The sequence below is a fragment of the Oncorhynchus mykiss genome, chromosome 8 (assembly GCF_057628025.1).
Source record: "Oncorhynchus mykiss isolate SJ-2025 chromosome 8, ASM5762802v1, whole genome shotgun sequence".
In the NCBI taxonomy this organism is placed as follows: domain Eukaryota; kingdom Metazoa; phylum Chordata; class Actinopteri; order Salmoniformes; family Salmonidae; genus Oncorhynchus; species Oncorhynchus mykiss.
Genome location: NC_143029.1, coordinates 27,278,681 through 27,411,412, shown reverse-complemented (window position 1 = coordinate 27,411,412; position 132,732 = coordinate 27,278,681). Strand labels below are relative to the sequence as shown.

Genomic DNA, 132,732 nt, shown 5'->3' with positions numbered 1-132,732 from the left:
GCCACAAAGAGGGACCCCATAAAATTATAATTGGCTCAGAACAGGGCAGCACGGCTGGCCCTTAAATTTACACTGAGAGCTTACATTAAAATATCATGTACATTTCTCATGGCTCAAAGTGGAGGAGAGATTGATTTCATCACTACTTGATTTTGTAAGAAGTGTTGACATGCTGGATGCACCAAGGTGTCTGTTTAAATTACTATCACACAGCTCGGACAACAATGTATACCCCACAAGAAATGCCACCAAAGGTCTCTTCACAATCCCTAATTCATGAACAGACTATGGGAGGCACACAGTACTGCATAGAGCCATGGCTACATAGAACTCTATTCCACATCAGGTACTGATGCAAGCAGTAGAATCAGATTTAAAAAACAGATAAAAATACACCTTATGGAACAGTGGGGACTGTGAAGAGACACACACACACTCACAGACACACATACACACGATAAGACACGCACTTTACACACACAGTATACATGGATTTTGTATTGTAGATGTGTTAGTAGAGTAGTGCCCTGGGGGAACACAATTCATGTATTGTGTGAAGTGTTATGAAATGTAATGTAATTTCATATTTTAAATTGTATTTAATATTTAACTGCCTTAATGTTGCTGAACCCCAGGAAGAGTAGAGGGGATCCTAAATAAATACAAAAACCAACCTATCAAACAACAGCAGGTAGGCGGCGCAACCATTAGACACACTCACAGGCCCTAAAAGCTTGTGCCCCACAAAACTGGCCTGCATGAACAGGCGTCTTTCAGCACTACAGACAGCAACCCAAATGCCAGCGAGTAGGCCTAGTTGTAGACAGTGCTACACAAAATGCTTAGTAGTCCACTCTACTGATTGAGATATACAGTGCCTTCAGAAAGTATACACACCCCTTGACGTTTTACAGATTTTGTTGTGTTACAGCCTGCATTTTAAATGGATTACATTGAGCTTTTGTGTCACTGACCATAATTCAAAGTGGAATTATGGTTTTCAATTTTTTTTTTACAAATTAATACAAAATGAAAAGCTGAAATGTCTTCAGTGATTGTATTCAACCCCTTTGTTCTGGCAAGCCTAAATAAGTTCAAGAGTAAAAATGTGCTTAACAAGTCACATAATAAGTTGCATGGACTCGCTCTGTGTGCAATAATAGTGTTTAACATGATTTGTGAATGACTACCTCATTTCTGTATCCCACACATACAATTATCTGTAAGGTCCCTCAGTAGAGCAGTGAATTTCAAACACAGATTCAACCAAAGACCAGGGGTGTTTTCCAGTGTGTCGCAAAAAGAAGGGCACCTATTGGTAGATGGGTAAACATTTAAAAAGCAAGCATTAAATATCCCTTTGATCTTGTTGAAGTTATTAAATATACTTTGGATAGTGCATCAATACACCCAGTCAATACAAAGATAGAGGTGTCCTTCCAAACTCAGTAGCAGGAGGGGAAGGAAACCGCTCAGGGATTTCACCATGATGCCAATGGTGACTTTAAAACAGTTACAGAGTTTAATGGCTGTGATAGGAGAAAAGTGAGGATGGATCAATGACATTGTACTTACTCCACAATACTAACCTAAATGACAGAGTGAAAAGAAGGAAGCCGGTATAGAATAAAAATATTCCAAAACATGCATCCTGTTTGCAATAAGGCACTAAAGTAAAACTGCAAAAAATGTGGCAAAGAAATTCACTTTATGTCCTGAATACAAAGTGTTTTGTTTGGGGCAAATCCAACACAACACATCACTGAGTATTTTCAAGCATGGAGTATTTTCAAGCATATTTTCAAGCATGGTGGTGGCTGCATCATGTTATTGGTATGCTTGTCATCGGCAAGGACTAGATTGTTTTTTGTTGTTGATAAAAAATAAACTGAAAAAATAAACAAGATTGTACCTCAACAAAATGTGGAATAAGTCAAGGGGTATGAATACTTTCTGAAGGCACTGTAAACTGACACAATAGATGTAATGTAATAATAGTAGACTGCGCTACTGTAAATAAACATTTGCACTTACATTTACTTGTAAATAAAGTCCATCTATCTATCCTTCTGTGTAAAGACATCCGTGACTGAACTGTAAAAAAAACTCCTCCCGGTTGGGCCTCAGTTATAAAAGTCTCTCGGTCTCAATGAAGATGATAGCAAAGGATGAGAGTTGCCCTTGAACAGTCCGGTTTTGACTGGATGTTCTTATCCATTTCAGCGCAGAAAAATACCTCTCAATGGATGCTGTTGAGGCTGGTATATTGAGAACCAGCTGCAGTAACTTTGTCGCCTCTGGGACAGTCTACGTCAGGTCATGCTGGAAATTATTTCATTTTTTTTGCAGTTCACTAAGCCAAGGAAATTAAGTACACCAAAGTGGTCAAACCTGTCTCTCATCTGAACATACCGAGGTAAATTAGGTTTTATATCAGACATTCAACAGACATTCCATGTTAGCCTATTTAAAGGTTGACAACAAATTCCATTCCTCTCTGACTACTACGAAGGATCTTTCACGAGCAAATGTTTTTGTTAGGGACTGGACAGATAAAGTCAAGTGTTGATTTGCTAGTGCAAATTGTTCTAATAACATCTGGTGTACTTTTACAACCTTTGATTAACATAAAAAAGTAAAGTGTTGATTTGATAGAAATAATAAAATCATATAAAAATGCATTTAAATCTCGTTCGCAATAACTTTTTCATTGTTTGTCATAGAAACATCAAAACAAGTGTAAAATATCCTAAAAACATACGGGAAAGAAACTTCAAGAAGAAACAGATACTTTAACTGGAGAAACAGGAAGGTTTGACATCAAGAAGAGGACAACAGAATGCAGAGAATATTTAAAAAAAGGCTATACACTCGCATTGCTAATTTTCAAAGCTTTGTGGAAAAGGAAGTGGACACCAGTGTGACGTTTGACAAAGCGCATCACAGTCCACAACATTAGTTTAGGTATACAGTTGCGTGATGGGTCTGGGGAAATTTCACCACTCTTCAATTCATGTTGAATGTCAATACTTGATTTTATAATCCACTGACAGGGCAGTTTCTCAAACATTTTAAAATGTATTTTTCTATATTTTTAATAAATCACCACCTTAAGCTGAACTGGAAGAGGTGGATGACTGGGAGAGGTGGATGGAGCTATGGTCCATGTTGTGTCTACAACCATCTCCAGAATACCAGTGAAGGATCCTGGTCAACCCCCCAATCCCCACATTCCATTTTCCTGGTAGCCTAACGCAGAAGAAGAACAATGCATCTCCCCGAGTGGCCAACATATAAAAAAACAGAAAAGTCCCATTAGTTCCACGGCGGGACTTAAGCCATATTTAGAATAAACCAAACACATCCCCATTCACATCAACAGGGCTATGGTGGAGCAGGTTGAGAGCTTGAAGTTCCTCTGTGTCCACATTGCTAAGGACTTATCATGGTCCAAACACACCAACACAGTCATGAAGAGGGCACGACAACACCTCTTCCCCCTCAGGAGGCTGAAAATATTTGCCATGGGCCCTCAGATCCTCAAACATTTAAACAGCAGCATCATTGAGAGTATCTTGACTGGCTGCATCACCGCTTGGTATGGCAGTAGCCATACAGTAGCCATACCAAGCAGTGATGCAGCCAGTCAAGATGCTCCCAATTAAAAAAGGTAAAGCAGACATCCACCTCAAGCATCCGACCGCAAGGCGCTACAGAGGGTAGTGTGTACGTCCCAGTACATCACTGGGGTCGAACTCTCTGCCATCCATGACCTCTACACCAGGTGGTGCCAGAGGAAGGCCATAAAAATTGACTCCAGCCACCCAAGTCATAGACTGTTCTCTCTGCTACTGCATGGCAATTGGTACCTGTCCAAAAGGCTCCTGAACAGCTTCTACCCCAATGACATAAGACTGCTAAATAATTAACCAAATAGTTACCCGGACTATCTGCATTGACCTTTTACTCTTTTTGACTCTACACACACACACACACACACACACACACACACACACACACACACACACACACACACACACACACACACACACACACACACACCACATACAGTATGCTGCTGCTACTGTCTATTATCTATCCTCTTGCCTAGTCAGATGTGCCACCCAGAGTCTCTGGTGGCACAGCTGGCGCTGTAGTACAGGGCCCTTAACCACTGCGCCACCCGGGAGGCCTTTTCTCTACATTTCTATTATTATTTGAATGTCTTTATTGCATTCTGCATTGCTGGGAAGGGTCCGTAAGCATTTCACTGTTAGTTTACACCTGTTGTTTACAAAGCATGTGACAAATACAATTGGATTTTGATTTGATGATCATCTGAAACTATATTTCGTGCCTATCTATATGTAACATAATTAGTGAAAGATGTCTAGACTAGATATTGGTGGAACTACATGTTTGTGCTGGTTACATTTGAAAAGATAAATGTCTCTTCTTCCATAGTCCACAGAAAGAAATGGACAATTAGTTTTACAGCATCAGAACCTCAAAGCAACAGATTCATACAGTAGTTTAAAATTTTCCAAGAACAGCTATTCAAATACAGTATGTAGCAGACACAACATGTAATTCATATGTGCACATCAATTCATGAACTATAAAAGTCCCACAAAGGCGAGTAGCAACATACCGGGCCATGACAGATAGAGAGAGGACAGAGGAAACTTCACCTCCTACCAGCATGGATGAAACAATGACCTACCCCGCGCTTACAGTATCTGTATATGGCTGGGTTAAGGGTTTGCATTTAGACCATCATTTGGGCACTTGGTTTCAATTGCATGTCTTGTTTCAAACAGCACATCAGAATCATTAGTACAGCAAACATCATTCACACTCCTCACATTAACCAAACAAACAAAATCCCATTACAGAAACCCTGGTCCAGTGCAACTTGAAGCATGTGGGATACAGCATTTTCTACTCCAAATGAATCATGACTTCTGCAGCTTGTTCTGAGCAAGCTTGTGGCAGCCAGGTGGAGGTCTCCATATTTTTGCTGGACTGTGGCACGCTAGCCCCGGCCCTGTTCAGAGGACATGGGGAATGATTCAACTTCAGAGTTACACACAGGGATACTTTATTGACATACACTGGCAGACATGGAAAGTGGAATGGTAGTGGTTCTGTAACAGGAGACAATATAGGCAACGAATATTCACATACCAAATTAATACACCAGGGAAAGAATGCACAGATGCAGAACCTTACAGAATAGAGTAGAAACAAATGGCAAATAACTGTATAGAATTAAAAGCTAATATTGTACAGAACAACCAGCAGTAATATACACAAATACGATTTCCCTCCTTCCTTTATACACGGACACCATTCCACATGTCAAGGTATGTGAATGAGTCCAGTTGTGTTGGGCAGGGAAGAGGTGTAGGGGCTTGATGCTCTCTCTGCAACTGCTTGAAGAAGACTGAGAGGGGGTGGCAGGAATTGGGGATCTGGTACCCAAGATGACTGCCTGTGATAGGCTGATTCCACAGTGTGATAAGGCACCTGGCAACCTGGTCACTAGCAACCAATCGGTTTGATTAGGGCCAGAGATGTGAAGGGCCAGTTACATATTTTCTGTGAGAGAGGGCTATTTGATGGTGTTTATCTAAGAGTCACCGGCAGATAATTCTGTAACATCCTTTGTAAAGCCGAAACTTTATGTATGGTGGTAATGGCTTGTGTCAGTTCCATTGATGGTCTGGTTTGAATAATTTGGATTTAGTTTGATGTTTCTCTGACAACCCAAACCGGAACAAAATGTACAGTGTCAGTTAAAAGTTTGGGCACATCTACTCAATCAAGGGTTTTTATTTATTTGTACTATTTCCTACATTGTACAATAATAGTGAAGACATGAAAACTATGAAATAACACATATGGAATTATGTAGTAACCAAGAAAGTGTTAAACAACTCAAAATATATTTTATACTTGAGATTCTTCAAAGTATCCACCCTTTGCCTTGATGACAGCTTTGCACAATCTTGGCATTCTCTCAACCAGCATCATGAGGTGAGGTGACCTGGAATGCATTTCAATTAACAGGTGTGCCTTGTTAAAAGTTCATTTGTGGAATTTCTTTCCTTCTTAATGCGTTTGAGCCAATCAGTTGTTTTTTGACAAGGTAGGGGTGGTATACAGAAGATAGCCCTATTTAGTAAAAGACCAAGTCCATGTTATGGCAAGAACAGCTCAAATAAGCATATAGAAATGACAGTCCATCATTACTTTAAGACATGAAGGTCAGTCAATGCGGAAAACTAAAATAATTTTTTACGTTTCTTTATGTGCAGTCGCAAAAACCATCAAACGCTATGACGAAACTGGCTCTCATGAGGACCGTCACAGGAAAGGATGACCCAGAGTTACCTCTGCTGCAGAGAATAAGTTCATTAGAGTTACCAGCCTCGGAAATTGCAGCCCAAATAAATGCTATACAGAGTACAAGTAACAGACACGTCTCTACATCAACTGTTCAGAGGAGACTGCGTGAATCAGGTATTTATGGTCGAATTGCTGCAACGAAACCACTACTAAAAGAAACCAATAATAAGAAGAGACTTGCTTGACCCAAGAAACACGAGCAATGGACATTAGACTGGTGGAAATCTGTCCTTTGGTCTGATGAGTCCAAATTTGAGATTTTTGGTTCCAACCACCGTGTCTTTGTGAGACGCAGAGTAGGTGAACGGATGATCTCCACATGTGTGGTTCCCACCATGAAGAATGGAGGAGGAGGTGTAATGGTGTGGGGGTGCTTTGCTGGTGACACTGTCTGTGATTTATTTAGAATTCAAGGCACACTTTAACCAGCATGGCTACCACAGCATTCTGCAGCGATGCGCCATCCCATCTGGTTCGCACTTAGTTTGACAATCATTTGTTTTTCAACAGGACAATGACCCAACACACCTTCAGGCTGTGTATGGGCTATTTGACCAAGAAGGAGAGTGATGGAGTGCTGCATCAGATGACCTGGCCAAAATCACCCGATCTCATACCAATTGAGATGGTTTGGGATGAGTTGGACCGCAAAGTGAAGGAAAAGCAGCCAACAAGTGCTCAGCATATATTGGAACTCCATCAAGTAAAAAAAAATGGTGCGAATAGAGAGGGCAGCTGTGCTTCTAGCCCCTAGGCAACTTTTCAGTATTTTGTATTTTTATGTGTTATTTCTTACATTATTAGGCCATTTTGTGTTATTACTTACAGCCGGGATGAACATTTGGATATCAGAGCGATGGTAACTCACCAGCATTACGACCAGGAATACGACTGTGCTCAGCATATGTGAGAACTCTTTCAAGACTGTTGGAAAAGCATTCCTCGTGACGCTGGTTGAGAGAATGTCAAGAGTGTGCAAAGCTGTCATCAAGGCAAAGGGTGGCTACTTTGAAGAATCTACAATATAAATTTATTTTGATTTATTTTACACTTTTTTTTGGTTGCTACAAGATACCTACCATATGTGTTATTCCATACTTTTGATGTAATATTCTACAATGCAGAAAAAAAAGAAAAACCCTTGAACAAGTAGGTATGTCCAAACCTTTTATTGATACTGTATATTATTTTGCTTGTTTTGTATTGAGGATAAGAGATTAAAATGCAATTTTATATAACCTGATTATTTCTATCATATCACCACGACTTTTGATGCAAATCAAAGGTTGTAAAAGTACGCCAGATGTTTTCAGAACAATTTGCACAATTTGCACAATGTGCTGATCTTTCTATGACAATCAATGAAAAAGTGATTATGCACAAGAGATTTAAATGTATTTTTATATGATTTGATTATTTCTATCAAATCAACACTTGACTTTATCTGTCTGGTCCCCAACAAATGAAATGTGCTCGTGAAAGATCCTTCGTAGTGTTAGGTTCTTATTTTTCAGAGTAAATAACTCACGGACACTAGATAAGCTTTAACCAAGTTTAATTATTCCCAAAGGATCTGTACAGCTGTAATTCAGACAACCAAACATTTCTCACCATCACAGGTATATATATCCCCCTTAAGACACTCTTCCTTCTCTCCAATCCTTACATCTTATGGTTCCACAGGAAAGGGGTAGTAAACCTTTATTACTCCCTTCAGGGGATCTGACCTCACCTCCTGACCTCAACCCCTCCTTTGCCTAGTCCACAGATGTCCATCTGTCTCCCCTATAGAAATCCTTTGATCTCCTCCCGTCCACCCAGCACATTCCACAGCCACTCTGTCTTTCTACAGATCTCACTCCTTAATATACTATGTGTCTGATCTATCATGTCTTTAATATCTCAATGTTCAACATTTCGAATCCAACAGTAGTAATCAGAGAGGAATGGAAATGGTTGTCAACCTTTAAATAGGCTAACGGCAAATGTCTGTTAAATGTCTGATATAAAACCTACTTTACCTCGGTTCTTGACCGGGTTCATATTGTCCAGTATGTTGTAGTAGATTCGCACCCTCTCTACTCTGATGAGCTGTTTTTACAAGTTTTGCTTTCTGCCAGGCCCAGTTCAATGTATTTCTGCTCAAATCATCTCCAAGATCCAAGATGGCGCAGCAGTAATACGTGTTTGTTTTCGTCCCATGTAAATATTGTCTTTTTCTTTTTGTTTGTATACATTTCATTATATTCCAATCTTTGTTTTCCATTTTCAATTTTAAATATACCTTCCTGCAATCCACCTCACCCAATATGGTACGAATCTGCTATTTTTTTTAGATCTTAAAACTGGAACCTCCATCAGCAGCTAGCCAGCTAATTAGCTACTAGCTATTTAGTCATTGTTAGCCTCTGCTAGCGATCTTTACCTTTAGCTCAGACTCCAGACGCTTTAGCCCGGATAGTTAATAAGGGAATTTATGTGTTTAAAGTAATAACTATAGGATTCCACCCTGAAATCATTTAATTGTATGAAATGTGTTAGTAGTCATAATTCCATAATATGTGTGACTAGACCATTGTGTTGCTATGTAGTGTTGTGAGAGTTGAGAGAACAAAGGACAACAGGAAAGAGGCTCCTTCCAAGGTCCCTCTTATCTGGGGAGGAAAGGAATGGCGAGAAATTGCCAAGGCTGGTAGAAAAGTGATTAACCTGTCTGTGTGTGTGTCTGTGTGTCTGTGTGTGTGTGTGTGTGTGTGTGTGTGTGTGTGTGTGTGTGTGTGTAGAGGGGGTTATAAAGACGGTTCAATTTTTGGTTGACTTTAGAACATTTTCTGATTAAAGCTTACGAACCTTTTGCAGAAGCTGAGTCTTTGCCTAATTATTATTAAACCCAGCGTCTTACAAACCTCGGGGTTTGGTCAAAGCTCAAATAATTGTTTAGTTATCATCATTGGGATTGAAAATTCTCGTGACAATAGCCCAGCCGCTTTAGCCCGGGTAGTACCCGACAGTCTGCACAGCGCGATACCAGCCCTGAGCTTATCGGACTGCTTCTTTCCATTACATCATAGGATTCCTGCCGCAAGCTCTGGAACATTACACCGGATCTTCGCAGCTAGCTAGTTGCTACCGAGTGGCTAACATCCTTGTCCAGAAGCATTCACCAGTCAGCCTCGAGCTAGCCTCGAGCTAGGCCCATCTCCCGGCTAGCAAAATAACTACACCAATAACAATACCTCTCTTACCAATTGGCCTGGACCCTTTGTCGACACGGAGCCCCGCCGATCCATCACGACTGGTCTGCTGGTCTGCTGACGTAACTCAGGCGACGTGCTCTCAACCGGCCTCTGCATCGTGGATGTTGATGATCCATCTGCTAGCCCCGGCCTGCTAGCTACCTGAATGCCGTGTCTCCCACTCGACTAGCGTAGTAATCGACTACCGAACGGCTCCCTGTTTCATCTATTGCTGCTCATTGGACCCTATGATCCCTCGGCTACACAGCTGATGCCTGCTGGACTGTTCATTAACACGGTACTTCATTTTGTTAACCTGTCTGCCCCAACCTCGAACTCAGGCCCTGTGTGTAGCAAACGGACCCTCTCTGCCCATTCATCGGCATTTCCAGTACTGTGCAGCCATCTTCATCGACCTGGCCAAGGCTTTCGACTCTTGTCAATCACAGTATTCTTATCGGCAGACTCAACAGCCTTGGTTTCTCTAATGACTGCCTCGCCTGGTTCACTAACTACTTCTCAGATAGAGTTCAGTGTGTCAAATCGGAGGGCATGTTGTCCAGACCTCTGGCAGTCTCTATGGGGGTGCCACAGAGTTCAATTCTCGACCGACTCTTTTCTCTGTTTATATCAATGATCTCCCTCTTGCTGCGGGTGATTCTTTTATCCACCTCTACGTCGAAGACACCATTCTGTATACATCTGGCCCTTCTTTGGACACTGTGTTAACAAACCTCCAAACGAGATTCAACGCCATACAACACTCCTTCCGTGGCCTCCAACTGCTCTTAAATGCTAGTAAAATGAAATGCATGCTCTTGATCGCTGCCCGCACCCGCCCACCTGACTAGCATCACTACTCTGGACGGTTCCGACTTAGAATATGTGGACAACTATAAACACCCAGGTGTCTGGTTAGACTGTAAACTCTCCTTCCAGACTCACATTAAGCATCTCCAATCCAAAGTTAAATCTAGAATCAATTTCCTATTTCGCAAACAAAGCCTCCTTCAATCATGCTGCCAAACATACCCTCGTAAAACGTACTATCCTGACGATCTTTGACTTCAGCGACATAATTTACAAAATAGCCTCCAACACTTTACTCAGCAAATTGGATGCAGTCTATCACAGTGCCATCCGTTTTTCCACCAAAGCCCCATATACTTCCCATTACTTTGACCTGTATGCTCTTGTTGGCTCCTCGCTACATATTCGTCGCCAAGCCTACTGGCTCCAGGTTATCTATAAGTCTTTGCTAGGTAAAGCTCCGCCTTATCTCAACTCACTGGTCTCCATAGCAACACCCACCCGTAGCACGCGCTCCAGCAGGTATATTTCACAGGTCATCCCCAAAGCCAACACCTCATTTGGCCGCCTTTCCTTCCAGTTCTCTGCTGCCAATGACTGGAATAAATTGCAATCAAAGTTGGAGATTTATATCTCCCTCACTAACTTTAAGCGTCTGCTGTCAGGGCAGCTTACCGATTGCTGCAGCTGTACACAGCCCGTCTGTAAATAGCCCATCCAACCAACCAACTACTTACCTCATCCCCATATTTGTTTTTCTGCTCTTTTGCACATCAGTATTTCTACTTGCACATCCTCATCTGCACACATCTCACTCCAGAGTAAATTGCTAAATTGTAATTACTTCGCCACTATTGGCATATTTGTTGCCTTACCTCCTTATTTCATTTGCACACACTATATACAGATTTTTCTATTGTGTTATTGACTGTACAATTGTTTATCTCATGTGTAACTCTGTGTTATTTTTGTCGCTTTATCTTGGCCAGATCGCAGTTATAAATGAGAACTTGTTCTCAACTGGCCTACCTGGTTAAATAAAGGCGAAATAAATAAAAAATAAAAAAGAAACTATACTGGTACCCCCACCACACTCCCCCCTCTCTCCTGAGCTTTCACTCGCCACCAGCACACAAGCACTGTTGGGGCGAGTGACTCTGAACTTACAATGGCTAGCCCCAAGTCGTTTTATATTAAAAATGTTTCTTGTGCATTTTGCCATATGACTCCTGCATGCTTTCTGCATGCTTTGTTGACAATGAACTTTCTTGTTGACCCAACAGTGAGACAGACTGTTTGTTCCAACACTCGAGAATCTCTTGGTTACCATCCTATTCTAACCACCTCTCGCCGGTTTTGTATTCATGTTACCTGAATAAATTGCTGTACAATATGATCTTGTTGCCATCTAATGCACATTCAAATGTCATAAATCAACACAGCAGAGCTCTCCCTGTCCTCTGCCATGCCTTGATTGTATTACTGCTGATGATATCTGGAAATGTGCATGTACACCCTGGCCCATCACCTGTTGCTAGCCCCAATTCTGACTTGTGCTCTGATATCTGCTTCACTGATTTCCGCTCTTGTAAAAGCCTGGGTTTTCTGCACGTTAACACTGGAAGCTTATTACCTAAAATTTATCAATTTAAAGTGTGGGTTCACAGCTCCAATCCAGATGTGTTTGTCATTACTGAGATGTGGTTAAGGAAGAGTGTTTTGAATACTGATGTTAACCTTTCTAGTTATAACCTTTTTTGGCAAGAAAGTCTTCCAAAGGTGGGGGAGTGGCAATCTTCACCAAGGATCACCTTCAGTGCTCAGTTGTCTCCACCAAGTCTGTCCCCAAACAATCTGATTTGTTGGTTTTAAGCATTCAACTTTCAAATAGCTCTTTGTTGACTGTAGCTGGGTGCTATCGTCCTCCATCAGCACCGGCCTGTACCCTACCTGCCCTAAGCTCACTCCTGGCCCCTTACACTAAGTCTGAATTTGTCCTGCTAGGTGACTTAAACTGGGACATACTTAAACCAACTGACCAAGTCCTAAAGCAATGGGACTCCCTAAATCTTTCTCAAATTATTACCAATCCCACAACGAATGACTCCAAACACCCAGAGAAGGCTACTCTACTCGATGTTATCCTCACAAATTATCCTGATAGGTATCAGTCTGGTGTTTTCTGTAATGACCTTAGTGATCACTGTTTTGCAGCCTGTGTTCAAAATGGCTGCTCAGTGAAACAACCTGTCCTGATTTGTCATAGACGCTTGCTAAAAAACTTTAATGAACAATCCTTCCTTCATGAACTGATCTCTGTAAAATGGTATAGAACACCTTGATCCCCTCTGTCGAAGACGCTTGGACAATATTTTTTTATATTTTCAGTGGTATTGTTAACAAACACGCTCCCATCAAGAATTGCATTTGGCGAAAGGCTCGGCACACGCATTCTCAGGCTGACTGGCTCTCATTCAAGCAAATGAGAAATAAGTGCACTCAGGCTATCTGGAAGGCCAAAGATAGTTAATTTAAGGAGCAGTTCTCTCTCTGTGGGTCTAAGCCCAATAAGTTCTGGAAAACAGTCAAAGACCTGGACAATAAACCCTCCTCCTCACAGCTGCCAATGTCCCTTAATGTTGACGATGTGGTTGTTACTGATAAGAAGCACATGGCTGAGCTCTATAATCACCACTTCATTAAATCAGGATTCCTATAGGCTCAGCCATGACTCCTTGCCCATCCAACACTTCCTCATCTCCCCGTCTAATGCAACTAGCCCTGATGCTCCTCCCTCTTTTTCCCCTGCCCCGCAACACAGCTTCTCCCTGCAGGCGGCCACTGAGTCCGAGGTGCTAAAGGAGCTCCTTAAACTTGACCCCCAAAAAACATCTGGGTCAGATGGTTTAGACCCTTTCTTCTTTAAGGTTGCTGCCCATATCATTGCTTATCTCTGACCTTTTTAACCTGTCTCTCCTCTTTGGGGAGGTTACCATTGCTTGGAAGGCAGCCACGGTTCGTCCTTTATTTAAAGGGGGAGAGCAAGCTGATCCTAACTGTTATAGGCCTATTTCTATTTTGCCCTGTTTAGCAAAAGTGTTGGAAAAACTGACTGGATTTCTTGATGTCTATATTATTCTCTCTGGTATGCAATCTGGTTTCCGCTCAGGTTATGGATGTGTCACTGCAACCTTAAAGGTTCTCAATGATGTCACCATTGCCCTTAACTCTAAGCAATCTTGTGCTATTTTTATTGAATTGGCCAAAGCTTTTGATACAGTAGACCATTCCATTCTTTTGGGTCGGCTAAGGAGTATTAGTGTCTCTGAGGGGTCTTTGGCCTGGTTTGCTAACTACCTCTCTCAAAGAGTGCAGTGTATAAAGTCAGAAAATCTGCTGTCTCAGCTACTGCCTATCACCAAGGGAGTACCCCAAGACTCAATCCTAGGCCCTACGCTCTTCTCAATTTACATCAACAACATAGCCAAGGCAGTAGGAAGCTCTCTCCCTGGATGTTGTGTTAAATCCTCTACAACAAAGCTTTCTTAGTGTCCAACAAGCTTTCTCTGCCTTTAACCTTGTTCTGAACACCTCCAAAACAAAGGTCATGTGATTTGGTAAGAAGAATGCCCCTCTCCCCACAGGTGGGATTACTACCTCTGAGGGTTTAGAGCTTGAGGTAGTCACCTAATACATGTACTTGGGAGTATGGCTAGATGGTACACTGTCCTTCTCTCAGCACATATCAAAGCTGTAGGCTAAGGTTAAATATAGACTTCTTTTCCTCTATCGTAATCGCTCCTCTTTCACCCCCAACTGCCAAACTAACCCTGATTCAGATGACCATCCTACCCATGCTTGATTACGGAGACATCATTTATAGATCGGCAGGTAAGGGTGACCTCGAGCGGCTAGATGTTCTTTATCATTCGCCCATCAGATTTGCCACCAATGCTCCTTATAGGACACATCACTACACTCTATACTCCTCTGTAAACTGGTCATCACTGCCGCAAGACCCACTGGTTGATGCTTATTTATAAAACCGTCTTAGGCCTTACTCCCCCCTATCTGAGATATCTACTGCAGCCCTCATCCCCCACACACAACACCCGTTCTGCCAGTCACATTCTGTTAAAGGTCCCCAAAGCACACACATCTGTGTGTCTGTGCCCAATAATGTTTGAACCATGTTATGATGCTGTCATGTTTTGTTGCTTCCATGTTATTGTCATGCTGTGTTGCTACCATGTTGTGTTGCTACCATGCTGTGTTCTCATGTGTTGCTGCCTTGCTATGTTGTTCTTAGCTCTCCCTTTATGTAATGTTGTCTTGCTTATCGTAATGTGTGTTTTGTCCTATATTGTTTTTATTTATTTTTTATCCCCGCCCCTGTCCCCGCTGGCCTTTTGCCAGGCCGTCATTGTAAATAAGAATTTGTTCCTAACTGACTTGCCTAGTTAAAGGTTAAATAAATAAATTGAATAAAATTTGAGACATCTGTGGCATTGTGTTGTGTGACAAAACTGCACATTTTAAAGCAGCCTTTTATTGTCCCCAGCAAAAGGTGCACCTGTGTAATGATCATGCTGTTAAATCAGCTTCTTGATATGCCACACCTGTGGATGGATTATCTTGGCATAGGAGAAATGCTCACTAAAAGGGATGTTAACAAATGTGTGCAGATGGAACATTTATGGGATTTTTTATTTCAGCTCACGAAACATGGAACCAACACTTTACATGTTGCATTTATATTTTTGTTCAGTGTAATAAAGTCTTGTCGCTGCCGTTCCAGTGCTTTTCATTGTGTCGCTGATACAGGTAAGGCAGAGACCCATATCCATCACTTTGTTCTGCAGAACACGGAAGAGCGCATCAGTTTAATTGAAAATTCCACCCTAGGCCATGAGCAAAAAGCAAACAGGGTGGTGTCTCTTAATGGGTTGCTAACTTAAAAAATAATACAGCAAAGGCATGTATTAGTTCCACATAAACTCAGCAAAAAAAGAAACGTCCTATCACTGTTAACTGCGTTTATTTTCAGCAAACTTAACATTTGTAAATATTTGTATGAACATAACAAGATTCAACAACAGACAAACTGAACAAGTTCCAGAGACATGTGACTAACATACATGGAATAATGTGTCTCTGAACAAAGGTGGGGTCAAAATCCAAAGTAACAGTCAGTATCTGGTGTGGCCACCAGCTGCAGTACATCGCCTCCTCATGGACTGCACCAGATTTGCCCGTCCTTGCTGTGAGATGTTACCCCACTCTTCCACCAAGGCACCTACAAGTTCCTGGACGTTTCTGGGGGGAATGGCCCTAGCCCTCACCCTCCGATCCAACAGGCCCCAGACGTGCTCAATAGGATTGGGATCCGGGCTCTTCGTTGGCCACGGCAGAACACTGACATTCCTGTCTTGCAGGAAATCATGCACAGAACGAGCAGTATGGCTCGTGGCATTGTCATGCTGGAGGGTCATGTCATGGTGAGCCTGCAGGAAGGGTACAACATGAGAGAGGAGGATGTCTTCCCTGTAACTCACAGTGTTGAGATTGCCTGCAATGACAACAAGCTCAGTCCGATGATGCTGTGACACACCGCCCCAGACCATGACAGACCCTCCACCTCCAAATCGATCCCGCACCAGAGTACAGGCCTCGGTGTAAAGCTCATTCCTTCGACGATAAACACAAATTTGACCATCACCTCTGGTGAGGCAAAACCGCAACTCGTCAGTGAAGAGCACTTTTTGCCAGTCCTGTCTGGTCCAGCGACAGTGGGTTTGTGCCCATAGGCGATGTTGTTGCTGGTGATGTAAGGCAGGTCCTCACCAGACAACAGGCCTACAAGTCTCTCTCAGCCTATTGCAGACAGTTTGAGCACTGATGGAGGGATTGTGCGTTCCTGGTGTAACTCAAGCTGTTGTTGCCATCCTGTACCTGTCCCGCAGGTGTGATGTTCGAATATACTGATTCTGTGCAGGTGTTGTTACACGTGGTCTGCCACTGCGAGGACAATCAGCTGTCCATCCTGTCTCCCTGTAGCGCTGTCTTAGGCGTCTCACAGTACGGACATTGCAATTTATTGCCCTGGCCACATGTGCAGTCCTCATGCCTCCTTGCAGCATGCCTAAGGCACGTTCACACAGATGAGCAGGGACCCTGGGCATCTTTCTTTTGGTGTTTTTCAGAGTCAGTAGAAAGGCCTCTTTAGTGTCCTAAGTTTTCATAACTGTAACCTTAATTGCCTACCATCTGTAAGCTGTTAGTGCCTTAATAACCGTTCCACAGGTGCATGTTCATTAATTGTTTATGGTTCATTGAACAAGCATGGGAAACAGTGTTTAAACCCTTTACAATGAAGATCTGTGAAGTTATTTGGATTTTTACGAATTATCTTTAAAAGACAGGGTCCTGAAAAAGGGACGTTTCTTTATTTGCTGAGTTTAGTTGCCCCTGTTTGATGAGCTGGCATTCTCATCATTGCCACAAAATATCTAGGTAGCATGTAGTATTAATAAGATCTTTCAGAAGTTTGTATGCACCACGTGCGTTTTGTTGTTTAGTTTTAGACTCCACCCCTCCACGGCCTCACCGTCGGTTTCGGTGGGGCATTCAGTGTTCCCTGCCAGGCTCCTAAATTGGTAATCGAGTGTAAATTCCTCCCATCTGTGCAACAGCCGGGGGACCGGTCATGCAAAACGAGCTCACCAATGTTCCTCCTGCTAAATTCAAGTTTTAAAAGATTATGGAAAAATTCAATTGATGGTGCTTAACTGCAATGTCACCTTTGGTATACAGTGTTCTCATTTATTTTCACAAATATTTCAACCTGAATATTTAAGAACGGGATGCATAGAAAAAACACAAAATACAACTGAATACTGCTCATCATACTTGCTTTTTAATCAGAATGACCGATTAATAACTGTCATTTCTACGTGAATTTGGTCAGATCCCCACAAAGCTACATGAACCTTTGATTCTAAACATTCATTAAATATGTTCATTAAATTCAAATATTAACACAATTTGTCAGTTTCAACATTTAAACAAATAAGCTTTTTTTTTAAATGGACATTAACATACATATGACATGTGAAATTAATAACTATTTTAATAAAGTATTGGTCAGTATGGCCAAAATTCGGAAGTTTCTGGAACGTGACGTCAAGAGGTTCTGCTTTTTTGGCATAACAGTCATATGGTTCTGTATTCAAGCCCCGGTTTGATTCATTAGGATCCGCTTGGAGAGGCCTAGCTGCAAATCTGTCAATTTAGGGGACCCTTTAAGGCTCAAGAGAACCCAGAAATAAAAGTTCTCTATATCCTCTTAAAAGTAAACATAGCTTGTCTAGCAAAATAATGGCTTTCAGACACATTCAGCTGGACAAAGACTGAAAATATGACAGCTGTGCCATATAAATGGCTAAATAGTTGGGAAGAGATTTTCGATGTACCCATTCCATGGCACATGGTTTATGAATTGATTTTTATTTTACCTTTATTTAACTAGGCAAGTCAGTTAAGAACACATTCTTATTTTCAAAGACGGCCTAGAAACAGTGCCTGTTCAGGGGCAGAACGACAGATTTGTACCTTGTCAGCTCAGGGATTTGAACTTGCAACCTTTCAGTTACAAGTCCAACACTCTAACCACTAGGCTACCCTGCCGCCCCTATTATGAATTGATACGCAAAACAACACCGGATGCAAAAGTTCGAATTTTAAAATTTAAATTACTAAACAAAATTCTTGCAACGAATATAATGTTATATATATGGGGGATACAATCTTCCCAGCTCTGCAGATTCTGCTATGAGGAGGCAGAGTCATTAGATCATTTATTTTGGTATTGTCCATTTGTAGCTCGTTTTTGGTCACAGGTCCAGGAATGGCTGAAGAATTGCAACATTTGCCTAGAACTAACGCTGCAGACAGCAATACTGGGTGATTTGAAAAGCCATAGTCAATCAATCAATAATATAATTATTATTTTAGAAAAAAATGTTTATTTTTAATTTACAATCTGTAGAAGCTATGAGAATAGAAAGGTTCAAGTCGTTTGTGAAGCATCACAGCAGAGTTGAAAAATATATGGCAAATTGAAATTCAAAATGGATGATGTTGAGAGATAGATGGGAGAGGTTGATTGGAGCTGAAGGGTGGGACTAATAGCAAGATAAAACATGTAGAACATACGGGGTCTGTAAAATGTATATACAGTGGGGCAAAAAAGTATTTAGTCAGCCACCAATTGTGCAAGTTCTCCCACTTAAAAAGATGAGAGGCCTGTAATTTTCATCATAGGTACACTTCAACTATGACAGACAAAATGAGAAGAAAAAAATCCAGAAAAATGGATATATATACATTGCTCAATAAATTTAAAGGGAACACTTAAACAACACAATGTAACTCCAAGTCAATCACACTTCTGTGAAATCAAACTGTCCACTTAGGAAGCAACACTGATTGACAATAAATGTCACATGCTGTTGTGCAAATGGAATAGACAACAGGTGGAAATTATAGGCAATTAGCAAGACACCCCCAATAAAGGAGTGGTTCTGCAGGTGGTGACCACAGACCACTTCTCAGTTCCTATGCTTCCTGGCTGATGTTTTGGTCACTTTTGAATGCTGGCGGTGCTTTTACTCTAGTGGTAGCATGAGACGGAGTCTACAACTCAGGTAGTGCATCTCATCCAGGATGGCACATCAATGCGAGCTGTGGCAAGAAGATTTGCTGTGTCTGTCAGCGTAGTGTCCAGAGCATGGAGGCGCTACCAGGAGACAGGCTAGTACATCAGGAGACGTGGAGGAGGCCGTAGGAGGGCAACAACCCAGCAGCAGGACCGCTACCTCCGCCTTTGTGCAAGGAGGAGCAGGAGGAGCACTGCCAGAGCCCTGCAAAATGACCTCCAGCAGGCCACAAATGTGCATGTGTCTGCTCAAGCGGTCAGAAACAGACTCCATGAGGGTGGTATGAGGGCCCGACGTCCACAGGTGGGGGTTGTGCTTACAGCCCAACACCGTGCAGGACGTTTAGCATTTGCCAGAGAACACCAAGATTGCCAAATTCACCACTGGCGCCCTGTGCTCTTCACAGATGAAAGCAGACTGTCCAGGAGTTGGCGGATGCTTTAGTCCAGGTCTGGGAGGAGATCCCCCAGGAGACCATACGCCACCTCATCAGGAGCATGCCCAGGCATTGTAGGGAGGTCATACAGGCACGTGGAGGCCACACACACTACTGAGCCTCATTTTGACTTGTTTTAAGGACATTACATCAAAGTTGGATCAGCCTGTAGTGTGGTTTTCCACTTTAATTTTGAGTGGGACTCCAAATCCAGACCTCCATGGGTTGATACATTTGATTTCCATTGATCATTTTTGTGTGATTTTGTTGTCAGCACATTCAACTATGTAAAGAAAAAAGTATTTAATAAGAATATTTCATTCATTCAGATCTAGGATGTGTTATTTTAGTGTTCCCTTTACTTTTTTGAGCAGTGTATTTACCCAAAAAATATATGGGGGATTGGAAATTATGCAGACAATTACATTGATGGAACCAATATTCTTTACGCAATATTTAGCTGATCCACCCCTTAAAAAAAAAGTTTTTTAAAAGACTGAAAATAAAATCCATATTAATTTCCCACTTTTACAAGTCATAATACAAAAGCCTGACATTTCTAGACAGCTCAGAAACCCCTCTGTCGAATAATATTATTTTTGGACAGCTGCGTCATTACACCCCACAAAATGACATCACTGCCGAGGTTCCTCGTGTGGGCGTTCCTTATAAAATGTATTTCGCAGCTCAGCCTGTTCATCTCACACATGATGTGTAAGTGACATGATACTACGTCATACTTCCGGGGTCATCTCCCAGGTCTTTCGAATGGGCTTCAAGATTATATAATCAAATTCATGAAAACACTATCATTTGAGATTTACAGTGGGTTTCAACATTATTGACACCCTTAATAAAGATGAGCAAAACCGACTAATTAAAAAAATAGCTCAAATACTGAGCTACAGGTAACTGCCAAAATAATGGAAACACTTGAGTAAATGAGGGATGAAGTATAATTGTAAGCAGGCGCTTCCACACAGGCGTGGTTCCTGAGTTAATTAAGCAATTAACATCCAATCATGCTTTGGGTCATGTATAAAAATGCTGGGCAGGCGATTATTTTGGTTACCATAGCTATATAGCCATAGCTATATGATGACAATGCCCCCATCCACAGGGAACGAGTGGTCACTGAATTGTTTATTTAAGCCATATTACATGGCCATCTCAGTCACCAGATCTCAACCCAAACACTTATGAGAGATGCAGCATTTTTCTACCACCATAGCCGTGGGAAGTAGGTGTAACGGATGTGAAATGGCTAGCTAGTTAGCGGTGGTGCGCACTAAATAGTGTTTCCAATCGGTGACGTCACTTGCTCTGAGACCTTGAAGTAGTGGTTCCCCTTGCTCTGCAAGGGCCGCAGCTTTTGTGGAGCGATGGGTAACGATGCTTCGTAGGTGACTGTTGTTGATGTGTGCAGAGGGTCCCTGGTTCGCACCCGGGTATGAGCGAGGGGACGGTCTAAAGTTAGACTGTTACATAGGGTTGCTGAGGGTGCTGCAGCAACCAAGTCAGATATTTTTTTAGAGCTTATCCGATTGGTCAAAACACCAATTCATAATTGAAAAAAATTGGGCTGCCTTAGACTTTTGACCCATCTGACCAGCTCTGAAAAAGACTTGATGTGAAAAGAGCTGATGTGATTGGTCAAAAGACCAGTTAGCGGAAAAAATGTCTGAATTGGGCTGCCTGTTAAAATGCAGGCAAAACACAGCAACGCTGACATCCCTGAGCAGTTTCTATTTTCTCCTGCAGCTCAGTTAGGATGGTTAGCCAGATCCTCACAGCATGGCCGCAGGAAGATGTTTTGGGTTGGTAGTGCTTATCAGGGGATGCTGCAGCTAAGCCTCACAGTGCCAGGGTGACATGATACGCCATCCACAGATGAATTACCGTACCTGACCAAGCTTAAAGGAATATTCCATTTGGAATTTTTTTGTAACCTCCCCTAATCTGTGTAAATTGGAAATGTACATTTTACAACAAAGACAACATGGACACGACCAGCGCTATATTTGATCTCAGAATGTTCAGTAAATAACTTTATTCCAATCATAGCAAACATCTAAAAATGACATCACATTTGTCTACATTTCTGATATTTGGATATACAAGTTCAAATAAATCCTTCAAACTAACTTTTAAGACCTTGGAATGAGCTTTCTGAAAACATCACCATCTTACATATATAGCTATAGACAACACAGTCTGTATAGATGGCAGATAACATCTTACAAATGTTAATCATGTTCAATGAAAAGACTGCCTATTTCCTTTAGTGCTAAAAAGAGTTCATGACACAGAACCATTAATGGGTTTGTTCACTTACTTTTAGGCTGTTGTTTATTGACCCAGACAGATTTAAATACATAGTTGGGTATTTCGTTTGTTTCAGCAACCTCTGACTAGCGTTTTAGAATTTCCAAAAAAACTACTGCTTTTCCTAGGTAAAGCATTATTCAACAAAAACGATTTAACCAAAACGCATCCAATCTAATCACTGTTCCCAATTGCTCTATCAAACACGACCTAACTGGAAGTATTGCTAACAGAGATTTGATTGGAGGAGAATGAAATCAGGTAGAAACTGCATTTAAGCCAATTCTTATGAAAAACAGATGTCTGAAGTACATTATATATGATATACTAAACCCAAATATTATATTATTACATACATTTAAATAATACTCCTAAAGGTCTATGATGTTAAAAAAAAAAAAAAAAAAAACTGGCACATAGCACTTTATGTCAAGTAAAATAATAAAATAACTTGAGATTGTAAATAAAAAATAAATGCTTACTTATGTGCCAGTGGCTGGTCAGGAAGAACACATTTTATTTTGGATTATGATAAGGAAAGAGCATTAATGTTTTCTGCATTTCTTATTCAAAAATGAATAACAGATCCCTTATAAAGAGTAGGAGAGGGGATCTGAAAGGACTAAGTGATCGTAGATCACTAGTCCTACTCAGAGACGTGGCTGTTATATTTCATGTCATCCTGTCCTCTGTTATTTGTGTAGTAGGCCTACTACTGCGGAGCCTGTGTTTTTTTCAACCACTCCAAACAAGAAGGGAAAATACATCTCTTATTATTATTATTCACAATGATAAAATGTTGCAGAGTGCACATACAGTATAAAAACTGTTTGGGTTGATCGACAACAGCCTAGAGAAGTGTAAAAAATCATACAAATGTGTAATTTTGGTGAAACTAACCCTGAACAATGCTGCAGTAGATGCGTACCAATCAAGACAGTTTTATTTAAGACAACAATAATAACAAAGCAAACAGCCTAATCAATTTCTTTCTTTGCATTAGTCGTGCTTTAAAAAATAAATGTATATATTTTGTGTAACTGAGTGCATGGACAGTCTACTATGAGTGCGAATGCAGGATACATAAATTATATTAATAAATACATTACATTAAATTCAATGAGTTATTGCTCAGAGGCATGTATAGGCCAATATGCAGCTAGCCATGTTCTAAATGAGGTAGGCCTAATTGCAGTCATAACAACAATCCCTTTGCTACGCACTAGATAGAAACCGTGGGAATGTGGCACCATCATTGTGCTAGTTGGTACATAGGATAAAACATTGATATGACAGCTTCCAAGAGCAACCAATCCATTTACACCATAGATCTCCAAAAAACACTGGCCAGCTTCAATGCTACAACATTTGCAAAATGGGATAAACACTAATAGCTCAATGAGCATGGTCCCAAGAACCAATGGGCTGGGACAGAGCCAGAACACACGTGGGTGAAGCAGAGTTTTGAAAATGTGTCATACTCTGATCGGTTAGAGATGATCCAATCACCAATTTATTTTTAACAACACTCCTCATTTAGACATCACCACAAACAACGTCAAAGATGGCAGTCTCAGACTGAAGTATGCAGCAAATTATAAGGCAGCTGAAGAATTCTGATTTGGTCGTCAGGCAAAATATTGGTACCATTGACTTACATTGGATTTGTGCCACAAATGCTCAAAAGTTAGCATTTGGAAACAGTGGCCAGGTAAACAAAACTAAAGCAAGGATAGCTGTCGAACCTTGTCCATAGACTGATCACAGGTTAAGGAAACCTATATCATTTTGTAATTTGGGCAAACTATCCCTTTAAGTTAAATGGAGCATTGTGTGTCACCTCTTTCTTATGCTTCTCTAATGAGAGTTTTGAGCAATGTCTGGCATTTTCCATGCACCAGTATCACAGATGGAACAATGAGACAGATATATAAATGTGAAGCATCCGCTTAGTGAGAGGAAGCCCAGTGGCAGGCAGTGGGAGAAGATGGAACGAAATGGATTTTGTCCGGCATTCTGCTAATTTTCTAATCGGTGAAACATTTGATCTCAATACAGTTTTCTGTTCCCAAAAGTAGAATCTACTATGAACAGAGTGGACAAAGTTTTTTTTAGACTTTTACCCTTTGCCAAAATAAAAAATAAAGTGTTCTCGAAGGACTGCAAAGACGAATTGAGTTATTGCACACGCGCACTTCACAGTGTAGGCGTTCCCTAACGGAAATACGCTAATTCATGCTAGAATGCGCCAATAGGATCTCGCTAGCTCATGCTTGGCTCTGCCCACCTCCTTGCTTGTTCTGCCCACTATGACTCATTTGTTCCCATTTGAAACGACGTGCTGTGGTCTACCTTGGTTTAGTTATAAAAAAATCTTTGCCGGTATGCTCAGAACCAAAACATCATTACTCTACAATATACATGCATTCAGATGACAAGATAAATGCTCAATCTGGTACAGTCCAGAAGTAGTCTGATTAATGAGGCTGCTCAAAGTTCGACTTAATATAGAAATAATACTGAAAGAAGATGAGTTAACTTAAAATAAAAGATTTGGGAACCCCTGAGGTAGGCAACACAAATGTAAGCTAATGTTAAATCAGTGATGGAATTACAATCAATGTCAAACTGCAGTCTTGTAACACACAGGGCAGTTAAACAACATTCCTCTTAGTCTGATCTGTGAGTCTTGCTCTGACCTGAATATGGGACTGGAATGGGAACAGGAACTGGTGAGTAAAGTGAAGGGAGAACATAAATTAAGGATCTGTATCCAACTTTGTAAAGGCCAGGTGGTATATCCATGCGACTGACACTTCTCCCTCCCTGTGCTATCAACGTTCCCTCCGTTACTACTGCCTTTCTGAACTGCCTCGACACCTTGGCCTATCAGCTGTGGAAGACCATCGCCAAGTCAAGACCTGCCACTGCAAGAACCCTGCAAATCATGCCTGAAATGAAAGGCCTCTCTGAAAATTAGCTTTCCTGGCAATGACCAAAACAAAGAAGTTAGAATAGCCTAATGAATGAAACTAACATCCATTTCTCACTGGTCAGCCAATTACAACTGCTCTTGGACATGACAGTCCTCCCATTTTTACCTGCCCTGCAGCATCCCTAAAGCCTGGGAGGTTTTATGATAAGCTGACTGTGATCAAAACCAACAAAGCCCCAGGTTCCGACGGTATGCCATAGCAGATCCTCCAAGAATTTACCTGCGAGTTGAGCCAACCCATCTCTGACATCCTCAACATATCATTCCAGCAGGGGAATTCCTCTCCCAGTGGAAGACATCACGGTCGAGCCAATCCCAAAAGATACACCCCCTGTCAGTCGACCAACAAAACAAAGGTGTAACAAAACCTTACATTTTTCGTTATGATAAAGACAGACAGTTGTGCTAAGCTCATCATACTCTTTAAGAACCAATGGGTACATAACAAGAATTTAAATAACCGCAAACAGCTTTCCAAATCCCAAACTGTAGCTTTAGATGCTCCCAGGCTATTTACTTATTTTTCTTTGTATTGTTAGAATAAGTCCCTTGTCTGCCCCTTCATCAATGTATTTATATAGGCCTATGCCATTTGTATGGTCATGGATTTCCGTTTGTTTTAGAATAGGGGTGTAAATTAACTTTGACTAAATCATGCAGGTGAGGGTTATTGTGTTCAGTGCAAAAACTAAACGCTATCAAGATAGAAACACAGTCTTTGCAACAGGTTGAAACTATTAACTTTGTTAAATCGTGCAGTTGGTACCATGCATGCCAATGTACTACACTTCATGAATATATATAGAATTTTTACTTTAAGATTGGGGACCAAGACGTTCATTCAAAAGGTAAAGTAGCCAAATGATGCACAGTTGACGTCAAACTGGAGAGGAAATTACGATTTTCATTATGGTTGCCTGACATGCAAAAGTTCAACTCAGTGTTTCCCCTAGGACTTTTTTCAGCAGTGGTGGCCGTGGCCAATGGCGTGGTTTTAGAGGCCCTCCAATTAGCCGCAGAGATAGCATTTAGCTTTTTTTAAAACACATTTTCACCAATTAAACACATTTTGTCATGGGGCCCGTGAGAAAATGTACAGTTTTAAAGTTAATTTCCTGCAAATATACAAATGTTTTATACACATTTGTTCATATGCTATCGGAGTGACTCAAACATTACAAGTAAATCAATGGCGGCCCCATTCCATGACATTATTTGAATTTTAGATTCTTCCTGACTGTCTAGTTATACTTTTGGTGATTGTTAGTTCTCAAAGATTATCTCATAAACAAATACACTGAGTGTACAAAACATTAGGAATCGCTTCCTAATATTGAGTTGCACCCCCTTTTGCCCTCAAAACATCCTCAATTCATCGGGGCATGGACTCTACAAGGTGTCGAAAGCGTTCCACACGGATGCTGGCCCATGTTGACCCCAATGCTCACCACAGTTGTGTCAAGTTGGCTGAATGTCCTTTGGGTGGTGGACCATTCTCAATACACACGAGAAACTGTTGAGCGTGGAAAAACCCAGCAGCGTTGCAGTTCTTGACACACTCAAACCGGTAAACATGGCACCTATTACCATACCATGTTCAAAAGCACTTACATATTTTGTGTTGCCTATTTACCCTCTGAAGGGCACACACACAATCCATGTCTCAATTGCCTCGTCAGTGGGAAGAGCATGTTTTGTACAATTACTGTATATTGCTCCATTATATTTTTTACATACTTCATATCTCGCATTGGTCATTTAAGTTAACACTGAAAATGTTCTAGCATCCCAAAATTATTTCAAATAAAAATACAAATATTCTAGTATTTATTTTTTTGCAGTGGCGACCACGAATGCATATAGGGGAAACACTGATTTAACTTCAAAGCAAACCAGCAGACATACAGATACCAATGTAGAAATATAGCATCAGTCTCTGTGACACATTTTAATTGCTTAATTTCTCTTAAAAACACAAAGTTGCAAATCTTTTAAAGGGACAATTCAAGATTTTGGCAATTAAACCTTTTTCTACTTACCCAGAGTCAGATGAACTCATGGATACCATTTGATTGTCTCTGCATGCAGTTTGAAGGAAGTTTAAGGTATTTTCTGGAATTTGCAGAGGATGTGAGTGGAGTGAGTAGTGGAGTGTGTATAATTTCGCAGAAGCATATTTTAAAAATGCTCAGGTACCGCTCATCAACAAGCTCTGGACATGCTCTGCCCAGCATTTTTTATTTCCTTTATCACTGTTCTTTTAATAAGACATATTCTATTGTATTTATTAAGCCTACCCCACCACTACAATATAGCCTACTTCAAAACCAAATGGTACATAGTTACAAAAGTAGATGGGATGTTTGCTAAGTGATCTTTCTTTTTTTCTGTGAGCGCTGAGTGATTGTTTTTTACGGAGTGGGGAAATGACATTGTGTGCTGGCACAGTGTGCAAATACTACTTTGTGAGCGATGATTGGTATTTCCAACCGCTCAATTCTGCTCACATACTCTGATGCAGAGACATAAAAATTGTATCCATGAGTTGCTTCTGGGTAAAAAATAATAATAATACTTTTTTTTTAAATGGCTTAATTGCCAACATCTTGAAATATCACCCCTAGAGAAAAAAAAGTGTTTGACAAACTTGTCGTTCTTGTGCAAATAAAATGGATGACTAAGTCAAACATATGCATGCAGAACAAGGTAGCCTGCTACACACTAAGGCAAAGGAATGACACACTAGTGCATTCATTGTCTTAATAAGAAGTATAGGACAAGACACAGCCAAACACCTCTGATCAACCTTTCAGACATTGTAATATTTGTTTGTTCTAAGGTTGGCATAAGTGGTATGTGAGGCAAGAATTTGTATTTTTGCTCCAGGAGGTGCTGGTTCAAACTGCTAGGGGAACTTTATTTATTTTGTATTTTTTCTGAAATAATAACTTGCTTTCATCAGGGAAGGGTTCTAAATTTGCAAAAATGTAATTAACTTAAGGTGAAAAAGTATATAAATACAGGGCACATCAAGTTGTGTTACCTTTTAGTAATACATTGTGTTTGCTATTCAGTGAAAAAGCAAATTATTATTGCTCAAAATATTAGATCATTAATAAGGACATTTTAAAACAAGGCCCAACAATCACCAAAGAAAGTGAAGGCCCACTATTGAAAGAGTAATGCAACTATTTGTTTACGCTTGCTGTTATTTATTAAATCACTTAAAGCAATCTCTGGCCTAATATAGAGTGCCTATGGAAAGTTCTCAGACCCATAGACTTTTTCCACATTTTGTTACATCCTTATTATAAAATGGATTATATAAATCAAAATCCTCAGCAATCTCCACACAATACCCCATAATGACAAAGCGAAAACAGATTTTTAGCAAATTCATTAAAGATTAAAATAACTGATATCACATTTACATTAGTAGTCAGACCCTTTACTGAGTACTTTGTTGAAGCACCTTTGGCAGAGATAACAGCCTTGAGTCTTCTTGGGTATGACGCAACAAGCTTGGCACACCTGTATGTGGGGAGTTTCTCCCATGCTTCTCTGCAGATAATCTCAATTTCTGTCATGTAGGAAAGGGAGCGTTGCTGCACAGCTATTGTCAGGTCTCAATTTCTTCAACCTCATGGCATGGTTTTTGCTCTGACGTGCACTGTCAAATGTGGGACCTTATATAGACAGGTGTGTGCCTTTCCAAACCATGTCCAATCAATTGAATTTACCACAGGTGGGCTCCAAGGATGATCATGGAAACAGGATGCACCTCAGCTCAATTTCGAGTCTCAGAGCAAAGGGTCTGAATACTAAGATATGAGTTAAATTTTTTAAAATGAATTTGCAAACATTTCTAAAAACCTGTTTCCGCTTTGTCATTATGGGGTATAGTGTGTAGATTTTTAAAATCAATTTTAGAATAAGGCTGTAATGTAACAAAATGTGGAAAAACTCAAGAGGTCTGAATACTCTCCGAAGGCACCGTATACTCTACACTTATCCAAACTGAAATTCGGACAATTAATTTAGAATTAAAGGCACATGCTTTTAAATGGAATTACTGGAGACTGAAAGCACAATTGTATACAAAAGTATTTGAGCAAATGTATGGCCATCAGAGGGCAGACATTAAAAGAGGGAGTTAAAAAGTTCATAGCTAGATACATGTATGCCTGAGTTCAACGGCACTTGGCCCGAAGATAGTCAAAAATGGCAAAACTACATAGTAAGAAAAAGCTAGCTCCAATTAATGTTTTTGTAAGCATTTTCTTCTGGGAGTTTATTTTTAATTGACCTTCCTCAAATGACATGCTATGATTTATAACATGATAATATGACAGCATGTAGGCTAAAATTAAGACTTCAGAATAGATAGCCACAGGGAAAACCATACAGAACAATATTTGATTTCAAGAATTTCCCTGCCATCGAGTAGCCGTGCAGCTTTTAAAATAGCTGAGACACGCCTTTGGCGCATGAGAATGCGCACATACGCTACTTTTTGCATTTATTTGTAAATACCCTGTGTAATTAAATATCTGTACAGAGACTTTTGAATATGTGCTAGAGGGGAAAAACATGTGAATGCATGCATCCATAATGACATCCAGCATTACATTTATTATGAGGTCAGTAACTCTTAAAACCAAAGTTTAGCCTACTGTCTGTATTTAATGTTTTAATTGTGTTAAATTGAACGCAGTATAGGTGTCACAGAAGTTCAGTGATGCAGGCTCTATTATTGTTAAAGGATAAGGTCACTTTTGTTTTTTTTCACCAAATCTGTATTTTGGATGTAAATGACATGTTATAGAAGTACCCTGACACTTTTTTTTTTTTGCAATTTACTTGTTATTAAGAAACTTACGCCACCAGCGATATAATTCCTCATGCTCATTCAGCAATTGCAGGGACATGATAAAACATGAACAAAGGCTCCCACACCTAACGACTTGTTTTTTAAAATGATATGAGCAAAACATATTCCACTTTATTTGGAATGGCAAGCCAGACAAAATTAAAGGCCTATTTATATAATGAATATTCGGAGGGCAGAAATTATTAAATATTAAAGCATTGGACCTCTCACTAAAGGCTTCAGTCATACAAAAACTATTCTTAAATCCAAACTGGTTCTCTAGCAGATTAGTAAGAAATAGTTCACCCAGAGTTCAATAACGGCCTTTTTCCCTTCATTCACATTACAACCTCTCACTTTCGGTTATTTGAAAATGAAATCTCCAAAATAATTATATTTTTAAAACAAGCAATATAAAGCTGGTTGAAATTTCAGCTTAATCCACCAGAAAAGACACACCAAATATTATGGTTAAACTCAAATGTACTAATTGATTTAAAAATATATAATCTTTGTAAATTATATAATAAATAGGACTGGTGTAGTTGTCACACATGCAGTTAACAAACAATATATGTAAATGTCTGCTCTATCCAAAATTACAAACAACTGATTGCAGCATTACCCCAAAAATGTTGTAAAGGGGAGAAGGTACAAAACGTGTCTGTCAGTCCTGCATTAAAGACCAAAATTGTCTAAAGAAAATTCTGATAAATAAAAGCGTGTATCAGTTTCATTTATGGACAAAAAAATGGACAGCTGCGCCATACAGGTTTCAAAATAGCTTGGAGGAGATTTTCTATGTACCGATTCTATGGCACGTGGTCTATGAACTGATACACAAAATGACACCAGATTAAAAACATTGTTTTTCAATGTAAATTATTATACAACAATTTTGCAACCAATAGAATGTTATATGTATGGGGGATACACAAATCGCAGCTCTGCAGATTTTGCTGCGAAGAGTCATTCATAATCATTAGATTACTTGTTTTGGTACTGCCCACATGGAGCTTGTTTTTGGTTGCAGGGTCTGGAATGGCAGAAAAATTGCAACATTTAATTGGAGCCAACTCTGCAAATAGCACTGCTGGGTGTTTGAAAAGTCAGAGTCAATAGTCCTTTCTCTTTGCTTATTTGAGCTGTTCTTACCATAATATGGTATTTTACCAAATTGGGCTATCTTCTGTACACCACCCCTACCTTGTCACAACACAACTGACTGGCTCAATCGCATTAAGAAGGAAATAAATTCCACAAATGAACAAGGCACACCTGTTAATTGAAATGCATTCGAGGTGACTACCTTATGAAGTTGGTTGAGAGAATGCAAAGAGTGTGCAAAGCTGTCATCAAGGCAAAGGGTGGCTACTTCGAAGAATATAAAATATATTTTGAATCGTTTAACACTTTTTTGGTTCGTACATGATTCCATGTGTTATTTCATTAGTTTTGATGTCTTCACTATTATTCTACAATGTAGAAAATAGCACAAAAAAAAGAAAAACCCTTGAATGAGTAAGTGTGTCCAAACTTTTGACTGGTACTATATATATTTACAAAAAATATATATGGGGGATTGGAAATTATGCAGACAATTACATTGCTTGAAACCACAATATATCTGCAATATTAAAGCTGATTAAAGCAGTAAAGTGACTATGCGCAACATTACATTCTCCAGCGATACTTCTGTGTAGCCCGCACATGCGCACGCGGAAAAGTACAGCTCGAGTCACACAACATGGAATATAACGTTGCGGATAAATTTCGGAATGACACAATTGCATGTGTATAACATCTAAAGACCTGCATCACTATACGGCGTCACTTTTAAAAGGACGTATTTGGGTGTTTTTGGAGCCTTTGTTCATGTTTTATCATGCCCCTACAACTGCTGAACAAACATGAGGAAGTATAATCACTGGTGGGACATGTTTCTCAAAACCAAATTAATTTATTTTATTTTATAGTGTCTCAGCGCTTTTTTAACATTAACGTACATCCAAAACACAGATTTGGTAAAAAATAAAAAATAAAAAAAAGTGAACCTTTCTTCATGTATGTAGTAATATAACCTGCCCAGTAGATGGCAGGGTTTACACATATTCAAAGCACAGGTAATCTAGATTCTTAACATTTTCATATGTAGATCAGAATGGTCCTTTCCTACCTATTTCAGAAACACTGGCCAAAAAAATCTGTTGGATTTATATGATCCTGGAATGCAAAATAAGGGATTACAGAATCCGTATCATTCTGATCAAGATTAAATGTTTTGAAAAACCGGGTCCAGAAGATACAATATTGAGCTTGCTTCATTGGAAAAGCTGTGAGAAAAAAATACATTTTGACAATGAATATGATTTATATATATGTATATATGTTAAGCATTCTAAAGTTAACATTTGCTAAATTTCCCTAGAGGACATTTTAAGTCCAGGATAAACCATATTAAAAAGTATGTTGCCTATAAAGACACTCAAGTGCCTTCACACTTAAAATTGGGGTTCTGTGAGTACTTTTATATTTAGTTTCTGTTTTGGTAAGTAATAAGTACTACCATAAGTTTACGCAACAACAATAGGTGTCTCGCTCTTTTGAAATGTGTAACATAACTCATTTCTTTTTAGATGCTCCACCTTCTACCCTGCTCTGCAGGTACTTATCCAGCTCTGCCTGTCTCTTCACAGCTTCTTGCGAGATCTTGGGAGCACCTGGGAAACACACCAGCACCACACTCATGTTGTCCCGGCTTCCCTGTTCAGAGAGGAGAGTTGAGCAGAGGAAATGCAAGTTATACATTTTGCTATAAAACATGATTTTGTAAAAACTCTGAAATTATGCTTATTTGAGTGGATTTACATGGACATACTGTATGTAGCGTGAACAAAATCACAAGACGTCTCTTGAACGCTTTCAATTGACCCTTCTCCAAGCCCCGCCCCAGAATTTTGGACAACCAATCGTAGCGCTCTAAAGGATAGCAACGACTGACACCTCAGACAAGCTCACATTTGAATGGCATGAAAGCCAGAGAGGGCTATGGCAACAAACAAAAAAATCCTCAAAAAATGTACATTTGAATTGCTAAATAATTTAACAGTGCACCAGGAGTACTTGCTACTGTGATTCTTGAAAAGCAGAGCCTGCAGAGAGTATTGTTTTCAAATTTGAAATTATACATTTGTTACATTATTTGCTAGCTCAGCTGGTCTCATTGACAACATGTTGATACGCTAGTTAGCTAGCCACGTAATATAACTTTTCTCAAAATGTTAGCTAGCTAAGTTAGCAATGTTATGAATACAACTCCCATCTGCTATCGACATACAACACGATTTGAGAGCACTAGTTAGCTCCAAAAGTGGTTAGAGCTTTGACTGAATGCTTACAGTGAATTACGAAGCTATTCAGTGGCAAGTTACCGTGAAGCAACTTTAATGACAGTCCACCACAACTTACAAAAGACTTTCCTGATTAGCAAGGGGTAGTTTGCGTTTAATTTCTTTGTGTATTAGAAACACAGTTTCATCAGTGTTTGAATGGGGAATTGGGCTTCCTGCTGGACATCTAATTTGATATCTGATTTTTAAAAGTATTGAAATTGAAGCTGGCAAAAACTTGAATTTATCTTGATAGCTGTGTGAGGTACCATTAACTATCTGTGCTTGACTGTCTGGCTGATTTACAATCATTATTTAACTGAGCCATTTACACTGAACAAAAATATAAACGCAACATGTAAAGTGTTGGTCCCATGTTTCATGAGCTGAAATAAAAGATCCCAGAAATGTTCCATATGCACAAAAAGCTTATTTCTCTCAAATGTAGTGCACAAATTTGTCTACATCCCTGTTAGTGAGCATTTCTTTGCCAAGATAATCCATCCACCTGACAGGTGTGGCATACCAAGAAACTGATTAAACCGTATGATCATTACACAAGTGCATCTTGTGCTGGGGACAATAAAAGGCCACTAAAATGTGCAGTTTTATCACACAACACAATGCCACAGATGTCTCAAGTAGAGGGAGTGTGCAATTGGCATAGTGAATGCAGGAATGTCCACCAGAGCTGTTGCCAGAGAATTTAATGTTAATTTCCCTACCATAAGCCGCCTCCAACATTGTTTTAGAGAATTTAGCAGTACGTCCAACCGGCCTCACAACCGCAGACCAGGTGTGTGGGTGAGCGGTTTGATGATGTCAACGTTGTGAACAGCATGCCCCATGGTGGAGGTGGGGTTATGGTATGGGCAGGCATAAGCTATGGACAACGAACACAATTGCATTTTATCAATGGCAATTTGAACGCACAGAGATACTGTGACAAGATCCTGAGGCCCATTGTGAGGACAATTTTTTAGATGCATATCTGTATTCCCAGTCATGTGAAACACATAGATTAGGGCCTAATGAATTTATTTCAATTGACTGATTTCCTTATATGAACCGTAACTCAGTAAATTCTTTGAAATTGTTCCATGTTGCACTTATATTTTTGCTCAGTATACTAAAAAACAATACAGTCTGCAGCAAATCACAAAGTCGTTTTGTAGTCTAGTCACTAAACCTCGAGTCGAGTCCCTATGGTTAAGTCCGAGTCGAGTCCAAGTCTTAGTCACCAATGGTTGAGTCACGAGTCCAGTCAAGAGTCCCTATGGCTGAAGTCCAGTCCCAGTGCTCGAGTCCTGGTCCAAGTGCTCAAGTCTGAGTGACTTGGTCTGAGTTTTGAAGTTCGACGTGGTTCCGGTCTCTTCTATTTTTCTGTTACATATTTGACATTGCGCCACAATCTTTGCACCATCGGTTGAAAAACGTTTGAAAGCTAAACTAATGATTTGGCGTGCTTTAGACATATTTGGCCTTTTGGTTACTGCTGTTTTTTTGCTCGCTCGTACTGCCGTGTTGCTGTCTCGATGCTCGTCTGTTGCTAGATTCGCGCCTCTATTGATTTGGCTCGGATTTGGTATAAGAAATCTACCAGAACTTACTAGTATCCGGCTGGTTGGAAGATTTTCATTAAAGCATTGAAGTAACGCAAATATTTTTCTCCTGCTGGCCAATGGTCATAATTGCCTGCAATATGCAATAGCTTATGAAACAAATACGTCCTTCATACACAAGCTCACACACATTATATTTTTTATATAATGTTGAAGTTATGTCAAGTTATGTCAAATCAATAATGATGTTTTGAAGGGATGAATGGTCTCTAAACAGAATTGGCTATTGCTCCTGTTAGATTTACCAGATTACTATTTACATTAATTGTAACATGCTATCAGCTACTTTTTTGTAATCGGCAACTGATATGTGTGTTTTTTAATGCAGAGGGAAAACTAACAGGAGTCCTGTCAGAAACTGTCTATGGTATGCAGGTGGGAAATTGGAAGGGTAGAGTGAGACAACAAATTCAAAGACAGCCTACTTTTCTATACTCAAGGGGGGAGAGAGACAGACTGTTGTTTTACTATTAAACTCAATACTATTGTTTTCAATTTCGTAAAACAGTTTGTATTTCTTAACCAGGCAAAGATATATAGTAGGCTGGTGCCTGGTGGTTGCGGGAAGCAAAAGAGTAGCTTGCGCGATGTGTAGCTTTTGATCGAAGGCGGAGCGAAGCCTGCCTGTCTGCAAACACACATTGCTTGCTTGCCCCACAGCTCACCAGCTGATGTGGGCTGTGTGTGGCGCATCCTTCCCACTGCTAGAGAACAGAACCCTCACTCCACCCAGTAGTGCTAATATTCTGCTTATCATAGTAGCCTATCCAGTTCAAGTGCAAATACAAGTGACAAGAAGTCATAAAAATCCAGGAAAACTCTTGGACTTGAGTTGGCCCATAGTGTTCCATCTCTGGGAAATATGCTGTAGTAGCCAATTCAACAGCAAAGCACACTTAAGTAAACTATTCAAATCTCCTCTCCATTGTAAAATCTTATCTAGCTGACCTTACCTTGTATAAACATGTGTCAACAATCTCATTGCACACTCTCTCCAAGTCCTCTGTCACCTCTAGACGTAAACGCACAAAGTCACATAGCTCCTCATTGGCCATCACGTCCCAGATGCCATCACACGCCAAAACCACAAACTCGTCCTCCGCCTCAGATCTTTCAATCTCATACACCTCTGGCTCAGGCGACACAAGCTGCTCTGTGGGGCCCTTGCCATGTACACATTTATAGTCAAAGTCACCAAGGGCCCGAGACACAGCTAGCGAGCCATTAACACGTTGAATCATGACAGAGCCACCGGCATTCTGGATGCGCTCCTTTTCCAATGGATTGCTGGGCTTGTGATCCAGCGTAAAGAAATGGACCCGGCCTCCCCTGCTGAGGAGTGCCCGTGAGTCGCCACAATTAATGAAGTACATGTGGCGAGGTGAGATCATGACTCCCACTGCAGTAGAGCCGCTGCGGTCCGCACCATGCTTACGCTCCGAGATAGCTCGCATCTGCTCATCAATCTGCAGGAAGCCAGTGCGAATGCCACTCTTCACACTCTCCACTGATGGCTCGGGTCCATGCCTGTCCAGAATTGCCCTGCCCCCCTCTTCTCCACCTCCTGGTCCTGCACCCCCACCCCTGAAATCTGGGTTGCTGGTGATGTGCTCTAGCAAGTGCTCGCAGCAGTAGCGGGCCACCTGAGAGCCAGCATGGCCATCATACACGGCAAAAAAGGACCAGGGGTTGAGGCCATGGGGCAGGCCAATGACAGCCGTGTGTGTATCCTCCATCTCTACCCGCCAGCCCTGCATGCTGCTAAGGCCATATCGTAGGCCGTTTCCTTCTCCGTGGGCATTGAACTTCTCCATCTTTGGCTTGTCCAAAAATGCCCCCATTTCTTTTTTTGGGTAGCTTTATCCTATAAAATGACAACAAGAAAAATGTGCTAATCAATTAAGTTGCCTTTGCAGAACAATCAAAAAAATTTAAGTGATCATGTTTGTAACTATTTCTTTCCTATGACTGTCTAGGCCAGAGGACAGATTTACTTTTGTGGTAGCACAAACATTATTTCTTCTTTGCCTAGAAGGCAATTACTGCTGAGCAAAAATGTGTCAGTAAACATCTGTCTAACGATTAACATGCAGTAAACTAAGCATGTAATAGTTTTGATGTGTGCGCAATGTTAATGCACAGCACAATCACATTCTTCTCTTTCTACTGACAACGGTCTGTAAATCAAACATTCAATGGAACACTGTCATTCCACGTTCACGTAGTCTGATTAAACAGGCTGTAATACAAAATTAATTGGTACAGTGTATACAGCCTGAAACGAATGCCTGCAAAATCATATAAATGTTTCTTACAAGCCAGAATGTTGAATAAAATTACATTTAAACTTACTCTTCTGGTTGTCTTTGCGGTTTGCCCTTCAACTGCCCAAAATTTTGGACAAAATATTCACAGGAAAGTATTGTATAGTTTTACATTGGATATTTGTTTTCCTCTCGCCAATAGATATTGAACCAAGCATGCCATGACAATGGTATATTCTGATTCAGGGGAGGCTGGAGAACAATCCACACATTCTTTGTTTTGAATTTAAAAACATTTTGAAGATTGAAAAAGGTTGCTTGTTCTCCATCCTCTCCTGATTCAGAATATACCATTTTCATTGTCTTGTCATGCTTGGTTCAAAAGCTATTAATTATAGAACCAAATATCAAACATTAAACCTTCTCTCATCAATAGCTAGTGAACCAAGCATGTCATGGCAATGAAAATGGTATATTCTGAATCTCTTCATATTTATACATTTTTTAAAATAAAAAAAGTCTGGATTGTTCGCCATCCTCCCGATTCAGAATATACCTTTTTCATTATCGTGGCATGCATGGTTCAATAGTTATAGATGGGTTAGCTGACATCACGAAAATGATGTGTGTGCTTCCAAGGGGCAGAAGTCAGCATGTTGTGATTCTGGATGGCCAGATTGCTAGCAAGAATGACAAGAAACTGCCATGTGGGGAATCGTATATTAAAAAAAATATATATATATTTAACTAGGCAAGTCAGTTAAGAACAAATTCTTATGACGGCCTACACCGGCCAAACCTGGACGACGCTGGGCCAATTGTGCGCCGCCCTATGGGACTCCCAATCATGGCCGGTTGTGATATAGCCTGGATTCGAATCAGGGTGTCTGGAGTGACGCCTCTAGCACTGAGATGCAGTGCCTTAGACTGCTGCGCCACTCGGCTTGATTAATCTTGTTATTGATAGCATGTCTTGTTTTGAGGTGTCTTGACTGATTTCAGGTCAATGCAAATATGGCTAAAATTCACTAGCTAGCTAACCAAAACCTGTAACGATGTACACTACATTACCAAAAGTATGTGGACACCTGCTAGCCGAACATCTCCTTTCAAAATCATGGGCATTAATATTGAGTTGGTCCCCCCTTTTATGCCATAATAGCCTCCACTCTTCTGGGAAGGCTTTCCACTAGATGTTGGAACATTGCTGCGGGGAATTGCTTCCATTCAGCAACAAGAGCATCAGTAAGATCGGGCACTGATGTTGGGCAATTAGGCCTGGCTCGCAGGCGGCGTTCCAATTCATCCCAAAGGCGTTCAATGGGGATAAGGTCAGGGAACTGCGCAGGCCAGTCTAGTTCTTTCACACCGATCTCGACAAACCATTTCTGTATGGACCTTACTTTGTGCACAGGGACATTGTCATGCTGAAACAGGAAAGGGCCTTCCCCAAACTGTGCCACAAAGTTGGAAGTACAGAGTAGTCAAGAATGTCATTGTATGCTGTAGCGTTAAGATTTCCCTTCACTGGAACTAAGGGGCCTAGAGGGAACCATGAAAAACAGACCATTATTCCTCCTCAACCAAATTTTAGTTGGCACTATGCATTGAGGCAGATAGAGTTCTCCTGGCATCCACCAAACCCAGATTAATCCATCGAACTGCCAGATGGTGAGGTATGATTCACTGCTCCAGAGTCCAATGGCAGCGACCTTTACACCACTACAGCCGAAGCTTGGCATTGTGATCTTAGGCTTGTGTGCGTCTGCTTGGCCATGGAAACCAATTTCATGAAGCTCCCGACTAACAGTTATTGTGCAGACGTTGCTTCCAAAGGCATTTTGGTGAATGTTGCAACCAAGGACAGACGAGTTTTACGAGTTACGCGTTTCAACACTCGACCGGTCCTGTTCTGTGAGTTTGTGTGGCGCTCCTAGACGTTTCCACTTCACAATAACAGCACTTAACGTTGACCAGGGCAGCTCTAGCAGGGCAGTAATTTGACAAACTGACTTGTTGGAAAGGTGGCATCCTATTATAGTGCCAAGTTGAAAGTCACTGAGCTCCAGTAAGGCCATTCTACTGCCAATGTTTGTCTTTGGAGATTGCATGGCTGTGGGCTTGATTTTATACAGGGTTTGGCAGAAATAGCCGAATCCTCTAATTTGAAGGGGTGTCCACATAGCTTTGTTAATATAGTTTATTTGAGAGACAAGTGCTCATTGTGCAAATGTATTTATGTTTTCAATAAACATTGGAGACTAAATAAAGCTCACATGTTGTCAACAATCTAAGCCAACCCCATCTGTTTTGCCCCATAGTTGCAAATGGCTCAGTTTTGTTGCTAAACAACCAACAGGTCTATTGACAAGATAAAAAATACTAACTTTACCTGGGTGCTGAACCAACCATTTACAGTGGGGGTCAAGAACTACAGGAAACATATGATCTCTGTAATTGCAAACAAAGGTTTCTGTACCAAATATTAAGTTCTGCTTTTCTGATGCATCAAATACTTATGTCATGCAATAAAATGCTAATTAATTACTTAAAAATAATACAATGTGATTTTCTGGATTTTTGTTTTAGATTCCATCTCTCACAGTTGAAGTGTACCTATGATAAAAAAATTACACACCTCTAGATACTTTGTAAGTAGGAAAATCTGCAAAATCGGCAGTGTATCAAATACTTGTTCTCCCCATTGTACCTAATGGCTCTCTAAAAAGTCAGGTAAACAATACTTTCCAGTAGATATTTTGTCTCAATTTTCAAGCAGCTGAAGGACAAACTGTACAGACCATTGGTAGAGAAAGTTTAAACGTAATTGTATTCAAAATGCTGTCTTGTAAGGGACATTAACACGATTTTGCAGGCATATGTTTCAGGCTGTGTATATAACAGCCTGTTTAATCAGACTACGTTCACAGCATCTTGAATGCACCGCTAGATAGGTGGAGGTTGATGGGAGATGGGTGGGATAAATGGATGAAGGGAAGTTGGAGGGATTTATGGATAAAAACGGGTTATAAATGTTTATGGATGTCAGGTTTGAGGGGTTAATGGATGGATAGAGATTGGAGGGATATGCTTGATGGATGACAAAGCTTCAGCATAGTTTAATAAGTAGCTAGCTATGATATTAAAACGGAATAACATAATATAGGCCTAGCATACACCTAGTGGAGTGTTCTTGATGAAACAAACATACTGATGATGTAATCAAATCAAGTTAAGAGTAACGTAGTTAGCGAACGTTAGCTAGCTAATGTTGCTTTCATCATGACTTGTAATGTATTGATAATTACATATATCAACAGTAATGCTTATTACTGTACCTAGCTTTGAGACTATTTCGAATGCATTTTGCCCCACTGCTTAGTAGCTCGCTAGCTACATTTGACTCTTGCATGGAAATATTACATCACAAGCTCTGTTTTGTCACAACGCCCCTAGCTAGCCGGTTAGCTAGCTATCTAACGTAAGTTAGTAAGTAACCTTACGTTGTAAGGTAGAGCTAGCAAGCTACCTTGGTTGGCATGCAACAACAAAGATGCTGCGTAACGCTAACTAAAATGAACTAGCTACTTACCAAATCCTCTAGTACCTATAGCTATAACGTTAGTGAACTCTGGCAGGTAAACAAACTGCTAACTTATTGGTTAAAAAGCTAGCTAAAGTAGAATCTGGAAAAACAGATAGTAGTGGAATACTGTGAATGAAACGCGACGTCAGTGCCTTGACCACCGTCAAGTGAGTAGCTTTAGCGACGAGGGGCAATAGTCTTCAGAATAAAAGTCCCACATTGAACCCAATGACGTATAACCCATTGTCCTACGTCAGATAATCTGCACTGAGAAGGTTTATGACTCATTTTGTTGCATCTTTATTGCATTGTATTCATGTAAGAAAAGACATCAGTAGATTTATAATTGAACACATTTAGGAATATCTTACACTATTGTGGAGAGGTGTACTGCTTGGATACTTTACCTACGATATAAATAAGATGAAACATTTTTATGTAATTAATTGTATTATTCTTTTGGCAAAATTTCATTTACACAAATGTACATTTACAAACAAAAAAAACACATTTTCTTACCTTACAAAAATTAATTGAACTGTATTTTAAGACATTTAAATACTCTACTAACAAAAAAGCTGTTAGAATTATAAGGTTCTTGTGTAATGTGATGTTGTACCCCCTAGCCCAATTGTCCATTGTATATTACTCATATATGCTTGTGTTCCCACATGTACTTCTTGTATTGATTTGTTGTTAAAGGCATGTAAAATAAATAAACATTTTAAGACCAATAATGAAAAATACAATGTGGAAACTGGTATGTTCAGAATATTGGCCTGTAAATGAAAAAAAAAGTGCTTTGTAAAGTAGCATTCAAAGTACTCGGTAGAGTCTGTACAACAGATACAGTGGCATGATTTGAATGGGTGATCATGTTGCCAATGAAACGGGTTGCCTCCATTCAAATGGAGGCATTCTGGAAAATCTGAAGAAAGAAGCTGTAGTTGGAGAAGGCTACTGTGGTCCAGTGTGCCATCTCACAATCATGTGGAGGAGGCTACAGCGTATCTCAAGGGAATTATTATGTGGAATATAATCAACGGACATAGGGGTTGATTCATTTCACGTCAGGGCAAATCAAGTCTGACATTTTTAAGTGGAAATTACAAACTTTAGAAGCTTTATAAATCCTTGAATACACTACAAGTTAGCCTAGCGTTGGTGCTCCTACAAACAGCCTACTACAGTATAGGCTAGTGGATCTATCAAATCAGGCTGGTTTAGACTCAAAATAATTAGCTAGTTTGTTAGTAATGCAGTAGTATAAAGCTGTCATTTACAATCAACAATGTAGTTATGAACACAAGTGGTCTGATTTGTTTTTGACAAGTAACAGAGTGAATGTTTAGTCCATTCACACTTTTCTGCTGATGGAATAATGCTTTACTGGTCATTAGTTGGCCAAAATTAGGCTACATGAAAAGTTATCAAAATATATTAACAGCATTACCTTTTTTTAACAGCATTAGTTATTTTTTGGCTGACTAAGGCTGTGCGCTTTTGTGGTCGACAGACAGCTGTATCATGCAGTCATGCTCAGGAAACTGCCAGAGCAACCCATGCAAGTAGACAGTTAAACAAACCAACCTGCACTTCTCCCAGGCCATCTGGGCTCGTGACATCAGAGCATTAATATAAAAAGTTAATATCTTTGTCTGTGAGTGATGGAAGAAAAATAGACTTCGGCTACAATTATTTGAATAATTCAATGGATGTTTTGTGCATTAAGGTGATTAAAGTGTCTTATTAGGAAGTTTGACTTCACTACAGGGTCATCTATAGGAATTCTCTTTTTGGGACAGAGTTCAGTTAAACTGCATTACCGAAGCTGGCCTGTAGGTACACTTCAAAGCGTCTTTCCAGATCAGAACCCTGGGGCCTTGCTAGAGAGATGACGTTTTGTTTTTACAAAGTTCTCACTGTCGCAGTGTGCGTCTGTCTATGTGTCATAGCAAATCATGCTGCAAGATAAGTCGCAGCAGACAATGCTCTCTAATGGGTTTAAAATTTGGGAAAATTGACAAGTGAATGCATGTGTGCATCTTCTAAATTCTGATTTTGCCCAAAACAGTGGTAGACTCGAGGGATCACTGTCTAACACATTAGCAAGTGGCCACTCGACTGCTCGAGTGTTAAGTTTGAGATTCAGCCTAAATCTTTTTTTTTTTAGGAATAGGCATAGAATTACTTCTAGAAATAAATTCCGTTGTAGCAAGTGAAGAGGGTTAATCCAAGTCTTTATACCTTTTAAAGGGTTAATAAATTATGTTTTGATCATCTGTAAGGTCTCCTCCTCAGGAGACCACTCTGTGTGTGTTAAAACCAGTTTTTTGAGTGTTGTGACCTGCAAACACTATCAGAAGGCAGATGCATCTACATTTAGACTCCCCTTGTCTGGATCCCACCGTGGTTATCTGGTTTTCTGAGAACACAAGGATGCCACAGACCTGAAGAAACCAGCTACCTGTCAGAAGATGCTTACACTCGTTCACATTTTTATGATTCTATACTTGTGATGAAAGGTCAAGTTTCTGTCAAACCCACTTCTGTTGTTGCCAGGGAAACTCACACAAGGAGGACTGGGAGAGGCTATATGAGGTACAGGATGTCTTAGACATTTTGCAGAACTTGGGGAGAACTATCATATACTGTTATTCTGTACTCTGTACCGACTTCTGCCTACAATTGTATTACTAAAGGAGTATCTTAATACTTAAACAAAGAGTATGTGTTTCCTTTCCATTAATAATGTATGTTTGATAATTATAAAGACCTGATCCTTTGTTGAAGAAATTGACCAACACAAGTCGGATAAGATAGTAAACATATAGTAAACACATAGTAAACATATGAACAGCAACATTGACACGTAAAGGATACAAATGCAAGATAAATGTGAGAGACGCATTTTTATTTTATTTAAGTCCTTAAGAGTCTATTGACACACATGTGCATCAATCTAAGTAACATAATAAAAAATATGTATATTTTGCATGGGCTGAGTCTCAATCCACTGCATCCACCTATGTCAGCCTTCTGCAGCTGCGGTGGAAAGTGATCGAGCTACAGCGGTGTTTGTCAGATCATGAGACATCCCGAAAATTGGTCTTCTCACAAAAATGTCTGTAGAGTCCGAATTGTTTGGGCTACAAACTAATACCCCACTATGAAAAAAAAAGTGTTAAACAAATCAAAATATATATAATATTTTAGATTCTTCAAAGTAGCCACCCTTTGCCTTGATGACAGCTTTGCATACTTTTGGCATTCTCTCAGACAGTTTCATCTGGAATGCTTTTCCAACCGTTTTGAAAGAGTCCCATATATGCTGAGCACTTGTTGGCTGCTTTTCCTTCACTCTGTGGTCCAACTCATCCCAAACAATCTCAATTGTGTTGAGGTCGGGTGATTGTGGAGGCCAGGTCATCTGATGCAGCACTCCATCACTCTCCCTCTTGGTCAAATAGCCCTTACACAGCCTGGAGGTGTGTTGGATCATTGTCTTGTTGAAAAATAAATGATAGTCCCACTAAGCGCAAACCAGATGGGATGGCGTAATGCTGCAGAATGCTGTGGTAGCCATCCTGGATAAGTGTGCCTTGAATTCTAAATAAATCACTGACAGTGTCACCAGCAACACACCCCCACACCATCACACCTCCTCCTCCACGCTTCACGGTGGGAACCATACACGCAGAGATAATCCGTTCACCTACTCTGCGTCTCACAAAGACACGGCGGTTGGAACCAAAAATCAACATTTGGACTCCTCAGACCAAAGGACAGATTTCCACTGGTCTAATGCCCATTGCTCGTGTTTCTTGGCCCAAGCAAGTCTCCTCTTCTTATTGGTGTCCTTTAGAAGTGATTTCTTTGCAGCAATTCGACCATGAAGGCCTGACTCACGCAGTCTCCTATGAACAGTTGATGTTGAGATGTGTCTGTTACTTGAACTCTTTGAAGCATTTATTTGAGCTGCAATTTCTGAGGATGGTAACTGTAATGAATTTATCCTCTGCAGCAGAGGTAACTCTGGGTCTTCCTTTACTGTGGCGGTCTTCATGAGAGCCAGTTTCATCACAGCGCTTGATGGTTTTGGGACTTTCAAAGTTCTTGACATTTTCCAGATTGACTGACCTACATGTATTAAAGTAATGATGTACTGTCATTTCTCTTCGCTTATTTGAGCTGTTCTTGCCATAATATGGACTTGGTCTTTTACCAAATAGGGCTATCTTCTGTATACCACCCCTACCTTGTCACAACACAACTCAACTAATTGGCTCAAACGCATTAAGAGGGAAAGAAATTCCACAAATTAACTTTTAACAAGGCACACCTGTCAATTGAAATGCATTCCAGGTGATTACCTCATAAACCTGGTTGAGAGAATGCCAAGAGCGTGCAAAGCTGTCATCAAGGCAAAGGGTGGCTACTTTGAAGAATCTCATGTATAAAATATATTTTTATTTGTTTAAGACTTTTTTGGTTACTACATGATTCCATGTGTTATTTTGTAGTTTTGATATCTTCACTATTACTCTACAATGTAGAAAATAGTAAAAAATAAAGAAAAACCTTGAATGAGTAGGTGTGTCCAAACTTTTGACTGGTACTGTACATGTTATGTACATGTAGGTAGGTGTACAATTATCTAGGCAACATGCACATGTAAGTAGAGATAAATGTGATTTGGCAATCAGGATAGATAAACAGAGTAGCCGCATCGTATGTGAAGGGTGTGTTTGTGTGTGAATGGTGGAGTGTCAGTGTAGTATGTGGGTAGAGTCCAGTGAGTGTACATAGAGCCAGTGCAAGTACAACAAAAAAGTGGGTAAATGAAAATAGTTTGGGTAGCCATTTGATTAACTGTTCAGAAGTCTTATGGCTTGGGGGTAGAAGCTGTTCAGGAGCCTTTTGGTCCCAGACTTGGCTCTCTGGTACCGCTTGCCGTCCGGCAGCAGAGAGAACAGTCTATGACTTGGGTGTCTTGAGTCTTTTTTTAGGGCCTTCCTCTGACACCCCCTGGTATAGAGGTCCTGGATGGCAGGAAGCTCGGCCCCAGTGATGCACTGGGCCGTACACACTATCCTCTGTAGCGCCTTAACATCGGATGCCAAGCAGTTACCATAACAAACTGCGATGCAGCCAGTCAAGATGATCTCAATGGTGCAGCAGTATAACTCTTTGAGGATCTGGGGCCCGTGCCAAATCTTTTCAGCCTCCTGAGGGGGAAGAGACGTTGTCGTGCCCTCTTCACGACTGTGATGGTGTGTTTGGACTATGATAGGTACTTAGTGATGTGGACACAGAGGAACTTGACGCTCTCGACCCGCCCCACTACAGCCCTGTCCATGTGAATGGGGGAGTGCTTGGCCCTCCATTTCCTGTAGTCGTCCCTCCGTGTAGACTCTTTTTTAAAACAGACCGTTATCAGACAAGCACAGAAAATGATTTCAGACCCCTCCTATTTGTATTTGTTTTTATTAGGGATCCCCATTAGCTACTGCTACTCTTCCTGGGGTCCAAACACATGAAGGCACTTACATCACACATAAAACAAAATATAAAACAGCACATCATATAACATTATTACATCCCTACATACTGTATCTACAATACAACATGTATAATACCACCATACATGTGTAGTGATTGTTTTGGACATGTATTTAACCCCATACTGTATATACTTCCACAATGTTTTTCAACTGGTTCCCGGGGGACCTTCAGACAAGTCTTTTGAAGCCTGTGGCCATCCTACCGTTGCATCAATATGTTTTGATCATGACAGTTTACAATCCAGGGTTACACCAAGCAGTTTAGTCTCCTCAACTTGCTCAATTTCCACATTATTCATTACAAGATTTAGTTGAGGTTTCGGGTTTAGTGAATGGTTTTCCCCAAATAAACAGATAATAAACAGAGTAGCAGCAGCGTGATGAGTGTAAAAGAGTGTGAAAGTGTCTCTCTGAGTGTTTGTGTGTGTGTGTGTGTGAGTCCAGTCAATGTGCAGAAGTGTGAGGTAGTTGGGGCCTCCCGGGTGGCGCAGTGGTTAAGGGCGCTGTACTGCAGCGCCAGCTGTGCCATCAGAGTCCTGGGTTCGTAACCGGCCGCGACCGGGAGGTCCGTGGGGCGACGCACAATTGGCCTAGCGTCGCCCGGGTTAGGGAGGGCTTGGTCGGTAGGGGTGTCCTTGTCTCATCGCGCACCAGCGACTCCTGTGGCGGGCTGGGCGCAGTGTACGCTAGCCAAGGTGGCCAGGTGCACGGTGTTTCCTCCGGCGCATTGGTGCGGCTGGCTTCCGGGTTGGATGTGCGCTGTGTTAAAGAAGCAGCGGCTTGGTTGGTTGTGTATCGAAGGACTTTCAACCTTCGTCTCTCCCGAGCCCGTACGGGAGTTGTAGCGATGAGACAAGATAGTAGCTACTGCAACAATTGGATACTACGAAATTGGGGAGAAAAAGGGGTAAAAAAATTTAAAAATTTAAAAAAGAAGTGTGAGGTAGTTGACTCGGTACCAGTACTCCTTGTATATAGCCTCGTTATTGTTATTTTATTGTGTTACTATTTCCTTTTTACATGTTTGCAAATTTTTTGTACTTTTTAACTCTGCATTATTGGGAAAGCGCTCGTCAGTAAGCAGTTCACGGTAAAGTCTACATCTGTTGTATTCGGTGTATTCTACAAATACAATTTGATTTAATTTGACCGTATGATAGAAGAGGAGCATTATTTTCTGGTCAACTCCGAGTATACAGGCAACATCTGAACCAAGCTAAAGGCTATAGCTGCTGCTTTCAAGGAGTGGGACACGAATCCAGATCCTCCTCATGGACTGCACCAGATTTGCCAGTTCTTGCTGTGGGATGTTACCCCACTCTTCCACCAAGGCACCTGCAAGTTCCTGGACATTTCTAGGGGAATGGCCCAAGCCCTCACCCTCCGATCCAACAGGTTCCAGAAGTGCTCAATGGGATTGAGATCCGGGCTCTTCGCTGGCCATGGCAGAACACTAACATTGCTGTCTTGCAGGAAATCACGCGCAGAACAAGCAGTATGGCTGGTGGCATTGTCATGCTGGAGGGTCATGTCAGGATGAGCCTGCAAGAAGGGTTCCACATGAGGGAGGAGAATGTCTTCCCTGTAACACACAGCGTTGAGATTGCTTACAATGACAACAAGCTCAGTCCGATGATGCTGTGACACACCGCCCCAGACAATGACGGACCCTCCACCTCCAAATCAATCCCGCTCCAGAGTACAGGCCTCGGTGTAACGCTCAATCCGACCATCACCCCTGGTGAGACAAAACCGCGACTTGTCAGTGAAGAGCACTTTTTGTCAGTCCTGTCTGGTCCAGCGACGGTGGGTTTGTGCCCATAGGCGACGTTGTTGCCGGTGATGTCTGGTGAGGACCTGTATTACAACAGGCCTAAGCCCTCAGTCCAGCCTCTCAACCTATTGCGGACAGTGTGAGCACTGATGGAGGGATTGTGCGTTCCTAGTGTAACTCGGGCAGCTGTTGTTTCCATCCTGTACCTGTCCCGCAGGTGTGATGTTCGGATGTACCGATCCTGTGCAGGTGTTGTTACACGTGGTCTGCCACTGCAAGGACAATCAGCTATCCGTCCTGTCTCCCTGTAGCGCTGTCTTAGGCATCTCACAGTACGGACATTGCAATTTATTGCCCTGGCCACATGTGCAGTCCTCATGCCTCCTTGCAGCATGCCTAAGGCACGTTCACACAGATGAGCAGGGACCCTGGGCATCTTTCTTTTGGTGTTTTTCAGAGTCACTAGAAAGGCCTCTTTAGTGTCTTAAGTTTTCATAACTTTGACCTTAATTGTCTACCGTCTGTAAGCTGTTGTTAACAACTGTTCCACAGGTGCATGTTCATTAATTACAATGAAGATCTGTGAAGTTATTTGGATTTTTTCGAATTATCTTCGAAAGACAGTGTCCTGAAAAAGGGACTTTTCTTGTTTTGCAGAGTTTATAACGAAGTTTGGTTCAGCGCGTCATTGCGTCTTTTTTATCCTGTCCATGCATTGGCCAAGTAGCCTATCAGTAAAATAATTTGAAATTGTCTATTCGTGAGAGTGCTTTGAAATGTTTTGGATGCTTTTACAATTCACATGCCTGCATACTTAATTTTGCATGTTCAAGTATCCACCCAATTTCCTAAGACGTGCTCCTCCAAACATTTACATTATTCAGTCCTATAATGACATGTCAAAAGCGGATTTATCTTGCCTATTTAGAACGAGCCTCGCATATAAAATACAATTAACATTTTTGAATGAAACATATCTTTAGTGTAACGAAAAACTAATGGGAGTGTATGGTGGAACGTGCCTCGCATATAAAATACAATTTATAGGAGCCTAGTATTTTTTTCTTACTTCTTGAGAAGCGTGAATGTGCTGCGTAAAGACATTTAGGTCTACTTGTTGAAGCCAAGAATAACAATGTGGACTTATGTAACGGATCTCGTCCTCCTCTTCTGAGGAGGAGTAGCAAGAAGGATCGGAGGACCAATGCGCAGCGTGGTAAGTGTCCATAATGTTTACTCAAACACAACAGAACACTGGAACAAAACAATAAACGTAAATAAACAAAACAGTCCCGTGTGGTAACAAACACTGACATGGAAGACAAACACCCACAAATCAAAAGTGAAACCAGGCTACCTAAGTATGATTCTCAATCAGGGACAACGATTGACAGCTGCCTCTGATTGAGAACCATACTAGGCCGAACACAGAAATCCCAAATTATTAAAAAACGAACATAGACAACCCACCCAACTCAAGCCCTGACCATACCAAAACAAAGACATAACAAAGGAACTAAGGTCAGAACGTGACAACTTGAAACATGCCAAACCTATTTAGCGAAACTGGGTGCATTCTAAAAAAAATCTTGTCGTTTATTTTTGACTTCACAAAGTTATTGTTGTTTCAGCCAAAATGTTTTAAGTGTTAGCTGGTTATTTAGCACCATCCATAGAAATTTGGCTAATATTTTTTGGAAAGGTAACAATCAAGTTCAAGTTTTATTACAGGAGCATAGCATTCAATACAAACTGAAATCCATGAGCATGCTAGTGGAAACGGATTGTATCAGAGCTGATTTTGAATGCACTGTTAACCCGCGGAAGACACATTTCAGTTGAATAAATTCAGTTGAACAACTGACTAGGTATACCCCATTCCCATTAACCCACTGGACAAAACTGGTTGAATCGAGATTGTTTCCATATTATTTCTACCAAAAACATCTATGATGACATTGACTCAACATGGAAAACTGATTTGCAAAGAATCATCAACATATGGCCATTTCTTATTCTTTTCACCCAACTTTTAACCTAAATCCAATGACATGGTGACCTTTTCGTTGATTTCACATTGAATTCACATTAGTTGAAACCTCAACCAGATGTTGATAAGATGTCTGTGCCCATTGGGAACTGATACAAACTGTTTCCACTAGCATTGCTACATTCTCCAAAAGTCCGATTCTGGATATGTGATATGGATATGACCAGCTAACACATTTCTAAATGATTTGGTTGAAACAACATCCTAGAGAAGTCTAATTAGCTAAAACTGGCTAAAATCAAACATTTTGTTTGAAATAATATTGTGCTTGCTCATATTTCAGAGCACACGGTGAAGGTTCAGATGACACCAATACAGACTAAATGTGTCTTAAATGAGGCCGTGAAAAGACCAAATGTCCCAACAAAAATAATTTCTCAATAATCCTTCAGCAAACAAATGTCAAATATGCCAAAATGTTTTCCTTCAAAGTACCTTTCTATGAACTAAATTTCAGAAATATCCAAAACCCAATGGTATATTTTTGTTCCAGTTTCACTGTCACTTGTGCTCCCTCTCCGGCCTCTAGGTCACCAGGCTGCTCGTTATGGCGCACAACTGTCACGTGTCGCTCACCTGGACTCTATCACTTCCCTGATTACCTTCCCTATATATGTCACTCCCTTTGGTTCCTTCCCCAGGCGTGATTGTTTCTGTTTCAGTTTCATGTCTGTGTACTGTAGTGTTTCTTGCTGTTTATTTTATTAAAACACTCACTCCCTGAACTTGCTTCCCGACTCTCAGCGCACAGCGTTATATTCACACTGAATGACCCATAGTCGGGAATTCTATCACACTTATTCTGCAGAAATCACATTGTTCCTGTGCAACAGCTAACAACATTTTAATTCATGTAATTAGACAAGATAAAACAAAGTCATTCTGATTTTAATGAAAGTTGTACATTTTTTGCAAACACAAACAATAAATGTGTGTGCGGACTGAATCAGCATCTTGAATCTGGCCTAGGCATGCTTACATAGTCTTTATATAGTGTCGGCTCTGTGTTCGTGTTTTTTATATAAGGTGTCTTATCAAGGCAATTTCTGTAGATATGTCAACTTTCCAAAATGCATTCAATCAGTTGTGGACATGGTCACTCTCTACACAAAGTGGTAGCTAACAATATGATATGGTAAACAATGAGGGTGCTTCCATTCATTTCCATCTGGGAAAATAAATCTCAAGCACATGCATGAAATTCCTCTCTATGCAAGCATAATCCACAAACAGTTTTGTATCTCTGTAGAATTGGAATTAATATTTTTGTATGAAACATTTTTAGTATAACGAAAAACTAAGGGGAGTGTATGGTTGAAATCACTTTGTATTAAAAACCTCTGCATTAAACAGCTTAGTAAATTCTAAACACTACCATTTGGTCTATAAGCATCACTAAATCATGTTGTACTGGAGGTGGTAATTGAGAAACTAAGGCACAGATTTAATCACGCAATAATATCAAATTTAGAATACATTTGTGCTAATCATTACCTCATGAAGACTTACCTTAGGTCGGGTTTTTTATTCATCTCTACATGCATAGTAACAGTGCCTTGCGAAAGTATTCGGCCCCCTTGAACTTTGCGACCTTTTGCCACATTTCAGGCTTCAAACATAAAGATATAAAACTGTATTTTTTTGTGAAGAATCAACAACAAGTGGGACACAATCATGAAGTGGTACGACATTTATTGGATATTTCAAACTTTTTTAACAAATCAAAAACTGAAAAATTGGGCGTGCAAAATTATTCAGCCCCTTTACTTTCAGTGCAGCAAACTCTCTCCAGAAGTTCAGTGAGGATCTCTGAATGATCCAATGTTGACCTAAATGACTAATGATGATAAATACAATCCACCTGTGTGTAATCAAGTCTCCATATAAATGCACCTGCACTGTGATAGTCTCAGAGGTCCGTTAAAAGCGCAGAGAGCATCATGAAGAACAAGGAACACACCAGGCAGGTCCGAGATACTGTTGTGAAGAAGTTTAAAGCCGGATTTGGATACAAAAAGATTTCCCAAACTTTAAACATCCCAAGGAGCACTGTGCAAGCGAAATGGAAGGAGTATCAGACCACTGCAAATCTACCAAGACCTGGCCGTCCCTCTAAACTTTCAGCTCATACAAGGAGAAGACTGATCAGAGATGCAGCCAAGAGGCCCATGATCACTCTGGATGAACTGCAGAGATCTACAGCTGAGGTGGGAGACTCTGTCCATAGGACAACAATCAGTCGTATATTGCACAAATCTGGCCTTTATGGAAGAGTGGCAAGAAGAAAGCCATTTCTTAAAGATATCCATAAAAAGTGTTGTTTAAAGTTTGCCACAAGCCACCTGGGAGACACACCAAACATGTGGAAGAAGATGCTCTGGTCAGATGAAACCAAAATTGAACTTTTTGGCAACAAAGCAAAATGTTATGTTTGGTGTAAAAGCAACACAGCTCATCACCCTGAACACACCATCCCCACTGTCAAACATGGTGGTGGCAGCATCATGGTTTGGGCCTGCTTTTCTTCAGCAGGGGAAAATGGTTAAATTGATGGGAAGATGGATGGACCCAAATACAGGACCATTCTGGAAGAAACCCTGATGGAGTCTGCAAAAGACCTGAGACTGGGACGGAGATTTGTCTTCCAACAAGACAATGATCCAAAACATAAAGCAAAATCTACAATGGAATGGTTCAAAAATAAACATATCCAGGTGTTAGAATGGCCAAGTCAAAGTCCAGACCTGAATCCAATCGAGAATCTGTGGAAAGAACTGAAAACTGCTGTTCACAAATGCTCTCCATCCAACCTCACTGAGCTCGAGCTGTTTTGCAAGGAGGAATGGGAAAAAATTTCAGTCTCTCGATGTGCAAAACTGATAGAGACATACCCCAAGCGACTTACAGCTGTAATCGCAGCAAAAGGTGGCGCTACAAAGTATTAACTTAAGGGGGCTGAATAATTTTGCACGCCCAATTTTTCAGTTTTTGATTTGTTAAAAAAGTTTGAAATATCCAATAAATGTCGTTCCACTTCATGATTGTGTCCCACTTGTTGTTGATTCTTCACAAAAAAATACAGTTTTATATCTTTATGTTTGAAGCCTGAAATGTGGCAAAAGGTCGCAAAGTTCAAGGGGGCCGAATACTTTCGCAAGGCACTGTATAATGTGCTTGTAGTTTTATAGTGTAGTCTGTAGTTTTTAGCTTCATTGTTCATAGTGTACGTACATACAGTATATTCTGTTTGTCTGCCTGCATATTCTGTTTATTCACCTCCCACTATATAATGGACATGGAAACCATTTACTCTTTGAGTTCTTCCCTGTGAAATCAGAGATACATCTCCCTTGCAGCTGTTTGATTAAATATTGTTCTATTATATCATTAAATCATCTCTGCCTTAATCTTTGGATCAAGTTTTCCACAGCAAAATTTATTTTTTTGCGAATAAAGGTGATTCTGATTCTGTCAATTAGACAGTCACAGAGGCTATTTGCCTAAACAGGGCCTGTTTTCATGTCAGTCTGCATTGATGTACTGAATATTTGATCAATTACAACAGCTTTAGATCTTATCAATACAGGTTTGTAGTGTTAGACTATACCTGTGTATCAAGCATTTCTTTGTTTTGGGACCACACTGGTAACCAACCTTCTGTCAATCGGTACAGTCAGGTTGAACATCTGATCAATAAAACAGCTTTAGATCTTATAAAGTTGTGTAATAACAACCAGGAAGTCTACAAGATGATTATTGACTACTCTAAGCATTGCACTTTGCAATCACAATATGAATCAGTGATTTTCAATCTTCTGACCTACTAGTGGATCACGATATGAATCAGTGATTTACAACCTTCTGAACTACTAGGGGGCCTTCTGTCTGATTCTTATTGTCAGATTGTTCATTATTATATTGACAGATTGCTTCTGTATGGGGTGATCACAACAACCCTTAAATCCAGGGCTGCCAACACAAAAATAAGTCAACAAAATGGAAATCTTTAATTTCCGATTCAAATGCTAACTAAAGATTAACCATGATTAACCTAAATGAGGGAAGTTGCTAAATGAGGAAAGTTTTTTTCGGTAACATGTTTGTTTATGTGACCCAAGCTCTTACAAATCTCTTTACTGCTTTACTGCTGTTTGTGCTCGGTATAGAAGGTCTATAGACTGGATCTGGGAAGAGCAGACTCAATGTGAAAGTACATCAACAAAGTCAAAAACGGTTAAATCCCTGTGCTACTGTACTGAAGATACTGTACAGTGAAAAATCTGTATCTTTAAATAATTTATGCATGCAGTCAACTGCATAAATGTACAAGCAATTGCAATCCAAAGGTTTCTTTAAAATATCTTTGGCAGGCCAGAATCCAGCTGGACATGCAAATGGTTATTTACACTAAAACAATTTCCCACCTAAATTCTGTGTCCAGTTTCCTCAACTTGTCCATTAAAGAAAAAGATTGGGCACGGAAGTTGGCGCAAATAAATACATCAATGTTTTTTTGTCATTCAAAAAGGTCCATTGTCTCTCTCAATGTCCGGTGTGACAGGTCTTGACACGGTGAAGATGTCCTGGCATTTGATCTTAGCCTTGGGGGTAGAGGTCTGTGGCAGTGAGAGCCTCCTCTTCTCAGACAGCAATCTGAGGATCTCACTAACTTGGGCTTCAAGTGTTGATAAACGGCCACTCAGCATCTGGATATCTCCCTTCAGCTCCAGCTTGGCCTCCTGGAGAGTGGACTGGAGCAGCACCTGTTCAGACATGGGTTGGAAGGGGTGGCCAAGCACACCCACACTCCCAACCCCGAGGCTGTGTTCAAAAGAACTTCTCCCCATTGGACTCCGCTCATAGGGGCTTGGTGCGTCCCCTGCCCTGTCGATCCGAAGATCACTCTTGGTAATGCCACTGTCGCAGGAGTCTGTCTTGTGGAGTGCGCTCTTCTCGTCGCCCCCCTCTCCTGTGCTGCTGACGCCACCCCCGCTGCTGCTCTCCCCACCTTCTGCCTCCTGGCTCTTGCTGTCATCAGTCAACTGTTCTGAGGATTGGGACACATTACCCCATTCCTCCTCTTCTTTCTGCTGTGGCCCTTCAAGTTCATCGGGGGCCAGTGGCACTACTACTGTAGCATTCTTAAACCTCATCCAGCCTTGACCACCACCTCCACCCCTGGGCCGTACCAGACTGGTGACCCTCAGGCAGTTCTGGTCCACCACACTGGGCTTCAGCTCCTTGACCTCGTGACAACCAGTGTGAATGGGCTCCCCAATGTGGACATAGGCCAGTGAACTCTGCAACGGGGTGATCTGGGAGACAGTAACTACACTGGATCCACTGCTGGTAGTCCCTCCACCTGTGCCAGGTGCCCCATTCTGCATCGGGGAGCCATTTTGGTGCTGCAAGGGGTGAGTCTGACATTGTTGGTGTGGGAGATTGGTAAGGGGGTGGTGGTGCTCAACCTGAAGCCGGTTGCGCTCCAGGTCAGGCTGAGCTTGGATTGGCATGCGAATCTCTTTCTGCTGCTTGAACTTCTGGAAGAGCTTGCGAACCGGGTGGTCAATAGGAATGGAGAGCATTACTTCATTCTTCTGCTGCCGGCGCTCTTCCTCCTCCTTCTTCACATCGGCGATCTTTCGGAAGATTATCTGCAGAGATATTGCGAGGGGAAGAGAGATAGTAAGGACAGGCTGGTGAATCAGAACATGCCTTAATCACAAGTATACTGTCTTGCATATACTACGCTTCTGGCAGGACATGTTTTTCCAACCACCATACAATTAAAAATATAATGCTATAATTTAATGGGATGAACACAAAACAACTTGCAACTAAACAGAGCACCAAAACAACTCATGCACATACTGAACTGAGCAGTGTTACTGATTGCATGTTCACTAGATAGAGTTTTAGCCATTACTTGCAAATTAAAGCTAACATATAAACCTGAAGAGGCATAAACATGTGCTGCATAGACCTAGAGAAAAACAAATCACTGTTAACAAAATAAGACTTAAGTTTATAGATTTTTCAGTACTAACGTCTAGCGACATTACAGACGGACACCAAATTGCATTGAGAGAAAAAGTTCAAAAATGCACATCTATGATAGTTACAGATTTAGCAGATCTGTAATTTCCAATCTCCACATAGTGCACTATGCCAATATTGTTGCACACAGTGTAAATCTGCTGGTAAACATCTCATAATAATGCTCATAATGCTGATGCACCTGAAGTAAAAGGAAAATACAATCATAGCAAATGATAGATCATTTGATCTAATAACTGTTGAGATTGTGCATATAACAAAATATATATGTGACAATGGTAACACCTTGCGTTTAAACAATGAAAGACTGACACCTAGTGGCATATTTAATATGACATCAGCAACGTCTGATGACTCCCAACGTGACATCTGTGATAGGCTATTGGGTAATGCATATCTGATAGACATACATGTAATAAAATCGTCTTCACCCCCTTCTCTCCATCTCTGGACCCTTTTGACTCTGGGTTTCTGTGCTGCCCTTAGTGATGCTTTGATTACATACAGTATTAATTTGATGGTGTTAATACATTTTTCAGTCCTCTTACTGATAACCCAGGCAGGCATAACCAGACCAGCTTCACAAACTGGAGTGGGCACATAGTTGCTCCTTGGCTTTCTACTCTTTATATTAACGAGGATAAGAGCACCTTCTCTAGGAACAATTTGGGATCATTGTATTTGATAATACCGCAATAGAACCTGAGGCATCTCATTATGAGGGATTTATTTTTTAATTTGTGTTAGGTCTCGTTTCTTTATCTATCATTTAAGTTAATACACAGAGGCCACTACTCCAAGTAATGTTTTTCTCACTGTCAGTTCAGGCAACACTGGACTATCTTGGTGGGACCTTCAGGCACTCTATAGAGGTAAAAATAGAGCAGCACATACTGCTTGTTATCTACTCTGGAGAAAGGGTTCTACATGGAAGCCAAAATGGTTCTACCTGACACCAAAAAGGGTTCTTCAAAGGGTTTTCCTATGGGGCCAACAGAAGAACCCTTTATGGTTTTAAATAGCACCTTATCCTCTAAGAGTGTAGTAGCTTTAGAGACTGAGAGTGGAGGAGAGAAAGATCAAAAGATAGTGGCTGCCAGGGGTAAGTTGGGATCATTTGTTTTCTGCATTAAATCGAGGCAATCAGGAGTGAGAGAACAGCAGGGGGGGGGGACTTCGTTTTTCTTGGATAGACATCGAAAAACAGAAACATTTTTGTTTTTGCATACAAACCCCCCAAATACTTGATATTTAGATTTTCACATGTGGGTTGGTGTTAAATGTGGAATGCCTGTCATTGGCCAAATGCACAGGCAACATTTCCTGTCCCTTACAAAATAGGAGTTCTAAATCCATTCTATTAATCTATTGTCTATTAATGAATCTATTATTAGCTGTCCATACCGTGCCACAGTGCTAAGATAAGTGAGTGAGCTGCTGTGATACCCAGGCCGTGTCCAGAAACATAAATTCTGATCTTGGATTTCCTATTATTTTTCTATATACTTCCATGGTTGGTTTCATTGATTCTTCAAATTAACTTCCCCTAATTGACAAATACTTATTTTCCTACTACTTCCAAGTCAGTTGTAGAGGATCATCATTTTTTTTATTACCCCTTTTTCTCCCCAATTATGTGGTATCCAATTGGTAATTACAGTCCCGTTCCATCGCTGCAAAGGTCGAGAGCCGCGCGTCCTCCAAAACACAACCCAGCCAAGCCGCACTGCTTCTTGACACAACGCCCGCTTAACCCGGAAGCCAGCCGCACCAATGTGTCGGAGGAAGCGCTGAACACCTGGCGACCATGTCAGCGTGCATTGTGCCTGACCCGCCACGAGTCGCTAGTGCGCAATGGGACAGGAACATCAATGCCGGCCAAACCCTCCCCTAACCCGGACGACGCTGGGCCTATTGTACGCCGTCCCATGGGTCTCCCGGTCGCAGCCGGCTGCAACAGAGCCTGGACTCTAACCAGCTTCTCTAGCGGCATCGCTAGCACTGCGATGCAGTGCCTTAGACCACTTCGCCACTCGGGATGCCCCAGAGGATCATCTTGAGTGAGGTGTAGAATCACTGATATACAAATAGTATTCCCTGCCAAATAATAGATTTTGTTAAATCAAGATTTGCGTAGGCCTCCACTGGCTCAGGCTAAACCCCTAATATGCTCCAGGGGCGGGGGTAAAATGCCTTGCTCAAGGGCACAAACGGCAGAAGGTGGCATCTGAAACTCTGATGTAAGTTAATAAACAGAGGCTACTACTCCAAATAATGTTTTTCTCACTGTCAGTCCAGTGTTGCCCAAACTAATGTCATTGTAACTGCTCTTGCCAACACACACCATCTTTGTGGAACCTTTAGGCACTTTTTACCAATTGTTAACACACATTTGCTGAAGCTACATCTCAGGTACTCAAAACTCTCAACACGAAACAGTTAGCCCCAAACCCCACAGATATCTTGCAAAATAAAACACATTAATCAAAATCATGTCCTGCTCAAAATTAAACTCTGCATACAAATGAGGCACACACATCAAATGAATCTAACTTAGTGAAACCCAGATCACACTAATGTGACATATTCAAAACACTACTATCAGAACCTATTTCACTGTAAAGATTACAATTTTGCTATGATACAAGAAAGGAATAGAAATGCAAAAATGTATGTTTTATATTTCAACATGTCAAACAGGAAACTGTAAGCACACATACAGTAAAAATGTAAACATACAGTAAATATATTTTGCATATGTAAAGGAAGAAAAATAGTCCTATTTGTACTACTGTACTGTATGTTAGATCAATCGTATGGAATAGATAAAGAAACTGTCAAATCTAAATCATAGGTCAAGAAACAAATACAAAATCAGTCATGTCTGTTGTTTTGGTCCGTCCACAGATTTTCATCAACATCACAGGTGATATTCTCCTTGACCAGACAGCGGGGGAAATATCTTCTGGCATTACACATCCACCCCTGACAGGGCTCTGCTGGAATGCCACCACAGGCCTCCTCCATTGCCTGGAGAAGGGCCATATGTTCATGGGGTTTGCGATCATACGCCTACCGCTGCCATGCTGAAAACAACTCGTCAATGGGGTTGAGAAATGGGGAATATGGTGGGTGATAGAGAATTGTAATCCTAGGATGGTCACGGAACCAGTTGTAGACCTGAGCATCCCGATAGAAAAAGATTGTTGTGTAAGGTGTTCAGGAAATTAAGGAGATGGGCAGTGTTGTATGATCACAAGGGTGGCATGGCGATGGAGGACCATATTGTGGCTCATAGCTGTATATATGGTGACATTTCCCCTGCACTGGCCAGGTACCTCAATGATAGCACGTTGACCAATGATGTTCCTTCCTCTACTCCTCGTCTTCGCCAAATTGAATCCAGCCTCATCTATGAATTTGATTTCCTGGGGCATGGGACTTGCATCCAAATCCATGATTCTCTGAAATGACAGTGAATACTTGAATTGCTGTATAGTAAAGTTCACTGGCAATGTTTCAAGAGTGTAATACTAGTACATTACTTACTTGCACATATTTGTACCGTTTATCCTTCACTCTTTGGGAATTCCTTTCAAATGGGACTCTGTAGATGTGCTTCATTCGGAGATGGTGTTTCTTAAGGATGCAGGCTATGGTTGGAAAATGGCAGGGTTTTCAATAATCTGTTGTTGGATTTCCCGCAGTCTTATGGCATTTGCACAGTGGCAGCCTCCTGTTAGTCTGTAAATAGACGCGTTCTACCTCCAAGTGGTGATCGTCTTTCAGTTCCACAACAACAAAATAGCATACAGTACAGTGAACACGACAGTAATACAGTATAAAAGATAAACATGTTACAAAGTCATATGGCTCTCAATTTCATACATACAGTACATGAAACATGGACTTTGTTTCTCCTTACATTATGTATTGGAATCTACCGTCTTTACTGTGCTTTACGTTGTTCTACTGTCATGTAGTAAAAGTAGCAGATAGGTCCAATGTCTGCAGTACATTCCTATTATCATTTTGGAACGTCCAGATGATGGACACTACGGGGAAGCGGCTCAGATTGGGCTGCACTCTCTGCCCAACCTCTCTCAGGGTCAAACCATGGTTGACGACATGGTCCACCACGGTCGCCCGAATTTCTCGGTCTTCCTCCACCTCTACCTCCACCTCCATCTCTACCCCTACCTCCACCTCCACCTCCACCCGCACCTCCACCTCCAGCTCGATCTCTCTCTGCCAATTTTGCTTCCATTGTTCTCGAAATACAGAAGTACTCACCTGTGGCCTTTTTATCCATACCAAGGGTGTGATTGCAAAGTGAACATTTACGCATTTAACGTTTGCACATGTGAAAGTGATCAATTGGTAATTGAACTTAGCTTGTTGAAGAGTGTTGCTTTTCATTTGCACACAAGATATTTTAGCTGTGAAGGTTATGCCAAAGGTAGAGAATTGTGTGTTGTGTTTGGTCAAATATTTGGTATAGAATTGCAATCTGAGTGTAAAGCAAAACATGTGCCAGTAGTATTGCAGATTTGGTGTATGGTTCTGCTAAATGAGTTACAGGCTTGGGTCATTGTGCTTCATGGGCCAGTTTTAGTGTGTAAAGAATTGGAAAAAACTATAATAGAGGTAAAAATAGAGCAGTGCTTGTCCCTGGTTATCCCTTCATGGTCTTTTAGCACCCCTACATGTTCTGCCATTGCATGTTACTTCTCATCAACCAGGGAGCCTCCTGGGAAACAATAAATTCAGCCCCCCCTGCCACTTCAAATGGATTAAACTGCCACGTTTTTACTTAGTCGCTTTAGAGACTAACTGTGGGAGAGAGAAAGATCAAAAGACAGTGGCTGCCAAGGTTACGTTGGGATAACTTGTTTCTGCATTAAATCGGCGCAATCAGAAACGAGAAAACACTTATTTTCTTTCTTGTATATAAAACTGGAAACTACTGAAAAATGGCTTGTTTTTGCATATAAAGCAAAAAAATACTTCATGTCCCTTACAAAATAAGAGTTCTAAATCCATTCTATTAATCTATTGTCTATTAATTAACCTATTAATAGCTGTCCATTACATGCCAAGGTAAGTAAGTAAGTGAGTGAGTGAGTGAGTTGAAGTGATGCCCAGGTCCTGTCCAGAAACAAAAAAATTCTGATCTTGGATTTGCTATTCTTTTCTACATAATGCTGCGTTCGTAACCAACTGGGAGGTGGAAATTTACCACCTATGAAGTTGTAAATTCCAGTTAGATGCATTCACGTGCTTTGATTTATTTTGATTGAACTTTTATTTAACTAGGTAAGTCAGTTTAGAACCAATTCTTATTTACAATGACGGCCTACCAAGAGCCAAAAAAAGCCTGCCAGGACATGGGTTGGGAAAACTCTTTGAGAAACGTTGATTGGCTAATGGCCAACAATCTGCGTAAGCCGTAACTAAAAGTACAGCTATCATTCTTGTAAAGAAATTATAATGAAAAAACAAACATTAATTGATTTATTTTGATAAATAATGTTTTGTTGTTGCATTTAACTGCTAAACTGATGTTATCGAGGTCATTTCCTTAGTAGGTGACGTCAGAGGTCACCATGTGGGAGAAGTGGGAACTCAGGATCCATGTTCCCTCTATTTTTTTCCGGCACTGAGCAAATTTCAGGTCTTCTGAGCACAAACTTGAACATTGTGAAAATTCTGTGCAACTTCCAGCGGCGGTTTACTGTGAACACTGAGGCTGTATTCTCTTTAAGTTACAGTATTAGACTGTGGTCAAGTAAGGTACTGTGGCTATTTGATCATAACGTAGGCTGACCAGAGTGGCTTAGCATCAAAATGGAGAAAAAGCATACCTTAACATTTTAAAACCTCTTAAGGATCGGACCCAATACATACATTTTATGTATGGGTGGACCCGGGAATTGAACACACTACCCTGGCATTACAAGCATCATGCTCTACGAAACTGAGATATAAAGGACCACTGTTGTTTGATGCAAGAAACCACTTTACAAAATAAAATGCATTATTATTCCCATACCATTATTACAGAGAATCAGACAAAATCATGCTACCCTCTGTCTATTGGCTATTTAGCTTCTTCAAGCCTTTTTAAAAATACAACAATGCCCCTTTAAGACAAAAAAAGCTATTTTCATACTCACTTGTGAAAAACGTCTAGAAATGTACAAAGGATAAGAACAAATGTGCACAGTTGGCTACATGCAGCTCTCGCTTTGATCTCAAAAAATGACCGCTCATGCTGTAAACACAGTCCCGTTCAACGTGAATGGCACAGATCCATATATGGCAATGGTCTATTTGCATATAGTCCTACTGTAGCTCTGATTGTTTTTTCTGCACTGGTCTGTGTAGAGTACGGTCTGAGTCTTGAGTGTCAATGCAATAGAATCCTGCTCTTGCATAGTTAGTTCTGCGAACAAAATCTTGCATAGTTTGTTCTGTTTCGGTATGTTGCATTGAAAGTGGATGATATTGATTGATTCCATCACAATTCTCACAGTAAAGGGAAACGTAGTGTGTTCACTAAAGGGGAAAACTCTAGACAGTTGAGTGAAGTAGTTCAATCTCGTGCAGGTTGATATTTCTTCTGTGCGGCAGTCCCGGGGAGTTGCGTTCCCGCAGATTAGAGGGAACATTGCTCAGGAAAAACAGACGAGTTTCTCACTACTAATTACCAGTTAGAAGGCTGTTCATGGGGATTTGTCCCAGTCGTATGTGATAAATTCCCACTTGGTCATGAATGCAGCACACTTTCATGGTAGTTTTTTGTAACTTTATTCAACTAGGCAAGTCAGTTAAGAACACATTCTTATGACAGCCAACCGGGGGACAGTGGGTTGATTGCCTTGTTCAGGGGCAGTACGACAGATTTTTACCTTGTCAACTCGGGGATTCAATCAACCTTTCGTCCACTGGCCCAAAGTTCTAACCACTAGGCTACCTGCCGCCCCATTGACTCTCCCATTTAACTGCCCCTAATTGACACTTTTTATGCTACAAGTTTTGAGTCCATTGGAGAGGATCATTTTGAGCAAAGTGAGGTGTAGAATCACTGATCTACAAATAGTATTCCCTGCCTAATAATAGATTTTGTGCAGTCAAGATTCGCAGAGCTATGCCTCCCCTGACCCCGCCAAACACACGCACACCAGGAGGCTGAAAGCAGTATGGGTCAGCCGCAGAACAGTGCCCCTGGAGCAGATTAGATAGTTAAATTACTTGCTCAAGGGCAAAAGGCAGAAGGTGGCACCTGAAACTCTGATTCCAGCAACCCTCCAGTTGCCAGCTCACTCTCGCCAAATTTTTCCTTGTCCGTTATTGGGTCCAAAACAGCAAAGCTCTTGTTACTGGCCTACTGAAATATCCAGCAATTCACAGACGTGACATCTGTGATAGGATATTGAGTAATATATCTCTGATGGGCGTACATATAATGAAATCGTCTCCATCCTCATTTTCTCCATCTCTGGACCCTTTTTGACTCTGGGTTTCTGTGCTGCCCTTAGCGATGCTTTGATTATATACAGTATTACTTAGATCAGTGCATTCGGAAAGTATTCAGACCCCTTGACACTTTTCTAATTTTGTTATGATACAGCCTTATTTTAAAATTGATTTGGTTTTTTCCTCATCAATCTAACAATACCCAATAATGACAAAGCGAAAACAGGTTTGTAAATGTATTACAAATAAAAATCAGAAATAACTTATTTACAAAAGTATTCAGACCCTTTGCAATGAGACTCAAAATTGAGCTCAGGTGCATCCTGTTTCCATTGATCATCCTTGATATGTTTCTAAAACTTGATTGGAGTCTACCTGTGGTAAATTCAGTTGATTGGACATGATCTGGAAAGGCACACACCTGTCTATATAAGGTCCCACAGTTGACAGTGCATGTCAGGGTACCCCAACAAATTCTGCAACATTGAAAGTCCCCAAGAACACAGTGGCCTCCATCATTTTTAAATGGAAGAAGTTTGGAACCACCAAGACTCTTCCTAAAGCTGGCTGCCTGACCAAACTGAGCAATTGGGGGAGAAGGGACTTGGTCAAGAACCCGGTGGTCACCTTGATCGAGCTCTAGAGTTCCTCTATGGAGATGGGATGACTTTTCAGAAGGACAACCATCTTCCTAGCACTCCACCAATCAGGCCTTTATGGTAGAGTGGCCAGCCAAAAGCCACTCCTCAGTAAAAGGCACATGACAGCCCGCTTGGTGTTTGCCAAACGGCACCTAAAGAACTCTCAGACCTTGAGAAACAAGATTCTCTGGTCTGATGAAGCCAAGATTGAACTCTTTGGCCTGAATGCCAAGTGTCACGTCTGGAGGACAACTGGCACCATCCCTACAGTGAAGCATTGTGGTGGCAGCATCATGTTGTGGGGAGGTTTTTCAACGGAAGGGACTGGGAGACTAGTCAGGATCGAGGCAAAGATGAACGGAGCAAAGTACAGAGAGATTCGTAACAAAAACCTGCTCCAGAGTGCTCAGGACTTCAGACTGGGGCAAAGGTTCACCTTCCAAGGGGACAACAACCCTAATCACACAGCTAAGACAATGCAGGAGTGTCTTCGGGACAAATCTCAATGTCCTTTAGTGGCCCAGCCAGAGCCCTGAATTGAACCCAATCGAACATCTCTGGAAAGACTTGAGAATAGCTGAGCAGCGACGCTCCCTATCCAACCTGACAGAGTTCGAGAGGATCTTCAGAGAAGAATGGGAGCAACTCCCCAAAGACAGGTGTGCCAAGCTTGTAGCATCATACCTAAGAAGCCTCGAGGCTTTCATCGCTACCAAACATGCTTCAACAAAGTACTGAGGAAAGAGTCTGAATACGTATGTAAATGTATTATTTCCATTTTTTATTTTAAATACATTTGCAAAAAAATATAATACAATACTCCATATATATGGGGTATTGTGTGTAGATTGATGAGGGACAACCCCAATTTAATCAATTTAGAATAGGGCTGTAATGTAACAAATGTGGAATAAGTCAAGGGGTCTGAATACTTCCCGAATGCACTGTATAGCGTATTTTTCTTAAAGCTTGATGAGAGCATGGTTGTTCAGGGAAGGATGCAGGATAGTTGCTTAGCTTTGAAACATTCTCAGCACATTTAAGGAACTTAACAAAAGAAATGTCATTACTTTAACTGAACATTTCCTAAAAGTTCAAATGTGGTTACATTTCATGTAAATGTTGGTAATGTTCTAGGAATATTCTCCCACTGGTTTGACATTGACAATGTTCTCAAATAGTTCAGAGAACTTTAAGAAACAATGTTCTTCTGTGGAAATTTCATTACTTCAGCATAACCTTTCCTACAGGTTCTCTCATGATTCTATTTAAAGTCATGTTCTCAAATTGTTCAGAGAACGTTAAAACGTTCTATAAAAACACACAAGAGAAATTTAGTAAAGTTCAGAGAACGTTCTAAGAATATTATTTAAAAACATATACAGTACCAATAAAAAGTTTGGACACACCTACTCATTCAAGGGTTTTTCTTTATTTTGACTATTTTCTACATTGTAGAATAATAGTGAAGACATCAAACTATGAAATAACACATGGAATCATGTAGTAACCAAAAAAGTGTTAAACAAATCAAAATATATTTTATATTTGAGATTCCTCAACGTAGCCACCCTTTGCCTTGATGACAGCTTTGCACACTCTTGGAATTCTCTCAACCAATTTCATGAGATAGTCACCTGGAATGCATTTCAAACAACAGATGTGCTTTGTTAAAAGTTCATTTGTGGAAATTCTTTCCTGCTTAATGCATTTGAGCCAATCAGTTGTATTGTAACAAGGTAGGGGGAGTATGCAGAAGACAGCCCTATTTGGTAAAAGACAAAGTCCATATTATGACAAGAACAGCTCAAATAAGCAAAGAGAAATGACAGTCCATCATTACTTTAAGACATGAAGGTCAGTCGATATGGACAATTTCACGAACTTTGAAAGTTTCTTCAAGTGCAGTCCCAACAACCATCAAGCGCTATGATGAAACTGGCTTTCATGAGGGCCGCAACGGGAAAGGAAGGCCCAGAGTTACCTCTGCTGCAGAGGATAAGTTCATTAGAGTTAACTGCACCTCAGATTGCAGCCCAAATAAATGCTTCACAGAGTTCAAGTAACAGACACATCTCAACATAAACTGTTCAGATGAGACTGTGATTCAGGCCTTCATGGTCAAATTTCTGCAAAGAAACCACTACTAAAGGACACCAATCAGAAGAAGAGACTTGCTTGACCCAAGAAACACGAGCAATGGACATTAGACAGGTGGAAATCTGTCCTTTGGTCTGATGAGTCCAAATTTTAGATTTTTGGTTCCAACCGCCGTGTCATTGTGAGACGCAGAGTAGGTGAACGGATGATCTCCGCATGTGTGGTTCACACTGTGAAGCATGGAGGAGGAAGGGTGATGGTGCGTTGCTGGTAACACTGATTTATTTAGAATTCAAGGCACATTTATGTAACATGGCTACCACAACATTCTACAGCGATACACCATCCCATCTGGTTTGCACTTAGTAGGACTATCATTTGTTTTTCAACAGGACAATGACCCAACACCTCCAGTCTGTGTAAGGGCTATTTTACCAAGAAAGAAAGTGATGGAGTGCTGCATAAGATGACCTGGCCTCCACAATCACCCGATCTAAACCCAATCAAGACTGTTGGAAAAGTATTCCAGGTGAAGGTGGTTGAGAGAATGCTGAGAGTGTGCAAAGCACTCAAGGCAAAGGGTGGCTACACCTTTTTGGGTAGTACATGATTCCATATGTGTTATTTCATAGTTTTGATGTCTTCACTTTTATTCTACAATTTAGAAAATAAAAAAAATAAAGAAAAACCCTTGAATGAGTAGGTGTGTCCAAACTTTTGACTGGTATTGTCATATACATTTTGTTCTCAGTATGAATAGAACTCTCTCTATCCTCTATCTTGCTAAGTGTGTTAGACCCACACACTAATTATCCACACCTGATCTCAATGAGTTCTTGTTTCCTTTGAAATAGGTTCTGTTTGAAACAGGGCTGACCCCATTTAGTCGACTGGTCGATTGTTTGGTCGATAGGCTGTTGGTCGGCTGAGATTGTTTTTAGTAGAGTGGTCACAAATGTATTTATTTTTCATAGCACACGCGGCAATTGTCTGATTCGTGCCTAGAATAATCCATTGCAGAGGCCACGGGGAAGGCACAGTACGGCCAAGTTTTGTGCGCGAGCATTGCAAATTATTATTATACCAAATATAAAAATATTTATTTATTTTTACTATAGACATAGGCAACTTAACATTTCACAGACATGGATCCACTAAACTAGGACTTAATACCCAGCCAACATAAAAAATATGAATAAAGACAAAAACCACCACCTCAGACATGCATACATTTCAACAAACATTAAAGAGATCATACATGTTCCCTCAGTTTCCACACCCATCTTGTGGCTGCCATACGGCATAGAGTGGCCCACTTTTTTTCAATATTAAATAATAATGCATTTAATTCCTCCACTGTCTTAACAATGATGGATCATTTGATTTCCAGTTAAGTAAAAAAAAAATGTATTGCAGAGAAAAGAATGGTCCATCCCATTGGGTAGCTCATCGCAACGAAAAAGCATGGCAAATTTTGCTTCCCCGTGTTTTTCATCAGGTTCTACTGAAGGTGATCAGGCCACATGTTGTGTGGACTAAAACAGCATAAAACGGGGTGTATCACAAAGCACGATTAAATAAATTAGCCAGATACAGTAATTTTGAGAAACATTGATAAATAGTTTGGTCTTTTTTTTGGGTCAAATTAACCATTGATAAGCATAGCTTATGAAGCTTGCTAGCTAGTCTTTCTAAACAAATATCTGACTAAATCGGGAAATATAAAATAATTTCTGAATGAAAGTTAACTGGCTAGAGCATCATGCTTTGTGACATTATGTTAACTAGCTATCTCCAGTTAGACAATGTATTTTCACTTATTGCATCTGCATGCTTGTTGCGTTCTCCCTGGTTTCCACAAGCACAAAGTCAAAATTGGCTAAATCGTAAAAATGAATGAAAACAAACGTTACCTTTTTGGTCTTAATTTAAGGTTAGGCATAAGGTTAGCAGTGTGGTTAATATTAGGGTTAAGGTTAGGGTTAGGTTTAAGAAAATACATTGTAGAAATATGAGGGCCATATGACTTGGTAGCTGTAGTAACTGGTGCCAACCGTTCTCCCTGGTGCTGGCTGCTCCTTCTAAATAGTATAATTTAATCTGTTCAAAAAAGTGGCAGCATGTGCAGCAGTCATTCGAATTCAGCCAATCAGAGGCCGCAGTTGTCAATGTAAATATCCATTTTATATGTTTGAAGATTCAATTTTGAGTTGTAAAATTCCATAGGAATGCATATCGTAACACATAATTACTCAAAATTAAAATGTATTCTTACAATGGGACCATAGCAGATTGGTCTGTATCAAGTAATATAATTGGCCTCAATAAACCCAACATGGGATTTTACTACATTATAATGGAATGTATGGAGCAGGTTTAATCAAATCAAAGTTTAATGGTGGCGTACACAGTTTAGCATGTGTTAAAGCGGGTGCAGCGAAATGCTCGTGTTACTAGCTCCTAACAGTGCAACTAAAATGTAAAAAAAAAGTGCACAAATAATCATCAAGAATGTCATAACGAATCCAGTTGACAACCCAAATATCTGTCACGCCCTGATCTGTTTCACCTGTCCTTGTGATTGTCTCTACCCCCCTCCAGGTGTCGCTGATTTTCCCCAGTGTATTTATCCTTGTGATTCCTGTCTCTCTGTGCCAGTTCGTCTTGTATGATTTTCCAAGTCAACCAGCATTTTTCCCGTTCTCCCGCTTTTTGCTATCGAAATGCAATCTATGCATATATACACCAAAAATATATACTAAGAATAACACAGCAGTAGATATATTACAGTGAGCTATGTTGAGAATCCAGTGTATAAATAATCAGTGAAACAAAATGCAAGATACAGTAGTAGATACAGTAGTAGATACAGTGCATTCGGAAAGTATTCAGAAACCTTGACTTTTTCCACATTTTGTTACGTTACAGCCTTATTCTAAAATGGATTAAAATGTTTTTTTTTTCCTCAGAAATCTACAGACAACGCCATCTCCTCCCAAGGAGCCACCATTGGAATGCACAAGGAGTTGCTTCATGGTCTCATGGAAGGGTTCCAGACCTTGGCCGAACAACATGACCTAGTGTTGAACACATTGCTGGAGCAATTCCGCAGGTTTTCTGTTAGGGAGCCTACCACAACGGTTACCTCCCAGCACCTCAGTAACCCGGCTGTTAGCAGCTCCGCCTCCCTGGCCACCCCGGTTTCCCGGGAACCCCACTTTCCTCCCCAGAACACCTTGATGGAGAGTCGGCACTTGTCAGGGGTTTCTCCTCAGTGTTCCCTCATCATCGAGCTGCAGCCCTCCTCCTTCCCCTCGGACCGCTCTAAGATAGCGTACCTCATCACGCTGATGTCCGGGAGGGCTCTCGCCTAGGCTACGGCAGTATAGGAACAACAGTTGTCCGCATGCTTCAGTCTGGAGGAGATGGTGGGGGAGGTAAAGATGGTTTTCGATGCTCCATTGTCCCGGAGAGAGGCTGCACAGAAGTTACTCCAGCTTCGGCAAGACTCCCGCAATGTGGCAGACTATAAGGGGGATTTCCGCATGTTGGCAGCTGAGAATGCCTGGAACCCTGAAGCGCTGTTCAACATGTTCCTGCGCGGCGTTTCGGAGGAATTAAAGGATGAGCTCGCAGCCCGGGAACTACTGACAGATCTCGACTCGCTCATCGCCTTGACCATTTGGCTCGATGGACAACTATGGGAACGAAGGAAAAAGAGGAGATTCAATTTCACTTGCCTGCCCAAGGATTCCACCTCGCCTCCGAGGCATCCCGAAAGGCCCCGACAGCACCGTTGCTGAGAGAACCCGAGGCTACCAGAGTTCCCATGAGAGTCTCCGAAGTCTGCCGATTCACCTCTTCCAGAGCCAAAGCAACTAGGCAGAGCTAGGCTGTCTCCAGACGAATACAGGCTTCACACTAAGAATTGCCTGTATTGCAGGACTAGTCATTTCGTCTCCACCTGTCCACTAAAAGACCAGGCTCAACAGTAGGAGCGAGTACTCTCTCCCCTTACTCGCACCCCTTTTCATGCTATTTTGGTATGGGGGAGCCAGTCAAAATCTCTACGGGTACTCATCGACTCCGGGGCCGATGAGAGGGGGGGGGCTAGATAACTGGATGTTTGTTCCTGATGGGTCCTCTCCTCGTTCCTGGAGTGGGCCCACTCTTCCAGGCTTGCCTACCACCCGGGCTCCCGTTGGACCCTGACCTTTGTGCAACAATGCTTTTGGTGGCCTACCATGGTTCCTGACATTTGTCACCGCATGCACGATCTGTGTGCAGAACAAGACTCCTCGGCAAGCACCGGCTGGTCTATTTCAACCTCTGCCTGTCCCTCACCATCCCTGGTCTCACATATCCCTGGACTTTGTCATGGGTCTCCCCTTGTCTGATGGCAACACTGCCATCCTGACAGACAGTAGTGGACCGGTTTTAAGCCGCCCACTTCATTCCTCACCCCAAGCTACCCTCTGCCAAAGAGACAGCCCAGCTCATGGTGCAGCACATCTTCTGGATCCATGGACTCCCAGTGGACATGGTCTCTCACCAGGGTCCTCAGCTCTCGTCCCGTCAGCCAGCCTGTCCTCAAGGTTCCACCCCCAGTCCAACAAGCCAACCAAGATCTCGTTGGAGCGAGCCAACCTAGAGGGAGCGAGCGAACCAAGACCTGGAGACGACTCTTCGCTGCCTCGGTCCCCACTAACCCCACCGACTGGAGCCAGCAACTAGTGTGGGTCGAATACTCCTGCATCACCCTTCCTTTCTCTGCCACAGGTCTCTCGCCCTTTGAGCGTTCCCAGGGTGATCAGCCCCCACTCTTCCCTGAGCAAGAGGAAGAGGTCGGCATACCTTCAGCCCAGATGTTTGTCCACCACTGTCGTCATACCTGGAAGAGAGCCCGGTCGGCCCTTCAAGACCATCTCCAGGTATTGACAACAAGCGGACCGCCACTGGACCCTGGCTTCCCGGTATCGTCTCGGGCAGAAGGTATGGCTGTCCACCCGGGATCTGCCCCTCCGGGTGGAGTCCCGCAAACTTTCCCCCTGGTTTATCGGCCCTTTTCCCATCTCCAAGGTCATTAGTCCCTCTGCTGTTTGTCTTCTGTTGCCCCGTACCCTCTGTATACATCCCACTTTTCATGTGTCTAGAATCAAACCCATGTCTCACAGCCCTTTGTCTCCTGTTTATACAAGTTTTCCACTAGTGTGTTTGATTTGTACAGCAGCATGTCCGAGTTGGTGGAAGTTGACTCAGATTTAGAAATCCCAAAGCCAACACTGGCTACACTCATGAACTTTTCAGCCAGGTTTGCTGTCATGACTGACTTAGCGAGGTCATCTACAAACCACAGCACTGACCATTTCTATATCAAATGTCAACTCCCTCCTCCCAAGACATGCTTCTGTGGAAATCAAACAGACCTGTGAAAGTATATTGTAGAAAATAGTTAAATGCACCCGGATTGAATTACACAGACCAACTCAGACCAAACAGTATCCCTGGGAAGTATTTTTGACAAGTTAAATGGTCTCTCTTCCAATGTGACACACACTCGTAATACTGCAGGCTTTCTGACATTCATTGATTATTTTTGAATCGTTCATGGACCTCAATTTGAAAACATAAACTCAATGCATTCATGCTCGAGTAGAATGTCTTAGGAAAGGAGACATGAGACATGAAGAAAGACATTGACAGGAAGAGAGAGTACACATTCTGGACACCTTAGACTGAGTTCACCTACAGTAAATGTGCTCACTTCAGCCTAAGTCACTCAAACTTCATAATGTGGTTAAAAAAAAATTTAAAACAGTTTTGATTTTCTCATAACAGTGTTCTGTAAGGGAGAGGAATTAAACAATGAAGCGCATTCATGCACCCCCCCCCCCCGCCAACACACCACACACACCCTTACACACACACACATAAATATGAAATGATCAACTGAACCTGCCCCAAAAACTCTAAATGTGCAGAAGCTGAATTGCAATATAAAACGTTCCACCAGCTGAGATAGGAATCAGGTGTGCTGCTGTCTTGTCTGTTGTGTTAATGAATGTGCATATTCCTTACCCGTTTGCGCAAATTGCAGGTGAGAATTAGGTTGCGGGAGAATGTGTTGGCAAAAGCCGTGTAGAACTCCAACACCTTCAGCAGAGCATCTCTCCGAATTACGTGCAAGTCGCAGTAGGTGAGAGCCCGCACATTGGCACAAGCATGTGCCAGATTAGCTTCCTTCCAGAAGACATCCCCAAACACATCTCCCTTACCTGGGGAACAGGAAAAGTAGCATTACTTTGGGAAAAAAACACCCAAAAACAATTTGTTACTAGTTAGGTTTCCCTGCAATTGGTAACAGATTTTCATGCGAATATTCTAAAATAAAGAAAATATGCAAATTCTCCCACCAGTGGTGTGTTTCCATCAAACGGACTTTGTGCTGATAAAAACCAGTACCTGATGATGTAATGCACACAAATGTCAAAATCTAATGTTCAGTGTGTAATATCGTCACAAAAACTGTTGCATTAAATAGCAAATGTGCCTACTCTGACAAATTATCTGTTTGCATTTATAAAATGAGGTGGTTAGTATCATCAACAAAGTAACTTAAGGAAAAGTGTTGCTTTGCCACCCTCTCCAGCCTTTCAAACTTAAAGGCCTGGTGCAGTCAAACACATTAATAGACCAATAACAAACAGCGTTCCAAACCTCTCTGGCAATAACATTTTGTTTTCAGTTTTCTCCTCCCTGCTCAGGCCACTCTAAGAGCAAAATTCTTGCTTGAGAAATGGTTCTTTGCTCAGAAGCTATTTTTGTTTCTACTTAATTGTTACCCAGAAATGATTTGATATTGAGATAAAAACAGCGGCATTGGGCCTTTAAGCACAATGACAGAGCAAAGCGATTGTTGTGTGTGTAGTTATTCCACAATTCAAAATCTAGAAAAAACTTGGTAGAGGGAACACTTCAGGGAGTTTTAAAGGTAACTCATGCAAGGAAGATTCCCTGCTGTTCAATGGTTATTGTGTTGATTCTCAAAAAATCTAATTCATAGGAAGTGTTTAAAAAGCTGTTCGCCGGCATTAAACACAACATTTAAAAAAAACTCTGGTTACTCTGATTAATCCATCAGTGACAAGCAAACACATCTACAGACAGCCAGCAACAATACAGTACACAGTCGGCTCGAGTGGACTAATCACCGTAATCAGTGGCTTTTTAACCGATTGTGTTCAAAGCCAGCGAACATTGGGGCAGTTCACCAAAATTACACATTGGTTTCCTTACCCTGTAAGCAGTCTATGGACAAGGTACGACAGCAGGTATAGCAGCATTTTCTAGTTTAATGTCCAAATTATCCTAAAGTATGTCAAATTGATTGTATAGCTCAATGAAGTTACTTATTTTCATTTGGACAATGTGTGCCACAAATTGTAAAACGTTAGCGTTTGGAACAGTGGCCAGATTGGTGTACCTCACATGAGCTACCGTTAAACATGCTGAAGTGTTCCCCCTTACCTTTCGTATTCGTAACTGATGTGTATTTTGTATTCTGCAGAGATTATTTGAAAAATAGACCTTTGTCTCAACATGACTCCCTGTCAAAATAAAGAAATACATATATTTTTTTTATAAAACATAGCTCTCTCTCATACCTTGTCAATAGACAGCTTACAGGGTAAGGACATTTGGGTGAACTATCCCTTTAAACACTGCTGAACTTTGCCTTGAGAGCATAGTATAACTGTCCTTCCCTATAATAACAAAAATCGATCTATTGCTTCAAAATGTCAATTTCATAGATTGTCATTCAATGAAAAGCACTATCAGGGTATTGTAAGACAAACATAATTAATTGATTCCGAATTAATCCGGGGTGGCACAGATCCCAGCGGTGCTTACCTAGAATGGCGATGACCTCGTCGTCCTGAATAACTTCCAATGACCCGGATACTACAAAGCAAAGGGTGTCAACACTTTCGCCAGCGTGGAATATGAGGTCCCCTGGGGCGCAGTGTGTGGTTTGGAACTCAACCGCTAGAGAGCGCAAGCAGCCATCACTGGCCAGTCGAAATGCTGGGTGCTCATTGAACACCTGTCTATTAAGGTGGACACAGATGTCTGCTCGCATATCTTTGGGACAGATTGACAGGACCTAAAAGGGAGGGTACAAGAGCACAATTTGGTCACACTAACACTGGGATAGTGTTAAAAACAAGTTACAGAGCATCTTCAACAAGAGCAAGCTCAAGAGGTGTCTAATTTATATTGCTCCAGGGGCCGCATTCGTGGCTTACCACCAAACTGTAAAAACAAATACTCCTGTGTCTATTATTTGGGGGATTTTCAATGCTCCCTGACTGTTTAGATTTTTTATGGCTTGTTAGAGGCTGAGACACAGCGAATAGATATACTGTATGATTCCCTGATATTACACACTGAAGCCTGTACATTTGACTATGTTGGTGAGAATCACATTGGCGTGTTCCATATTACCACACCAGTCTTGAAAAGAAAACACTTCAATTCAAGCAAGTTTATAGAACAGTGACTGGTGTAACTGTCACTGACTTTAAATGTACCTTGCGTATTGAGCCGGCATTTGCAGAATTTATCATGAATGCGATCACTGCAAACGCGGGAACATTGCCTTTAAAAGCTGCATTGTTGACAGCTTTATAGACTGAATCACAGCCTATGTTTTTTTTTTAAATTATTCAATGGAATCCCAGTGTCCTCATGTTGTAAAACCTATATTTACAGTTATTGATAGTAAAGTTGCAGGAAAGTAGCGCCCAAAAATGAATTTGTTACAGACCTGGGTTCAATTACTACAATATTTGAAATAATAAAAAATACCTCAGCTGTGTTTGATTGAGATTGCCTAGACCAGGGGTAAGCAACAGGTCAGAATTCAGCAATAAAACTTTTTTGGGGGGGAAGTCTGTTCCCAAGTATTGCCACAAATGAAATAAAAAAAGAGACATTTGATTCTAGCTCTGAGTCTCTACTGTTATCCAATGTAAAAAAAAAAAACATTTCAAATTTTGCAACATAGGACCGAATCCAGGTGGTGGGTCACACATGTTAGGTAATTGAGAATTTTCTTAAATGGAGGCCACAGATGCTCAAATCTAAGATCATTTTAATAGCCTTCTTAGTTTTTATTGATCTGTACAATATATTAAATAATTTAGCTTAGTTTCCAGCATTCAAAATAATAGATTGATCTCTTTAAATCAGCAAAACATGTCACTACAACTTTACTTATCACGACTGGACAATTTGCCTGCCCTAAGTACTATAAACAATATATAAACATTAAGTGGCAATATGTTACTTTTTGGCAACCTGACCAAATTTTCATAGAATTGTGAGTTATAGATCTATCATTCTCATTGAAAGCAAGTCTAAAAAGCAGTAGATCTGTTCTATGTGCGCTATTTCTATGCTTTCGGTTCTTAAGTTTTTAGTTTATTTTGTCACATAAACTGAAATTAGGCAAACTATTCGAGTTTTAGCAACCAGGAAATGGCAGAGCGATTTTTTGCACATAGCAACTTTAATATATGGTATGACATATCACATTTATTGTTTTGCAGTGTATAAACAGTTCAATATTTTCATTAATAAACAGTTCAATATAAACAAAAACACATATGATGGGTAACTAAACTCAGCTAAAAAAGAAATGTCCCTTTTTCAGGACCCTGTTTTCAAAGATAATTCGGAAAAATTCAAATAACTTCACAGATCCTCATTGTTAAGGGTTGAAACACTGTTTCCCATGCTTGTTCAATGAACCATAAACAATTAATGAACATGCACCTGTGGAACGGTCGTTAAGACACTAACAGCTTACAGACGGTAGACAATTAAGGTCAAAGTTATGAAAACATAGGACACTAAAGAGGCCTTTCTACTGACTCTGAAAAACACCAAAAGAAAGATGCCCAGGGTCCCTGCTCATCAGCATGAATGTGCCTTAGGCATGCTGCAAGAAGGCATGAGGACTGCAGATGTGGCCAGGGCAAGAAATTGCAATGTCCGTACTGTGAGACCAAATCAAATCAAATCAAATTTATTTTATATAGCCCTTCGTACATCAGCTGATATCTCAAAGTGCTGTACAGAAACCCAGCCTAAAACCCCAAACAGCAAGCAATGCAGGTGAAGAAGCACGGTGGCTAGGAAAAACTCCCTAGAAAGGCCAAAACCTAGGAAGAAACCTAGAGAGGAACCAGGCTATGTGGGGTGGCCAGTCCTCTTCTGGCTGTGCCGGGTGGAGATTATAACAAAACATGGTCAAGATGTTCAAATGTTCATAAATGACCAGCATGGTCGAATAATAATAAGGCAGAATAGTTGAAACTGGAGCAGCAGCACAGTCAGGTGGACTGGGGACAGCAAGGAGTCATCATGTCAGGTATTCCTGGGGCATGGTCCTAAGACAGCGCTACAGGGAGACAGGACGGACAGCTGATCATCCTCGCTGTGGCAGACCATTTGTAACAACACCTGCACAGGATCAGTACATCCGAACATCACACCTGCGGGACAGGTACAGGATGGCAACAACAGCTGCCCGAGTTACACTAGGAACGCACAAGCCCTCCGTCAGTGCTCAGACTGTCTGCAATAGGCTGAGAGAGGCTGGACTGAGGGCTTGTAGGCCTGTTGTAAGGCAGGTCCTCACCAGACATCACCGGCAACAACATCGCCTATGGGCACAAACCCACTGTCGCTGGACCAGACAGGACTGGCAAAAAAGTGCTCTTCACTGACGAGTAGCGGTTTTGTCTCACCAGGGGTGATGGTCGGATTCACATTTATCGTTGAAGGAATGAGCGTTACACCGAGGCCTGTACTCTGGAGCGGGATCGATTTGGAGGTGGAGGGTCCGTCATGGTCTGGGGCGGTGTGTCACAGCATCATCGGACTGAGCTTGTTGTCATTGTAGGCAAACTCAACGCTGTGCGTTAGAGGGAAGACATCCTCCTCCCTCATGTGGTACCCTTCCTGCAGGCTCATCCTGACATGACCCTCCAGCATGACAATGCCACCAGCCATACTGCTCGTTCTGTGTGTGATTTCCTGCAAGACAGGAATGTCAGTGTTCTACCATGATCAGTGAAGATCCCGGATCTCATTCCCATTGAGCACATCTGGGACCTGTTGGATCGGAGGGTGAGGGCTAGGGCCATTCCCCCCAGAAATGTCCAGGAACTTGCATGTGCCTTGGTGGAAGAGTGGGGTAACATCTCACAGCAAGAACTGGAAAATCTGGTGCAGTCCACGAGGAGGAGATGCACTGCAGTACTTAATGCAGCTGGTGGCCACACCAGATACTGACTGTTACTTTTGATTTTGATCCCCCCTTTGTTCAGGGACACATTATTCCATTTCTCTTAGTCACATGTCTGTGGAACTTGTTCAGTTTATGTCTCAGTTGTTGAATCTTGTTATACAAGAATTATACAAGAATATTGACATACAAATATTTACACATGTTAAGTTTGCTAAAAATAAACGCAGTTGACAGTAAGAGGACGTTTCTTTTTTTGCTGAGTTTATTTATAATTTGAAAGTATTTTTCATGGTTGTAAAGGCGAGGGATGCAAATGCCACAGCAATTCAAGAACATCCCATTTGTTTCTGGAATTACTCCTAAAGTTTGGAAAGCAGGACATGTATTTCCTCGTCACAAGGGCGGGAACCCTATTGACCTAAACATCTACCGCCCTATATCAAAGCTTTCATGTTTGACAAAAATATTAGAAGCATTGATCCTCTCAACTTCTCTCCTTGATATTTTTTTGTTACCCCCTTTTCTCCCCAATTGCTCTATATCCAATTGGTAGTTACAGTCTTGTCCCATCATAAACAACTCCCAATAGGACTCGGGAGAGGCGAAAGTTGAGAGACATGCGTCCTCCGAAACACGACCCTACCAAGCCGCACTGCTTCTTGACACACTGCTCGCTTAACCCGGAAGCCAGTCGCACCAATGTGTTGGAGGAAACAGCACACAACTGGCGACCGAAGTCAGCGTGCATGAGCCCGGCCCGCCACAAGGAGTCACTAGAGTGTTGGGACAAGGACATCTCGGCTGGCCAAACCCTCCCCTCACCCGGACGACGCTGGGCCAATTGTGTGTCGCCTCATTGGCCTCTCGGTTGCGGCCGGCTGTGACACAACTTTTCTCCTTCTTAACCAGGAAGTGTATCTTAAATACAGCCTTATTCTAAAATTGATTAAACAAAACCAATTCCTCATAAATCTACACACGATACCTCATAATGACAAAGCAAAAACAGGTTTTTAGATTAAAAATTTATTAAAAATAGAAGACCCTTTGCTATGAGACTCGAAATTGAGCTCCATTGATCATCCTTGAGATGTTTCTACAACTTGATTGGAGTCCACCTGTGGTAAATTAAATTGATTGGACATTATTTGGAAAGGCACCCACCTGTCTATATTAGGTCCCACAGTTGACAGTGCATTTCAGAGAAAAATCCAAGCCATGAGGTCGAAGCAATTGCCCGTAGAGCTCTGAGACAGGATTTGCGTCAAGGCACAGATCTGGGGAAGTGTACCAAAACATTTCTGCAACATTGAAGGTCCCCAAGAACACAGTGGCCTCCATTATTCTTAAATGGAAGAAGTTTGGAACCACCAAGACTCTTCCTAGAGCTGGCCACCTGGCCAAACTGAGCAATCGGGGGATTAGGGCCTTGGTCAGGGATGTGACCAAGAATTTGATGGTAACTCTGACAGAGCTCCAGAGTTCTGTCGCGATGGGATAACCTTCCAGAAGGACAACCATCTCTGCAGCACTCCACCAATCCGCCTTTATGGTAGAGTGGCCAGACTGAAGCCCCTCCTTAGTAAAACACACATGACTACCCGCTTGGAGTTTGCCAAAAGGCACCTAAAGATTGGGCAAAGGTTCACTTTCTAACAGGACAACGACCCTAAGCACACAGCCAAAACAACGCAGGAGTGGCTTCGGGACCCGATCTAACATCTTTGGAGAGACCTGAAAATAGCTGTGCTGCGATGCTCCCCATCCAAAAAAACTCCCCAAATACAGGTGTGCCAAGTTTGTAGCGTCATACCCAAGAAGACTCAAGGCTGTAATTGCTGTCCAAGGTGCTTCAAAAAGTGCTCAGTAAAGGGTCTGAATACCTGTGTAAATGTGATATTTCAGTTGTTTTTTTTAATACATTTGCCAACATTTCTAAAAACCTGTTTTTGCTTCGTCATTATGGGGAAATATTGACAGGAAATAAACAATTTAATCAATTTTAGAATAAGGCTGTAACGTAACAAAATGTGGAAAAAGTGAAGGGGTCTGAATACTTTCCGAATGCACTTTAAATACCTTGTCACTGGATCGTTGACAAGTTGTCATTTAAAACACATGTAGATGAGCTAACAAAGACACTGAGAATAAAACTGGTTTTCTACTGCAGAAATAAGTTGTGCCTTTCGCTTGATAGTAGAAAACAATTTGTTCAGTCAACTTTTTTGTCAGCCCTAGACTATGACAACATAACCTATATGAACGCCGCTGCCACTTCTTTAGACTATTGGATACTGTTTATTATAGTGCACTCCCCTTTATTACATGTGACCGATTTTGCACATACAGTTGAAGTCAGAAGTTTATATACACTTAGGTTGGAGTCATTAAAACTCGTTTTTCAACCACTCCACAAATTTCTTGTTAATTAACAAACTATAGTTTTGGCAAGTCGGTTAGGACAGCTACTTTGCGTATGACACAAGTAATTTCTCCAACAATAGTTTACAGACAGATTATTTCACTTATAATTCACTGTATCACAAATCCTGTGGGTCAGAAGTTTGCATACACTAAGTTGACTGTGCCTTTCAACAGCTTGGTAAATTCCAGAAAATGATGTTATGGCTTTAGAAGCTTCTGATAGGCTAATTGAAATAATTTGATTCAATTTGAGGTGTACCTGTGGATGTATTTCAAGGCCTACCTTCAAACTCTTGAAGAGTAGGCCTCTTTGCTTGACATCATGGGAAAATCAAAAGAAATCAGCCAAGACCTCAGAACAAATTGTAGACATCCACAAGTCTGGTTCATCCTTGGTAGCAATTTCTAAATGCCTGAAGGTACCACGTTCACCTATATAAACAATAGTACGCAAGTATAAACACCATGGGACCACGCTGCCGTTATACCGCTCAGGAAGTAGACGCTTTCTGTCTCCAAAAGATGAACATACTTTTGTGCGAAAAGTGCAAATCAATCCCAGAACAACAGTAAAGGACCTTGTGAATATGGAGGAAACCGGTATAAAAATATCTATATCCACAGTAAAGCGAGTCCTATATCGACATAACCTGAAAGGCCGCTCAGCAAGGAAGAAGCCACTGCTCCAAAACCGCCATAAAAAAGCCAGACTACGGTTTGCAACTGCACATGGGGACAAAGATCGTACATTTTGGAACAAAAATAGAACTGTTTGGCCATAATGACCATCGTTATGTTTGGAGGAAAAAGGGGGAGGCTTGCAAGCCGAAGAACACCATCCCAACCGTGAAGCATGGAGGCGGTAGCATCATGTTGAAGGGGGTGCTTTGCAGCAGGAGGGACTGGTGCACCTCACAAAATAGATTGCATCATGAGGCAGGAAAATTATGTGGATATATTGAATCAACATCTCAAGACATCAGTCAAGAAGTTAAAGCTTGGTCGCAAATGGGTCTTCCAAATGGACAATGACCCCAAGCATACTTCCAAAGTTGTGACAAAATGGCTTAAGGACAACAAAGTCAAGATATTGGAGTGGCCATCACAAAGCCCTGACCTCAATCCTATAGAAAATTTGTGGGCAGAATTGAAAAAGTGTGTGCGAGCAAGGAGGCCTGCAAACCTGACTTACTTACACCAGCTCTGTCAGGAGGAATGGGCCAAAATTCAAACAACTTATTGTGGGAAACTTGTAGAAGGCTACCTGAAACATTTGACCCAAGATGACCAATTTAAAGGCAATGCTCCCAAATACTAATTGAATGTATGTAAACTTGTGACCTACTGGGAATGTGATGAAAGAAATAGAAGCTAAAATAAATAATTCTCTCTTCTATTATTCTGACATTTCACATCATTAAAATAAAAGTGTTGATCCTAACTGACCTAGAACAGGGAATTTTTACTCTGATTAAATGTCAGGAATTGTGAAAAACTGAGTTTAAATGTATTTGGCTAAGGTGTATGTAAACTTCCGACTTCAACTGTATCTCTGTGATCTGTATCAGAAAGTGGGCTGGCTCTCTCTCACAAGTCATAGAACTTAACATTGTAAATTAACCAAAGTTCTCATGCTAAAACTGCCATATTACCTCACATCGCTCCTAACCTACAGAAATTCAAAATACATTAACTCGCTCACAGAAATGGCTAACTGTGGGGGGTGACATTCAACTTGTTGTCACTGATTTACAGGTAACTGACATAATAAAGGAAACACTTCAGTAAATGAGCGATACAAATTATATTTAAAGCAGTTGCTTCCACACAGGTGTGATTCCTGAGTTAATTAAGCAAATAACATCCTGTCATGCTTAAGGTAATTGTGACGAAGCTGACTCAGTAGCACTCGTCACGAATGCTCATTATTTAATTATTCTTACAAATTGTTTAGCACATTCATGTTTCCCCATATCTAGTAATTCATTTATCCTAAATGTTCTGTATATACTGTTGTTCTTTTCCTCTTTTGCCAGTATCATGGCAAGGCTAATTATGTGTTGAGGAAATGTTTAGTCGAGTTGCATTGTGACGCATTTCAGTTTCATATTTAAATGAAGAGATTGACCATTTTGCAATTCACCCAGTGGATGCAATATTCTGGTGCACATGAACACTTGCTACACTGACGGGAAAGAAGTTTGTTTATTTCCATATTGTAATGTGTGCGTCGTAGGTGCGTGGCCCCGTAAGTAATACGTTTTGCCGTCTGTTGGCCTTCAGAACTATTGTTTTTGAAATGTGTATTCATTAATGTAAAGTATTCCCTCCTTGAGGATAAGCCAGGAATGTTTAAGATGTTTATTTAGACGGAATATGCAAATGTGGGTACAATGTTACATGATTTAACATGTCATATTTGGGTAAAGAGCTCCATGGTTAATGATATGGTCCATAGGGAGGAGCCATAGGTATAAAGGTACCTGTTCAACCTGTGAGCAGGAGGGATGTTCTAGCTCTGGTATGTGAGCTGGGTGGGTAGGTTGTCCATCGCCTGGTATACCCTAACTTGATTTAGTTGGTTTGAAAGGGTAGGCCTGATTGAGGCTTAGCCTTTTGATTTATATTCAAACCTGCATTTCAGTGTTTACTTTCTTTTGTCAGTTACTTGTAGGTGAAACGGCCTTCAGGTTTTATGTGCCGCATACATGGAATGAATTTCAGGACACTCTGAGATCAGACTGCCTAGTACCTTTCAGTCATTTCAGGGCATTGGTGGGAGACATGTTCACAGAGTAGCGTATGTGTTTTTTGTCATTTACTTCTGATATCTTGATGGGCTGGGGAAACTGTAGGGGGAAACTGTTTGGTTGATTCATTTCGTATTAATACTGTGTTGTCACGATCGTTTAGAGATGGATTGGACCAAGATGCAACATGGTATGTTTCCATCCTTTTATTTAGAAGAGAAACTTAAAGCACAAAATCAATAAAGAAAATAAATGAAACGTGAAGCTACATGCAGTGCAGAAAGCAACTACACACAAACATAGTCAAGATCACACAAATCACAATGGGGAAAATGGCTACCTAAATATGATCCCCAATCAGAGACAACGACAAACAGCTGCCTCTGATTGGGAACCATACCTGGGCAACATAGAAACATAATCACGTAGATGACCCACCCTAGTCACACCCCGACCTAACCAACATAGAGAATATAAAGCTCTCTATGGTCAGGGCATGACATGTACATGTTTTTTATTTTTTTTATTCAGGGCTCATTTGTAAAGAGACTTGGGTATCAATATGACTCTCTGTTGAAATAAAGGTTAAATAAAGTCTGGTGAGTTAGCGGATAAGTCAGGTTGCTGCCAACCAAGTGGTTGTGAGTTCAAATCTAAGGTGAGGTTGAGGTCCCAAGTGTGCTCACTGTTTAATTGAACATGCACAATGTATGTCATGTTAACAGTGTAATGCAAACCAACGCTTTCTAAAAAGGCTCCAGTAACCTAATGTTGTAGGAACTTACTGTTAACTTAACTTCAAAAAGACGTCACACAAACATTAGCCAGTGATGTTCATATAACCATTAGTCGCTGATGTTCATATGATGTACTGTCAAAAACAAACATTCTTGGAACTTTCTCTCTCCAAATGTTCTTATAGCCATTGTCTGTGTGCCATGCAAGAAATGTTTTTCCAGTGAGATTTTAAAAACACGAATGTGATGTTCCCGCAGTAACGTTACTTGTAGACCAAGTTGTAACCTAATTGAAATGTTCCCTAAAGGTTTGGGAGTTTGTCCAAGCCACTACTTAACCCTAACTAACTTAACCGCAATAAACCATCCATTTGATTCATTATGACCATTGGCTGTACCCCACAGTCCCTCGTCAATCCGTAAACTTAATGGAAGTGTACAATATCTACAACCGCTGTTCCATGCGGAATGAGACCATCAGCTGGACAGCACTTTATGTTAAATCAATACTGTCTGTTCTGTTTAATGTACACTCCTTCAGGGTGGCAATAAAGACAATGAATTAGGAAATCAGTCACATTCTGACTGGATTAATTATGTTGAGCTTACCCTGCATTCAGACACGATAAAAGCGTTCCTGTCATGCTTATCAAAGCTGAACCAGCATTACCAACCATATACAGTAGACTGGGCTATCCGACTCCTGCTCCTATTGCCTAGCACAGTGAAATCAATGGCCAAAATGGCCTTTAATTGGGAATCATACACAAACAGCAACATAGAAAAATAAACCTAGAACCCCACATAGAAATAATAAACTAGACTAAACACCCCTAGTCATGCCCTGACCTACTCTACCATAGAAAATACAGGCTTCCTATGGTCAGGACGTGACACTCCCTGTCAAAACAAAGGTAAACATAAAAAAAGAATGATTTATTGAATAGATGTAATATGGTCTTAGCTATCTAATAATATTTTTCCACTGTGGTGCGGAGCTAGAATCAAACATTATGTTTTCATGAAAAGCCTGGTTCCACATCATTCAAAATAAAGTCAAATCATACCTTATTTTTCACATGAGCCGAATACAACAAGTGTAGACCTTACCGTGAAATGCTTACTCACATGCCCTTAACCAATAGTGCAGTTCAAGAAGAGTTAAGAAAATATTTACCAAATAAACTAAAGTAAAAAATAATAAAAAGTAACACAATAAAATAACAACAACGAGGCTACATACAGGGGGAACTGGTACAGAGTCAGTGTACGGGGGGGGGGGGGGGGTACAGGTAAGTTGAGGTAATTTGTACATATAGGTACAATCAGCGAGTAGCAGCAGTGTACAAAACAAATGGAGGTTTGATTAATTGTTCCACAGTCTTATGGGCTTAGGGGTAGAAGCTGTTCAGGAGCCTTTTGGTCCAAGACTTGGTTCTCCGGTACCGCTTGCCGTGCGGTAGCAGAGAAAACAGTCTATGACTTGGGTGACTGGAGTCTCTAACAATTTTATGGGCTTTCCTCTGACACTGCCTACTATATAGGTCCTGGATTGCAGGAAGCTTGGCCCCAGTGATGTACTGGGCCGTACACACTACCCTCTATAGCGCCTTACTGTCAGATGCCGAGCAGTTAACTTACCAGGCGGTGATGCAACCGGCCAGGATGCTCTCGATGGTGCAGCTGTAGAACTTTTTGAAGATCTGGGGACCCATGCCAAGTCTCTTGAAGGGGAAAAGGTATAGTCGTGCTCTTCACAACTGTCTTTGTGTGTTTGGACCATGATAGTTCATTGGGGATGTGGACAACAAGGAACTTGAATCTCTCGACCCGCTCCACTACAGCCCTGTCAATGTTAATGGGGCCTGTTCGGCCAGCCTTTTTCTGTAGTCCGCGAGCAGCTCCTTTGTCTTGCTCACATTGAGGGAGAGGTTGTTGTCATGCCACCACACTGCCAGTTCTCTGACCTCCTCCCTATAGGCTGTCTCATCATTGTCGATGATCAGGCCTACCACTGTTGTGCCGTCAGCAAACCTAACGATGGTGTTGGAGTTGTGTTTGGCCACGCAGTCGTGGGTGAACAGGGAGTACAGGAGGGAACTAAGTACAAACCCTTGAGGGGCCCCAGTGTTGAGGATCAGCGTGGCAGACATGTTGTTGCCAACCCTTACCACCTGGGGGACGGCCCGTCAGGAAATCCAGGATTCAGTTGCAGAGGGAGGTGTTTAGTCCCAGGGTCCTTAGCTTAGTGATGAGCTTCGTGGGCACTATGGTGTTAAACGCTGAGCTGTAGTCAATGAACAGCATTCTCACATAGGTGTTCCTTTTGTCCAGGTGGGAAAGGGCAGTGTGGAGTGCAATTGAGATTGTGTCATCTGTGGATCTGTTGGGGTGGTATACGAATTGGAGTGGGTCTAGGGTACCCGGGAGGATGCTGTTGATGTGAGCCATGACCAGCCTTTCAAAGCACTTCATGGCTACCGACGTGAGCGCTACAGGGTGGTAATCATTTAGGCAGATTACCTTCACTTCCTTTGGCACAGGGACTATGGTGGTCTGCTTGAAACATGTTGGTATTACAGACTCGGTCAGGGAGAGGTTGAAAATGTCAGTGAAGACTTGCCAGTTGGTCTGTGCATGCTTTGAGTACACATCCTGGTAATCTGTTTGGCCCTGTGGCTTTGTGAATGTTGACCTGTTTAAAAGTCTTGCTCACATCGGCTACTGAGAGCGTTATCACACAGTCATCCAGAACAGCTGGTGCTCTCGTGCATGCTTCAGTGTTGCTTGCTTCGAAGTGAGCATAAAAGGCAATTAGTTAATCTGGTAGGCTCACATCACTAGGCAGCTCGCGTCTGGGTTTCCCTTTGTAGTCCGTAATAGTTTTCAAGCCCTGCCACATCCGACTAGCATCAGAACCGGTGTAGTAGGATTCAATCTTAATCCTGTATTGACACTTTGCTTGTTTGATGGTTCGTCTGAGGGCATAGCGGGATTTCTTACAAGCATCCAAATTAGTGTCCCGCTCCTTGAAAGCGGCAGCTCTAGCCTTTAACCCGATGCTGATGTTGCCTGTAATCCATGGCTTCTGGTTGGGATATGTGCAGACGACGTCGTCGATGCACTTATTAATGAAGCCGATGACTAAAGTGTTATACTCCTCAATGCCATTGGATGAATCCCGGAACATATTCAAGTCTTTGCTAGCAAAACAGTCCTGTAGCGTAGCATCCGCGCCATCTGACCACTTCCGTATTGAGCGAGTCACTAGTACTTCCTCCTTTAGTTTTGATGTAAGCAGGAATCAAGAGGATATAATTATGGTCAGATTTGCCAAATGGATGGCGGTGGTGTTATGGTGAGTGAATGAGGACCCAAAAGCGAACTAACTTAAACAGAGCTTCTTTAATAACCAAACATAGGTAGGCTCAGATAGACCGGCAGATTCCGACAGGACAGGACAAGGTTACAGCAAACATGACGATAGTCTGGCTCAGGCATGAAACACAAACAAGAATCCGACAAGGACAGGAACAGAAACAGAGAGAGATATAGGGACCTAATCAGAGGGAAAAAGGGAACAGGTGGGAAACGGGGTGAATGGGTAGTTAGAGGAGACAAGGAACAGCTGGGAGAAAGCGGGGGAGAAAAGGTAACCTAACAACGACCAGCAGAGGGAGACAGGGTGAAGGGAAAGGACAGAGACAAGACACAACATGACAGTACCCCCCCACTCACCGAGCGCCTCCTGGCGCACTCGAGGAGGAAACCTGGCGGCAACGGAGGAAATCCTCGATCAGCGCACGGTCCAGCACGTCCCGAGAGGGAACCCAACTCCTCTCCTCAGGACCGTACCCCTCCCAATCGACAAGGTACTGGTGACCACGGCCCCGAGGACGCATGTCCAAAATCCTGCGGACCCTGTAGATGGGTGCGCCCTCGACAAGGATGGGGGGGGGGGGGGGGAAGACGAGCGGGGGCGCGAAGAACGGGCTTAATACAGGAGACATGGAAGACCGGGTGGACGCGACGAAGGTATCGCGGAAGAAGAAGTCGAACTGCGACAGGATTAATGACCCGAGAAATACGGAACGGACCAATGAACCGCGGGGTCAACTTGCGAGAAGCCGTCTTAAGGGGAAGGTTCTGAGTGGAGAGCCAAACTCTCTGACCGCGACAATATCTAGGACTCTTAGTTCTACGCTTATTAGCAGCCCTCACAGTCTGCGCCCTATAACGGCAAAGTGCAGACCTGACCCTCTTCCAGGTGCGCTCGCAACGTTGGACAAAAGCCTGAGCGGAGGGGACGCTGGACTCGGCGAACTGAGATGAGAACAGCGGAGGCTGGTACCCGAGGCTACTCTGAAAAGGAGATAGCCCGGTCGCAGACGAAGGAAGCGAGTTGTGGGCGTATTCTGCCCAGGGGAGCTGTTCTGACCAAGACGCAGGGTTGCGAAAAGAAAGACTGCGTAAGATGCGACCAATAGTCTGATTGGCCCGTTCTGCTTGACCGTTAGACTGGGGGTGAAAGCCGGAAGAGAGACTGACGGAAGCCCCAATCAAACGGCAAAACTCCCTCCAAAATTGAGACGTGAATTGCGGACCTCTGTCCGAAACGACGTCTGACGGAAGGCCATGAATTCTGAAAACATTCTCGATGATGATTTGTGCCGTCTCTTTAGCAGAAGGAAGCTTAGCAAGGGGAATGAAATGAGCCGCCTTAGAGAACCTATCGACAACCGTAAGAATAACAGTCTTCCCCGCTGACGAAGGCAGTCCGGTGACAAAATCTAAGGCGATGTGAGACCACGGTCGAGGGGGAATAGGAAGCGGCCTGAGACGGCCGGCAGGAGGAGAGTTACCGGACTTAGTCTGCGCGCAGACCGAACAAGCAGCCACGAAACGACGCGTGTCATGCTCCCGGGTGGGCCACCAAAAACGCTGGCGAATGGAAGCAAGCGTACCCCGAACGCCAGGGTGGCCGGCTAACTTGGCAGAGTGAGCCCACTGAAGAACGGCCAGACGAGTAGGAACGGGAACGAAAAGAAGGTTCCTAGGACAAGCGCGCGGCGACGGAGTGTGAGTGAGCGCTTGTTTTACCTGCCTCTCAATTCCCCAGACAGTCAACCCGACAACACGCCCCTCAGGGAGAATCCCCTCGGGGTCAGTGGAGGCTACTGAAGAACTGAAGAGACGAGACAAAGCATCAGGCTTGGTGTTCTTAGAGCCCGGACGATAAGAAATCACGAACTCGAAACGAGCGAAAAACAGCGCCCAACGCGCCTGACGCGCATTAAGTCGTTTGGCAGAACGGATGTACTCAAGGTTCCTATGGTCAGTCCAAACGACAAAAGGAACGGTCGCCCCCTCCAACCACTGTCGCCATTCGCCTAGGGCTAACCGGATGGCGAGCAGTTCGCGGTTACCCACATCATAGTTACGTTCCGACGGCGACAGGCGATGAGAAAAATACGCGCATGGGTGGACCTTGTCGTCAGAGAGGGAGCGCTGAGAAAGAATGGCTCCCACGCCCACCTCTGACGCGTCAACCTCGACAACGAACTGTCTAGAGACGTCAGGTGTAACAAGGATAGGAGCGGATGTAAAACGATTCTTGAGGAGATCAAAAGCTCCCTGGGCGGAAACGGACCACTTAAAGCACGTCTTGACAGAAGTAAGGGCTGTGAGAGGAGCTGCCACCTGACCGAAATTACGGATGAAACGACGATAGAAGTTCGCGAAGCCGAGAAAGCGCTGCAGCTCGACGCGTGACTTAGGGACGGGCCAATCAATGACAGCTTGGACCTTAGCGGGATCCATCTTAATGCCTTCAGCGGAAATAACAGAACCAAGAAATGTGACGGAGGAGGCATGAAAAGTGCACTTCTCAGCCTTCACAAAAAGACAATTCTCTAAAAGGCGCTGGAGGACACGTCGAACGTGCTGAACATGAATCTGGAGTGACGGTGAAAAAATCAGGATATCGTCAAGGTAAACGAAAACAAAGATGTTCAGCATGTCTCTCAGGACATCATTGACTAATGCCTGAAAGACAGCTGGAGCGTTAGCGAGGCCGAAAGGAAGAACCCGGTATTCAAAGTGCCCTAACGGAGTGTTAAACGCCGTCTTCCACTCGTCCCCCTCCCTGATGCGCACGAGATGGTAAGCGTTACGAAGGTCCAACTTAGTGAAAAACCTGGCTCCCTGCAGGATCTCGAAGGCTGAAGACATAAGAGGAAGCGGATAACGATTCTTCACTGTTATGTCATTCAGCCCTCGATAATCTATGCAGGGGCGCAGAGACCCGTCCTTCTTCTTGACAAAAAAAAACCCCGCTCCGGCGGGAGAGGAGGAGGGGACTATGGTACCGGCGTCAAGAGCTACAGACAAATAATCTTCGAGAGCCTTACGTTCGGGAGCCAACAGAGAGTATAGTCTACCCCGGGGGGGGGTGGTTCCCGGAAGGAGATCAATACTACAATCATACGACCGGTGTGGAGGAAGAGAGGTGGCCCTGGACCGACTGAACACCGTGCGCAGATCGTGATATTCCTCCGGCACCCCTGTCAAATCACCAGGCTCCTCCTGTGAAGAAGAGACAGAGGAAACAGGAGGGATAGCAGACATTAAACATTTCACATGACAAGAGACGTTCCAGGAGAGGATAGAATTACTAGACCAATTAATGGAAGGATTATGACAAACTAGCCAGGGATGGCCCAAAACAACAGGTGTAAAAGGTGAACGAAAAATTAAAAAAGAAATGGTTTCACTATGATTACCAGAAACAGTGAGGGTTAAAGGTAGCGTCTCACGCTGAATCCTGGGGAGAGGACTACCATCCAGGGCGAACAAGGCCGTGGGCTCCTTTAACTGTCTGAGAGGAATGTCATGTTCCCGAGCCCAGGTCTCGTCCATAAAACAGCCCTCCGCCCCAGAGTCTATTAAGGCACTGCAGGAAGCTGACGAACCGGTCCAGCGTAGATGGACCGACAAGGTAGTGCAGGATCTTGAAGGAGAGACAGGAGTAGTAGCGCTCACCAGTAGCCCTCCGCTTACTGACGAGCTCTGGCCTTTTACTGGACATGAAGTGACAAAATGACCAGCGGAACCGCAATAGAGACAGAGGCGGTTGGTGATTCTCCGTTCCCTCTCCTTAGTCGAGATGCGGATACCTCCCAGCTGCATGGGCTCAGCACCCGAGCCGGCAGAGGAAGATGGTAGTGATGCGGAGAGGGGGGCGACGGAGAGCGCGAGCTCCTTTCCACGAGCTCGGTGACGAAGATCAACCCGTCGCTCAATGCGAATAGCGAGTTCAATCAAGGAATCCACGCTGGAAGGAACCTCCCGGGAGAGAATCTCATCCTTTACCTCTGCGCGGAGACCCTCCAGAAGACGAGCGAGCAAGGCCGGCTCGTTCCAGCCACTGGAGACAGCAAGAGTGCGAAACTCAATAGAGTAGTCTGTTATGGATCGATTGCCTTGACATAGGGAAGACAGGGCCCTGGAAGCCTCCTCCCCAAAAACAGATCGATCAAAAACCCGTATCATCTCCTCCTTAAAGTCCTGATACTGGTTAGTACACTCAGCCCTTGCCTCCCAGATTGCCGTGCCCCACTCACGAGCCCGTCCAATAAGGAGAGATATGACGTAGGCGACACGAGCAGTGCTCCTGGAGTAAGTGTTGGGCTGGAGAGAAAACACAATATCACACTGGGTGAGGAACGAGCGGCATTCAGTGGGCTCCCCAGAGTAACACGGCGGGTTATTGATTCTGGGCTCCGGAGATTCGAAAGCCCTGGAAGTGGCCGGTGGATCGAGGCGGAGATGGTGAACCTGTTCTGTGAGGTTGGAGACTTGGGTGGCCAGGGTCTCAACGGCATGTCGAGCAGCAGACACTTCCTGCTCGTGTCTGCCTAGCATCGCTCCCTGGATCCCGACGGCTGAGTGGAGAGGATCCGAAGTCGCTGGGTCCATTCTTGGTCGGATTCTTCTGTTATGGTGAGTGAATGAGGACCCAAAAGCGAACTAACTTAAACAGAGCTTCTTTAATAACCAAACATAGGTAGGCTCAGATAGACCGGCAGATTCCGACAGGACAGGACAAGGTTACAGCAAACATGACGATAGTCTGGCTCAGGCATGAAACACAAACAAGAATCCGACAAGGACAGGAACAGAAACAGAGAGAGATATAGGGACCTAATCAGAGGGAAAAAGGGAACAGGTGGGAAACGGGGTGAATGGGTAGTTAGAGGAGACAAGGAACAGCTGGGAGAAAGCGGGGGAGAAAAGGTAACCTAACAACGACCAGCAGAGGGAGACAGGGTGAAGGGAAAGGACAGAGACAAGACACAACATGACAGGTGGAGAGCTTTGTATGCATCTCTGTCTGTGGAGTAAAGGTGATCTAGAGTTTTTTTTTTACTCTGGTTGCACTTGTGAGATGCTGGTACACATTTGGTAAAACTGATTTCATTTTGCCTGCATTAAAGTCCCCGGGCACTAGGAACGCCGCTTCTGGACAAGCATTTTCTTGTTTGCTTATAGCATTATAGAGTTGGTTGAGTGCGGTCTTCGTGCCCGCATCGGTCTGTGGTGGTAAATAGATGGCTACGAATAATATAGATTAAAACTCTCTTGGTAGATAGTGTGGTCCACAGCTTATCGTAAGGTACAGGCGAGCATTGCGCACCAACTGTTATTGACAAATAGACCCCCAACCCTCGTCTTACCAGATGTAGCTTCTTCTCTGTTCTGCCGGTGCATGGAAAATCCCGCCAGTTCTATATTATCCGTATCGTCATTCAGCCACAACTCGGTGAAATATAAGATATTACAGTTTTTAATGTCCCACTGGTAGGATAATCGTAGGTCATCAATTTTATTTTCCAATGATTGCATGTTAGCAAGTAGAACGGACGGCAGTGGGAGTTTACTCGCTCGCCTACGGATTCTCAGAAGACAGCTCGACCTGCGCCCCCTTTTCCTCCGTCTTTTCTTCATGCAAATGACGGGTATTTGGGCCTGTTCTCGGGAAAGCAATATATCCTTCTCGTTAGAGGAAAAAGCTTCTTCCAGTTCGTGTTGAGTAATCACTGTTCTGATGGCCAGAAGGTATTTTCTGTCATAAGAGACGGTTGCAGCAACATTATGTACCAAATAAGTAAAAAAACAAGTCACAAATAACGCAAAACAAATTACACAGTTGGTTAGGAGCATATAAAAGTCAGCCATCCTCTTCGACGCCATCTTACTTGTATGTAAAAGCAACCAGTACATATAGGAATACAAGCTCAGACTGGTATTCAAAGGCTGCGTTTAGACAGGCAGCCACAATTCTGACATTTTCTCCACTAATTGGTCTTTTGACCAACCACATTCCCAAGACTGCTCTAATTTCCCCACTACAAAATCTACAACTTGAGCAGGAATGAGATGGGCAGTGTTCAGCCATAGTCTTTGCATATTACTTTCACAGTGGAGACCGCCCTCGATGAGCCTTAAGGTAAAGTTTGTGAAATTCCATAACCATTTGCAGAGGAAAACCATGCACCAGCATAACTTTTCCCAAGACTGCTCCAACAATTATTTAGTTCTAAGTCCCATTCCTTGTAAAGGAAACACAAAAAATGACCAACAAATGAGGCTGTGAGTCCCATTAAGATGCCACCAATGTGCCAGTTTCAATATTGGTATCACAGTGGTATCACAATCTCTCTACACAAGACCCTGAAACAGAGACAGGAGATCTAGGACTGAAATAACAATATGGTTTCTGCCCACTTACCCTATCTGTGTCAATGCCCTTGGACATGGCCCAAGTAGAGACGATGTAATCCATGACCCTCTCGCTCAGTCCCTTTGGCACCTGGTAAAGTTTGAGAAAGTCACGCACATTGTTGAGCATCTCGTGGTAGCGGTTAGTGTTGGTGTACATCTGCTGGAAGATGGTGGTGACGTTCCCAAAAATGGTGGCATACAGTAGGGCTGGAACACAAATAGGCAGAGGGAGGGGTTATTAGCAACATGCATTGCAAGAATGGAGTGGTGTGTGCTTGAGTGTTCCAATGCTAACAGGAGTGCTGCTTACATAGGTGGTAGTGAAGCCATTTGTAGTATATATAAACATGTCAGCACATTAAGTAATCATGGGTTATGGCACTTAGCTCAGTCATTACTGTAAGAGGAACACTAGCCTATAAATAAATACATTTACTTTGGTTTTGGGATCATAATTTGTCTGTAAGGGCTGGAGTTGGCTGGAGTTGGCCTAGCTCAGGCCTAAACTCATCGGCCACTAAAGGCCAGGCTTTAGTTTTTAGGCCCAATCAAAACTCTACTCCACTTTTGATTGTCTAATCGAATGTAAAAGGATCCAGTACATACAGGGATACAAGCTCAGACTGGTATTCAAAGGCTGCGTTTAGACAGGCAGCAAAAACTAATTGGCCTTTTGACCAACCACATCAACCACTTTTTCAAAGCTGATCAGATTGGTCATAAGATCCATTAGTGAAAAATATCAGAATTGGGTTGCCTGTCTATACGCAGCCAAACAAACCGTAACAACTGACATCGAACTGCACTTGACTTTTAAAGGCAATTTCCCTGACATTTGTGGAGATACGATTGTAGGTAAACAGAGGATGACTCAAGCATCAATTACTTTTAAAAATCAGGTGCAGTGTGGTTTTGCGTATTGCGGTTCGTTTGAATCCCGACTTAATGTATTCCTCCCACAGCCAAAATGACTAGCTTTGTTTCATGTCTGCCTGTAAAAATGTTTTAGTTAACCTTTATTTAACTAGGCAAGTCAGTTAAGAACAAATTCTTATTTACAATGATCCCCTGACCCCTGAATCCTTTCCACAACGTTCATGGAATGGTGCGGGATAGTTGTTGTGGCTCTGGAACATTCTCAGCACATTTAAGGAACATGATGAAAACATACTTCTCTTGGTATTTTATTACTTTAACAGAACGTTTCCTAAAAGTTCAAGCATGGTTACCTTTCAAATTACATTTTTGGTAATGTTCCAGGAACATTCTACAACTCATTTGACATTGGGAATATTCTTAAATAGTTCAGAGGACGCTAAGAATCAAAGTTCTTCTGTGGGAATTTCAGTACTTCAATATAACGTTCCCTACATGTTTCTTATGGTTCTATTTAAAGTTATGTTCTCAAATTGATCTTACGTTAAGAAACAACGTTCTTCTTTGGGAATTTCAGAGAACGTTCTAAGAATGTTATTTAAAAACATACATTCCATTCTCAATGTCAACAAAACTCACTCTATCCTCTATCTTGTTAAGTGTGTTCAGGTGTGTTGGCCATGCCCACTAACTGGCCACACATGATCTTAATGAGCATGTGTTTCCTTTGAAATGGGGTCTGTTTGAATAGACTAAAATGAACAGCTTTTCTGAGGGGAAAAAAACAACATTGCATGCTAGCGCCATCCTGGTGGCACAGTGGACTGATTCCATGGATAGAGAACAGAAGAGCATTGGGTCGAATCTCACTGACACCGTGTGCTTGGAGTTAAAAACAGTTAACCTAAGCTAGCAGTATTATTGAAACATTGTCACGTCCTGACCATAGAAAGCTTTTATTTTCTATGGTAGAGTTCTATGGTAGGTTGTTCTAGTTTATATTTTCTATGTGGAGTTCTAGGTTAATTTTCTATGTTGGTGATTTGTATGATTCCCAATTAGAGGCAGATGGTTATCGTTGTCTCTAATTGGGGATCATACTTAACTAGCATTTTTTCCACCTGTGGGTTATGGGATATTGTTCATGTTCAGTTGCCTGTTAGCACTGCATTGTCGCCACGGTTCGTTTATTCTTTATTTGTTTTGTATTTGCTTAAGTTTCACTTTATACATAAAAATTATGTGGAACTCTACGTACACTGCGCCTTGGTCCGACCATCACTATTACGAACGACGTGACAGTTATTAAAAAACCTCACAAAATTTTGAGAATGTTCTCAGAAAGTTATTTAACTACCTTCAAATAACCTATAATTTCGGTTCTAAGGAACGTTAATTTCACCTCCCAGGAAAACATTCAGGGAACCATAGTAACCTCCCTGCAACCTAAAAATGTACGTTCTCAGAACAAGCTACATTTTCACTTCTGTTCTCAGAACATTTAAAAAAAACTGTAAGGAAACGAATGGCTTCATTCCCAGAACCAATGGGAAACCAAAAATGTACGTTCCCACAACTTCCAAGGAACCAAATGTGATAGCTGGGCATTGTTGTCTATTTGCACATCCATTGCAATAAGAAGCAGAAGACACAATAACAAACTGCCTCCAATTACATGAGCTAAAATGAGTCAGTAGTGCATTTGCAAGCCTTGAGCATAAATAAACCTCTTGGGAACTGTATTTTAAATAGACAACAATTAGCTTTTCCATTACACTCTGTAACTCCCCTGTGAAGTACAAACAAGTAGCCGTTCGATATAGACATGTCCTAATATGGAATGTACATTTGCTCAGCAGGAATACTGCATGCTGGAAGTTGCAATGACCCAAATGAGTCAGTTAGTATTGCTTATCATGAATTCTATCCACTCTGGGGAATGAGGATAACCTCTACTCTGTTCTTTGGGTGGTTTATCTATCTAACTTGAGGAGTCTATGTTCATTCATCACATCTAGGCCTCCAGGCAGCCAGGCACAATCCACTTCTGCACCTTATTTTCTCCTTTCCTTCTTTCCTCCTCTTTCCACCCTTGCCAGGCCGTCATTGTAAATAAGAATTTGTTCCGAACTGACGTGCCTGGTTAAATGCAATGCTGATGACAACTGCCTCTGTGGATTTCTATACATTTGTAATGCTTCTGACATGGGGGATGATAGGTTATTAATGTGCTTGCTGAAGGCAAGGCCACTCTAGATTTCTTACATATTTTGTGTTATTATTATTCTGCCTGCTCTAGCACTTAAAAGATTTAAGCTATAAACATGAAACCAACTATTAAATGTGCAGATGGCCCCCGCTTAGATTGTTTAAGAAAATATTTTTGATAGCCATTCTAAATGTTAAAAAACTTTAAATTCTTAATTCATTGATATAGTTCTTACTAATAACCCTCATAAATACATGCCTAGGGGGGGTCTTTGCTTATGATCTCAGTGATCACTGCCCTATAGTGTGTATTAGAGACACTATGCAACAAAAAAAAGTCTGAACCTTGTCTAATAAAGAATAACACTACAATGTTGCTAGTTTTGTTGCCACACCCTTATTTATGAACTTTTTAAGGCTGTGAAGTTTCTTTTTGAGTTTGATTAAAAATGACTTTGAGTCTTGCGCTCTTGGTGGATCGGTTTGATTGGTTTAGTTACAGACTCATAGGGTTGTGTTTCTCTTGTCTTATTCTGATCTTTGAGACAATATCATTTTGAGTTAAGCAAATATTATACCAGTGTGATTATTTGGTTCCGATTACATTTATAAGGGACACAAACAAACAACAAAGGCTTCAGTTCTCTATAGTTACTTTCAGTTTTCTACAGTTTGAACCTGTTTTGAAATAACTCGTCGCCTCCGATTTAGGTAAAACAGCCTTTCGTTTTTATGAGCCGTACACTTGGAACACATTCCTGAATACCCTACGTTTGGACGCTCTTGTGCCTTTTAGGCATTTTAGGGTATTGGTAAAGGAACTGTTCTTCGACAAAGGGACCTGTTTAATTTGTTAAAATGGTATTTATGTATTGTTGCAGTTCTCATGCTTCTGCCTTTGTTTGTTGTAATTTGTATCACTAGTTCCTTATTATGTACCTAATATTTTCTTATTTTTTTTGTGAAGCAGGGCTCCTTTAAAGTATAATTTTAATGCTGTGAATCAGGGTGAACATTACACACAGATTGAGAAGACATGCTACAATTGCCTTCTCTTAGCTGGACTAGCATATGACTTACTGATCTGAACTGGCAGAATTACATTCATCCTGCTTTCTTGTAGTTTCAATTGAAGTACCATTCCAAGTCAATAACACACTCTCATCACAGTGCAGTAACCGGGACCCTGAGGCAATGGAAACTAAAGCACCATAGTCTCAGATTATTGTGCAATTGCTCTGTAATGGCGGATGATTTGTATGGATTGCAGTGCAACTCCTAATACATTGGGGGAGAGTCTTTCGGCACGCCAGTAAAAGTACTCATATCCGCCTTGGACAGACCTCAAGTGGTCCATCTGTAGACGACAAGTGATTGCTTTGAGAATAGAGGCTGTGCTGACTAGCCTGCAGCATCCTGTCTTACTCACAAAGAATGAGCATCCTTTTAGATTTGGTCAAATGTATTACTCTTTCCGTGAGACCAGAGACGCATGTGACTATAAACTCAGAGAAACTAATGTTCTAATGTAGATGACACTTGGGAATTTGGGGTAAAGAATAGATTTGGTAAAATGCTCTACTCTTTATGTGAGACCGGAGACCTGTGTCTAGAAACTCCAAGAAACTCAAGAAACCATTGTTGTAAGAGAACAATGGAAATTTGTAAAGAATACAAATGTTGCAGTGAGTATTGATGTTGTAGATAGACCTGAAATAATCAATTGTTCAGTGGGGGATGGTGAGGAAATTGGGTAGTAACCTGTCATAATATGATCATAACACTGTCATGACGCATATATTTAGACCTGTTATGACATATATTGCGTTATTTTATGGCTGGTTATGACCAATACAAAAGATTGTAAAAAGCGGCCTCCCGAGTGGCGCAGCAGTCTAAGGCCCTGCATCGCAGAGCTAGAGGCGTCACCACAGATCCGGGTTCGATCCAGGGCTGTGTCACAGCCGGCCACGACCGGGAGACCCCTGAGGCGGCACACAATTGGCCCAGCGTCATCCGGGTTTGGGGAGGGTTTGGCCGGCCGGATGTCTTTGTCCCATCGCACTCTAGCGACTCCTTCTGACGGCCGGGGGGCGCATGCACACTGACTTCAGGTCGCCTTCTGTGCGGTGTTTCCTCCGACACATTGGTGTGGCTGGCTTCCGTGTTAAGCGAGCAGTGTGTCAAGAAGCAGTGCGGTTTGGCGGGGTCGTGTTTCGAAGGACGCATGCCTCTCGACCTTCGCCTCTCCCGAGTCCATACGGGAGTTGTAGCGATGGGACAAGACTGTAACTATCAATTGGATATCACACAACTGGGGAGAAAAAAGGATAAAAAATTATAAATACATTTTTAAAAAGTGTAAAAAGCAACAAAACCTACCACGGTAGTTATTTTATGGCTGGTTATGACACCTACATAAAAGTATGAAAATGTACCACACAAGACAAAACAGTCCATTCCACCATAGCCTATAGGGTTCTGAAATTGGCCATATTAAATCATTATTGTACAGTGCATTCGGAAAGTATTCAGAACCCTTCCCTTGTTCCATATTTTGTTATGTTACAGCCTTATTCTAAAATGTATTAAATAAAAACATTTCCTCATCAATCTACACACAATACCCCATAATGACAAAGCGAAAACAGTTTTTGCCAAAGGTGCTTTAACAAAGTACTGAGTAAAGGGTCTGAATACTTATGTAAATGTGATAGTTTTTTTATTTGTAATAAATTAGCAAACATTTGTAAAAACCTGTTTTTGATTTGTCATTATGAGGTATTGTGTGGAGATTGATGAGAAACATTTTTTTAATCAATCAAAAATGTGGAAAAAGTCAAGGGGTCTGAATACCTTCCAAATGCACTGTAATTGCGCACACATTGATGTCACACATGCACCTACCCCAATGCTCTGTTTCTGATGGCTGGGATGAATGCAAGAGCAGATTTCAGGAGCAGGACAAGACACCCTCTTTTTGACTGATGACTCATATAAGGGCATGTACGTGATAGACCTATCTGGATTATATGATTATGATGGTCATAATGCTTCTTGACAGTGTCACAAAGGGCATGTTCTTAGTCAAAGTCAAGTGACACAGGATGGTCATAATGCTTTTCACAAGTTAGTAAAAATATGATGGAGAAAAAAATCATGACTGAAAAGAATTCTTCACAACAACAACAAAGTTCTAAAGAAAAAAACTTTCTCTTGGCAGGGAAAAAAAATGGAGTAAATGTGGGTTTTGACACTCTTGTAGGTGTCATAACCAGCCATAAAATACTGCAATACATGTCATAACAGGTGTAAATATATGAGTCATGACAATGTTATGCTACTGTTATGACATGGTTGTGACCATAACCACATAACCACATAAGGTGTTATGACTCTTAGTGTCAAGTAAAGTGTTACCGGAAGTTGATCAAAACCAATGGCCAAACAACCTAGAGATGCATTACCCAACATTAAAAGGTTCAATATGTTGAACCGCCATGAACTGCTTTCTAAAATTCTAAAATGTTCGCCATATTTCAGGTTATGTTCAAAAACAAGCAATGTACAGAGTAGATTGGGCTTGGTGGGCCAAAATATAATCTGAGTGGTGGGCTGCGAGCCAAATAAATAGACATTTTGTATTTAGTAATATAAAAAGGTAAACAATACCTTTTTAGGGTCTTTAAACAATACCTTTTTAGTAAGAAATCATAAAGTCACACTTCAAACAATCAAATTGTAGCCATATAACTTAACACATAAAAACACATTGAGTACCAGTATTAAAGATACAATGTAAAAAAATGTAACCATTGTGGCACAGAAACTGCAACCACGTTTCTATGTTCATAAGGCTATTAACTTAATATATGTTTCAAATGACTTGAATATGGGAAAGGTGTAACAATTTGTATTAGCAGCAGTAAGTCCCTGAAATGCATCAAGAAAGGTATTGGAAAGTTAATAATGGAAGCTCATTGGGCAGAAGCGACTCTAGCCTTTTAGGGGCCCTAGGCAAGATTTGGTTGGTTAGTGAAAGTAAAAAGATTCAAAAACAAAACTTAAGAAGGGGAAGCATAGAAATAGCACATAGAGAATGGATCTACCGCTTATCAGACTTGCTTTCAATGAGAATGACAGATCTATAATTCCCAATTACTGCATATCTGAATTATATTGGGCCGCGCACAAAGCAACATAATGCAGCGTTTGCAAGTTAACATCCGCGTTCCAGACCATCTGCAAAGCTGCACAGTTAACTAATGATTGAATCAAGTCATCAAGATCAGAGGTTCCCAACTTTCTATTTTCCAGGGACCACCAAATCACCGTCAAAAGCTCATTAAGACCACCATTCGCGGAGTCAAATAATTTCATTACATAAAATGTCTTGCCTATCAAATGTATAGTCAATTTTATCAGTGAATGTAGCAAAACGATTATTATTATAAACAATTGGCATTGCGAAAAGTATCGTAAAATTGCTTCTAATACCAATAATAATACCAACAATTATTATTGTTTGATGAAAAACAATCTATTAAAAAGAAGAATTTGCCGACCACCTGCAGTACCCCGGGTCTGCGGACCACAGGTTGAAAACCACTGATCTAGATTGCAGTTGGGCATCAGACTGCAATGCCATATTGATGTGGTAACTGACATGTTAATCACTTATCCAGGCATTATGAGAGTTGGGGCACGACTGCAATGTAGGTAGAAACGACCAATCGCGGCTGATCTTTTGAGTGGATCAGGGCTTCAAATCAAATGGACCTCTGTCCTTGTCGGGGCTATATTTATGAGCAGAGTAGTGGGCTGTTCAATGTATAGCTAATGAAATGGGTGGGTTGAAACTCCCTCCTCTCCACCCAGAACATTCCAGCCCCTGGCCTCAGACAGCTCCTGTTGTCTAACTCTTCATTATTCAACTTCCCCTTTCAGTCATTTAATAGACAGCAGTCCTTACACCGCTGTCTAATTACGTCCCATCAGGCATGAAGCATGAATCCAATCATGCCACTGAGAGCTGGAATGTGGCAAGTCACAAGGGACCCAGGGGAACTACTGGTGTCTGGGTCAGTGTGGCAGATAGCATTCTGCATACATGTCCAGAGAATTCAGCGTCAGTGTGACCCACCTTGGCAGGCAGGGCAAGAGAAAATAAATATAAAGAAAATAAAGTGGGAAATTGCTCAGAAGTGCAGACAGTGAAGGTTAGAAGGTGCAATGTGAGAATGATGTGGAGAGAAAATAAAAATATTACATTGTACAAAATCTTGAAGAAGCTATGTCTCAACACTGACAGAATTGCCAAGTAGGTTCAAATTTGATTGACGCATTTCACGACATGGCCCTTTTGGGGTGTATATCGTGGCTCCCCCCTCTCTCACCCTCTCTCCCACATCAGGTTTTTACAAAGGTCATTACATTCCTGCTAGAAACATTCTCTCTTCCCTGCCATGGAGTATGGAGGGAGAGAGCCTATGGAGAACAAAGAGCTCCTCTTTAGAAACTCCTAATATAATATTTATATTTTTGAGAATGTGGGACTGGTCCGGGGACACTTAAGGGACAGTCATGTCGAGTGTGTTTCATTTGGTGATCTCATGAAGGACAGGAAACACACATACCTATATCTCTAAGAGTGTACATTTCCCAGCTGTCAGGTTTACTTCTGAATGTTGTATAAGATGGATGAATAAGTATAAGTATACTTTTGAAAAGATATCAATGTGATTTAGTCTTCTAAATGAGAATTGGTTGTTTTATGGTAACTAATGCACAGTCAGTAGCCACGCCCAGGTGGGCACAAACATGATAAGACGGCCCCTTTTCTACCCAAGTATAAAAGCCCCTGTGACGCAATTCACACCAGACCACGCAAACCACGGTGTAAGCTAAGGTTGCAAATGGTTGAATTTCTAAGACCAAAACATGCCTGGTGACACTGGTGTGTGAAGTGGTTTAAACAACAACTCTACCAGAGGACAAGACCATAGAACGTGGAGATCATTCCCACGTTGAAATGGCGAAGAAATCTACAAAGTAAAGAATCATTATTCAGACTGCAGCTGAGTAAATACTTTAGTCTGGTAAATTCTAAGAAGATTTCCGAATGGTACTCTGACGTAACTATTCTAACAACCTTCAACTTTGATCTCTTATGAACACAACCAGAGACTTTCTGTCGACTCTCTCCAGCAGGCGGACCAGGGACCACAGAGAGAGACAACAAGACATACACTCGTAAATATGTAAATTGCTATTTATTTTCGAATTAGTTCATGTAAGGTATTAGCTATTTGTATGAGTGTAGTTATCAGCTATGAGTTTCCCACTCTTGAGCGGTCCACACCCCATTTCATTTGTCTACCAAGCCATCATATCAGTTTAATCCGCTAGGGACTTTTTCTTTGTATCATGTAATACCCCATGTATGAACTAATTGTGTGTGTTTTCATGTATTTCTGTGACTTGATTAGTGAGTTAATAAATAAATAAATAAACCAATTTGTATATAGCTGATTCATAATTTATGCTATGGTTCATAGAAATATCCAAGGGTTTGCGCCATTCAGTAATGAGAACAGATGAGGTAATAACAATTCATTAATAATCGACTGTGTGATATGATATGAAAATATCTGAAGAGTTATATTCAGGAAATTGACACTCTATAAACAACATCTTTATGTGGTGCCCCGACTTCCTAGTTAATTAAAGTTACATATTTAGTTTAGTCACTTAATTATATTACACATAGAGAATTGATTTTGATAATATAGTCTTCATATTTAATGATATTTAAATGATAGTCTCAGTAAAATAAATCCCCATCAAAATCCATCTGTTTAGGGCCTCCCGAGTGGCTCAGTGGCACTAGAGATTCTGGGTTTGAGTCCAGGCTCTGTCGTAGCCGGCCACAAGGCATACATGACAGAAGTTCGCAATTCTAAAAACAAAGTTTGCAGGCAAAACCTTTGCAGTGGTTTTAGTTAAGGTACACTACATGACCAAAAGTATGTGGTCACTTGCTCGTCGAACTTTTCATTCCAAAATCATGGGCATTAATATGGAGTTGGTCCCCCTTTTGCTGCTATAACAGCCTCCACTCTTCTGGGAAAGCTTTCCACTAGATGTTGGAACATTGCTATGGGGACTTGTTTCCATTCAGCGACAAGAACATTAGTGAGATTAGCCGATTAGGCCTGGCTCGCAGTCAGTGTTCCAATTCATCCAAAAGGTGTTCGATGGGGTTGAGGTCAGGGCTCTAAGCAGGCCAGGCTCGACAAACCATTTCTGTATGGACCTCACTTTGTGCATGGAGGCAATGTCATGCTGAAACATTAAAAGGCCTTCCCCAAACTGCTGCCACAAAGTTGGAAGCACTGAATTGTCTAGAATGTCATTGTATGCAGTAGTGTTATGATTTCCCTTCCCTGGAACGAAGGGGCCTAGCCCGAATCATAAAACCCGAACTACCCCAAGATCATTATTTCGCATCCACCAAACTTTACAGTTGGTACTATGCATTGGGGCAGGTAGCGTTCTCTTGGCATCCGCCAAACCCAGATTAGTCCGTCAGAATGCCAGATGGTGAAGCGTGATTCATCACTCCAGAGAACGTGTTTCCACTGCTCCAGAGTTCAATGGCAGCGAGCTTTACACCACTACAGCCGACGCTTGGCATTGCGCATGGTGATCTTAGGCTTGTGTACTGCTGTTCGGCAATGGAAACCCATTTCATGAAGCTCCTGATGAACAGTTCTTGTGCCGACGTTGCTTCTAGAGGCAGTTTAGCTGAATCCACTCATTTGAAGGGGTGTCCACATATTATTGTATATAAAGTCTTGTTGATGCATTAAAAATAACCTCCATCATGCGAGCTACTAGTCTGTATTTTATTCAAGTGAACAAAGTAGTGATGTTGGTAGTGACGTCGTTCCTCTATGCCAAAATAGTCCATAATTGAAACCAGACTGTCGTCACAACATCTGCGGATGGAAGTGGCAGTGCTACAGCGGTGTTTGTTAGATCAGGAGACCGAAAATGGGTCTTCTCATGAAAAAGTCTGTAGGTCTGAATGGTTTGGGCTAATATGACCCCTCTATGTAAAGATGAGACTCTCTTGAATACGATGTTGTTCTCTGTTTTGCTCTAAAACCCCCACAGGTGTTACGAAACTCATCTGAAGGTAACCTGGTACCAGGCCGAAAAATCTATACAATTGAATAGGGCATTTCCACGTCAAAGCTAACATACGGGTCAAAACATACCTTCTTTTGATTTATTTTTGGACTATCTGATTTCTATGCATGAATCTGTTATTCAATGTATTTTTATGGGCTAAAAGCAGTAAGGCCAAATTAAATGTTACATCAAATATGTTTTATATATTTGTTTTTGATACCTACAGGGGTCCTAAAATTCTAAATCAAATAGCTAAATTATCCTTGGTATGACCATCTTAAAACAATTCCATATGTTAGCTTAGTAGAAACTCAGCCCAGGACTCTTAGACTAGGGGGTTCATTTTACTTATTAGATCTCGGGTCATATGTAGCCTAGTGGCAGGTAGCCTAGTGGTTAGAGCGTTGGACTTAGAGCGTTGGACTTAGAGCGTTGGACTTAGAGCGTTGGACTTAGAGCGTTGGACTTAGAGCGTTGGACTAGCAACCGAATGGTTGCAAGATCAAATCCCCGAGCTGACAAGGTAAAAATCTGTCGTTCTGCCCCTGAACAAGGCCCACTGTTCTTAGGCTGTCATTGAAAATAAGAATTTGTTCTTAACTGACTTGCCTAATTAAATAAAGGTAAAATAAAAAAAATTGCCTGGGCATTGGGCAGAAACTATACGATTAGCATCCCCTCCCTGGGTAATTCTCATTCTCTTCCTCTCTCTTCTATTTCTCTTACCACAGCTCACTGAAGAGTCCACACAAAGGAGCAGCATCCCCTGACCCGAGAAAAACTCTTGCATGATGCTACAGCACTTAATTAATGCAGTGCCTTCACCACAGAGTCCAATCGACTACTTGGAGCTGAGCCTCATTCGAATGCAGCCTGACAGGAAGCACAGTGAAATTGGAGTAGGCGTCTCACAAAGAAAAGACTACAAAGCAGAGTAGGTTATGGACAATTTCAATTAACATGCACTGCACTGATCTGGAAAAACATTTTAAATATACGCACTCACACACACACACACACACACACACACACACACACACACACACACACACACACACACACACACACACACACACACACACACACACACACAGTACCAGTCAAAAGTTTGGACACACCTACTCATTCAAAGGCTTTTCTTTATTTTTACTATTTTCTACATTGTAGAATAATAGCAAAGACATCAAAACTATGAAATAACACACATGGAATCATGTAGTAATCAAAAAAAGTGTTAAACAAATCAAAATATATTTGATATTTTTCAAAGTAGTCAACCTTTGCCTTGAAGACAGCTTTGCACACTCTTGGCATTCTCTCAATCAGCTTCATGAGGTAGTCACCTGGAAGGCATTTCAATTAGCAGGTGTGCTTTGTTAAAAGTGAATGTGAAATTTCTTTCCTTCTTAATGCTTTTGAGCCAATCCGTAGGGTTGGTATACAGAAGATAGCCCTATTTGGTAATAGATCAAGTCCATATTATGGCAAGAACAGATCAAATAAGCAAAGAGAAACGACAAATCCATCATTACTTTAAGACATGAAGGTCAGTCAATCCGGAACATTTCAAGAACTTTTAATGTTTCTTCAAGTGCAGTCACAAAAACCATCAAGCACTATTATGAAACAGGCTCTCATGAGGATCGCCACAGGAAAGGAAGACCCAGAGTTACCTCTGCTGCAGAGGATAAGTTCATTAGAGTTACCAGCCTCATAAAGTGCAGCCCAAATAAATGCTTCACAGAGTTCAAGTAACAGATCCATCTCAATATCAACTGTTCAGAGGAGACTGCATGAATCAGGTCTTCATGGTCAAATTGCTGCAAAGAACTACAGTCCTTTGGTCTGATGTGTCCAAATTTGAGATTATTGGTTCCAACCGCCATGTCTTTGTGAGACGCAGAGGATTATCTCTGCATGTGTGATTCCCACCGTGAAGTATGGAGGAGGAGGTGTGATGGTGTGGGGGTGCGTTGCTGGTAACACTGTCCATGGTTTATTTACAATTCAAGGCACACTTTGGCTACCACATCATTCTGTAGCGATACGCCATCCCATCTGGTTTGTGCTTAGTGGAACTACAATTTGTTTTTTAACAGGACAATGACCCAATACACCTCCAGGCTGTGTAAGGGCTATTTGACCAAGAAGGAGTGATGGAGTGCTTTAAATAATTTAAATAATAATGTATCTGAACCTAGGTATGGGCAAAAGACATCACACAACATTGAATGTGTGTGAAGTGCAATTGAGCTGTTAACTAATGTGCATCCAAATAAAGAAAGTCGCATATAATCTCCCAGTAATTTATGGGTATTTCCCAACATTTCGGCATCACTGTGCATCCAACATAAAACAAAAAATGTGCTTGCTAAAATCAATTGTGAATATTTTCTAGCTTAACATATAAATGGTCTATAGGCCGATATTGACCACATATTGACTGAATCAGTGACTGCATCAAGTCTACCCCAAAACATGGGGCCTGGATTCAAACATGTAGGCTCAAGCAGAAATCATATTTTAAAGTAAATTGCAAAGTACAGGTTTATCTCTCCATTCTTTATCTCTAAACCTTATGTGCACAGGTCTAGTTTTTCTTTGCGTTTAGCTATTTGGTTCATTATGAACAGAGAACAGCGCAGATACAGACTACATTTTACCTCAACACAGTTTTATTAGGAATTTCAAGATTTAGCCAACCCTCTGAGTGGGTCTGCTTTCCCGTACTTCTTCTATAAGTTAGTAACAATGTTAGGTAATGAGGGAGTTTTTGCATAAAATCTTTATAATTGAACAGAATGCATTGTTTCTACCTATTTGATGCCAATGAGGGCCACCTCCCTTCCATTTTAATATGAACAGAGGCTCCTGAGTGACGCAGCGGTCTAAGGCACTGCATCTCAGTGCAAGAGGCGTCACTAGAGGCCCTAGTTTGAATCCAGGCTGTATCACATCCGGCCGTGATTGGGAGTCCCACAGGGCAGCGCACAATTGGCCCAGCGTCGTCCAGGTTTGGCTGGGGTAGGCCGTCATTGTAAATAAGAATTTGTTCTTAACCGACTTGTCTAGTTAAGTAAAGGTACAATATTTTTTACATTTTTTAAATAGAGTGCCGTATATTCTGGGCTCTAGAGCTCCTCAGGATAGCACAGCGGTGTCTCACCCACGGGAGCTTTTGATCCTGGGTCTCACTGGGAACAGGTATCCCCTGTCTCACAAAAGATCAAGATGGTTATGAGTAAAAGAACTGCATACGTTTGCAGTCTAGTGAGCCCTGGATTATGCATTATGTAATCAAAACAAAATTATTCAATGAGAAAAGTAGATGCAGCACACTGATCTAATGTGATTTACAAATGCACAAAACAGGGCCAAAATGAAAATAGAGAAATAAAACAAATGGATGTCAGCCGACAGGGGATACCTGGTCCCAGTGTGACCCAGAATAGCACAGTGAGACACCACTGTGCTACCTTGAGCGGCTCTAGGGCCCAGAATACGACTCAGCATACAGTACTCTATTGCCTCTGTTCAAATTAAAATGAAATACTCGCCAGTACCGAGGTGTTGTGCTGAGCCCCAGCCAATTGCCACTGGGCTATTCTGTTCAAAGTGTGTGTGTGTGTTAACGTGGTGTGTTGTTTGTGTTGGAAGAGGCGAGTTGGGAAGATTGTTACGTAAGGTATGTGTTATTATTAATTAGATAGGACAGGTCTCCTGAGCGCCATCCTTGGCCCAGTGACGTTGGTATTCGCCCACACTTATGTAGACACACACACACATCTCTGCCGTCCCTGTAGCCTTTGAGAGTGATGGACTAAAGCGGGATCTAAATACAAACCACTTGGAACGAAAGCCCCAGAGCTTTTCCTCACACGAACCGATATGCAATTTATACCAATGCGATTAATGAACATAGTATGATAGCAGGTCGGGCAACGAACGCTTCATCGAATAAAAATGTATCTGACGGTGCGGTCAGACGGACTCGAACTCTAAGTGTTTGATTAAATCAGTATAGCAGAACTTCAGAGCTATAGCACCGATATAACATCAACTCGCTCGAATGTCTGATTGATCAATGCTACTCATTTGACTCTTAAAACAGTAAACCATTAGCGATTAGATTAGTCATTTAGTATTACCTGCACAACCACACATTGCAGGAGAACAATGGAAAAGTCATTATTTTGGCTGGGATTAAATTCATAGCACGCTGGACAGCCAACATTGAGATTTATATATCTTCTTTTTTTTTACAAATGTTGTGTTGAAAAAACCCCTGCTGTGTCATCCAGAAAAACAAGTGAGAGAACTTGCGCTTCTTATATTTTAGTGCATTCCGGTATGATTTTTCTTTCCTTCCCTCCCCTAAAAGCATGAACGTCTTTACAAATCTAGCCCTACCAACCTAACCCAGCCAAACCCTAAACACAACAACTTTGGCCTAACGCAACAACTCGGATCCTTCATTAATCTAATCCAAAGCCAGGCCATATTGTATCAGTCCCTCATGGCTTAATTTGCGCTGGGGTTTCAGGCAATCCCCAAAGCCTCTAGCCTTGATGATGCAACTCAAGCGCCTCTTGATCTAATAATTATTTTTAACTGCTCTGATTCAAATCAAAATATGTTCTCAAATATCCCCCAAGATTACTCCACTGCATGAAAGATCGTGTTAAACCTACTGCCTATTTCTTAATTTCATGAGTAAGCACAAAAGTGGTGATTGCTCCATAGCTGTATGGATTTACGGTACTCTCCACAGCTCTTTTGAGCTCCTACTGCCCTGAGGTTGTGGCTTCAAAGTTCCCTGTGCAGGGTATAATGTCTTCATATAACCTCATCACGATCCTGACATGAAACATATTATAAGCCTTACAATAACCCCTTTCACACAGAGGGTTTTTGCCGTTTTTGTATAGGGGGGTAAAAAACTCAATACCTAGTCTGTATAAAACAGGTTATGAGTCTGTCTGAAAACAGCAGGTAAATAACAGGCTGTTTGAACAGGGGACATACAGTATTACAGTCAATTAACAAAAAAAGTATCTGTGAAAAAAACTTTAGAAGAAGCTAGGGGTAATACATGCTTATAACAGCAAGGAAAGTGCTACAGTGGTTAGTTAGTGATTAGCATTAGCACATGTGGAGCTCATGTGGTAGGCACATGAGGAGGCATTTTGCAGAGATAAAGACACACAAACTAACAGTATAATATAGAAAACATGTGGATTTATATGAAGAAGCAAAGTTGAAAACAGAGTCGTTGTTGTTTCTTGACTCCGTGCATTGGCCTAGCTAACATAAGCATGCAGAACCAGAACTGTGCCTGATTGAGTGACAGGGGGCGGGGCATGGTGTGAGTAGGAAGCAGCCGCAATAGGAGAAAGAGGGAGACTGGAGAGAGATGACAAGCAGAGTAAACTGTAAAAGGTTTTACACGTAGCTGAGTGAGGTTTCAAAAAAATCGCAGCCTCTTATGATATGCATTTTTTAAATTTGACTAGGTAAGAACAAATTCTTATTTACAATGATGGCCTACCCCGGCCAAACCCGGACAACGCTGGGCCAATTGTGCACCGTCCTATGGGACTCCCAATCACGGCAGGATATGATACAGCCTGGATTCGAACAGGGACTCTAGTGACGCCTCTTGCACTGAGATGCAGTGCCTTAGACCGCTGCACCACTCGGTGAATGGCATACGGCACATGTCAATATCACCATTTGAAATAAACATTTATAAATTGTACAGCCCTAGACTATGTTCCATACTCTATCCGGTAGTTGCACATGATCATTGGTAGTCTTTATTGGCATGAAATGTAGAATTTTAGTTGGCGAGGAGCCTTTCAACTTTGAACTATTAGTTATTGTAAAAGAGAATTACCTTTCTAGTTTCACAAAAGTCATAGATAAATATGAATACTTACAGCCCACCATCATCATCGCCACAGAGAAGATCTTCTCGCCGTCTGTTGTGGGAGCGATGTTGCCAAAGCCGATGGTGGTGAGACTGGTCATGGTGAAGTAGAGAGAGGAGATGTAGAGTGTGTCCTTGCTTGGGCCACCCTCCCACTGGCCAGAGCCGCTGGCGTTGTAGCGGTAGGGTGAGCCAATGCTCGTGGCCAACTGGTAGAGCCAGCTGTCTGTCTTGATTGTGTTGGTGGCTTCGTCAATGACCTCGTAGTCCCCAATGCTGTACCAGATGCAGGCCAGCCAGTGAGCCACCAGGCCGAAGACACACACCAGTAGAACCAAGACCGCCGCCCCGTACTCCAGGTAATGGTCAAGCTTCCGGGCCACGCGGCCCAAGCGGAGAAGTCGGACCACCTTCAGCGAGCTGAAGAGGCTGCTGAGGCCCTAGAGACAGAGAGAAAGGAGAATGATAGAGGAGATGGAGATAAATATAGAGAAAGATAGGGAGAGAGCAATTGCAATATGGTCCACTCATATCAATTTAGACCTAGGTCTGCGAGCTTCGGGCGCAAGCTTTGAACCACTTGTTTTTGGGGGTCACAGGTCAAAAAAGTTTGAGAACCACTGCACTAGACAACACTGGACAACTAGAAATAATCCAACTTTAAAATAAAAAAATCTGTATGCATGCTAATAGTCACTCTTTTTGTTAAATTATGTGGCACAATTTCATGAGGACAGGGAATTCGTCAGTGAAATCCTCATGCAACTGGGTGTATTTGTAATATTCTCCTATGGACTCAGTGCAATTAAAAAAGCACTGAAGCCAACTGTAAAAAAAAAAATATACTAAACTCTAATGAGAGCCTTGAATCAGCTGCTACTGAGGTCTACTCAGCCCCACATCTCTAGAAGGGGCCATGATTACACAGCAGAAATCTGATCTAAATCAGTAAACAGGATCAGTAAAAACACATTATTATTTTTATGTTAACAAAAATTCAAGAAATGTATGCCTTGTTGAATGCACCTGGTGTACTAACCTTTGTATGCACTGCTTTTAAATCAGTATGTTGTGTAGCCTGAGTATCACATCAGAGTTTGAAAGGAAATGTGACCTTAATTACAAATTCACCTCATCGTATGAATACCTAGAATATCATTAATGGATGATTATAGGCAATAACCTTCAGATAGCAGCGGGTATAAGAGTTTTCACAACTCAATGTACAGTACAGCTTAATCCCACCGGATCCATAACCATAGAATTCTCACCCTCTCAAAAGGCAAGGCAACCAGGAAGTCTCAAGACGTATGAGGCAAGTTATGATAGTATTTTACACTGCAATCTCACATGGGAAAAATCCAGCTAGATGGATGGACAGCCCAAAGCTTCAAGGAATCCTGCCTCACTCTGCCGGCCGTTGGCTCTTTTATGTAACGACTTTCATGTATTTGGATGGAAATATATGAGTTTATATGGGGACTGTATGGATGAATTCCTCCAACTCATTGTACTTCTGCTCTCTCTTCATGACAGGTAGCATAAAAAAATAACATGTTTGCCCCTGTTGCTGGTACATTAGAGTTCCCATTGTCCTAACTTCTTCAATGTTCCATGGTCAACTATCCTCTTTATGCCTTATTTGTAATTAATGTAGCCTCTAAGCTCAATGGGCTACTTCAATTATATTTAGTGCCATGTCAAATGTATTCCATTACCCATGAAGAATTATCCATTAATAATTACATTCAGTAATAACTCAGCCACTACACCCTCCGACAATGTGTACCACCACATACATCATGTTGACTATTGCTGTAGATGGATAGGTTATTCATGTGCTAGACATTACCATTGTTTGGGGTCAATCGCTTTAGGGTAAAGAGATATACAGTAGTAGCCCACTGTACAGTAGTTGCCCACAGTGACAATGACAGAAGACAATACGGTACACACACACACTCCCACACAGCAACATAGTACCAATTATTTTCTTATAGGAGGGAAATGCTGACTTTACTAGGCATAGACCAGAATATTTTAAAGCTACAGTCTGCAATTCGAAAACCAATGAAACGGCTACCCCACCACTCTTTTTGGAATACAGCACAGGAAAGGGGCTAAGAAAATGTAACACCTCTCAGACTCTAAAAGGACTGACAGTCCATGACATCCACATTATAGTTTTAACCATGTTCAAGCTTTACTGTACATTGTTGGTTCTGATGGGACAAGGCAGTTGTACTAAGCTCAAGTTATATTCATCAAGAATCAATGACTATATATCATTAATTTAAAAGTCAAAACATGTTGTGCCAATACCTGACTGTAGCTGTAGCAGAATAAAACTTTCAAAAAATTAAATTCTCTCTACATTTTTGATGCTCAAAAAACTAAGCGAAGAAAATGCCGCAATATAGCATCAGCTATGAGTGGCAACCAAGACTGGGGTCAACTCCATTTAAATTCAGTCAATCTATGAAGTAAATTGAAATCCCTATTACAATCATCCTCAAGCAATTAAGAACATTGGAATTTCAGTTGACTTCCTGAATTGACTGACTTGAAAAGGAACCGACCCCAAACCTGATGGAGGAGTTGAGACAAACGCTGTGACTGAATTCTATATAGCATAGCTGCTTACTAGAAATATAACTTGTGTGTACTAACCATAATACATACTATTTAGAACATTCTGGCAGTATGTAGTAAGTGACAAATATCATTAATACTGAGGAAGTGATGTCTGTTGTGCAATGAATCGTGCTGTTCCCTGCGATTATTATTATTCTATTTCTTTTTTTACAGCCCCTCCCTTATGTGATCATCAGCTGTTGTCAGACACAAGGGTCTGAAAAGAGGACTCTCTTCCTTGAATGTGGAGTAAATTCATACAAGATGAAAATACCAAAAGTATGACATCCCAGCCCTTAAAGCATACTCCATTTTTAGAACTTTTCACTAGAAAATGCTCTATTCTCGCATACTCAAAAAGCCTACTAAACAGGACATGCTATACATGCAAGTACGAGAATCCAGTCACAGCCTAAGTGAGGGCATGTCAAGGCCACAGAGGGGAAGGGAAAATCTGCTTACTGGGAGAACTGAGTCTTCTGCCCTCGTGGCGTTCCTCTGCGAACTGGATGACTCTCGCAGGTGCCCCACTGCCAAAGAGTCTGAGATGGAATCCTTCACAGAAACATACAGACAAAATATTTATTATCACTCGTACACACTTGACATTGGTATTCATATACAAATCAATTCAATAAAAACAGGAGAAAGAGAGAGAGAGAGAGATAGGGGATAGCACCTAAATGAACAGAACATCACAAGTTAATATAACAACTTACATTAGTAGGACACTACAGAAGTTCACCAATTGAGGAAAGCCTAGGTAGGCTCATTTGATCATGGGAGGATATCGTTCTATACATTATCTATCTACTACTGTATATTATCTATTTACCTTTTTTTATCTATTGAAACTTTATATTGTTCAACCCCCACACAAAACTGGTTAAATTCACTTGATATGTGGTGACGTCTGCTGGAAAATGTTTCTTTCATTAGGCATGAATACCAGTCACTATACACCAATATTGCCATTTCTTCAATAAGGGAATGATTAAGCTTATTGCATTATTAAGAAGCCATTTGTATTGATGAATAAAATGTTGAGGCAAGGGGATATGCCTCTCTTTAGTGAAGTCAAGCATCTCCTAAGTCAAGCAGGACCCTGAGATGAATGAATCAGTACCGTTAATCAAGATGTTAGCAGTCCCAATCTACACACGGTACAACTTTCATTTTACTCCAACTGTAACTCATAAAGAGTCAAATCAACAGAGCACTCCCTCTCAGACATCTATAATTCACTCTTGAGTGGGTTGTCTCTCTTATACAACACTCAATAATGTATCAACTATGAGTTTAACGCTTGTTCCACACCAGGTCTGGAATCAGTGAGTTGTTTCTATAATGCAGCCAACAGAGTAAGGAAGCAGTGATTTCACACCTTGTGTTTTGAAATAAATAGAGGACCACGTTTTCAATGTCTGAAAGTGGGTTTTGACAGTAGTGACACCTTTTATGCTTTTTACACCAATAGGTGACATCTTCTGTCCACAGAACAGCCATCACAGTGTACAGAGTAACCCTAACATTTCATATTGATTAGTTGGAACTTAATTCAAAATGGGTTTGTAATGGTTGTGATTGTATGGCATACAACACATTTTAACACTGTATACTATACTATAAATCTGCATACAAATTCATCGCCCCCTCATGGTCACCATGAAAACAAACACTTAATAGGTACATGCTGCTGCAATACAGTATTTTTGCACATTGTGATGATAGCTGTTTGTAAATCATCAAACTAAAATAGAGTAAAACAAAAGTAACTCATTCACCATCTTGGCAGAGATCTACAACTATTTACGGTGCTTACATCTTCATTCATGTATATAACCCATGTTATTAAAGGGGCAATCTGCTTTTAAAGATAGAATCCTTAGTTCAAAGCGTTGTTACAGTCTTTGGTTCTTCCATTTATAATTTGAGGTTTGGACATTAGGCAGTATGTTTTACACCTGTGCTGACTTGTCATCTCGTTAGTCAGACGGTGTTTCACCTGTGCTGGCACAGGTGATATTTAAGAGCGGCTGGCCCAGTTCTCCAGTTGGCTTGAGAGATGTGGAAGGTTACCACCTTCAGTTGGCTCTCCCTATTTTGAAGAAACAACAACAACAATCTAAATAAACAATCCTTTATCTGAACTTCCCTGTTTTTGTTTTGCTCCACTTTTTGGTTTTCTTCCTGTCTTTAAGTTTGGTGTAGGTTTTTATTTTGTTTGCCTCTTGGGCAAATTTAGTGGACACTCGTGGGTGTCTTTTAGGTCCCAGCTATTGTTGGCAGTGAACATTCAATGGACACCCCATGATTGTCTTAAAACCCCACCTGTTTCATTTTGGATGTTGTTAGTGACTCTGTTAGTTCCCCCTTCTGTTTTCTTGCTGGACAATGTAACAGCGTTAACCCCGCCTCTGTTTTGGTAAAAAGCTGCAGGATGGGCTTGGAGAAATGTAACCACTCTCACATTCATATACAGAGCTATGGATGTGGTGTCTCTTGTCTTGATGTGTTTGTCCTATATTTTTATTTTTAATCCCAGCCCCCGTCCCCACAGGAGGCCTTTTACCTTTAGATAGGCCGTCATTGTAAATAATAATTTGTTCTTAACTGACTTGCCAAGTTTAATAAAGGTTAAATAAAATAAAAATGTAAGGACTGACCATGATATCAAAATAATCATGTTGAGGCTACAGTGTTTGTTCACAAAGAGTAAAACAAGCTTATATTTTGGGATCTGATGGGGAATAACAGTTGAACTAAGCTCATGAAGCATTTAAGTTATATTCTTCAAGAATTAATGGGTCTATACCATTCCTTTATAAGTCCAAAAAGGATGTAGCTACTAAGTGTTCTAGCTTTAAGTGAATGATATACTGTGCACCCATTGTTTCTTAAAGTATTTCACTTATTGTGCCTCATGAGCTTAGTTAAACTGCCATACCACACCAGAACCCAAAATATAAGCATGTTGTACACCATCGTTTGTATAAAAATATAAAAAAAATCTAAACAAACACTGCATAGCCTCAAAACATGGTTAATTTTATCTGATGGATGGTAATTATTTGCAGCCGTAGCTCGGTCTATGAATGTGAGAGTGGTTACATTTCTCCAGCCCCGTCCCTCAGCTCTTCACCAAAACGGAGGCAGGGTGATCACTTTGTTATTGTTTGAACTGCAAATTGCCTCTGTAACACTTTAAATATTAAAGTTGACCTCAAATGACTGTGTGTGTGGACTGTTTGAGATTGCCCTATGGGATGCCCTGTGTGAGATTGCCCTACAAATGTGTGTATGGGATGGAGAGCTCTCAGCACTCAGGACCTGAGGCCTGCACTGCTTTGAATTTGCAAACCAACACAAACTAACCCCATTCACATTCATACTGTCACATGCACACAGAATAGGCAGGAGACTAATACAAATATGAACAGCACCAAAAATGCTTTTAAAACAATTAATGCACTGATTTTAACATTCACCAAAATGTGTTGTTAGGGAGTGGCAGTTGAAACGACTTGCCATCTCAACAAAATGTGTATAAGCTAGTGTCAGCCAAAGGATGAAACATTTAAGGTCGACCACTATTGTATCTGTGAGGGCGACAATAATTGAGGAGTGACATTCTCACAGCTGGTGTGTGCTCCTGGACTGCTGTGGTCTTTTGTATGAGATCCCACTCAGTGGAAACACATCTTGCAGGGCTCTGGATGGACAAAGCTTTGAGACAGAATAACGAGAGGCAATATTGATTTCCCACGAGTCTCCTCTCTCCATTCCAGGGTCCAGTTTCTGCAATGTAAACTATGAATACTCCAATATTCTCTCTCCTTTACACCTCTGGTGCTCTTACCCTTTCTCTCTTGCTCTGTATTTCCACACACCTCTTCATTCCAATCATTCTTTACTCACCCCTGCTCCCAGCTTCCGAATGATCTCCATCCACATTTGTCTCCATGTCTGTCCCTCAGACTCTCGCTCCCTATGTGTCTCTTCCCAGAGCCTATATTGCACTCACACTGATATAAAGGTCTAGCAGCAATGTCCTAAGGGGTGCATATAAAGGGTTTCCATGGCCCCAAGGCCTAAGTAGCACATTTCAGTGCCTGTCCAATTTAAAGCAAGCCCATCCATATTTTTATCCACACAAATGATCTTGAATAACTTTAAAAAGGTAAAACGAGTATAACATTTTTGTTTTTCCATATACAGTGGCAAGAACAAGTATGTGATCTCTTTGGAAATACCTGGATTTCTGCATAAATTGGTCATACAATTTGATCTGATCTTCATCTAGGTCACAACAATAGACTAACACAGTCCACTTAACTAATAACACAAAAACATTTATACGTGTTCATGTCTTTATTGAACACACCGTGTAAACATTCACAGTGCAGGGTGGGAAAAGTATGTGAACCCTTGGATTTAATAACTGGTTGACCCTCCTTTGGCAGCAATAACCTCAACCAAATGTTTTCTGTAGCTGTGGATCAGACCTGCACAGCGGTCAGGAGGAATTTTGGACCATTCCTCTTTACAAAACTGTTTCAGTTCAGCAATATTCTTGGGATGTCTGGTGTGAACTGCTGTCTTGAGGTCATGCCACAGCATCTCAATCGGGTTGAGGTCAGTACTCTGTCTAGGCCACTCCCGAAGGGGTATTTTCTTCTGTTGTTGATTTACTTCTGTGTTCTGGGTCGTTGTCCTGTTGCATCACCCAACTTCTGTTGAGCTTCAATTGGCGGACAGATAGCCTAACATTCTCCTGGGAATTAATTTTTTCATTGACGATAGCAAGCTGTCCAGGCCCTGAGGCAGCAAAGCAGTCCAAAACCATGATGCTCCCTCCACCATACTTTGCAGTTGGGATGAGGTTTTGATGTTGGTGTGCTGTGCCTTTTTTTGTGTTCCTTCCAAACAACTCAACTGTAGTTTCATCTGTCCACAGAATATTTTGCCAATAGCGCTGTGGAACATCCAGGTGCACTTTCGCAAACTTCTGACATGCAGCAATGTTTTTTTTGGACAGCAGTGGCTTCTTCCGTGGTGTCCTCCCATGAACACCATTCTTGTTTAATGTTTTACGTATTGTAGACTCGTCAACAGCATGTTCCAGAGATTTCTGTAAGTCTTTAGCTGACACTCTAGGATTCTTCTTAATCTCATTGAGCATTCTGTGCTGTGATCTTGCAGTCATCTTTGCAGGATGTCCACTCCTAGGGAGAGTAGCAACAGTGCTCAACATTCTCCATTTATAGACAATTTGTCTTACCATGGACTGATGAACGTCAAGGTTTTTAGAGATACTTTTGTAACCCTTTCCAGCTTTATGCAAGTCAACAATTCTTAATCTTATGTCTTCTGAGATCTCTTTTGTTCGAGGCATGGTTCACATCATGTAATGCTTCTTGTGAATAGAAAACTCAAATATTGTGAGTGTATTTTATAGGGCAAGTCAGCTCTAACCAACATCTCCAATCTCATATCATTGATTGGACTCCAGGTTAGCTGACTCCTGACTCTAATTAGCTTTTGGAGAAGTCATTAGTCTAGGGGTTAACATACTTTTTCCAACCTCACTGTGAATGTTTAAATTATGTTTTCAATATAAACAAGAAAAATACAATCATTTGTGTTTAATTAGTTTAAGCACACTGCTTTTCAAGATGGCAGCCGGAAAGTTTGGCGTTTTGGCAGCATTTTTTATCCCCGCTTTTATATTAACGTGTATCGATACTAGCCCCTTTTGTACATCAAGTCGATGTCCTTTTGACAAAGTATGCATTTTTAATCAGAAGATGAGGTTCGAAGACCAGATTGGCACTAAGCATTTTGGCCTCCAAAAGAGCGATTATGGTCGGGGGAAAACGCCAAATAGATGGTACAAACCTAATAATTACCCTATGCCACTTGCTGTCTGGAGATGTCCATCAGTGCACCGGCCCGTTTTCGAGCGATAAATCCATTCGCTATAATTTAGAGGGTCAGAAGGGAAAGAGCAACAACCATCTCTTTCAAATGCGAGTGCGAATCTTGGAAGGAGCTTCATTGCGGCGATTGGACTGCACAGAGTCAACACTCATCTCAAGTGAACAATTTCAGCTGACAGTTCCAACAGAGGAGGAGAACTTAACTCTAGAAAATGTCATCTCAACATTAGAGGTCTTATTCCTAAGATGGAGGAATTTCGCCTACTCTCCAGTAACTGTAAAGTGGGAGTGCTTTGCTTTACCGAAACATGGTTGGATAAAAAAAAACGCTGAGATTGAAGTTGAAAATGATGTAGTAATTAGAAGAGACCACAATCACACAGGCGGGGGAGTTTGTATTTATGTCAAATCAGATATTGGGTTCAACTATAGATCAGATTTAAACCATGATGAGATTGAAGCTGTGTGGTGGAACATTTTATTACTGAAATGTAAAGCTATTATAGTGGGAACCTATTATAGACCAGCACAAGTTTGATGAATTGTTGGAGCAGACTTGTTCCAACTGTACAGACTTAAATCAGAGGTTATTGTTACTGGTGATTTTAATACAGATACAGTGGGGCAAAAAAGTATTTAGTCAGCCATCAATTGTGCAAGTTCTCCCACTTAAAAAGATGAGAGAGGCCTGTAATTGTCATCATAGGTACACTTCAACTATGACAGACAAAATGAGAAAAAAATAAATAAAGAAAATCACATTGTAGGATTTTTAATTAATTTATTTGCAAATTATGGTGGAAAATAAGTATTTGGTCACCTACAAACAAGCAAGATTTCTGGCTCTCACAGACCTGTAACTTCTTCTTTAAGAGGCTCCTCTGTCCTCCACTCGTTACCTGTATTAATGGCACCTGTTTGAACTTGTTATCAGTATAAAAGACACCTGTCCACAACCTCAAACAGTCACACTCCAAACTCCACTATGGCCAAGACCAAAGAGCTGTCAAAGGACACCAGAAACAACATTGTAGACCTGCACCAGGCTGGGAAGACTGAATCTGCAATAGGTAAGCAGCTTGGTTTGAAGAAATCAACTGTGGGAGCAATTATTAGGAAATGGAAGACATATAAGACCACTGATCTCCCTCGATCTGGGGCTCCACGCAAGATCTCACCCCGTGGGGTCAAAATGATCACAAGAACAGTGAGCAAAAATCCCAGAACCACACGGGGGGACCTAGTGAATGACCTGCAGAGAGCTGGCACCAAAATAACAAAGCCTATCATCAGTAACACACTACGCCGCCAGGGACTCAAATCCTGCAGTGCCAGACGTGTCCCCCTGCTTAAGCCAGTACATGTCCAGGCCCGTCTGAAGTTTGCTAGAGCGCATTTGGACGATCCAGAAGAAGATTGGGAGAATGTCATATGGTCAGATGAAACCAAAATATAACTTTTTGGTAAAAACTCAACTCTTCGTGTTTGGAGGACAAAGAATGCTGAGTTGCATCCAAATAACACTATACCTACTGTGAAGCATGGGGGTGGAAACATCATGCTTTGGGGCTGTTTTTCCTGCAAAGGGACCAGGACAACTGATCCGTGTAAAGGAAAGAATAAATGGGGCCATATATCGTGAGATTTTGAGTGAAAACCTCCTTCCATCAGCAAGGGCATTGAAGATGAAACGTGGCTGGGTCTTTCAGCATGACAATGATCCCAAACACACCGCCCGGGCAACGAAGGAGTGGCTTCGTAAGAAGCATTTCAAGGTCCTGGAGTGGCCTAGCCAGTCTCCAGATCTCAACCCCATAGAAAATCTTTGGAGGGAGTTGAAAGTCTGTGTTGCCCAGCAACAGCCCCAAAACATCACTGCTCTAGAGGAGACCTGCATGGAGGAATGGGCCAAAATACCAGCAACAGTGTGTGAAAAACTTGTGAAGACTTACAGAAAACGTTTGACCTCTGTCATTGCCAACAAAGGGTATATAACAAAGTATTGAGATTAACTTTTGTTATTGACCAAATACTTATTTTCCACCATAATTTAAAAATAAATTCATTAAAAATCCTACAATGTGATTTTCTGGAGAAAAAAAAATCTCATTTTGTCTGTCATAGTTGAAGTGTACCTATGTTGAAAATTACAGGCCTCTCATCTTTTTAAGTGGGAGAACTTGCACAATTGGTGGCTGACTAAATACTTTTTTGCCCCACTGTATGCTCAAAAAGGGCCATGCTACTTTTAAAGCTCTTAATAATTGTTGTAATCTATTTGCTTTATACCAGCTGATTAATGAGCCCAACAGGGTCTGTCCTTCTACCCAAACCATCATTGACCCTGTGTTGGGTGTCGGATAGATCAAGGATATCAAACAGTGGGGTTGTAAACTATGGGCTCAGTGATCATTCCATCATTTTCTGTAGTAGGAAAATTCAGAAAACAATTTTTAAATTAACATAACTTAATAGACATTAGGGCTATGACGAATTATAGTGCAGATATTTTTGTTAATTGTCTGAGCAAATTATACTGGTCTGCTGTATTGAAATGCAAAGAGGTGGAGAAATCCTGGGGCAATTTTAAATAATTGTTTTTACATGCTGTAGATAAGCAGGCTACAGTAAAACAGGTTAGAATTAAGCAAAGAACAGAACAATGGATAAATTATAACATTTTAAAGACAATTAAGCGTAGAAATGAACACTTTCTGGAGTTTAGGAAATCCAGTGCAGATTATATATTTATAGACTATAAGAAATTAAGAAATGAGGTCAACAGGATGATACAGGCCAAGAAGGCCAAGAAAGAATATTTTAATGACAAAATAGTTGAAAATAGGAACAATCTGAGTAAATTATGGAAGAGTCTGAAGCTGTTAGGTTTTTGTAACAGATTAAAGACCAAAGCTCTCAATCTTAGCTTGGACATTGGAAGAAAGGTTACATCAGACAAGACCATGGTTGCAGACAGTCTGAATAGCTATTTTCCAACTAAAGCTAATACATTAGTTAGCAAGTTACCTTGTCAATCAGGTTGCTATGGGGAGAGTCATGTGAGCCCCTTCTCACAGCAGGGGATTCAATTAACTGATTTTGCATTTAAAAAGGTGTCTGAGTCAACTGTGCTAGAGAGGCTGAAAGAACTTGACCATTCCAAAGCAACTGGCCTTGACAACATTCCTGACAGATTTCTAAAGGATGCTGCGGTAATTATCACTCCCTGTGTAACTCACATTGGGAATCTGTCTATTGAAGTAGGGTGTTTTCCCAGTGAACTAAAACTTGAAAGGGTCATTCCTTTATATGAAAAGGGAATAAGTTAGATCATGGAAACTATCGTCCTGTCTCAATCCTGTGTGTTTTATCGAAGGTCATGGAAAAGATTATGTTCAAGCAGATTGACAGTTATATTTCCTTACATAACCTATTCTATGAGCTCCAATCTGGCTTCAGGAAATCCCATTCTACTGACACCTGTCTACTATATCTGACTGATCTCATAAGGAAGGAAGTAGATGGAGGGAGATTTTTAGGTATGGTTATCTTAGATCTCCAAAAGGAGTTTGATACAGTGGATCATGCATGACATTCTGTTAATCAAACTAAGGGCCATGGGCTTTAACAACTTAGCAGTAAAATGGTTCAGCTCTTACCTGCAAGGAAGAAAACAGATGGTGGATGTGGATGGGACCCTATCTAAACCCAAAATCTGTGGGGTACCCCAAGGGAGTGTGCTGGGTCCACTTTTATTTCTATTGTATATAAATGATCTGAAATCTGCCTGTACATGTGACCTTTTACTATATGCGGATGATTCTGCACTGTTGGTTTCCCACAAAGACAAAAATGTGGTTGAGAAATCCCTCAGTGCTGAACTTCTGAATGTCAGTAAATGGCTATATGACAATAAGATCACTTCACCTTGGAAAAACAGAGTCCATCTTGTTCGGGTCCAAAGTGAAACTGAGGAAATCCCCAGATTTTAAGGTGGTAGTAGGTGACATTGTAGTTGCAGCAAAATAATATGTTTAGTATCTTGGATGTGTGCTAGATAACCATCTGACAGGGGAGAGCATGGCACAAAATGTTATTGCCAAAGTGAACCATAAAATTAGGTTCCTGGCTAGGACCTCCAAATATCTCGATAAGAATGCAATGGGGACATTGGTAGGAGCTCTTGTTCAGTGCCACGTTGACTATGCATGCTCTTCCTGGTACAATAGTGCCCCCCAGATATTAAAAAATAAATTGCAGACATCTCAGAACAAATTAGTCAGGATTATTCTTAAACTTCCAGCACTTTCGCATCTTGACTATTCCCACTTTAAAAGGCTTAGATGGCTTAAAGTGGAGGAGAGAGTCGCTCTTGTGTCTTGTACATAAGATTGTCCACAGTATGGTCCCCAGATACGTATGTAACTACTTTAACTTAGTAAAAGATAACCATAACTATTCAACTAGAAGGAGTGAAACTGATGTTGTTACTTTTAGATTTAAAAGTGGTATGGGGAAAGAAACATTTTTATACTCAGCTTATAACCTATATAGGTAGTTTAAAGTTCTCACTGAAAAAAATTGCTAAGTAGTAGCATGTCTCAAAAGTGAGTGGTAAGATTAAAGTAGGTGGCAGAGAGGGAAATGCTAGGGATAGCATATGGTCTGCATTTGCTCACTAAAGTCGGTTACGATGCCGAACTGCAGTCAGATCGAGACCCTGGTGAGGATGACAAGCACGCAGATGAGCTTCCCTGAGATGGTTTCAGACAGTTTGCACAGAAATCCTTTGGTTGTGCAAACCCACAGTTTCATCAGCTGTCCGGGTGAATGATCTTAGACGATCCTGCAGGTGAAGAAGCCGGATGTGGAGGGCCTGGGCTGGTATGGTTACACGTGGTCTGTGGTTGTGAGGCTGCCAAATTCTCTAAAACGATGTTGAGGCAGCTTATGGTAGAAAAATTAACATTCAATTCTCTGGCAACTGCTATGGTGGACATTCCTGCAGTCAGCATGCCAATTGCAAGCTCCATCAAATTTTAAGACATATGTGGCATTGTGTTGTATGACAAAACTCCACATTTTAGAGTGGCCTTTTATTACCCCTAGCACAAGGTGCACCTGTGTAATGGTCATGCTGTTTAATCAGCTTCTTGATATGCCACACCTGTTAGGTGGATGTATTATCTTGGCAAAGGAGTAATGCTCACGAACAGGGATGTAAACAAATTTGTGCACAAAATTTGAGAGAAATAAGCTTTGTGCGTATGGAACATTTCTGGGATCTGGTATTTCAGCTCATGAAACATGTGACACACACTTTACATGTTGTGTTTATATTTTTGTTCAGTGTAAATAGTATATCCCACACATTTATTGTATGAAGGAAAGGTATGTGGCCAGCTTTGCAAGAGAAGAGAGACTGCATTTATTGTTAGGCTAATAACCTTTCTATCCATCTTCTCCCATTCATACAGGAATTAAAAGGGCAATACTGACAGAGACAAGAGCTTGCCGTCCATGTTGATTCCTACATGCCAAAGCAAGACTGTCTATTGGACTTTAAGTGCATCAAAATTGATTGAACAATATCCCAAGCCCTAGATGTCACCGAAAAGCACCCCATTATTGAAATCTTGGCTCAGAGTAATTTTGAAGCTTAATTGCATTCCAACCATGCTGAGGATTCACCTGCTAGTAAGCCTCAGAAGGGAAATGATGCATGTTGCCTGGGAAAGAATGAAGCTAAGACTAAAAGTAAATATATCACTGTGATTCTCTGACATACTTAGACTTAACAGAGCCTCCCCTTCTACTCTCTGATTTGACTGGGGGACCATAATTCAGATCAATCTTTCAGAGGACAAAAAGGTTAAAAAGGTAAACTGATTGAGTATGTCATTGGTCAAAAACTATGGAGAACAACATTTCAAGTATGTTCAGGGCCTACCTCATTTACGTTTTCAAAGGCATTGATGATGTCGTAGGGCAGGCAGGACAGCAGGTCAATGACGAACCAGGTCTTCAGGTAGTTCATTCGAATCAGCTTCGGGTCCGAAATGACCTCTCCACCAGGCCCAACGAAGGTGGTGTGGAAGTTGAGCACAATGTCCACAAGGAAGATGACATCTACCACGCTGTCCAGCACGAGCCAGGCCAAATTGTTCTGCTTGGTCTTGAAAGAGACATTGTAGGGCACCATGATGGCTGTGTAGAAGGTGAGGATGAGGATGACCCAGTCCCAGGTGGTTTTAAAGGTGCAGTAATGGAGGATGATGTGGGGCGGCGTCTTGGGCGCCTCCTGCTTGTACTGGGGGAGAATGTCCGAGCCCAGCTGGAGAGCCTGACGTCCACATAGAAAAGAGGAAGGCTGTTAAAGTAACCCTTTATATTACCGTATTGTTTCAGATGCTATTTACCTGATATCTACTTGCAGTGCCTATAATAAGTATTCACCTCCATTGTGTTACAAAGTGGAATTGAAATTGATTTCATTAGGATTTTATTTGTCATTGATCTGCATAGACAAATACTCCATAATGTGAAAGTGAAAAGTACATTCTATAAATGTTTACAAGTTAAAATGAAATATAAATAACTTAAATGTATTGGTTGTAAAATTATTTACCCCCTTTGTCATGGCAAGCCTAAATTAGTTAATGAGAGAAAATTGGCTTAACAAATCACATAATAAGTTGCAGGGGTCAACATGATTTTTGAAAGATTTCCCCATACATACAACCTCTAAGGTTCCCCAGTCGAGAATTGAATTTCAAGCACAGAGTAAACTACTGTCACGACTTCTGTCGAAGTTGGTTCCTCTCCTTGTTCGGGCGGCGTTTGGCGGTCGGCGTCGCCGGTCTTCTAGCCATCATCGATCCACTTTTCATTTTCCATTTGTTTTCCACACACCTGATTTCATTACATGTTGTGTATTTAACCCTCTGTTCCCCCCATGTCCTTGCCCAGAATTGTTTATTTTAAGTGCTTGTGCACGTTATTTCTGGTGTGCGCCGGGTTTTGTACCCATTGTATTGATTGTTCTGTTTACGGTGATTTTTATTGTAACACAGTTTTTGCTCTGCTGCGCCTGACTTCTCTTCCGCCAGTATGCACCCCTTACAACTACAAAGACCAGGGAACGTTTCCAATGCCTTATAATGAAGAACAGCGATTGGTTGATGGGCAAATGTAACAAATCAGACACTGAATATAAAAATGGGGTAATTATATTATTTTATGCTAATACAATTGCTCTGGGAAAGAGATTTTAACAAGTAATAATTATTTTCTCAAAGGTACACCCCTGTTTTCAATACCTTTCAATACCTCACCTGGCGAGGATAACGACACTGAGCCTTTTTCTAAAATGTTTTATAAGATTGGAGAACAAATTGGGAGGGATTTTACACCATTCCACCATACAGAATCTTTCCAGATCCTTGATATCCTTTGTCTGCGCTAATGGACTGCCCTCTTACAATGTTCAAGTCCGGAGACTGACATGGTCATTGCAAAATGTTGATTTTGTGGTCATTTAACAATTTATTTGTGTATTTTGATGTGTCTTGCTGAACATTAGGATCATGTTTTACAGCTTTGTCATTCTATTTTTTTTTATCATCTTATTAAATGATTGTCAGAGATGATTACAGGCACCTGTGATAATCTGAAGGACCTAAAATGGCCACTAGATGTCTTGTGATAGATTACATAAAATCCTTGAAATATACCAACATTTTGGCAGTTTACTGGTAAACTTCGAAAGTTTCCAGTAATATACCTTTCCTTTGCGCCCATACCCAGGACCCAGTGGAAGAAAATTAGCCCCATAACATCAAAGATCCACAACCATATTTTACAGTAGGTGTGGATTTATTTTCAGCTTATGCATCCTTATTTTGATGCAGAACCCACCACTGGTGTGGGTGGCCAAAGAGCTCTATTTCCATGTAATCTGACCATAGCACCGGTTCCAATCCAATTGTCAATGCCATTCTGCTAACTCCAGGCATTTACATTTGTTGGATGATATGAAAATAGAGCTCTTTGGCCACGCACACCAGTGCATCCAAAGAAAGATGCATATGCAGAGAAGAAGCCCATACTTACTATAAAATATGGTGGTGGATCTTTGATGTAATGGGGCTATTTTGCTTCTACTGATTCAGGGGCCCTCGTTAGGGTCAACGGCATCGTGAACTTTATGCACTACCAGGTCATTTTAGTCAAAAACCTGGTTGCCTTACTTCCTTTGAGGGCATTTTCATGCATATCTATTTTACCACTTAGACATAAAATCCCTTTATAAATCTATTGATAGTGTGTTAAAATGGTCTGAATGTTCGTTTTGGTCCCATATCGCTTGCACCCAATGACTGCATCGAGCTTGCAACTCTACAAACTCGTTGGGTGCATTTGTAGTTTGTTTCAGGTGTATTTTGGGACATTAGTAACTAAAAGGTGATTTTTAGTCATTTTCTTTCTAAATAAACATAGAAGATGCATCTGAACACTTAAATTCATCCTGATGCTGCCATGATTAAGAAAATGTAAATGGTCAAACAGATTCGTATGAAAATACCCTCAAATGAAAGGAAACATTCTGAACTGTCGAAAATGCTGTAGTACAGAGCCAACATTTTTAAATGTATCTTGGCTGTCCAAATACATATGGTCAGGATTGTATTACTATTTTCCAGTGAGATGCTCACCTCAGCCAGTCTGGAGTGCTTGTGGCTGACCTCGTTGACTTGGTTCATGGGCGTCAGCTGCTGCATGTTGCTGCGGCTGTTGCTGGTCAGTGCCCGGGTCAGCCGGGCAAACTTGTTCCATCCTGCCAGAGATGAGCAAAAGTCCATTGAGCAAAATCACCACAAAAAAAAAAAAAACGCCATTGTCTTAATCTTTCACTGCCTCATATTGAGTCTGCTTCTATCATATATTTACTTAACATCAGAGAGGCCATTAGTAAACTTAAACTGTAGGTCTTCTCTTATGGACAAAAACTTACCGGAAGACCACAGGACACATTTGTGGGCACAATCTGCAGTGACTCTGGTCTCAGAATATAGGGTCTCCCAGCTTCTATAAAGGATATATAGCTAATGGCATACCACCATTTGGTCTATTGCATGGACAAAAGCGAGAAAGGTGGGGAAAATTAGGCTGAGGCAATCTAATTCAGATATGATTTGTGTACTACAAAGTGAGTTAGAGGATATAGTTGCCTGATTTGGTCAACTATGAGTTCAACTCGGGATAACAGTTGACACGAAAGTAGCTCACCTTTTAGTAAGGTACATTTCTATGGCAACTAATCCTTAAGAACTAACACTAACCTGCTCTGGGGCAGGCTGACTCAGGGCTGACTCCACTTATCCTGTTTGAACCGTGAGTTGAGGACCAAGGAAATCAGATTCCATCCCTTGCAATGATTGCATCATCATCCAATTTATTTGATAAAGTCGACTGAATAAATTGTTTTATTTGTGTAAAAAAAAATGAAATATTAAAATACATGCATTCATTACACATTTAGAAATGACAGGATGCATTTGAAACTTCATGCACAGAAAAACTTTATGACTCAATAAAGTTATTTTATCAATAGGAGTGGGAAAAGATGGCATTAACAATAAGTAATAAAAGAAACCGGGCACCTCTAATAGCCTATTTTACACCATAGCCTGCTGAATTTGCAAGATACATTTTATTTTCATGTTGATTTGGCAAATGTGGCACTCACTCGCCAATGGATTGCTGTTTCAGCACTGTCTAAATGGCGAGTTCAGCTTGCTGGGCTTATCCCCGTGTGACATGCGAGCACAGTTACAAGCCTGGCTGGAGTTAACGGCAGGTGGAGGATCAATATCCACCTACATCACATGGATGAAGCCTGAGCTGGAATGTGAAGCTAACTGAAGTTGGCTAGCTTCATAAAATCCTGAGTAGATCTAGATGGCATCGTAGTGTACCACTCTGCTCTCCGTCTATAACCTTACATGTCCCTGTCAACAAGCTACAAACATAACCAACGCTCTTTTCTTCTGGAGCTTTTAGGAAGATTGTAATGCCCTGAGGGACCTAATAAGAGTACAAAATCTCCTTTTGACTTCAAACTGAATGGCAGCATTATGGTGTGAGACATGAGAACCCAGCTGAGCGTCTCGTTTGATGCAATCCCTATCATACATTATTTAACAGCCAAACGTTTTCTTTTTAACCACTCTCCCACAGCTTTGGGAGGCTGATGGCTTTGGCCTTTGGAGTTTAGGAAAAGAGAGATACGCAGAATGCATAGTTACAAGTCCAGATTTCTCTCAAATCATCGTTGCCTGCTTCTACGCACGCCAATGGTAGGTTTCGCAGATAAAATCTTGTTTGCTTGGATAAATAAAAAAGATCATGTTAAAAGTTCCATTGAAGTCATTTTGGTGAATGTAAACCAATAACAACAAGAACATATGACATCACTAAGCCAAGTCCCTTGTGGACCTTTATTCTCTGCCCATCACCCGACAATGCAGAGAAAAGCAAGCAGAGAAATATTGAAGCACAGACACATTAAATCATTCAAGGGTTAAGGGGGTGAACTCAACCATGTTCAATGATTGGTGGGGCGGATTAAAATAGTTTGCTGGCCTGTCTCAGCCCTTTCAGTTCAGCACGCAAATAAAGTGTGAGCCATATGGGAGGGCAAAAAAAGTTACTTATTCAGGCCAACCTCTCTAATGCTAACTGTTTGTTCTGTATACTATGTGTATCACACAGCAGTGTGCTTGCAAGGAATTAAAGCCCCACTACTTGGTTAGCTATAAAGCTGAGGGATGGCAGTGTTTCCCATTTATGCATTTATAATGTAGATATGCCCCAGGAAGTCCCCATCCGCCGGTTGTTTAGAAACAATGCAGTAAATGTTGGGTTATGATGGGGTTACACTGCTCATGAGACATTCCTCAAGATACAATGGTTATGTCATTCATTTAAATGATAAAAACTGTTGTCAAATATCACAGTGGGCCTTTAAACAAATGAAAATGCGTGTTACTTAACATTCAGTCATCCCGACAGTTGGTGTACGCTATTTCTCCACATAATTAACAGAATGAGGTCCAGTTGGCTGTTAAATGAATGAGCATTCCTTTTGTGATGGACATAAGCAGTTGCATCTGTCACTCCATCAAATATGAAGTGAGTTGTCCTTGCCATCTGCTTGCCATTACATACTTAGTCACACTGCTGCACATGATCCCCAGGGATGTGTCGGTGTGGACCCAGGGGGAGACGGACACATCCATCTATTCAGACAAACAACATCTGGGCCAATAAGTACAGTGTGTGGCCATGTCACATGTAGCTACAGTATGCCATGTAAACTAAATATGCTTATGTGAATGTTTCCAGAACATTGCATTAGATTGGCAGCAAATGTGTAAGAACATTGCCAAAAAGTATCAGTATAAACATAAAATCTGTCCAGTTTTACGCATCATCAAACAATGTTTTAGGGTGCTCAGAACATTCCCTTGATGGTGCAAGAATGTTCACAAAAAGCTATTTTGTTGTTCTTCAAAAGTTCCCAAAATATTCAAACAGACTATTGCATATCCTTTGACTGTAATGAAGCCAAATATGTTTTCCTTTTGCTTGGGCCAAGAGGGTAAAGGGTAGCCTCAGGAAGAGGTGGTCTACCTGGCCCAGAAGAAATATAAAAGTGTGTTTAAGATGAGGAACTGAAGATGTCTACAAAGTTTGAGGTGGTCTAAACCTCAAACCACAAGGCAAATTAGAAACTTATCTTTGTCTTTTTAAATCACCAGTTGGTTTCTCTCAAATGAAACACCTTATATATTTTGATCACAGCTCTCTGTTGATATACAAACTGCACAGTTTAATGTTGCTGCTAGCAAGAGAGACCAACAAGAGAGAGGAAGGTGGGTGAAGGAAGAGATATCACACTGCGCATAAATCACGTATACCAGAGGAGAGCCCTGTTACTCAGTCTTCCATTCTCTAGAAAGAACCAGGGCCAGACATAAGCAGACAGCTTATCTGTCTTGCAACACTCCTCTTCTGCTGAAGTTTGTGGCCTCAAGTGCATAACATGTGATCTCCAAGAAGCCCTCTGCTATCAACTTTGTAGTGATTAGTTAAAAACATCTGTGGCTTGTAAGATGCCAGGACATCCCTTCCCTTATCAAAATAAGGGCAACGTGCAAAGCCTTACAGCATAACTAACGACACCTCTCACCCAATCCATGACCAACGCAAACTTCAGACCCGGATACAAAGCCCCACTTTACAGAACCACCAGAACACAAAAAAATAAACATCCAAGCAACCACCTACTGAACAAGGGACAACAGCATGTTCTATTAGTTGACAGGTAACAAACTCTTAAAGGATGTGCGAGTCGTATACACATCCCAAATCCTCAAACAGGTCCTGGGCCAATAATAGATTCTTTGAATATATAAAGAAAGCCCACACACAGTATGCCAGAGCTGCTTGGATGTCATCCACAACACACTAGACAACTTTACGGCTGCAATAGCCTTCATTAGGTCACGTGGTAACACAATATACTTTGTTCAGGCTTTTTACTTAATTAATATTAGGTCTCTCACCCTTGGTGGATTCATCCTCTATAGGCTGCTTGAAGACAGTTATGTCTTTGAAGGTACACAGGAACAGAACCACCTTGTCGTTCTCGTTCCTGATGGGAGCCACCTGCATGTAGAGCCATATGGGTGTCCCTGCAGGGTAAAAGAGGAGAAGGGAACCAAGGAAGGAGTGTAAAAGGCTACATAATAGGAAAATATGTGGTATCATTAGGTCATTTCTGGTACTTCCTTCTATTTAAACACAAATGGTAACTACAGATGTAGGCTCTTAATTTGAGCCAGTTTACTACAGCAGGAATATAAACCTGCAGCAACAGAAATGTATTATGTGGACTATAATTATGTGGACATTTTTTGTCGTGGTTCATACATTTTTCATAAGGGGAAATCAATTCTGAAATGTCTAAGTGGAAATTACAAACTTCAGAAGCTTTTTAAAACCTAATACACTACAAGTTAAAAAAGAATCCTGCATTGCACAAAAATTATCCTGCAACAGGGTGATCAAATTAAGATCCTACATCTGTACCTGGTACTAAATGGAGCCTATTGGGGCTTATTGCAATAGATCCCAATGAATACCAAAGACAAACAAGTGTTTTGTTCATAAACTCAGCAAAAAAAGAAAGGTCCCTTTTTCAGGACCCTGTCTTTCAAAGATAATTTGTAAAAATCCAAATAACTTCACAGATCTTCATTGTAAAGGGTTTAAACACTGTTTCCCATGGTTGTTCAATGAACCATAAACAATTAATGAACATGGAACTTTTATTAAGACACTAACAGCTTACAGACGGTAGGCAATTAAGGGCACAGTTATGAAAACTTAGGACACTAAAGAGACATTTCTACTGACTCTGAAAAACACAGAAAGAAAGATGCCCAGTGTCTCTGCTCATCTGCGTGAAATTGCCTTAGGCATGCTGCAAGGAGGCATGAGGACTGCAGATGTGGCCAGGGCAATAAATTGCAATGTCCGTACTGTGA

The 132,732-nt window shown here is 41.4% G+C and overlaps 2 protein-coding genes across 2 annotated transcripts; both read right to left on the bottom strand.

The window, feature by feature from the left end:
• Positions 1-27,306: 27,306 nt before the first annotated feature.
• Positions 27,307-40,898, bottom strand: ppm1ab (protein phosphatase, Mg2+/Mn2+ dependent, 1Ab). Its single transcript, XM_090243065.1, has 3 exons — positions 40,668-40,898; positions 35,765-36,675; positions 27,307-32,563 (listed from the first exon to the last, which is right to left on the bottom strand). Exons 2-3 carry the CDS (start codon positions 36,650-36,652, stop codon positions 32,423-32,425), a joined length of 1,029 nt encoding a protein of 342 aa, XP_090099191.1. The 5' UTR covers positions 36,653-36,675; positions 40,668-40,898; the 3' UTR covers positions 27,307-32,422.
• A 12,586-nt stretch (positions 40,899-53,484) lies between these two features.
• Positions 53,485-130,419, bottom strand: kcnh5a (potassium voltage-gated channel subfamily H member 5a). The gene is made up of 8 exons (XM_090183044.1): positions 130,359-130,419; positions 127,834-127,955; positions 125,070-125,492; positions 110,557-110,986; positions 93,345-93,544; positions 74,238-74,490; positions 72,405-72,601; positions 53,485-55,703 (listed from the first exon to the last, which is right to left on the bottom strand). The coding sequence occupies exons 1-8, from the start codon at positions 130,417-130,419 to the stop codon at positions 54,570-54,572; spliced, it is 2,820 nt and encodes a 939-aa protein (XP_090039170.1). The 3' UTR covers positions 53,485-54,569.
• Positions 130,420-132,732: the final 2,313 nt, after the last annotated feature.

What these genes read in the sequence shown, in the direction of transcription:
- ppm1ab (XM_090243065.1), bottom strand. Translation starts at nt 36,652, where the DNA reads ATGGGGGCATTTTTGGACAAGCCAAAGATGGAGAAGTTCAATGCCCAC. An exon ending in TTGACACATGTTTATACAAG is followed by an intron (nt 32,564 to 35,764) that starts GTAAGGTCAGCT and finishes CTCTCTGAACAG; the next exon opens with GGAAGCCGGGACAACATGAG.
- kcnh5a (XM_090183044.1), bottom strand. Translation starts at nt 130,419, where the DNA reads ATGGATGTGTCCGTCTCCCCCTGGGTCCACACCGACACATCCCTGGGG. An exon ending in CCTGGGGATCATGTGCAGCA is followed by an intron (nt 127,956 to 130,358) that starts GTGTGACTAAGT and finishes CATCTCTGGCAG; the next exon opens with GATGGAACAAGTTTGCCCGG. An exon ending in CCTGCAATTTGCGCAAACGG is followed by an intron (nt 55,704 to 72,404) that starts GTAAGGAATATG and finishes ATATCTCTGCAG; the next exon opens with ATAATCTTCCGAAAGATCGC.